The sequence below is a fragment of the Scatophagus argus genome, chromosome 6, assembly GCF_020382885.2.
Source record: "Scatophagus argus isolate fScaArg1 chromosome 6, fScaArg1.pri, whole genome shotgun sequence".
Lineage (NCBI taxonomy): Eukaryota > Metazoa > Chordata > Actinopteri > Scatophagidae > Scatophagus > Scatophagus argus.
The window spans coordinates 23,171,754-23,293,818 of NC_058498.1; the positions used below are offsets into that span (position 1 = coordinate 23,171,754).

The 122,065-nt window shown below is 39.9% G+C and overlaps 2 protein-coding genes across 6 annotated transcripts; one reads left to right on the top strand and one right to left on the bottom strand.

The window, feature by feature from the left end:
* Positions 1–19,083: 19,083 nt before the first annotated feature.
* On the top strand, positions 19,084–52,020 carry tbl1xr1a (tbl1x receptor 1a). 2 transcript variants are annotated; one of them, XM_046390546.1, is made up of 17 exons: positions 19,084–19,415; positions 30,220–30,310; positions 31,149–31,214; positions 43,593–43,694; positions 45,079–45,224; positions 45,338–45,563; positions 45,880–46,012; positions 46,871–47,012; positions 47,370–47,433; positions 47,787–47,884; positions 48,041–48,101; positions 48,213–48,334; positions 48,633–48,707; positions 49,192–49,319; positions 49,748–49,913; positions 50,564–50,665; positions 50,745–52,020. In XM_046390546.1, exons 4-17 carry the CDS (start codon positions 43,637–43,639, stop codon positions 50,769–50,771), a joined length of 1,548 nt encoding a protein of 515 aa, XP_046246502.1. In that variant the 5' UTR covers positions 19,084–19,415; positions 30,220–30,310; positions 31,149–31,214; positions 43,593–43,636; the 3' UTR covers positions 50,772–52,020. The 2 variants fall into 2 exon arrangements, with proteins under 2 accessions (XP_046246502.1, XP_046246501.1); XM_046390545.1 differs by lacking the exon at positions 30,220–30,310.
* A 1,929-nt stretch (positions 52,021–53,949) lies between these two features.
* Positions 53,950–120,533, bottom strand: si:ch211-51h4.2. Of its 4 annotated transcripts, XR_006843497.1 has the most exons (19): positions 120,339–120,533; positions 117,737–117,778; positions 115,514–115,587; positions 114,330–114,398; positions 113,787–113,889; positions 108,293–108,431; positions 102,610–102,675; positions 99,159–99,282; positions 87,806–87,905; positions 85,231–85,289; positions 83,551–83,615; positions 75,121–75,270; positions 66,854–66,896; positions 64,447–64,561; positions 61,552–61,654; positions 60,108–60,177; positions 59,881–59,984; positions 56,644–56,916; positions 53,950–54,312 (listed from the first exon to the last, which is right to left on the bottom strand). XR_006843497.1 is itself a non-coding variant. In XM_046390543.1 (18 exons), the coding sequence occupies exons 1-18, from the start codon at positions 120,523–120,525 to the stop codon at positions 56,706–56,708; spliced, it is 1,824 nt and encodes a 607-aa protein (XP_046246499.1). In that variant the 5' UTR covers positions 120,526–120,533; the 3' UTR covers positions 56,172–56,705. The 4 variants fall into 4 exon arrangements, 2 of the variants coding, with proteins under 2 accessions (XP_046246499.1, XP_046246500.1); XM_046390543.1 differs by lacking the exon at positions 53,950–54,312 and having other exon boundaries at positions 56,172–56,916; XM_046390544.1 differs by lacking the exon at positions 53,950–54,312 and having other exon boundaries at positions 56,172–56,916; positions 120,272–120,533.
* Between the last annotated feature and the right edge of the window lie 1,532 nt (positions 120,534–122,065).

The following is a 122,065-nucleotide window of genomic DNA, read 5'->3' on the forward strand; positions in this document are numbered from 1 at the left end:
GCTGGATATCATGTGTTTCAGGGAGGAACTTAATATTATTCAGAAGGACAATATTCAGTCAGCTAAAATGATGAAACAAATAAGGCTCAGCACACATGCTCTTTTCCAGGCATGCTTGGCATTCTGAATCTCACATTCTTCTCCAGCACTGTGGGTGTGTTCACACCAAGCATGTTGGAACAGATTATACTTATGTGAACCAAGTGGAGTGATGTCTCTGTTCACTTCTGAGACCACTGCAGGATAGTTCGTTGAAAGTGTTAAATAGACTTTGCATGGAATCATTCCAACATGCAAGTGTTAAGGGGAGACAGATGGTGACATTTGATAGACAGGGGTTTGTGGTGCTTGGAGGGCCTGGCATAACAAAAGGAACTAAGGACAGGCCACAGTCTGGACTGATGAGAAGCATCAGTTATTTTTTCATATCTTCTTATCTTTTCAGAATACAAGAAGTGGAAAATCACAGCAAGACTATAGACGATTCTGTAATTCCAAGTTACAATGACTGGAGTCAGATATGTTTTGAGGGAAACGACCTGGCAGGAAAATGTTCTCCAATAAAAACATACTTGTTAGTCCCTGTAATTTTTGTTTACAAGGGTGTTTGGTTTAAATGTAATTGGAAAGTGTGAGGCTAAATGAACTGAATTAACTTTTCCACCCAAGCAAAGAAAACAAACAGTAGGTGTGGCTTGTAGCCTCAGACTGTCCCTGTTAGCTAGAACTGGGACATGGCCTCATTGAGTTGGACCCAAATAACAGTTCTGATGATGGCCTTGGTTTTAAAGCAGTTTCAGACTACAATGTGTGCTGAATAAATGAGCTCCTGCTCTCGTCCCAGTGATGACCAATCAAAAACAGTGCTCATTTTGCCTGCTGGAAGTAGGCAAGCAAGTTAAAAAGCAATATTTCCATGTGCAGCCACCCACAAGAACCACAAATCATAATGCCTGAAAAGAAGCAGCTGACGTTTGTTTCCCCCAAATGAGCCACTTCTTTTTAAAGCGTGGGTTCTCTTGAAATTCCATCCAATCCAGATTCAGCGCGAGGTGCTCGCTAAGCAGAACCATCTGTGACAAAAGAATGTGAGGCTTGGATAACAGGGCGAATTTTTTTTTTTTTTCCTTTTTCCTTGAAAGGGTTTTATGGCGATTCGTGTTCTGCCAAACATTCTTGCCTGCATGAATTCCAGCAAAAGCATTTCCCCAGTCTGTAGGCATTTAAAGACACCTCTGTCTCTACATGTGTCCCACTGGTTTTCCTATTTCATCAGAATAATATGTATTAAATAGGTTAAGTACCTTTCTTAGAGGGGTATATCAGATGTTGCATTTTAAATCTGAATAATCAATTAAACCATCTCCCACCACCCCTTCTTTCTAAAATAAATGAAGTCTCAAGCTTTCCTGAAGCACCCTGTATAGACAAAATATAGCCCTCTGAGAACCAAAACAGAAACAGGTCTACTTTTGTGAAATGAGTTATGTTTATTATCCCGGTCTGGGCCCTTCTATGTGGAGTTTGCATGTTCTCCCTGTGCCTGCATGGGTTTTCTCCGGGTACTCCGGCTTCCTCCCATAATACCAAAAACATGCACATTAGGTTAATTGGCTACTCTAAATTGCCCCTAGGTGTGAGTGTGTGTGGTTGTTTGTCTTTGTGTGTTGGCCCTGCGATTGACTGGCGACCAGTCCAGGGTGAACCCCGCCTCTCGCCCGTAGTCAGCTGGGATAGGCTCCAGCCCCCCCGCGACCCTGACGGATAAGCGGTATAGAAAATGGATGGATGGAGTTATGTTTATTTAGCGAGGTGATATCGATGTGGGAGGGACCACCACCACTAGGAAGCTCAGGCTAGTCTGCTTGCCAGTTTACTTCCAAGAGATTATTAGTGTTATTATGTGGTGTATGCTGACTGGTTTTAATTGTGCTATTTTATTTACCATATTGCAACGAATACATTTAAATGCAAACTGACCATTTGGCGTTGAACTCTCTGTCCGGCCATTGCCTTGCAGAACGCAGTGATGTCTAGAGTGTCTCCCCAAAAGCATAAAGATTCGTGTAGCTGACCAACTTTTGGGTAAGAGCTTGGGTAATGTTTAGTCTGTGTTGCATTTATTTGCAGAGTGACTTTATTTCAGCAAGACCATCCATGGCTGTGCTGGGTAAAACCCAGTCAGAGTGGTAGAGAAACTAGGGCAGAGTTCAATTTGTAAATCCTACATGATATTTTTTGGCCAACACAAGGTATAAATACAACATTGACACGCTCTCAGCAAGTTCAATATTTACTTACAAAGCTCTGGTTTGGAATCCACCAATTCACATATTTAGCTCAATGGCTGCTATATGCATCACCATGATCATTAACCGGGTTGTAATCCACCAACCAGAGCGGTTAATTTGTGTTGTGAAGCCCAAACTATCAATTAAAAGATGTTAAAATGTTCCATAAGAGCTAAGTGGAACTGTAGAGTAGGTTGAGCTATCATTCTTAAATTAACTAAACTTTTTTGGCAATGATGTTTCTAAAAGAGGTTAAAATGTGTTTTACAATCTGTAGACAACAGTCCTTCGGGGGCAGTCGTGGATCAGCGGTTAGGGTGTCGGACCCGTAACCGGTGGATCGCTGGTTCGATTCCCCGTCCCGGTGTCCATGGCTGAGGTACCCTTGAGCAAGGTACCTAACCCCCACTGCTCCCCGGGCGCTGCACGCGGTCGCCCACTGCCCCGGGTTTGCTGTGTGTGTTCACGTCACTTGGGTGGGTTAAATGCAGAGAACAAATTTCGTTGGAGTGAGTTCCCTCCAATGACAAGATATGTCACTTTCCTTTCCTTCTCTGAGGTTTTATCAAATCAGCCTATGAGCCGTGCGATGTCACTGTCAGACATTCAAATGCCACCAAAATTTATTTGACTAAACAATTGTAACACAAAGTCCACTTTGGGCATTTTCCAGGGCTTTCAACCACATCTCACAGTCAGCAGATGGAGTTTTTTCAGCTGTCAAAGAGATGACTTGGATTCAACTAATGAGATTCAACACTAAAACTGAATTTGGTGAATACTCCTGCCTGACAGCTTGTTCGAAGCCCATATGGAGCCATGATGGGTGAAAATTAGAAAACAAACCTTTTTTCTGCTGACACATTGTGAAACCTCCTGGAAAACAACTTTTGTACCCAAAGGCCCGCTGTTTTCATGGTATTTCTATCAATTCAGTTCAATTCAGTTTATTTATACACTGCCAATTTCACAATAAAAGTTATCTCATGCCCCTTTCTATTAGAGCAGGTCTAGACCAAACTTACAATGAAATTTCTTTAATTTCTATTACAAGAAGCTAACATCTAGTCAGTGTTTAAATTCATAACAGGTCAGTGCATGCTTCCCCAGCACTGCCAACAGCGCTGGTTTCAGGATCATAGCTCTGGTATTACTTGGTGTGAAAATGAAACCAGTAGAAAATCAGCCCATCTTGTATGAAGAATCTGAGTTTTTCCATTGAAAAAGAGGGAGGGAAGGGCTGGTCAGACCACCAAGTACGTGAGAGGTTAATGGTGAGAGCTGAGACGGAGACGGAGTCATTAATCTTGCAAGGAAAGCCAGAAAGCTCTACCTGGCAACAGCAACAACAAACTGGCTTTCAGGTCTGTTGTGGAAGAGAGAGATATTGATGTTTGTCTGTCACACGTCTAAGGGCAAATTTACCACTAATGTAAAATATTAACCAGAGCAGCTTTTAAAAAATCAGTAGAAATGAGGAACATGATCTTGGATAAGAGGGTCATAATGTGACAAAAATACTTTATCGCTTAAGTACTTAGTAGGCTGATGATGTGTTGCAGTGGGTCACTATAATTCTCACCATTTTCACTCTGTTATGAATTCATGCTAATTGTCCGCTGAAACAAAACCTGACTCAAATAACTACATTTCTTTGGAAATACTCAGTTTAGATTCACTCTGAAATGTGGTTTGATTGCTCTCTTTTTCCTCTGTATTGCTCCATTCTTCCAGTTGGTCTTTCTGGGTCTATGTAGGTCACTGCTATAAGCAAGCCATCTGGGCTATCAGTGCCATGGCTGAGGTATCTGTTGGCTGTGTGTGTGAAATATTTTTAACTGTCTGTGACATTACATGGCTTTTGTGTCTCAAAGTCTCCCGCTGTTCATTCTTTAGGGGAATATTGTCTTTTAATATTGTCATAAATAAGTATTTTCTCATAATGGCTATTTTCAGATATTAGCACTTGCCTGACATGGAAGCCTCAGACAAAAACTGCAGGGGTTGTCTTGTGGACAGCATGGTGGAGTCACTGTTTGAATTTAAACAAACAAACAAAAAAACAGTGGGTTTTGAATTTCAGGTAAACAAATGTAGCCTGTGGCATAAATGATGATGGTCACTAGCAGATTTTTGCAGCAGACTGTTTGGACTGAATGTTTCCAGTTGACTTCCCATAAGAAGGAAAGGAGAAAAATGTAAAATGGTCTTCAGTATGCACAGGATAAAGAATTACCCAGGATAGGGGTTGCTGGTATGTAAATCTCCCTAAACTGAACAAAAAATAAACTGTTCAGAGCCACCACAGTCTGAGAGCATCTTGCTCCCATACCATTAATATTCAGGTCCTGAAAGGGGCTTTCTGTAAATGATAAACCTACATATTCATGTTATGAATTAATGATATGTTGATGATATCTTTGGCTTTTAAAGACTCACTATGTTATTACTATAGGTAACCAGTTAGCCAGTGATGCTAACTGGCTTTTTAGAAAGAAAAAAAAAAAACACCCAAACTCTTTTTCACTGGTTATTGCTCTAGTGCCCCATGCATGATTCAGCATGTAGAGAAATCCAAAGCCTGGCAGGCCAGCTGTGCCTCATAGCTAAGCTATGACTGAACAATTACTGTTACAAGGAGTGTATGGAGGATTAGCGTATGGCCTTACAAGATTAAAAGACAGCTTGAATGCAGACAATACATTAAAAATCTGAGTTTGTTTTATGTAGCAGTGGTAGGTAGAGTAGCCAAGGACTGTACTCTTGTAAAAGTAGTGTTATTTGTGTCTGTTATGTTATGTCTTTGCAAAAACAGTCACTCAAGTACTTGGAGTACAAAAGAATTTACTGAAAAAAAAGAGTAGTGAATAACTTAATAAATAAAAAAGAAAAACATCTGTAGACTTCTGTCTTTTCAAGTCTTTTATTTGATGTGGATATGACCACAGATTCCCTCCACAGCTAACATAGTGAACATACGCCAGTCATTAGTTGCAATGAAATAACAAATCATCATCTCCTGATTAGATAACACCAGGACCTAATATACTCACTATGTGCCTCTCAAGTATAATGACAAAATATTCCATTATTATTATACTCTATTAAGTACATCAATAAGAAATTACTTTTTAAAATAAAATTCCTCATTGTCTCATATATTATAAAAGAGTTTGGCAAATAGATGAGTAAATTGTGTGCATGTAGGCCTCCATACATAGACCATGTTTAAATGTGAAAAAGTCAATATAAAAAGTGTGCACAAGTTACAGTGTCCTGCAATAAAGATGTCCCAGTTCCCATCACAGACAGCGAACTTTTTCATTTCACAGCTTTGGGACAACAGCAAAGACTCTAAAATGTAAATTTCATGTGTAAAACTTGAGAGTGCACAGAGTGAAGAGGTGAATGTCATCACAGCGAAAATGTATGCCCTCACCATGTGTTTCTGCTTGGGTTATACTGATTAAATGGGCTGATATTGGCCCCTTGTTAAAGGTTAGATCTGTCCACTGCACTTCTGTCGGGACGTTGTGCAGCTGAGTTTATTGCATAATCTGTTTGCTGCATAGCTGATCCGCACTATATTTCTATAAATTAAAATGTATTGATTTAAAATGATTATAATTTGTCTTCAAATTAAATTCAAGTTTTCATTATCTTTGGATGAGAATATGGCAGTGGTTAGCACTGTCGCCTCATAGCAAGAGGGTTCCAGGTTCGAATCCCGGTCTGGGCTCTTCTATGTGGAGTTTGCATGTTCTCCCTGTGCCTGCGTGGGTTTTCTCCGGTTACTCCGGCTTCCTCCCACAATACCAAAAACATGCACATTAGGTTAACTGGCTACTCTAAATTGCCCCTAGGTGAGAGTGTGAGAGTGTGTGATTGTCTGTCTTTGTGTGTTGGCCCTGCGATTGACTGGCGACCAGTCCAGGGTGAACCCCGCCTCTTGCCCGTAGTCAGCTGGGACAGGCTCCAGCTCCCCCGCGACCCTGACGGATAAGCGGTATAGAAAATGGATGGATGGATGGATGGATGAGACTGCAAACACTGGAGAAAACCTGAATCATTTTCTTTTTTCTTTTTTTTATCCAGACATTGAAATAGCCCAATTTGAAAAAACCTAAAAATATTTCCAGTAGAATGTGTGAGCAGCGTAAACTCAAAAAATATTAATATTGGACGTACACTTTGTTGACCAGGTCCATGTTGTGGGTGTTGGAATGAAACATTTACAGTGACATGTACATTTCACTGGGCGCACTGTGGCAGTACGGAAAGCAAACAGCTACAAGTCAGCTTCACTAGGCCGTGAAATTACCTTAATTTTAACCACGGTGCAGGCTACAGCATGTGTGCGCACACACACAGACACACACACACACACACACACACACACACACACACACACACACAGGAACACAGACACATCATCATGCTCCCAATCATGACTGGACACACACACACACAAACAACTATCTTGCTTTTTCTATTCTGTACTCAATGTTTTTGTGTATGTGTGTGTGTGTGTGTGTGTGTTCACTCTTCTGTGAACTTCACTTGATACCAGTGTGGGTTTGCAGTCATTCTAGAGTTTGTGGGAACATGTCTGGAATTGTACGAGTGTTTGTAACTATTTAAAACCCTGGCATGCATTCCTCTTTACATTTCTTTTCATGGTATGCAATGTTTTATTCAACTACTCTTTCAGCAAATGCAGTATTCCATGCAGGTAGCCAGGCAACAACAGTGTCACTATAGGAAACTTTAGGAAACTTATGTAGGTATAAATATGGTGTGTGAAGCACCTGACTTAAGAACAGTAAATAAATTATTTCATTTTCTCCAAGGGTCATGAATTTTTGGTTGGACAAACACTCTCTGTACTGTAAGTAGCCTGGTTTAATGTCTGTGTGGACAGACACTACAAATTTTCATATCACTAAAATTCCAATAACTACACAGACAGTTAGCCAGTAATAAGGTTCAGGTTGTTGTGAGATTTGACAGGTTTAAAATGTCAGCATAGGTTAGTCTGTCTACCAGGAAGGTAGAGGCATTTCTATCTCACGCAGTTCGACATAAACACAAATAATGTCCAACAAACATTTATTTAGGCTTCTGTGTCAGTCATTTCACAAACCACCAAAATGTAACTCTAACTAAGTGTATGAATACTGTTGACATTTGGAGGGAGGGTACTTCCATCCATTGCAGCACATCCTCTATTGCCTAAATAGTTTTAACCTTTTCTTGTTCTTTTTTTGTAGGATAACGGTGCATAGTCTGCTGATCATTTGTGTTTTTCTCCTCACTTTCTGTTTTCAGAGAGTTTTAGGGTCATGACAGTTGGCTGAAGGCCAATGTCAGGCAGACGGCGAGTGTCCATGGCCCTAAAATTCTTTCAAACTTTTTGTGGTGTGTTCCGCACCATTGACACTAATTGGCTTGTCGGCCCTTGTCGGTCAGATTTTTCAGCTGATTCGGCATGTTGAATCGGTGGCGGAGCCCGTCAGTGAAAGAGAAATCACTCTGAAATCACTCGCTGTTGAGCTAAGCAAGTCAGTGTATGAGAAGAAAACAGAAGTGAGGAAAAGCAAATATTTTCGCAATCATATGGCCATTTGGAATGAAGCAAGGGAAGAGCAACGGAAACGTCTAAGTGGTCAGTGGGGAGTATTGAGAAAGGTGAATGCTGCTTTATCATAATGCTGCTTTATGTATGCACAGATTTAAGTATTGCAGTTTCACTATTTGAATGATGAATACAGACTACAGCCACCTTGTCTCACGCAGGTGCAGAATGTAGGTGCTACTTTGTCATTGGTTGTATTCCTCATGGTGCGTTCAAATTAAACTTTCGGCTCAGACAGGCGACGTGAGACAATGCAACCTTTCTCGTCACTATTTCTTTGATGCCTGTTTGGTGTGTTTGTGACTTTAGACTGTTTGCAGCTCTTTGCAAAATGATGTTTTCTACTGTAACCGGTTGTGGTCCGAAACACAAGAATGAAAAGCAAATTAATATTTTGATTTTTGTGAAGGTTACTAAAAAAATTTCCTGCCCCTAAGGTGTAACAAACACACCTTTGAGAGGAGTTTGTGGAACTCATAGTTTCTCAGCAACAGATTAGCAGCTCAGGGCAGCTGATCTGATAGAGAAAGCTTCTCACTGGGGCCCCTCGCTATAACAACATCTAAAGCACACACACACACACACACACACACACACACACACACACACACACACACACACACACAGCTTTCTGTGTGCAGTGGGATGAAAGCAACTCCAGGCTGGAATGCTGAACCCAAGTGCAGAGAATTGATTGGAATGTTGTGTTGGCTGTGTGTGTTCACATAGGCTGGGTCGTGTGTGCGTGTTTGTCTGTGTTTGTCTTGTGTAATGTGAGGGAGGCATGGGCATTATAGCTGAGACACTAATGTGTTTTTGTCTCTTTAAAGAAATAGTTCAGCAAATTGGGGAAATAGGTTTATTTTACTGGAATGAGAAAAGAAGATAGATTATAATCTCATGTGTGGAATCAGTGCAGAGATGGAGTAAGAATGTGATTGGGCTAGTTTAGGTGAAGACTGGAAGCAAGAGGAAACACCTAGCATACCTGTGTGGGAAATTCAAAAATACACCTAGCGACACAACTGAAACTGCTTAAGTTGCACAATGTATCTTGTTTGTTTGACTTTGGCATGAACGAGCTATTCCTTTATGCTAAGCTAGAATAAACACGGTCTAGACACGTTGCTCAGTGAAGTTTTGTCGCAAAAAAACAAAAGCTATCTTTACATTTAGCATTTCCTATCAAAACACATTGTGAGTCATCCCTGTGATAAACACGCTAATGCAGCCTCCGCTGCTGTGGAGAGGAAGCTGGTCCGAGGCATAAATTAAAGCTGTATCCAGAAGACATCCAGCATTGACTCAGATTTGATTTAGAAAAAATTTAAGAATCACCATAATGTTAAGCTTCTACCCAACATATTAACAGTGCACATAATAGACTTTTAGTAGGACTTTTATTTCTAGAAACAGGGGTGCCCAAATAGCTCTTTTGCACTGTCTCTGTCCTTGCACACCTGCATATGCAATGTGTAAACCTGCATGTTCGCTTTGTATATGCGTCGGATACAATTAAAATGTGGATCTGCTCATTACGATATTAATTTTCAGTGCAGCTTGTAGTCTGACACTTAGAGGGTGCCTGTACTGCTTCATACTGCCCTATAAAGTTGGAGTTAAACAGTGTCTAGCTTAGCTTTGTATAAAGACCAGAGGCAGAGGGAAGCAGTTTGTCTTGTTCTGCCTTTAAAACCATACATAGCTGCACCTCTAAAGCTAACAAATGTAAACACTGTATGTTGTTCATCCAGTCCATACATGAAGAGAAATGCTGTCAGTGAGCAGAGGTTTCACGGCTTTAGGATGCTAGACAGACTTTCAGACTTTCAGCCTTTGCTAAGCCTGTTAACCAAGTCCTGATTGCAGCACTGTACTTAAAGAGATTTGATTGACCCTCTCGTCTTACTCTTGAAAAAAACACAACAACCATGTTTCTTAAAATGTTGACGTCTTCAATGTGTGTTTGTCTCCTCAAGCTTTTGTCTGTGTATGCAGTTGTGTGTGTGATTTGTAGGTACATAGACCAGAATTTACCTCTGTGCATGTATGTGTGTGTGACAGACATCTTGGTCAGTGTCACTGATACAGCCAGACTTGAAAGGCCAACCACACTGCCCTTCCCCTCCCCCACTCCCTCTCGCTCTCTCTGTGCTCCTGTCCACCTATCTCTAGCTCTGCAGCTCTCTGACCTGCATTCGATGACTCGACCCCTCATCAGTGGCACAGAAGATGCTGCTCTCTCTCTCTCATATGGCTGCTAGAATAAAAGCAGCACTGTATCCTACAAAACCAATGATGATGTCAGCTTGTTATTGACTCTCCCAGGTCTGAATGACTGAGCAGAGGATAGGGGGAGGGGTGGAATCTATCTATTGCAGTGAGGTGACCAGCCAGGCACAAATGAGCTGTATTGTGTGTGTGTGTGTGTGTGTGTGTGTGTGTGTGTGTGTGTGTGTGTGTGTGTGTGTGGTGTGGGGGATGGGTGGGATCCTGCAGTCCTCGTTTCCGCAGACATAATCTGTCCCAGTTGCTGCACACCTCTTACAGTTTACAATAAGCTCCCTCTCCCTCTCTCTCTCTCTCTCTACCCCTCCCCCACTCCCCTCTCTCTCTCTCTCCCTCTCTCTTTCTCTTTCTCTTTCCCCTCCTGTGCAAAGATGGATGATTCCATTTGAGTAGTGAGGAAGAGAGATGGACATAATGGGCAGTAAGGCAAGAGGAGAAATCAGAGAGGGCCGACAATAATAAAGTGATCTCAGACACGACTTTTGGTAAAATGACCTTGTAAGAACACACAGGTTACTATTTCTGCCGTAAGCTGTAAGAAAGGGACTAGTTTAAAATGACCCTAACATCCATTCATTTCTGATAAACAAAAAAAACCGAATTACGCTCTCTTGAATGTTGGTTATGTTCTGTAATCTGTAGTTATTGTTTTACAATTCTAAACTGCATTACTTCATAATAACAATGTATCGCTGACGAAATTCAATGCTGATTTGACCACTGTGACTGGTTATTCAGCCCAAGCCTCTAACCTAGTGTGTTTATTGATATTCATATTGAAAGAAAATGAAAGGAAGATGATTGTTTGATATACTGCTTAGAAAGAAAAATACATCAAAAATCTGCAACTGTGAAACATATCTGTGGAGGTTCTCAGTCATCCAGGTCATATTCACTCAAAGAGTTAAAGCAAGGCGTCTGGACTTGTGAAGATTAGGCTTGAAGACGTTTCACTGCTAATCCAAGCAGCTTCAACTGTGAAACATCCATCTGAATAACATTCAGCAAAAGTATACACTTTACACTTCAGCATTATAACTTGCAGATACACTAGTATGATTTTTTTAAAGTCAAAACCAATATGCCAAAACCAACACACCTAACACATGTTCTTAATTGGTCCAAACTGTAATTCCCCAAAAGAACAAGCTTTGATTTATTTGTATGCAGTGACCAGGAGGCGTGAATTAACGAGCTTTAACAAGCTAGGCTAACTAGCGCCCATCTCTCCTATATGGAACATAAAGGACAATCTCAGTTTGCACTTTTGACTCCCCTTTATGGCAGTGGGAGTAATTACACAAACACCGTTGACATGCAGATGAAGCTACAGAGTTCACAACACTCCAATTTGTTGTAACCTGCTCCATCACTATGATTGCTTCCCCTTCAGCTCATCATCGTTGGTTGACATAAAACCCATCACCACCAGTGCCCTCAATGGAGAAGTTGCCACAGACTCCAGAAAACTCAGGTATAACATGACATACAGAGAGATTTATTTGGCACTTGATAGGCTGTGTGAACCTGTTTGGCAAGGGCTTCAGTGTTACAGACCTTTGTTAACATATAAAAGTCCTGATTCCAGGTTTAAATTGCAGTAATACTGAGGGGACAAAAGGTGTCATGTGACCGTTCACAGCATAGTATGAATTTCTCTAATAGTCAGTAGGACACCACTGAAGTTGACAGCACATCTTATGAGGTCTTTGTGAAAACACTGGAGGAAGGAGCACAGACATACACTTAAAGGTTCTGACAATTTCACTTGTATGTTCTTCATCAGCCACCCGATCCCTCTGTTTCGGATTTGAATTGTTGAGTTAACATTGTGGATCTGTCCATAGCAGCCCTGTTATGTTTGAAAAGTGCCACTGCAGAACATTTACAAAACTAAAAGTTGTATTTGAAAGTTTGCAAGCAACTGCTTTTACACAGACGAAGCCAGCAATGTTGCATGTCCCATGTATAAAGGGGCTTTAGTTAGACAGATTAAGATTCACACATTTGAACTGCTCTCACACACTATTTAACATTCACCCTAAGGTTCCTGGGTCATGTCTTCCTTGCCTCAGAAACCCTTTTGTGTGCCTTCCATACCAAAGGCTTTTCGCCTTTCATGTCTTTCAGCTCAAGCATTACCTTTATACAAACAGCACCTTTGACTGTCTATTTAGGTTATTTCTGTGTAAATATTGCCCATGACGCGTGAAAACATACTTTTTTTTAATGACAAAATCTGATGTATGGCACAGTTTTGCATGAAAACATCACTGAAAACAGTTTCTTGACACACAGAATTTCTTGGATTAACCGAAGAGCTTTCAGGATGAGATATGTGAGGTATATGGTGTGAGCTTCTCACACACGCCTCTCACTCCATTTTGTCAAAGTGTTCCCCACAGAACATGACTTGAGTGTGTTTGACAGTGTCCTGAGTGCTCAAGATTATCAGACAATTTCAGCATTTTTATGAAAGATTTATCATGTAATCCATCATTTCCTGGTCAAACAAAATAAGCAATTAAATGATGTCACCTCGAGTCTGGGAAATGATGGGTGACTACTTAGAAAATAATCAACAGATTTATTGATGATGAGATTAAGCGTTAACTGCCCTACTTTTATGACCACAGCGCAGAGTTTTGAGGTGAGAGGAACTATTTTAGTTGCCAATGGTTCTGCAAGTAAAAGACCCATTCATTTTTCCCATGGACAATGTGCAGTGACTTACAGTTGGAGCACTTCTGTGGCTGGATCAGCATGAAGCTCTCCTAGTTGAGTTATCAGTACAAAAGATGAACTGCAGTGTTAGAAAATATCTGGCTATCTGATAAAAAGTCAAATGTATATATATTTGTACATTTGCAAACTTACTACACCACGGAGACAATGATTTCATTACTCTCTGACTGACTTGATCTCCACTGCAGCAGTGGCCAAGGCTCATGAAATTATAGTATTTAGGGCCCTCTGCCATGCCAAATGAACTTCTTAGAAACAAAGTTGACATAATTAAAACTGGAGGCCATAATATAAATCAAATCCACGTTTCTGAGGAGTTTTGAGAATTTCATTAATAACTGATTTCATAGCAGGGAAAAATAATTGTCAAATCAGCAGCTCCTTTGCTACTGCATTAAGGGTCAACAAGACTAAGAACCTACAGCCACGCTAGTAATTGTTAAGCTGTACTTGTGCTGCATTCAATTTGTACTCGTAAATCATTTTCCGAGTTGTTTTCCAAGTTCTGAAGCCGGAAGTGACAAATCAAAGTCCACCCAAAGTCGGGATTCCAACTCGTCAACTCGTTCATCCTCAGAGGACACTGAGTATGCAAACCAAGATGGCTGCCCAGTAGTTTTGCATGTTTTTGTCGCTTTTGTCTTTTTTTGTGTCCAGTTTAATAAGCTGTATACACAATACTGTCTTACTGCTGTATATAGGCATATAGCTATTGTCTTGTTAGGCATAATGTGTAATGTATAATGTGTTGTCAACTGGTTTTGTTCGCAACCGCTCGATGTTGCTACAACAACAATGGCTGAAAAACGTTACTGAACTATCTTGTGTTGTGGAAAATAGAATGCAACCAACTTGATTTTTAACCCATGTGATGTCACTCACAGTTCGAATGCAGGGTTAGGTGAAGCAGTACTATGAGCTGAATGTGAACGTCAAAAGATTGATGTTCGACATATATTGTAATGTATGTAATTTTATTCCAATCCACCCCACATTTGTCAAAACATTTCAGTCTGGACCAAACTGGCACACTGACAGACACTTCCATCTCCAGAGCAGTAATTGCCACAGTTCCTTGGTTTATAACACACCCTTCAGAGAGCATATCTCTAAGCTTTTAGTATCCCTCTTCTCTGTTATTCAAAATTATTGTCATTTCAGTAGAAGACAACTTCTCATTTTAAGCAGCCAAAATCACCAGTACTGACACTGGGTAGATTTTATAACTCAGGTTTGTTTGCACACTCTGGGATTTATTATTGGTGTTTTCTCCTCCCCTCTAGAGCACTTCCCTGTCTTTTCATCTCCCTTTCACTCTGGAGAGTCTTTAACTGTCTGAGTTGGATAGTTGTAAATGTTAATGTGTAACAAGGTGAGCTGGGATCGATGGGGATATTAAACCGACCAGCCTCTCTTTGTCTTATCCGCCTGATGAGGCAGAACACACTGTCTCTTTCTCATTTGTACACCCAAAGTACATATATAAAAGACACACACTACCCCCACACACACACTCATGCACTCACACTCATCTGTTTTTCTGTCTCCATCTCTGCTGTGCTAAATAATTTAATCATTTAACAACAACAGCCAACCATGCTATTCCAGTCTCTACCACAGAGGGTAAATTATAGCTCCGGAGGAAGGGAACAGCCATTACTGTAAGGCCATATGAAGACATATTATGGAGCCATGCTTTGTTGAGACCTTGTCATTGTCAAAGCACTAAATATGCCAGTGGTGGAGTGAAGTATTACATTCACTTTGAAGTGACTATAGTATAATGCTGGTATTTGTTTTTAAAGGCCAAGGCTGTTATTGATGGATGTGAAATGAATGATATAAGGAAGGTTGTGATTTTTGCATGTGTTGCATGGATTCTCCAGTTAGTTAGTGAGAGAGGATGATGATCGTTTAGGATATGGCAGGGAAGAACACAGCTAACTGAGATATCCACACTGAAGAGACATACTCCAAAACAGACATGGGCAGCAGATGTGTGAGTTCACACATATGGCCCACATAGTCATAAACTGTGGGCTGCATGCAAACATCCACGTAGACATGGGCAAATGTCGTTCCTTCCAGCTATATACATGTGAAAAATGTAATTTTGAGCTTAAAGCTGCACTAATCACTGTTTTTATAGGATTAGAAGGGAGTATTATTAACCCACAGAGAATTATCACCTGACTTTGTAAGTACTCTTAGCACGTAAGGTTCTTTTAGCTCATTGTGCCGGTTTATGATCCCCAACTGTACTCACAGCTCTCATCAGCGTTGTTTCCAACTGCAACAGGCTATTGTAAAAAATGGTTCTAGAAAAGTCGCTCTACCCGGCCAGCACCCACCTGGTGACTACAGTGGAGCATGTAGTAGTTAAAAAGCTCCTGAAATCGACTGAACAGCATTCTGTGGTTGTTCTTTTGAATTGATGAGGAGCAACATTATGTACGGAATGTTGGGTTCTCTGTATTAAAAAATTAAGGGTTCGGTCTAGATCTGCTCTAATTGGAAAGTGTCATGAGATAACTTTTGTTGTGAATTGGTGCTATATAACTGCACTGAACTGAGCATTATCATTTATTTGGAGCTGTGTTTCCAGTTATGAGTTCAACATTCACTCTCTGTTAGCTCTGCTTTTTATCTCTACCAACTCCTGGCATTTCAGTCACTTAAAACCCTGCAGAAAACCCCTCCTCTTCCTGTATCTCTGTCTGTGAGTGTATATTCCTTGTATTAAAAAGTTCTACTATATTTTACAGTCTTTTAAGCTGGTTCTGCAAAGATATTCTTACTTGTGAATCCCACCTGTACATTTATGCACAATTGCAATTCAGTTTGACCAATTTTAGTAAGATATTCCTGTTCTCCTGCCCACCTTATTTTCCATGGCAGGTTTCGCTTTGTTTCCTTGTGTACACAATGAGCTTTGAAAATAAAGCTCCACATTCATTCAAGACACATTCATTAGAATCTTTTCCAAAGGAGAGTTTCAGTGTCTCAGGTTGTCTCAGGTCTCACGCAACTCTTAATTTTCCTTGAGATAATCAGGTTGTCTGTCGCTGTTTTTTTTTTTTTGTTTTCTTGTCGTTTAATGCCTCCTGACTAAATCAGATGACAGGAGTCCCATGTGTTGTATTGGTTGGGACAGGCGTCACATAGACATAGATGGCAGGGTGTTATTCCTTGGTGACTAGTTTTGTTGAATTCCTTTTATTCATTAATGCCAAACACATAATTTGTATTCAAATGATTTCAAGTTTTAGTTGTTTCCCTTGACTTCCCAAGACTTCACTATTTTGTCATCAAAAAATTGCAATGTATTGCACAGTGCAATACATGTGCATGTGATGCAATGTCAAAGGTGGAAGGAAACTTATTAAGAGTAATATGAATAGCAGAATGATGGCTCTGTTTTTATTCAAGGCCACATTACCACCCAGTGTAAGCATGTGATCTGCAACTGGACCTACACTATCTGGGCTGTGACATTTTATCCACAGGCCTTTGCATTTACACCAGGTACTAATATGCATTCTCTCTTCACGATTCCACCCACACTGATCAGATTTCAGTATGCAAATGAGCTGCCACACACAGCTGTCTCAGCTCAAAGGCAGCGGATTGGTGTCATTCATTCTTAAATACTTTCTTGCAAGGGAAGACTTGCTAGCTACTGCTAGATTACTGCTGCAATCACTGCCAGAATTGCGTAAGCTAGCAGGAAGACATAGAGTTATGTGACCTTTCAACTTGCTTGGCAGAGTGTTTTCTTAGGAATGTGGTCACATTGTAGACATTTATTATTATTGCATACATTCATGCATTTGTTTACACCTGATTGAGATCCCACCACAATGTGCTTTTACACTTCCATTAACATGAGCTTGTTTTGCATGTTAATGGAACAAAAGGTTTACACATGTCCCAGTGAGCCATAACATAAATATGATTTAATGGTACTTGTGTATGCTCAGTATATGCTACTATTTTCCCCCCAGGGAAAACCCCAATTTGGTGTGCTTGCATTTTTGTAACTGCACTGATGAAACAAATCTTATAGTATTATAGTATTAAGCTTTAAAGGTGCCTTTTTTCATCTTTGAACAGAACCAGGCTAGCAGAACTAGGCATAGCTTCCAAAATCAAACATAAATCACCTGCTCACTCTTGCTTTATATTTGGCAGAGTGGTATTGGACTTTTCATCCAACTCTTGATAAGAATGCAGATAAGCATATTTTTCAAAATGCTGACCTGTTCCTTTAAATACTTTGGAAGACTTCATGCCACACCCATACAAATAAGCTCTGCCAACACAAATTTGGTCTACCATTCCACTGAAAAAAAAAAAAAATAGGTGCACATACACAGGTTAATAAGATGTATATTCTCACAAAATGAAGTCAGGACTAACAAGTCATGCCAGCCAGTCTATATAGGATATACCTTAAATCATTTCCATTTAATTGAGCTCTCGATTTAATTAAGCTCCGTTTTATGTGTGTAATAAATCGAGCTTAACATCTAACAAGTTTGAGGAGCTACTGGCTGCAACATCTGCTTGCACCACAGTTAAAGTGGTAGTTTTGTGATTTTATTTACAGTAGCTGAAGAATGATTATTTCAGTGATGTGTGTGGTGTGTTTGCCGCAGAGTCAACAGAGAAGAAGACAGCACTGAAGCTGAGTGTTGCATATAGATGGTATGTTGTGGTTTTCCCAGAAAGTCATTACCCTGACAGTGGTCTGCTTTACCCTGAGGAGCTTCACTTTGCAATTTGCCACACTGGAGCTGTTTCTACACCACTGTTTTTCTCTTCATTCATTCAGCAGTGATGGGCCACAGAAGCATCACTGCTCTGATAGCTGCATTTACTCCCAAAACAAAACAAGTAGGCCTACGGACAAAATGGTTTTCAAATGAGAGCAATGTAAAATGACTGTCAATATCAAAACTGTAGGGGTCCTTTATGTACAGAAAACCTCCCCAGGCATGTAAAAGTACAGGCTGGGGAAATGCACTTATGCACCCCTCCTCCCCCCCCAACCCACCGCCCTGCATAAAAATCATCACTCATCCTTCATTCTCCTGCTACAGCCACGCTAAAGCTCACACCACACTACCTCAGGGCTGTGTGTGCGTATTAATGAGCATATGGTTTCTGTTCATGCACACATGAGTAGTTACGTATCTTCATTGTTTACATCTGCAGAATATGCATCTGTATGTCTTATGCATTTCTCTGCAACTCCAGTCATTCTCCAACCTCTACCCCCCCCCCCACCACCTCTAGCCTATGGCTGCTGCTTTCCTCTCCAGCATTGTTCAACATTTGTTCAGTTAGTATCACATAAGCATACAGTCAACGGCTAAAACCAAAAACATCCAGAACATTTTGTTGGAATGAGCAATAAATAAAAGGTAAGTACATTGTGACTGATACCTGAGACAGAACAACACTATTTTACATTTCAGTTCATATAAATTTGACTGAATGTATTCCCAATTCAAATACTCATTCATTCTTAAATAAGCGTTAAAAGCTGTTACCTGTGTGCATCAGTGACTTTATTTATTTATTTTTTTATCCAGGTTCATGTTGTCCTCATTTAACAACCTTGACCAGAATCTGAAAACCTGTAGGAGAAAAAAACAAGCAACCCAAACTGAAGTTCCTACAGTTTTTATGGTTTCTTGTGGCCATTTAAAAGTATTTCCGCTCATTGCTATTACATTTATTTAGACAATGAAGTAGCTGTAATATAAAACATAAACAAATACTTAAAATAATTTTGGTGCAGTTAAAAAGTTAAAAATAAATGGATAACAATATAATCCATGCCTTTGTATCAGTTGTATCAGTATTTTTCACAATTAACAGCAAAGCTAGCTTTCCTATATACACGCATTAGGCCTAATCATAATATTGAGCTTTGGAAAAAAATAAGTTGGTTTAAAATGTATTGTAACTGAATATTTGTAATATTTGTTTTTGAAGAATTACCGCTAACCCCAGAACGACTACACCATCCTTTTCCATACTGCGACACCATTTTGATGTTTATGTGACTGGAGTGTGCTTCCTGCAGCGAGGAGCTCAGGCCTACCTCATTTTCGCCTGGCAGGTCAGCTGCTCTGTGTTTCAGTCTGAAGCCGTTGGCTGCTACTGAACCGCTTGGCTCTTTTCTCTACTAGCGAGCAAACCTACAATCTAGACCCAACTGTCCATCCAGCTCATTTTTAAGGGAATTTATTATTATATATGCCCGTGTATCCAAAACACATCGGTCATTGGGGATTCCTAGCACCGTTTGGCCGGGTCTGAGGGCCGTTATAACGCTTTTTCGAGGTTTAATTAGAGATAGAAAACAACGGTGGTGGTGGAGGAGGAGATTCCATATTAGGAGCACAGAGGAGAAGGCACCCCCCTTGTGTGATTTGGAGCTTTTGGTGAGTGTTTATCATCATTTTACGTTATTATTGCTGTTATAAATTATACCCTTGTGTAGAATGATCACATATGATTATTAATACAAGGTTTGGGCGCGTTATTGCGCTGTTTTGAACCTTTATTTTTATATTTTCACTCGTGGGTGGGGGATGGGCAGCGTCAGCGCGTGAGTAGGCGCGCGCTCACTGTGCATGTGTTCATAGGGTAGTTGGTGGTGGTTGGTTTGTGTTTGTGAGCGCGCCTTTCCTTCCTGCAACTACTGTTGGCTTTGAATTACCGTAAAGACTTTAGTGATTTTTAATCTCAGCCATAAGGGTATCACTTATGACAGATTTTTTCAAAAAATATTTTTCATCAGAACCGGAAATTAACTTGTTTTGCGTTTGAAGTTAGCAATCCAACTTTTTACTATACACTTTTTAAAATTTTAATAATTTAGATACGTTTGCAATAATGTTTTTATGCTTTTAGTTCCTACTTACTTTGCGTTTGAGTTGGTACATAATCTGATAAATACTAGGGTACAGTAAAAACACTGCAGTTATAATTCAAAACTGTACTTTGGGCAATGTTAGTATTTTGTTCCATAGTTGTTCACCAGTTTGAAGTGTTGTGCGTTGCAGGCCCACAGTTGTTACACAGTTACTGTTGCTGTTCAGTTGTAATTGATTCATAAATGTGCATTTTATGTTATTGTAATATATAATATTTTGATACTTTAGTGTCACTCCTATTAAAAGTTTTCTGGAGTGCTTTGCTGCTGGTTGCTCCAAAGCCATGGGCGGTGTGGAGGAGGGGTGAGCACACACGCGGACACACATACACCCAGGAGGGCCCCTTGCCAACCATTTTCACGTATGAACTCTGGGCAGTGCTGGGAGAATCAGGTCTGGATGTTGTCTGGAGTAGCCTTTTACACATGTAGCACACAACATGAGATTATCCATGTCAGACATGTTCTCACCTACTGGAACTGTTTAGTGTAGGCAAGGCAAGGCGCCTGGGTAGACGTGCAGGAGAAGGTGAAAAACTCATTTGTGATAATGACTGTTGTTGTTTCTGTCAATACTACACATATTTGGACATATCCGCAATATCAGTGGAAGAGATTAAAGCAACAAAGACTTGATGCAGTGTCATCAACACACCCACTTGCTCACTGTGAATTCTCTGGTTTGTGGAATGATCTACACTATCCACATGTGTGCATCAGTTGGACATTACACAGACCATGTCCATGTGAGCTGGCAGGGTAACGTCTGCTTGGTGTTTGGCCCAACTGATTTGTAATGTCCAGAACATTTAGCAGGTAGCAGTGCTCCAGATGCTCCAGTTTCGGATAAAGAATAATTTGCAGGCTAATGTGTAGGTGTGCATTGAAATTTAATTCAAATAATTTGTTTTTGAACTCGCAAGTCCTTATAATTTCAATAGAATTTTATTACCCAGTTTCTCGCAAGTGTTTGCATGTATTGTTTTGTTCAAATATTGCAGCCAGTATTAATAGCAGATTATGTAAAGAATAATAGTGTAGTGTAGGACACCTTCTAATGTACGACAAGGTGTCCTGATGAACCTTGGAGTGTATTATCACACATAAACCACAGTCACATACCAAAGGCTGTGTATGTATGTAATTTTCATGGTTGTTTGTTGTAGACATCTAACAATAGTCATATTTGGTGATATATTGATGTTTTTCAACATAAACGCAAAGCACAAAATCGTAAAGCACACCATCTGTGGTCAGTGTGGTTTATCAGGCAGCATCGACTTTATGTGACCCGTATTATGTTGCATTTAGCTGGTTGAGCGCATTGAATAGATCTCATATATTTGCAGTTCTACCCATCGTAAGGGTCCCTGACTGCCGCCTAGTCATTTCCTCATTTACAGGTGCACAGCACATGTCAGCAGTCAGCTGGCTGTCGGTCTTTATGGTTTAAGTGGATCTTATGTTAGAAGAAATGAGGCCACACATCCTCTGGTCCTTGTTTACACTTGTACGTTCAGGTTGGTTTTGTGTGTCTAGCAAGGACGCCAGGCAGTCACAAACAGGTATTTTTCATGGTCACAAATCTACAGTCTGTGGCTGTTCCATGCTAATAAAGTGACCACATCTTGAGGAGGTGGATGCTCAGATTGTTTTAGGAGTTTAGTATATGAAGATAAACTCCAGTGCCAGTTCTTTCAGAATGATGAAAGAAAAGCTGCATGCATAAATATAGTCCAGAATGGAGGCTCATGGAACCAGCTGGGTGTGACTTTGGCTCTGTATGTGGGTGTCACTTTGTTGGACACAAGATCCGATTCATAGAGATTGGAAAGGATAAGTTTCCCAAGGCATTTCCTCTGTGTTTTTGTTATTGTGCTTTTCTGTTTATATTCATTGGTCTAATAGGGTTTCAGGGTTCCAGTCCAGATCTAGGCCCTTCTATGTGGAGTTTGCATGTTCTCGGTGTGCCTGCGTGGGTTTTCGCCGGTTACTCCGGCTTTCTCCGACAGTCCAAAAACATGCACATTAGGTTAATTGGCTTTTCTACCTTGCCCCTAGGTGTGAGTGTGTGCGTGTGTGGTTGTTTGTCTTTGTGTGTTGGCCCTGTGATTGACTGGCGACCAGTCGAGGGTGTACCCTGCCTCTCGCCCGTAGTCAGCTGGGATAGCCCCCCCCCCCCCAAACTGTGATGCATAAGCGGTATAGAAAATGGATGGATGGAAATACTGATTTCGTATTAGTGGTGACTACACCACGTTTGATACAATGTTGGAAACCATACAAAGAAATGAACAACTGGAAAAGAAAATATGCTCTTTGCTCTGTTAGTGAAGCAGTCAAAACATTGGATGCTGGCATGTGGATGCTTTTTGGCATGTATCACTGACCCATTGTGTTTTTGTTTTTTTTTTTAATTTACTTTATTAATCCCAAGCTGGGAAATGACTTCTCTGCATTTAACCCATCACTGATTGAAACACACACATGCAACATGCAGTGAAACACACAGGAGCAGTGGGCTGCCATTGTCAGGTGCCTGAGGAGCAAATTGCCCCAGCTATACTCTATACAGGCTTAATTGGACCTTGTGCTCGGGAGTGTGCAGGGTAAAGTCTAGTCAATGTTCAGGTCAGCTTATTTGGACTTTTATTGGACTTTTCACACAGCTCATCCTGGTTATGTCTGGTAAAGTTCAGGGCAGCAATGCATATGATGTGATTGTGACTGTGTGAATAGGGCAGAAGTGATAGCTCAAGCACTGAAAATGCATATTGCCAAATCTGTCATTTCTACTCTCACATGGAATTTACCATCATGATTATGATGCCACAGTTGGTTGGTGTGCCAGCATGCAGAAAGCTTGGTACAAATGCTGAAATGCTTAATTTTGAGCAGTGTCTTTCAGTGTTTTAAAGATAAACGATATGATAGAGGAAAGTTTTGGATGGCTGTAATTAATTTCTTTTATATTTTCAATTTTCCTGAGCTGATGCTCAACAGAGTAGTGGCAAAGATGTATGAAAATCAGATTGGTATTTGACAGTTGGTGGACGTCACCACAGTTTCTAAATCAACAATGTTGTTGATCATCTTATTCTTACTCCAGGCAAGGTTTCCTGATGGCCATTGTACTCGATAGTGGAATTTGAAAAGAGCTAGTGTAAGAAATCTCTTCATGTGTTAGGATTGGGTCAATGTAAAAATTTTCTTATGGAATTTATATAAAGCGAAACACTGGACTGAACCCGCATACCAGATTTTATGACTAGGTGTTGCACTTGGCTCAGCAGCTGATCCAGTTGAGACCATAAACACAATGCATCAGGATAACTGTGATACGTTGTATTTTCATTTGCCACAGCAACCATTCAGCTTAACTTTTCTTTGTTTGAAGTTTAACATCAAAATGATAAATAAATTAAAATAAATAAAAAAGACCAATCTGGTGCCACTTGAGAATTGATGGCAGCAGCTACATTTCACATGCTTTTGTGAACCTTGCAATACGTTCTCAGAAATGTTTCACAATAAAAGCCTTGTTAATAAAACAAAGGGTTTCTGTCCACTGCAGCATGACAGGGCTTTTAATTTGAAACAGATACAGGAAGTGTTGATTTGCATTAAGAGCGTATTTCTGTAACTTTAACAGGTCAACTAGAGTGGATCAAAACAAGGCTTTGTATTAAAGTGTTGTACAGTGTAGTGTAACGTTAAATGGCGTAACTTGAACTGACTCGTTATCGATGAAACTTCTGCAAAACTCTCGACTCTGGTACATAACAACAGAACAGGGGAAGCGCCATGCTGCAGTACTGAGTTAAGCAGCTGGACTGGGGCTCCTGACTGCTAACTGCTGGCTGCATTGTGCTAGCTTTCTCTACCTACACCTTACAAATGTTGCTTCTGTTGGGTTGCATGTACACTGGATTAGACATGCAAAACCTACACAACTGTACTGTATATGCTCACTCATTACTTTTGGAGCTTTGTTTGGTAATTCAGACTGAGAAGAAATGTTATACTGGATTTGCTTATTTGTCCTCAATGATAGGGCACAAGAATATGGTTATTTACAGCACAGGCGGCTGAGTCATGTTATCTTCACAGGACACATTGATTAGGTGGCCTTATTAAATCACACAGAGCGCGGTGGAGTAGTACACTTATGTAACCAGCGCTCGTCAGTGTTGTGAATTGAAAAGGGAAGGACAAAATGGACAAAGAAGTACAGTGAGTGAAAATGTCTCCCTTAGGTAAGAGCCTGGCATGAGCTGGAGAGAAACACACAACTGTGGAGCAGCCCTAGATCCTGTACATTTTCAGAGAGAATAAGAAACAATTGCTATGATTAATAATTTAAGTGAGCTGTAGCTTCTCGGTGAACTTGTACATAGTTGTATGCATACCTCTGGTGGAAGCATCTTATTTTTTAGTGATTTACTAAATTAAATTAACTGATAGGAAAAATACAACACTCTGTGTTGCAATGGTGGTGTTTGAGAGGGAGGTGTGGCAAAAATATTATGAACTCATGAGAGTAAACCAGTGAACCACAAAGTACAGCTCAAGTGACAACCTGCTGACACATTCTTGTTAATAATCATCCCGTGAGCTGACATTGTGTGCTCTGCGGTGACCTTTACATAAATTCAGTTTCACGTAAGGCCTAGTTTTTCAGTAAGACATCAGTGAGTTTGAACTGAAGGATTATGATTTTTATGATGGTGATTTTCAAACCACCAAAGCTGTGGTACTAAACAGACATCATATCTAATTACTGTTTAAAGCTGTGACCGAAAAGCTCTGAATTAACATCTCCCGCATTTGGAGCGGTGAAGCAGCTCCTCTGGCTGGTTTATGAAGCTGAAGCAGCTGCAGCGTTTGTACAGCTGTTAATAATGTCATACAGTGGCTGTCAGTCAGACAATAGTTTGTCATTATTAGCATAAATGGACTTGTATACTATTATCAACAGCACTATCTTCTTTAATGTGTACTAGTGTGGCACTGTGGTGTAGTGCTGAGCACTGCTACCCTGATGTTCGCTTACAGTGCAAAATGGGCTTATGCGATTCTGTTTCTATATTTGGCCATATATAGATGACAGTTTTTATGCCACACAGACCACTGTGCCTTCTAGGGATGCCTTGATCGCTCACACCGATTGCTGATTGTCTATGAACCATATCCAGGAGAACCCAGGGGGTAGTTTTGGATTGCTCTATATCTGTACTGGCGGACCCTCACACTGCACAGCCCTAATCGCAGTGTTGGTCAGAAAAAGATTTTCTGCTGGTGCAGAAATAAATTGTGCTTATTGTCTCTGGGTTTACATGGCCTATATACAATGGGGATGGTATGTGCTGTGATCTGCAGGAAAGTTAGGTGGAAGAGAAATTTTACGTGTCTCACGTGACTTAGTCATGATAGTGTTGATAGTGTGGGCAATTTGTTATAAAAGTGCAGAAATAATACATTCTGTGTTTAAAGTGGCCATGTGTAACAAAAGTATAGAAGATTACCTTTTATATTACATCCTTTTCAGTTTGCTTCTTCCAAGAAATTGCAGATCCTAGGTGTTGCAGGTTTAAAGGAGTAGATAAAGGTAGACACACACACACACACACACACACACACACACACACACACAGACAGACACTGCATACACACTCAGGCCTGCTCACGTATGTGAGTGTGGCAACTCCAAAGGTCAAGTTCAACATTGTGAAGAATGTGTCTGTGCTCGGTGGCCCTCCCCCTCATTACCCACAAGCCTTTCAAGTTTACAGGCTTGCAGTCCCTCTTCCCCTCACCGCTGAGAGACTGAAGGTGATTATTGTACTCTGCATCCTCTGTCCAAACCTCTGGGAAAGTCTCATAGCACTGTTCAGTTGACCAAATACATTAAAGGTCCTGGACTTCTGATTTGATTAGTATATATCACAATGAATACAGGTTAATAGTAATTGATCCAACTTGCTAAATGGCCATTCAAAAAGCATGTGACTTTTATTATGGGTTTTGGACAAATTCAACTGCTGCTGCAAAAAGCCCACTACAGAGTTGATACGTTTTTTGGGTTTTTTTTAATTTATTTTACTTATTTTTTTCAACCCCCTAGCTACAACTGAGGTAGAAATTTTTTTTTTCACATTTAGGTTGCAGCAGTAGTTCTGATTAAAAATGACACAGCTTCCTCATTAGATTCAGTGACACCACTGTGGTGGCACAGCAAAGGTTCTGCTGCTTAACGTATATCATAGTGCTGTCCAATGTAGTCTTTTTGTTAACCTTATCATTTTCGTTGATCGTTTATTTTGAAATATTTTATAAACAAAACTCGTCTGTTGTTTCAGACCAAGCACTGAAGTTGTCCTTACATCAGCTATGTCCAGTCATGTTCATGCAGGTGCACATCGTAGCCATTGTAACATGACACTTAGGGGATCCAGCCAAAAAATAATATCTGTTTAATTGGAATCATGATCCTCAAACTAAATTTCAGTCGTTTAGTTTTAATTGTCCTGTAGACTGTAGCCAGACTTGAAATAGCCTATGAATGTCTCCATTTTCACCATTAAAACACAACACTGCATTAAAGATTATTCTTTTTTGGCTCTTGCACCTCTGAAGTAATTCATCAAAACAGCATAGCCATATAATCGAGCACATCATTTTAACTGCTTTATCCACACAGTGCGGATCTGCTTGTCAGTGAGTTTATGTGACGTGTGGAAACAGAAATATGAAATTAAATATTAAATACTTGGATCTTTATGATTCGACTTAAAAGTAGATTGCGGATGGAAGATTTATCTCCATCTAAAACCGTCAGATTGCCCACCAATGTTTCTCACTGTTGCTCCGCTGGTACACACATGCAAATGCTGTTTGCTGTCACGGCTCTCTTCATGCGATCTATTTTTATTAATACTCATTTAGGTAATATTCAGTGTATGTTTAATAATGAGGCACAAGTTGTTCCAGCAGTCACAGCTCAGAATCCTTGCACACTGCCTCAAAGAGGGAGTGTTTCTGCCAAATCTAATAATCGTTTGCTATAAATGGTCAACTTCTTCATGGAAGTGTCTCTTATTGAACCATGAGCAGTACATTTGATTGTAAATGGTGATGGGAATGCTCAATTTGCTTACTGGCTGATGGTAACACCCTGATATAGCTGGTGTTCATGTGTTGCCAGGAAAAAAAAAAGGAAAGGGACAATGTGAATTCATTCCGCCAACCTGCTTACACACACAGATTAGTGATTCAGCGCAATTGCAGTGCAGCGTTCACTGATACCTGGAGACATGACATTTGACCAGCTTTTATCTGTGCATGCATGCTACCTTTGTAACTGCTGCACGTGTTTTTCCTCTTCTTATATTTGTTCCAGGCGATGCCTACTTTGATATCACAATCATTTCTCTAAAGCCTTTAACCAGACGATCTCTTTTCCTTTAGTTAGAATAACAAATAAGCCTGCTTAAGGAAAGACCAGTAGACCTAGGTGAACCTACACCGGCGCTCATATTACTGGGCTGCAAATTTTAATCCAGCATTCCCTGTGGTAAAAGATTGGAATGATACGACCCACGCAATGTCATCGCAATATAATTTGCCCCACAGTATGCAATATGAAATGCCCCACAGCCCATCTCACCTCTAACAAAGCACTCTGTGACATTGAGTCAGTACTTGGAAAGGTTTCTCCCCTCTGATGAAGCATCGCTTGTGTAATTCATGAGACAGAAAGCCGGGGTGTATTTAACTCCAGCTAAATATCATGGGATACTTGCAGTGCTCTCATGTGTCACACTGCTTTATTATCAGGGATTGCTGGGGGTCAACGCTGCTTCAGAAGGAGATGTATTTTTCTGTAATGCAGGGTTAAATCTGAAGGTTTTCTGCTTTGGTTGAGCTTGTCTCATATGGCTTTGAATGGCCAATATGTAAAGAAGACTGATCCCATCTTGGATTTGTGGTGTTAACATGTGCTTAGTGATAGAACCCACGTTTTTGATGTGGCATTGTTATCGAGTGAAAGCCTTGTGGTTTGTAAAATACCCATAAACACAAGGGAAGAGCGCTTTTATATCTTTGGGATAGTGTGATGTTACACTTATGGCTTGCTTCTGCTGGTGGCTGTTATGTCCGAAATAGATTACAGTGTCTGCTATTGGATAGAAGAGAGATTTAAGGGGCAGCCCCTTAACTTGTCTGTAATGTCAAGTCATTAAAGAAGGAATGAAAGAACATGAATTAAACAGAAAAACATGTTGTTAAACTCGGGGTATTGCTGTATTTTGCTCTTGTGTGGTTTGTTTTTGCTGGTGGTTCTGCTGTGTCAGGTTACCTTCCCACAGGCACATACTTAGTTATAACTTAGATTTTGAAGATGCACTTGGAAACAACATAAACACAAGCAGTGTGGTCGCTTTAAAATTTGGGACAGTTTAAATTACTATTACTACAATGTCGGTTTCTCTAAGGCCATTTTGACACTTGGACATTGACTGTATATGCACATTGTTTTAAAATGGGGTTTCTTTTGTTTGTTCTTGTTCTGTGAATATAGTTTTCTCATAAATAATAACTATAGCAACTTATGATCAACCCATATCGATTTCGGGTTTAAACAAACAACTTCTGGTTAGTCTGGTTCTCTTTTAAGCACAACCTGCTGCCAGTTAATGTCGCCCCTTCTGAGCACATATATGGATACAGATAATGGTGTACTTGCTCACACAGTTATGAAGAACCTTCTGTATTAGATGCATTGTTTTTTTTCTGGAGCTGATGTAAATATAGCTTACAAATCAGTCATCTTACTTCCTTCCCCTGTCTGTTGAAAACTGTACATGCGCAGTACTGACTGGGTATTACATGGAGGCCAGTGACAATGATGTGGTGGTTATTTTTTGACATGTTTTACCTCGGTGTCTTTTTCAAACACGATGCCAATAGAATGATGTTTGAGCACTGCCACCATGGTGTCATGTTTCTGTCACAGCCAACGGGAGCTGGAGCCAATAAATACCTGTGACTACTGCAGAGTCATTTGATAAGAGAACGAATGTCGATTGTACCCATGCCAAGTGAAGACAACTTTGTGATTTTAAATAAAATATCACAATTTATTAAATCGCAATCACAGTGCACGATCTAAGTTGCATTAATCTCTTAATTTGAAATCCGCTGTAGACTGTAGCCAGTTTTAAAATAACTTTGAAGCTCATCAGCTGCCTGCTGCTAACTATATCTATAGCTATGTAGTTGTAATAGAAGTAAGAGGATGTTGATATTGTAATATCTACGATTCACCTGAAAAATAGATTGCGGAACCTTTTGAGCTTTCTTTTTTTGTATAGCAAGCCATACCCACAGTAATGGATATACTAAGTAAAACTGGATGTTGTGCTCCAACATGGTGTCCTATTCATTCCAGTGAAAGTTGCCCAATGGATTCATGTGCCAATTATGTTGTTTCAGGTTTCCACAAGTGTGTCCATTTTGGGGCCCACAGAGCATATGCACTTGAGTTTGTCTGTGGTCCACACAGACTGCTGTGGTTGTTGCATGTGAGAGACTTCCTCTAGCCAAGTCGGCTGACTTCCTGTAGGTTCCCTGCCAATCCTGGTATACTATATACTATTTTTTTTAATGACAATAGCCAACAGTAGAAGAGCTGTCAGCAACAGAAAGATTTATCCTGCATATTAAAGCTAGATAGGCTACTGTCTACTGGACCTGTAAATGGAACTTGGTCAACATAATAAAAGAATCTAGGCGGACATCTCATGTGTACATTGTATGTTGATTTAGTATTTCAATCTAAATGCATGCCTGTGAATGTTGATGCTTACAGCTAGAAATGGTGCCGTATGTTTCAAGAGTTGTGCAGGCTAAGGATAGGTTTGTCTCTGGCATTTCTAGGGTCAGTATCTGGGATTATCAAGGCATGTTTTTTTTCCTTCTCCCAACTGATTGGTATTGGCTAAGGCTACAAAGCGTGAGGCTGAAGCTGTTGCTGATCCTTTTTGAACCTCTTTGTGCTGGGTATTTTGATCATCAGAGCCTCTCTTAGAGTTAGAGGAGTTGGGATTTAAAAACACAGGTGTTCATATTTAACGTTGTATTGTCATGAGAGCCTCGTACTGCTTACAGACCTTATCCCCGCCATGCCAGGCCATGTCCTCCAGCCAGCCATCTGCAACCTTCAACAGTTCAGTGTTTCTCTGGCCCCACCCAACTACTCCAGCTTTCTTTGTGGAAACATTATCTCTCCCTTTGCTCCACAGCCTCAGCCACAGTCACAGTCTCACCAACCCTGTCAGGAGGAACAGAGGAGACAATGGAAATGATGTTTAGAAGGACAGAGGCTCAGAAAGAATCAAGGTCAGAGAAAGTAGGGAAGGAAGCAGTGTGCCTTGAGGGGGGGGAATTAACGTTCAGTGGTTTCCAGTGCGCTTCACAGTATTACACAATCCAGCAACACTCAAATGTCACCTCAGTCTGCAGCCGTTATAATTACCACAGAATTGAATCACATTATAGCTAAAATGTAACATTATAGGCTTCAGGAATGCAGTGTTGATTGCAGGATTTTTGCAGTGCATTGCTTTACATTATACAGGTGTATGTTGACCGCCCGCTACAAATATTAGCAATGAATGTGTTCTAATGGAGTGTTATACTCTCCACCTGCCCCTTCGAGTGAAGAGGTGAACCATTGTTCAGACTTCTGAATGAATGCCTTTCAGTCCCCATCTACTGCTGGCTGACACTTTCAATTCATGGCATTAGTCAGGGATTATTTTACATTTTCATGACCAGGGTGGCTATAGATGGTGAAAATGCATCTTGTTTCCCTTGCCTTCCCTAGTGACAGGCACTAAAATCAGTTGTAAATGTGCCCAGTAGAATTTTGCTGTGAGCAAATGCGTACACACATTTTTACATTCAGTAAGTCCCACCAAAAAATCGTGCGTCGTGTAGCCCTAACAAACAAACCAAATGACTTCAGTCCTTCTAAAACATTTGAAAGCTTATTTTATAAGCATGTGTTTAATGATCTCTTTACAGCTCTGCAAAACCTTTGTCGTAGTCTAATTGTTTAATTGCATGCTGTGACCTTTGACTTTGGATGCAACAGTACTGCAGATTGCCAGAGTTTATCCAGATATCTCATGTAATGTAAGCTTCTGACTGAGCCTTCTACCTCTTGTTGTTGCAGGTTCTGAGCCCATGGTTTAAGGTCCTGACTGAACATACTGGTGGTGCATACAGACTTACTACTGTGGTGAGTGAGCTACAGCTGGGTTGGGCTGCAAAATGTTTCTCCCTGCCTGTTCACATCATAGTCCATGTAGACTTTTGTGAACCTAAACATGAAAAGTGAAGGATTTATAACTCTCAAAAGACCAAGCAACTGAAACAGGATTTTTAAGTTTGTTCAAAACAATAACGGCTTTTGAATAACCTGTCATCAGTTCCTAATTAATTATTTTGGCTTGATGTCAGTTATTGAAGTTTGGTGCTCTTTCTCAGGAAAATAAAATTTCCCTCTTACAAAACTTAAACCCTTGAAAATGTTCCCACTAAACATTTCTGATTATGTTTGGGTTTTCAGTTGCTTATGTTCTTTGTTTTTTGTGAGTGCCTTCTTAGTCTGAGTGATTGGACAGTTGTTAGCTAACCAGTAACAGGATTTCTGTAAGCTCATATCTTGTATAAGCCAGTAGTATCATGTAATGCCCATCTACACTTATTTTCGTTTAGCATCATGTTGAAGGATTTAAATAGAATGCGTAGAGGTGGGTCATTGGATCCTCTACAGCAGTTCAGTACGTGTGTTTTTGCTAAGACAAATACAAAAAAGGAACGTGTTGTTAAAGCAAGTTTTAAAACATGAGATTCTTTTGCTTTGGTCCATATCAGTAGATGAATTGGTAAACTTGTTTTCCTGTTTATTTGATTTTTATTATTCATCTTTTCCTGTCAAAGATGTGATTTTGGTATTTTTGTCTTTGTCAGATAGGATAGTATAGAAGCCAACGTGCAACACAGGTTCTTGGCCCGAACCCATGGTGTCACAGTTAGGTGGTATTCCCCTTAGCACCTCAGCTTAAACAGAAAGTTCCTATCAAAGAACTTTAGCAAGGGGGAAAACAAACCAAGACCAGAGTCAGATTCACCCAGACTAAACAATGCAGGTTGGAAAATGCCCTAACCTGCCTGGCAGTCTCTCTGACGCTAGTTGTTGGGGCCACTGGTGCCACATATGCCGGCCACATTTCTCATAAACGCTGTTGCTTCCTGCATCCTTTCCACGGGAAAGATTACATGATTTTGGTCTTGTAACCATCTGTGACTGCCAGTTAGTGGGAACACTTTAGTTTGGTTTCCATCGGTAGAACGGCGCTCTGTTCCTTTATTTTTTTATTTTTTTAAATTCTTTTTTTACTGCTTTGAAAGGATCCAGCAGGCTTCCAGCGGTGCAAGGCAAGAGCAGGACCCATAGATGTTATCGGTTTTCAGCGTGATGGTCATCTTTGTTTGTGCTTGCACTTTCTGTCTGACGTTCTGACGTTGTTCATTTGGTTCTCTGGTTGAACCAAGATGATTTGTGGTGACAGCTATGCTACATTTGCCACCCATTTTGGCAAGTAGCTGTGTTCATGTCAGGTCAGCCTCCTCACTGTAGAACCCTCAGCTCAGCTTGTTTATTTCATCCATGATACCATAACTCAGCACTGTAGTTCTTATGTCATCCAGCGTATGGGTGTTATTTACATAAATAACCGATTGTGTACAGTTCTCATTTCCATATTAGTTACTATTAAATACCAGGAACCAACTCGCTTGGCATATAACACAGGAAGTAATTTTCTGTTGTGATATTACCGTGTAACAGACAGATATGGGCAAAAGGAACAGTGATGTTATAGAGGCATGTTGGTGATTTTTCTCGCCAAGTGGTTGTTTTTGTGCTTTGGATTTCAAACACCTCAGCTTGCTTTAGTGTTTTTGAGCAATTACTGACTTTGAATAAGAGCTATTCAGGCCAGGAGTTAAAGACAAACAAAACACCCAATTTGTTTGTGCCTTGCAGAAACCTTTCACCCCCAACTTGATTTTCACACAGGCTCCTCTTATTGTTTTACATAGTTTCCTTCTACTGTTTGGCGAAAGTTGGCAGGGTGTCAAATCTCTCCTGAATTGACGACCATCTTTTCTGAATTTAGAATGTGTTCTGTATTTTTATTGATGCAGTTGTGTTGCTCCCACAAGGCTGAGAGGAGGAGAAAGACGTCTTTGTTTTAAAATGATTCAGTGCAGCAGTTTTCCTAGAAACTAGCTTGTATGCTACGCCTCTTCCAGTGTGTGCCCCCATTCTCAAAATACACCGCAAATATTTCAGCCACTTCTAGTGTGTCCGAAAGAGAGCCAAAAATTCCACACCTCTTGGAAACTGCTTGTCCCTGGTTAACCCTGATGCTCAAAACCCTTTTTTTGTGTGTGTGTCTGAAAGAGTGGAAGACCCAGAGAGGTGTGAAGAGACAGAAAGCGAGTTGAATAAATACGGAAGGCCTGGGTGATAGAGCGCGAGATTAGCCTCACCACTGCTCAATTTTCATTTGTCCACATTTCTGGCAGAAGTACAGAACTATACATCATAGTTTGCAGACAGCTGTGAGACATGGTATAAATACATTTCTTTAATAAGCTGTCTGAATGTATTGTCCTGTTAGCACCAAACTTTAGGCACTTTTCTTCCCCATGTAAGAGACAAACTGAAATACAGTCTTGAGAACAAAGCGCCAGAGGGGAGAAAATGGCACAGCACAGAGAAAACAGGGTCAGTTATTGTGACTGGTATGTTTCTGGATAGCTAGTGTATTAGCACTTTGCTTGTCTGCAAGAGCACCCTGCTCGGCACCTTCTTGCACCCCATATTTCATGAAAATATCTCACAGTGCCATTTTTTAAGCAAATATTACCAGTGTAACTATATTTTATACTTGTCCATGAACAGGCCTGTCAGAAGAACTACTTGTTGTTGGGCAATATATCTTCACAGAAATCATTGTGATATTATTGTTACTTAAAGACATTTTAAAAAGGTCTTATGCTGCTGATATGACAAGTACACCCTTTCAAAGAGTGAGTGAATTTAGTTATTTATATTCAGACCTTGTGATTGAAATGTGAAAAATGTACAGTTGTTTTGGTTGCAAAAGGTTTAAAATAAAACCAGACAACACGGTAGACAAAATATGAAAAAAGAAACAGGAAACCCCTGTGATAAAACACAAAATATGGAGGCCAAAGAAAATAATTATCATCATGTACATAAATCATAAGATAGAGTGACAACTGAGTTGTGGGCCTAAACATATTCTTAATCAGGGGAATTTCTAAAGGTACTGAAGCTTCAGTCGTTCTATTTGTGCACCGCTCGCACATATGTTAGATTTCTCGGCCACCTTGTTTTATAAGTGACCTGTCCACTGACTGTCTACTTTACAGCACCTGCTCAAAGGGTAATTTTATGAGCAGTTATAAAATTAAACCTTATTTCTTTCCTCTGTGTGAAAGTGTGTTGTGCTGTACACAGGTAAAGGAGTCAACCACATTTTAATCAAGTCCAAGACTTGGGCCTCACTCACAGATGCCCATGGTCGCATAACATACCCCCAGCTGTCAATAAATTGGCTCAGCCTGTTTGTCTGTCACTACACCCAATTCCTCTGTCTGTCACTGGAAATAGAAGCTTGTCTGGTTCTTAGGTAAGCGCATGGGGATTAACAGCTTACTAAAATAAAACCACTCTAAACAACTGAAAACAAGGCTTTAATCTTTAATCTCTGAGTGCAGAAGTTCTTTCCAGAATAAATTCACTGGCATCTGTTGGGTGTGAAGACATGTTGCTCTAATAGATCATCAAAAATGTCTAAAAACATATGAAATCTAACATATGTAAATGGTTATCAGAGGGTATAATGACAACTTTCTTGCTCGACTGATGTTTTGGCGATTTATGTCATCATATCATGATTTACAACACAACAATAATAATTTGTAGGTTTTTTTTTTTGCTCCTTAGTTAAATAACATGTTGATAACCTTGTAGATTTAAACCTTGCTATAATTTCTCATTCTGTAGTTTCTAAGCGTAGTTTCTTAGTTCTTTTGGGTCCTGACTGCAGAAAAGTATTTCTTCATTGTTATCAACTATCTGTGTATCATCATGATGCAAAGCAAGCAGTAACCATGACATGTTCCTGATGTGTGCACATTTGATCTTATAAAAAGATTCTTTAAGTGATTGGCATTCCCCTCCAAGCGTGGCAATTTGCAGTGAGATAACCACCGTTGATTCAATGGCACGCACTAACCTGCTGTATTCAGATGGACACGAGCTGCCTGGAGCAGGTTTAACCGCTCGTCAAGCGAGGCTAGCTGGCAAGGTCTACATGCTACCATCTGTCACCAACAGACAGCTAGCCTCGCTGACCTCACATAGACCATGTGAAGCAGGGCTATGCCTGCCAATGCAATCTGTTTGAAAGAGACTGGTAACCCTAGAGAGGGGAGGGGAGAGTGACATGCAGATTGAGTTCATTTCTTTTGCCATTGCATCTTACACAAGTGCACAGTGGAATTTTAAAATGTACCTGATTGAATGTACAAAAAAACTATATTCATGGCCAGGGCCTTGTATTGTCTGGTTGTCTGCCCATCCTTTCCATTCTCTGACTTGCAACACGGTTCTCGTGTGATACCTCAGGAAATGGAATTTCCTTAACTCAGTGCTCCACTGATGTAGCTAGCATTGTTCTCCTGCTGTATCAAAATCAGTGCAGCTGAATAGATATCAACTTCTGTATGTCATGCATTCTTCCTCCTTGTCAAGACCGTGCACGTATATTGCCCACAGTGAATCTCGGCCGTCTACGTTTCATTCAGAGATTCGGGTGCGTTACGCTGGTAGTGGTTAATGTAGCCTCGAAATGCTAGCTACAAGCGTCCAGGAGGAGCAGCTTAAAGGGGTCTGATAAGCTCTCTTTTCAAACCACCACCCTGTCTTCTTAACTGAGGAACAACATTGGTGTCACCAGTTGTATGTAGTACGTTTTGAACGTTTGCGTTTCTGTTGTCAGGATGATAACCATTGCCATGGATTGGTGCAGACTGACAGTTTTCCCTGGTTGTGGCAACAGTATAAATGAAAATCTATTTTTCATGTGTGAATTTCTCTCTGCTGCTGTCTGTAAACAGACCCAAACCTTTGTGTTGTAGACAGAGCCTTTAAATAGGACTGAACTACCTTGCAGAGGAGACTTGGTACAGCAGCACTCACAACTCGGGTCACCTTTCCGTATTGATGCAGTAAAGTGTTCAGAGAACACGAAACCTACATGGTGGATATTATTATCACGGCTGGGAGGGACAAAAGAACACACATGATGCACTGAAGCACATCAGTGTGGGGTGGTGGTTTGTGAGTTTCCTCAGCTAGAGTTTCAGGGCATGTACCTGCCACTTAAAGAGGCCCTCCCACACATGCAGCCTGTACATTAACTTAACGTGTTCAGACTGTTCCAGTGAAGGCAGTACCTTCGTTTGTTGACATGAGGAATGCTTACTGTTATTTTAAGATAAGATGGTGATTTGCAATACCACAAATACAGAATACAGAATAGTTCTCTGAGTAAAGTTAAAGAATTATGCCATTAAGTCTCAGTATGCTGTGATGTACAAATACCTAGAAATATGTTGTGATAATTTATTTATTCTCCATATACATTTTTAAACAATACATATAGAGATTTGTAGCTTTGGTTCACCCCCAACAGCGAGTTGGCAGTGTTGCACACTAACTTCAGAAGTAAGAAGTAAGCACACATCCCTGGTGTCAACACAGAGAACACAGGCCTATGAAATGATACGTCACCTTGCTTGCAGTATTGAAATATCTTGCGGTGTAATAAATTATAACCCCTGTATCATGGTACGAATTTGTTGTGTTCTATTATGTGGAGTCATAAATTGAGCTAGGCTGATAAATGGGCAAGTTTGAAGTATTGGCTGATATTAGCTTAGTGCATACTTGCTTATTTGGTCGGAAGTACCAAGAAAATTTCGATATCAGTACAGGCCTCAAAAATCTAGTGTTTGGTCCAGTACCAATTGACATCAGTATTTGATTTTTCCAGTTGGGAAAAATCAACCGGCACTCTTCATGTTATGGTGACACTATTTCTGCATCACAGATCTTCATCATCTTCATTTCTACACTGCAGTTCAATTTGAAGCCACAAGACAAATCAAAAGTCCGCGAGTCGTTATATTTTTATCATGTCGCTGATTGAGGTAAAGTCTTTGATTGGATCTTTCATTAGCCTGTGTTTGACTTAATGAATGTTGTATGCCAGCTGATAGCCCAAGGCAAATGTGATTTACTCAGTGATATTGATTTCATATTGTGAGGGACAGAACCTCTCACTCTCATCAATATGAATTCAGTCTTGCTTTGTCAGTAACATACCATTGTTAGGAAGCATAGGAAGCAGCTCATAAGGTGCATGCGTTAAATTGTCACGTCCTAATTTTGCTTTAGTGTTGATTGAATGTCTCAGTCTCTTACCTCCTACTCTTGTTGAGCTGTGGCTTGATTTGAGTTACTGTACAGGCCAGTTTGCCACTGGTAGCAGCCACAAGGGGAGGGAGGACAGGGAGGGGGGGAATGCAGAGACAAGAGATTCCCTTCTCCTCTCCCATCCCCCTTCTGTTCTCCCACACTGTCAACACAGAAGATGCAGGCTGCAGATGGTGGCTCCACAGCGCCACTGCAGTGGGATGGCGGTGGAGAGAACTACATCTTTCTGTCTACAAACGTGGTCGTCCCCTGCCAGTGCTGCTGTCAGATGGGATGTGAGTAAAGGGTCTTAGTGATCTGTGACTCAACAGTCTGCAGGTATTAATTTCAGCCAGACGCAACGGGGTGATTTGACATTACTCTTTATTAAATGTATTAAATAAACTGCTGTTGTGTTTGGGTCAAATAAATTCCTGCATACACTGCAGCCCAAATGTACTCTGTTTCCACTGCCATGGATACTGACATGACGTTGTTACAGAAATTTGTCAAGACTGATGTCTAGATTCAGCCTTTAAGATCACGATTACTTTGAGCAAATTCCTGTGCCCGAGGAAGATAGCAGTCATCCATGCTTTTTCTATACCGCTTATTTGTGCATGGCTGGATCTCAGCTGACAAGTGGCAGATTTGTTCCCAGTCAATCGCAGGTGACAAGTCCAGGGACGACACACAAAGACAGACAGCCGCACACACTCACACACAGTCAGTGTTGAGTAGTCTCCTAATGTCCTGTGGGAGGAAGCCGGAGTACCCGGAGAAAATCCACGCAGACACAGGGAGAACATCCAAACTCCGCACAGAAGGGCCCAGACTGGGATTCGAACCCATAACCCTCTTGCTGTGAGGCGAGAATTCGTTTATTTTTCTTTAAACAAGAATGTGTGCTTTCAGAATACAAGAGACAAGATGGTGGGTCATGCTGCTATGTGGCCTTTGTAAACACAATGATAAAGCAATGCACTTGACAGTCGCATGTGAGTGTAGGGTGGATCTGGTTGCTTATATAATTGTCCATTGTATTTTGTGGTTTATGCCTCAAATCAAAGTCAGGTTGCACCAGTGCATATTGATCCTCTATGTTGTCAGATAACTTCCATCCCTGATAGATGGATAGATGTATGGATGGATAGAGAGTGTCAGAGAGAATGAGTGCTTCCCAACTTTGTCTTTATTTCATTTTCTTCTTCTCTTGGTAAATTGTATGGAATTGAACTGAAAACAGTCTGGACAGTCCGAAGGAAGTTTCATCATTTGTGAGGATGTTGAACATTGACTTTTAGCCAGGTGTGGGATTAAGGCAGTGCAGCCAGTGTGTTAACAGTTGAATAAGAGTTCAAACTAAGTAAAAAAAAAAACTCCACAATGGGACACTTAGTTATTCAAAAGTAAATTGTTTAATATTGAATAAATAATAATATGTATCATGATACAGTGGTTACAATTCAGTGTCTTTATATACTATACACAGTATATGTGTATTTTAAGCAAGAACATAGACCATTTCAAAGGTCTGTGTTCTTTGTGTTTAAACTGTTATGTGCTTACTTCTTCCTGTCTCAGTTGTCAGAGATGGCTGAAGATAGATTATAGCACTGCCACCTAGCTGTCTGGGGTTGAAACAAAAACACAAAATGAACCACAGCAACCAGTCTTTATATGTAAACTGTTAAATTTCAATCAATATAGTGTTTTTTGAGTTTTGATACATTGTCACAAAGTATAATATGGTGATACTGAAGAGTCTCTCTATTTTCTAGCTCATTCTATTGTCAACACTCTGGTCATTTTTAAGACCGTAGTTTGTTGTGATTTGAACTGCATGATATTAAAGATATTTAAGATATTTAAGACTGTTACTGGAAAAAATCCAAACTGTTACTGGAAAAAATACACTTATTTAGCTATGGTCAGAGCGTTTATTTAGCTCTGGTCAGAGCTAAATAAGTGGTCACAGCTTATTTAGCTCTGATCAGAAAGGACCAGAGCTAAACAAGTGATCCCTCAATACATTTTCAATGACAGTAAAGTTTTACCGCTTTGCCTGACAGTCAACCTGTGTTTATGTCTGGTCACACATTTCCATAGAGGTGTGATGAGAGGTGTCTGCATGTGATCTGGGAGGTCATTCTCAGAGTCAGTCAAGTCTTTTATCATCAACTGGCAAAATTATTGGAAGCAGTGGCTGTCACATGTTTCTGCCATAAGCACACGTTCACCACCAAGTGCAGGGATGTGACGCGTTCTAAAGTCAGGTAGCCCGGTAGTTTGCATTGTGGAGTTGTTGAAGTGAAAGCAGTCTGACAGCTGCTGCTGATGTAATAATAGGCTTGATTTAGAGTGCAGTATGTCAGCAATGCCAGTGTTTCATGGGACAGCTGCAATGACTCATCTGAACATCACAAAATGTTTCCAGTTAGCTGTGTTTGTAGCCTTGTTTGTAATTAGGATTAAGTTGTGTTCTGAGCTGAAATCCTCATTAGAGGATTACTTACTGTCCGAGTGAGCCTCGGAGCAGTCTGCCAGCATGACTCTGTGGAAAACAGCAGGAACAGAAGCTGCACCCACAGTAGTACATTGTTGTTTAAAAATCGCTTAACTTTTTTCTACGATGACACCAAGGACAGACACATTAGGAAACGCTGCCACCACGTTTCACTTTGAACAACTTTCAGCTGTGTTTTAGTCTGGATGGAAAGAAACTGAGACTTTTGGAAACAAAGCAGCCACTCATGATTACTTCCTGCTTGGATCTCGTCAGGCACTACTACATGTCCTTCCCTGATTTGCCACGCCCCTAAAACAATGTTAGCAGCCTTGCCTACCAGTGCTTATCTCAACCTGGAAATTGAGCTATTGTCATTGCAGTTAAATTCTGCATTTTCTAACGCTACACGACCTGTCTGTTCACGAGGCAAGCTGCTATTTTGAGTGATTCCTGTGTTCAGCAGGGTTATGGGCGTACCATAGCTAGCTAGGTGATGTGTTACTTATTTCTGTCAGACCTGGATGCAAAAGTATTGTACAGTAACAATGCATTAAAGAGAGAGAGAGAGTGAAAGCAAATACAATTCAAATGCAGTTTAAAGAACAGCTCCACTAAAAGAGTGTTTGAGCTTGGACACTCACAGACAGTATGTTGTATTGTCTGTGCTTAGAAAGACACAAAAGGACACTGGAAATACAGCAGTGGACAAGAAAGACAAAAGCACAGTGTTATGGACAATGTTTTAATAAAAGTAGCCTTAACTGGGAGGATTCTGTGAATACCAGTCAGGTGTCCCTCCTTCATCACGTGTGTGTTTGTTTGCACTTTCAGGAAAAATGATCTGTTGCCTCGGTACGTGTAAGTAAAAAAGTAAATAAGCAAAGAGAAGTAAAAGTAAGAATTGTTTGCGTTCTCTGCCATCAACTAAACAAAAGCGACAAAGTGAATGCTGTTTAACTGACTCATGTCTAGTGTTTGTGAATGGTAATGGGGTATGTGTTTTCCGGCGGGTTAGCAGGGACCATGCTAACAGTGTCTGTCTGGACAGATCTTGGAGATCTTTTTTCTTTTTAAGACTTTGTTTTAAAATGAAAATGTACTGGATGTAGCCAATAGCCAGTCCAGAGAGTCCAGGCACGGATTTGTATCACTGAGCAAACATTCCAGAGAACAACATCACCTGCTCTCCTGCTGCCTTGGCCACACAGTTGTTGGCTGTCTCCTGGGTCATGGGCAGATCCCGGATCAGCTCAGTCATGGCAGCGTTATTCTCTTGTGACGTTGATGCAACTGCTGCTGTTGTGACATGACCTCACAGGATTAGTTAGGAAAAAAACATTGTCAGTGGTCACAGCAGTAGGTATAGGGATACCATGTGAATTGTGTAATTGCTGTGACAATGACCAGTTTCCCCTCAGGTAATCATTAAAGATTCATCTCACCTTCTCTTCTGAATACCTGCGCAAAGTATACAACATGATATGTTTGCTAACATTAACACAGCCTGATCCTGACTACTTCCCGGTCCCCGTTAACACAGGTCATGCTAGATGTTTTGGCGAGCCAGACGACGAAAATCTAACATCCTGGGAAACGAAATGTAACCCAGTGCTCACAGTACCCAGGAGAGCATTTCATCCACTTAAATGCCATTAAATGCACAGAAAGTCTCCTTCTCCTGGGAGAGGGGGCCGCAGACTCTAAGCTCCAGGCATTACGTGGCTGATTATTCTCAGGGGAAATGGGCTTTCAGCTGGTCCTTATTTGGAATCGGCTCTCTGGCTCTCAGTGAGATTTTAAAGTCGTGGTTCCCCTCCTTCTTAGTTCATGAAACTGCAGACAAAAGCAACGTGGAGCCATGATCCCCCTGACATGTGCTTGGTGCACCAACTGTAGAAGTCATACCGGGAGGTGTTATTTCTTCCTTCCATTTTGTGGTTGAGTAGTTTGTTACGATTTTAAATGACTTACAAGCGGGCAGGTGGAAAACAAGCAGCCTCTACACATGGGATTAAATTATTGTTAGCTTCATTCGTGCTATGAACGGGCCAGCGGTTACAGGTGGAGCTGACAGGCTTGTTAACAAACATGGTGTGTCAGAGGAATCGTCACAGAATATTCTAGATGGACCATCGTGACACGTGAGCTGACGGTCGTGCGACAGACGGGGACAGGCATCGAAAGGCCCAACTTTTCGGTAGCCTCGTCAGTAAGAACTTATGTTAAAAATAAAAAGCCGTATTTCAACAAAATGCACAGGGCTTGGCTAGTGGGAGCATGTTGCTTCAGGTACTGATGGATGGATGATGAAATATGAGTCACAAAGTCCAGTTCAAGTGATAAACCATGAGTGTGAAGGCTTGGAAAACCCTGCTCTGGAAAGTTATTACAGCAGCGCTCATTTTGTCTTTTGTTGTGACGGTCGTGAGGCAACAGTAGAAATACTTTGCAAGTAATCTATCAGGAATGTTTGTCTTGTTTGTAGCTGATTGGCCAAGGCGGTTCCTCGCCAGATGACATTCCAGCAAAAGTTGAAGCAAGTTCAGATGTTTTGTCAGAGCGCTCTGTGCTCATCAACTGCTGTCCAACCATGGATTGAACGACATTGTTTTTTTCAGGGCCAGTACTTATTAGTAATCGAGCGAACAGGTCATCAATGTTCACAACCAATATACATCAACAGTAAAAACTTCTTACTGTCAAAATTTGAAGAAACTACTTATGGAAGAAGAAGAAGAATAAGCTTTATTGGCAGCATATATATTTTTACATACACACACTGAATTTATCTTCTGCATTTAATCCATTCTTAGTTGAACACACACATGCAACAAAGTACAAGTTGTTGCAATTTTAGGGCACTTGTAATTTACTTGAGTATTTTAGTTTTCTGCTGCTTTATCATTTCACTCCACTACATTGATATTGTGCTTTTTACTTCACTACATTTATTTGATAATATTAGTTACCGTAATTTCCGGACTATAAGCCGTTAACTTTTTCAATGGTGCCGCTAATTTATGGATTTTGCCTCAAGACAAAAGTGACATGGAGTGCGACAACAAAAGAGAGACTGATAACGTGGACGCCTGCGGCTAATAGGCAACTGTGGCCAATATATGTACAAGTTTTTTTTCTTTTCAAATTTAGTGGGTGTGGCTTATATTCAGGTGCGCTCGATAGTCCGGAAATTACGGTACTTGTGATGTGTAACCAATCAGACCACCGACCACTGTGCCCCCCAAAACTGAAATCATCCCCTAACACAATACATTGTTTACATTTTATATTCAAACTAGGATGGAAATAAATAGATGAGATAGATCTGTTACATTTCTCTATACATGTTTAGAATTGCACATATTTTAGTAGGGCCACCTACCTGCACATGATGAGCCAGTATTTTGGTCGAGATTGAAAAGGTCTTCACTTGAGGCTCATGAAAATCGCAGACACACATGCATCGGGGGCACGGAGCGGAAGTGTGTTTCTCTTCACTGATGATTGTGTGTGTCTCTGTTTTCCAGGCTAGGTGTGTGCGTGCTGACCTCATGGTGAAACGGGAATAAAGATGAGCATTAGCAGTGATGAGGTCAACTTCCTGGTCTACAGATACCTACAGGAGTCAGGTACGCTCTCTACGCCGTGTTCACCATGTCATCTTTTTTTATTTATTTATTTTTTGTGGAAATCTGAAATTATCATTGCGATTTTTATTGCATGTGAAGAGTTGCAAGTCGGATCTAATGACAAGTAAAAAGACAAAGTAAAAGATGAGTGTGAGTGGGAACATAATTTCAGGCAGCTTTCAGGCAGCTGGTGCTTGAAAGCTGACTGCTAGTTTGTTAGGTCAACTTTGTCGCTGTGTATACACACAACACCATGTGTGTGGGTCAGCCTGGTGCATGAAAGACACAGTGTATTGAAGAGAAGTACGCCTGTAGCCAGTGGACACTTCTTTTTTTTACTGAACCACAGTCATCCAGTAATTAATCTAAGACGGTGGTAAACACACACTGTGTGGTTTTTTTTTGCAGAAGGAAGAAAAATTTTAGAGTTAGGATGTGTCTGACAAGACGCTCGAGTGGCGGTGACACACTCAGGCTTTGTGCCCTTTGTGTGAGGACGCAGAGCTGTGGTGCGACGCTGATGTTTGCCTGTCTGTGGTGAGCTGTGTGGTATTCACAGGCGTGTGCAGCTGGCACTGCTCCACTGTTCTGTGTGTCTCAGTGAAAGTTGTTACCTTCCTGCCTTATATCACATTTATTAAAAAAATATATATTTAGTGGCTCACGTGCATCCCAAAGTCCCGTCAGGGTCGCACTGTGGTTCCGTCTTTTACTGTGTGAGGGATCTGTATTTGTGTAAAATGATGTATTCCTGATCCTGTAGATGGCAGGACACTGTGCTGTGGGCCCGCCCTGTTAATTACGCTGTGAAATTTTCACAGATGGAAGCATCAGAGCTCAGCTGGTGCAGCTGTGGTGAAATTGGCCTTTTTTTAAGTGACATAAGTACAAAATATAGACCTTGTGCTGGCCAGAGGCGATGCAGGGACCCGTTCAGTACAGTAGAGTCGGAGTTAAAAGAAGTTCCCACAAAGTCATGTTCCATTTACTATTTAAAAACCATCACAAAAGCTTGGATGACACAACGACATTTGAACGGCACACACATACACACACACGTACGTGTCACAGCCTGTCACTGCACTGTAACCAGTGCAACAGAAACCATTTCAGAAACACTGTGACATTGAGCTGTCAATCCGGTAAGCTGTGTGTGCTGGGCGGCTGGTTTGAATGTGAATAGTAGCGGTAGTATTTAAGGAAAAAAGAAAGATCGTTTTATGACAGCAGAGATAACATAAACATTTTTAAAATAAATAATGTTAAAAATACGAGGGAAATATTATTTCTTGTGATGTACAGTATGCTCAAAATATCCTCTCCTCTCCTGCCCTCTTTGTCTCTCTCTCTCTCTCCCTCCCTCTCTCCCCCTCTCCCTCTGCAGGGTTCTCCCACTCAGCGTTTACGTTTGGTATAGAGAGTCACATCAGCCAGTCCAACATCAATGGTGCTCTGGTTCCCCCTGCTGCCCTCATCAGCATCATCCAGAAGGGCCTGCAGTACGTCGAGGCTGAAGTCAGCATCAATGAGGTGGGACACAAACAAGATAGTAGACCCCCCCCCCCCCCCCCCCCCCCCCCCCCCCCTCCTCTCCTCTCCTCTCCTCTCCTCTCCTCTCACTGGTTGTTTCTCCCTCTCTGTAGGACGGCACGTTATTTGACGGACGACCCATAGAATCTCTGTCCCTGATTGATGCGGTGATGCCTGACGTCGTTCAGACAAGGCAGCAGGCCTACCGGGACAAAATGGCCCAACAGCAGGCCGCTGCTTCAGCAACGGCATCGGCCACCGGAGGCAGCATCTCCAGCAACGCCAAGAACGGAGAGAATACTGCCAACGGGGAGGAGAACGGAGCCCACGCCTTAGCTAGTGAGTAATATGTTTACAAATAGAAGAGGACGTGCAGTGATGTTAGCTGACCTGCATTAGTTTACACCTTTCGAGCAGCGTTTTTGTTAAGGTTGAAAGCTTGTTTTTTGACATTGGGAATAACAGTCACATATTTCTTACTGCAATTAGTGAATACGTTTTATTCCTGAAATATTCCTCTACGTGCACATATGAGAGAATATTCTAGATCAGGTGAAAAAGATCTTACAAAATGGTTGATGTATTTTCTGCACATTTCTGACTTTTTAATTCAACATTGTTCCTCGCTGTGTCACCCATCAAACTCTGTGCTCAGACAACCATGCAGACCTGATGGAGGTGGACGGAGACGTGGAGATCCCTCAGAACAAGGCCATGGTTTTGAGGGGGCACGAGTCAGAGGTCTTCATCTGTGCCTGGAACCCAGTCAGTGACCTGCTGGCATCGGGGTTAGTCAGCTTCCCTTTCCTATTGTTGTCCTCCCAAACTCCCGTGACAGGAAACAAGGTAGAGAGAGATGCATTAAAGAGTCCCAGCAGAACTTTACTCAAGGACATTGAGCTCCATGGTTGGCATTTTCATTGTTCCTTGTTTTGTCTTAACTACTTCCCAGTACAGAAATCATATTCTGTTATTTGAGAAGCTGGAACCTGCCAGCGTTTGATATTTCTGCTTGATAACTGACTTAAACATTGATTTTGACTTGTACCTTTAGCCAGCTATAGTGACTGCAGTATGATGGGGCTGAACGATGGAATGGTCAGAGGCAGATTGTCACTCTGGCTGATTATTGGATCACATAGATTATTGATATGAGTTATCATAATACAAAAAAACAGTACAATATTATGTATACAAACTGTTGTGGAGTGGAAGTTGAAAGTAACAAAATGGAAATACTCAAGTAGTTGCCTCAAAAGTATATTGCTTAAGTAAATTGTACTTAGTTACATTCCATCAGTGGTTATTTATACGCTTTGACACTAAGATTTCTATTTTGACTTTACTGTATGTTGGTTCCAAATATCAGTTACAGGTCTTTTTGATTGCTAACCATCAGTATCGGCACAAAAAACAAAGCCATATTGGTTGATTCCTACATGAAACAGTCAAATGACGTAATGAAGAATACCTCACTGCTACAACAGTGTTGTCTCCAGCTACACAAGTCCCTTGCACTCGTGTCCTTACGTTGCACTGCCAAAAAAATACAAGTAGCTGATATCAAAGAGCGACCTGTTTCTATGAAAACATGGCTCGTGTAGTGTCTGTGTCAGAAAACGTGTCCGTCTGTGCGCCCGCCTTAGGTCAGGTGATTCGACGGCTCGTATCTGGAACCTCAGTGAGAACAGTACAAGCAGCTCCACACAGCTGGTCCTGAGACACTGCATACGAGAGGGAGGACAGGACGTCCCCAGCAACAAAGATGTCACCTCGCTAGACTGGAATGTAAGCATAATCACGCACACACACACGAGTCATCATGCACGAGTGTGTCTATTCAAACAAAACCACCACCTCCCAGAGTGCTCTGGGAGGAGGCTTTGTGGTATACACAACATAACTCTTGATGATGCCTGACAGAAGAACACTATCACAAAGTGGGATTTTCCCTCAGTTCAGCCAATGGATTGTTAACCTAAGCCAAGGGCAGAGGCAGATATTTCCTGGAAAGCGCGTCCACGCTGATGGATAACACAGACCTCCTAAAAGCATCCAGATCACAGGAAATGTTCATTTAGCCCAGACTCTTTCAAGGCAGATACTGCAGTGTGGGTCTTCTCTCTCTCTCTTTGCCTTGGACAGAGTGAGGGCACGCTGCTAGCAACGGGCTCCTATGATGGCTTTGCAAGAATATGGACGAAAGATGGTGAGATGACTTTTAATTCATTAAACCTTGTAATGTCAAAGATTTGAGGGGGGGTTCTGGATTAAAGTTTTATTACTCTACAGATATTTGTATATCAACCAGTGGAAACCCTAACAATGATTGTGCTGTGGGTACTTCCTGATGTTTGTTTTGCTTGTCCTGCACGGTGAACTTTATGCCACATGACTTAGTTAATGCTTGAACAATGCTGCCACCTAAAGGCAGGTTTGCATACTGCCACTGAATCTGGCATTCTGTTTCCTGTGTTGTGTTATTTAGACTCTTTAATGTCTTCTTGCTGTTCCAGATTTGATACTTAATTTTATTCTCTTTCTGTGTGTTTGGCGTGTCAGGAAACCTAGCCAGCACACTTGGCCAACACAAAGGTCCCATCTTCGCCCTGAAGTGGAATAAAAAAGGCAATTTTATCCTGAGTGCAGGAGTAGATAAGGTAAACCAGGATCTGTGCGATACATGAGCTTGTTTTGCTCAGTGGTCAGCATATTAACTAACTTCTGCCATGATGTCTCATGACACTTCAAAGTAAATTGATCAAACCGCTGAACTGTCATCACTGTCAGCTCTAACTGTCCATGTATTCTGGCAGACAACAATCATATGGGACGCCCATACAGGAGAAGCCAAACAACAGTTTCCCTTCCATTCAGGTACAAAGCACTGCTTCTTGTGACATAATTATTTTTTTTTTCCCTCCACATTTGCTGTTCACGTGGCTGAAATGTCTCACGGTACATGTTTGATCTCGCTGACTCCCACAGCTCCAGCACTAGATGTGGACTGGCAGAGCAACAATACGTTTGCCTCCTGTAGTACGGACATGTGCATCCATGTCTGTAAACTGGGACAGGACAGACCCATTAAAACATTCCAGGGACACACAGTAAGTGGTTCACTCTGTGTGTGTGTGTGTGTAGCTAAACATCTCTGTACTTCTCATATCCTCATTAACTTTTGACGAGTCCAAATCTGTTGCTTCAAACTGGTGTGGATGAGTGCATTTGTAAGCCATGAATTACACTGACATCCTTAAAATCATTAAGCATTGTTTGCATTTAGTAAAGCCTTCATTTCAGCTGGTGTCTTTGGAGGAAGGCCAGACAGCCAAAACACACACACATACTGAATATACATAACAAACACACAAAGTCTCCTCAGCCCCCTCTTTTCTCTCCCTTTAGAATGAAGTTAATGCAATCAAGTGGGATCCCACAGGGAACCTGCTCGCCTCCTGCTCAGACGACATGACGTTGAAGGTGAGCTGAATGCCAGAGTGAAACAGACTGATGTGTTCATGGTAACTGGAGACTATGAAAAGGAAAATTTCATCTTATTGGCCCCCTAAACGCGTAATTAGTAGTTTACTCTGAACTGAGGCCCTAAAAGATTTCAAACATAGAGTATATAGAGTTAGATGGTTCGCAGAGTTACAATTGCATGAAATGTTTTACACAATCTGTTTTTCCTACTCATCGTGTGCGTTAATGAGAAGCAGCTGTCCCAAATGTTTGCTCTGTAAAAAATCCAAACATTTTTCTTTTTGCTGCCATCATATTCACATCTGTGTTGCTTTAATCGTCTTATTTAAGAGGACATTTTCCAGGCCTCACATGGTGAAAAACTGATGTGGTTACATTGTATGTTTTCTGTGCAGGCTGCAGGCTTCGCGTTAACACACCTACATTAAATGAAAATGAAGCATAAAGCTGATTTCTGCTTCTGGGTTTTGTATTGTTTCAGATTTGGAGTATGAAGCAGGACTCGTGTGTGCACGACCTGCAGGCCCACAGTAAAGAAATATACACCATCAAATGGAGTCCAACCGGCCCTGGAACCAACAATCCCAGCGCTAACCTCATGCTAGCCAGGTGAGCATCTGTGTGTGTGTTATCAATAACACAGCATCAGTAATGGTGTGCTAGTTAGACACCCAAGAAGGGAATAATTACACTTTGTTACTAATGTAGAATAATACATGTCTTGTAGCAGTCTTGTCTTGTAGCAGCCTCACTCAGTTAAGCTACTTGGCAGCTAACTAATAAATTTGATTTATCAGGTTCTTCTAGTGTCGCATAAAAACACACTGGAGTGTGTGAGCCAGAATGTGCTCTGCAGTGGAACATAGAAAGTTTAGAATTATCAGTGTGTCAAATTACTTCCTTTGTTCCAGGAACCTAAACTTTGTTCAAAAGCTGTATTTTTTTGGCACAATGAAGTAAAGGTTTAGAAACCTCTTGTTTTAAATAACCGACGGGTGAATAACCCACGTGTGTGTCCCTGTCCCGTGCTTCCACAGTGCATCGTTTGACTCCACAGTTCGTCTCTGGGACGTGGAGAGAGGCATCTGTATCCATACACTGACTAAACACCAGGAGCCAGTCTACAGTGTGGCTTTCAGCCCAGACGGTCGGCATCTGGCCAGTGGCTCCTTTGACAAATGCGTGCACATCTGGAATACGCAGGTATTGAGAGCACAGCGTGTGTGTGAGGCTCCTTGTTAAACACTGAAAGGCACAGTGATGTAGATTGTTTAGATTTGTTTAGCACCTACTTAAGGCAGGATGAAGCAGGTGTTATCAGTTCAGTAATGTCATGTGACCTCACATTGTTCAGGCAAATGCAATGATAAATAAAGTTATACGATACAGCTGCAAGATGTGATATAAAGGTTTGCACTGCTTGGGTGTAACCTAAGGATGCACAACAACGTCATCCTTTTTGTTTGCAGCAGCAGCAGCAGCGATCAGCTGAGCTGTCAAACTGATTTTGCACCTCCTGCTCAACATCAGCAACAGATCAGATAAGATCTGAGATAAGAATTAGTGACTGGCTGCTAAACACAATGAAGCCTACACAGAGATTTAGCAGCCAATGATGCAGATGTAAGAGTGAACTCATAGGAAATGTTGAACGTTGGACATCCAGCAGGTGGACGGATACATGAATGCTGCCCCCAAGTGGCCAAAGAAATCAATTACTGTCGTTTTAAGCTTCCTGCACTCTGGGATGAACAGTTAACATAAATTAGAAGGATTTCCGTAAAACATTTTTGTGGAAACAGCCCACCTCTTATCTCTCTTTTCACTCTCTGCTTCCGTCTCCTGTGCTGCAGACGGGCGCTTTAGTCCACAGTTACAGAGGGACGGGGGGAATCTTTGAGGTTTGCTGGAATGCAGCAGGGGACAAAGTGGGAGCCAGTGCATCAGACGGATCTGTAAGTGCACAAAGGACTGTTTGAGTGTTTCGATGCTGTGACTGTGATACGGACTGATGTCTCTCCTCCTCTGTCCCAGGTGTGTGTACTAGACCTTCGGAAATAGTGCTGCTGTTTGTTGGAAGCCATGGACCGACCATGAATGTGTACATAGCCAAATGACTGTCCCTGCCTGCCCTGCGTACTGCTCACGCTTACGACTATGGCCCCGCCCACCCACAGACAGGAAGCAGGAAACAGGAACAGGACGCAAGCAAGCACCCGACACAGCAGGTCCAGACACAGGGATGAACAGATGGGACGGACAGACAAGACGGACGGATGGATAAATGGGCGGACGGAAGCGCCCCTCTCTATCTGTGCAGACTCTTCCAGAGATGCAGAAGGGACGCGGTGAAAAAAGAAAAAAAACGATAGACAAAAAAAAGTTACAGATCCATATATGTACCAAAATTTGGACGCTATTTTGCTTTTTTTTTTTTTTTTTGATCTTCAAACCATGCTCATCGTCATCAAAATGAAAAACAATGAAAAAAGTGTTAATCTTTGTTACTAGTTGGATCTCATTGTGCAGACATATCAACTTCTCCACCATAAAATAGGATGGCACTTAGTTTTTTTTTAAATTTCAGATCTCTTGTTTCAGTGTTTTTATATTTTTTATCTCTTGGGGAGGGGGAAGGGGGGCCGGTCAGGTCAGACTTTTATTAGTTGGAGAAGTGCATACAAACACAATGAAAAATGCACACCAAACAGTTCTCCTTGTCACGGTTTTTCAGAGCGTCGTGGCTTCTCTTTCATGTGTTTTAGTAGTGGTTTCTGCAGTTGTCAGTGGGTCATACGGTTAGCCTCAGAATGCAGTGATTCCTGTGTTGTCTTCCCTAGAGGACAAACTATTACATCCACCTGCCACAGCACGCACGTCTAAAAAAAACAACTCTGCGCACTATTTGATCTGGATGGTTTTACCAACAGCTCTCCTCTCTGGACTCTTGGGCCAAAGCAGTTATCTGTCTGGTTAAAAATGGGAAGAAGCTGACGTCCACTTGTCTGAATGTTCAGGTAATGCAACAGGCCCCATCTCAGTCTACATACTGTAATCAGCCAGTAGGATTCCAGCAGTTTGTTTTTGTTTTTGGACTTTTTTTTTTTTTTTTTTTACATATTTACAGCAGTAACTGTACTGTGCACTATGAACAGTGTCCTCCTCTACATTGCAATTTTTTTTTTTATAAACATTTCTAATTTGTTTTACCCTCTGAGGCCTCAAATCATCCAACACATAAAACAATCTCAGTGAGTTAAACCACAGAGTGTAGAGCCAATGAGACATCCAGAGTAAAAACAAAACAAAAAGACTTGAGCTCAAGGACAGTACAGCATTTTTTTATGTTTTATACAATCAGTCTGCCCATTTTTTTTGTGTTATATTGGCAGTATTTTTTTTTTAAACACTTTTCCCACTTGGCCAATCAAAACTATGTAATAGTGTGAACAATACTGATGTAAACGCAGCATCAAGAAGACTGTAATCACTCCCTCAATCCCTACTCTTTCACATTAAGATGTTCTGACTCTGGCTTTGTGTCATCGGTGACACGTGTAGTGTTCCACCACTGTACCTGTTAAATATCAGCAGGAAGAATTTTTATATTCCAAAGTGGGAATCTTTAGCACTATAGAGAGCATACATTTCACACTTCAGCAGTGAAGAAATAAAACGCTGGTTAAGGTTGTCAAAAGGTCCAATACTTCGACATCATGTTTTAAAAACAAGAAGATATCTGCCTTTGACATTATCAAATCTACCAAAATTGATTAAGAACAAAACAACAACAACAAAAAAAAGGATCGTCAGTTAAATGTGCTGGTATGTGTTCAGCACAAAGAAGTCATTTGGACCTTTTTTTTACCACGATATTGAAAGATTCTGCTAACATGTAGTGCAGTATGTAGGGAGTGACTGCAGCCTTGGCCTGGCTGTACTAATTTAGCTAAGCCTCCAGCTGCAAAATAACCAAACCAGCCTGATGGAATGAAGTTGCCTGTTTGTCAGTCTCCTAATTGCTGTTTTGAATAAGTGGGACAAATTTCATTGCCACTTCTAAACTGTTCTGTTTTTTACCATTCAACTTTTTCCACTATAGGAAACTTGTGTTTCTTGGCTCTGCTCTGTTGGAGGTTTAATAACTTAATTATTACCCAGCAGCTCTGCCTCCAAGACTTTTACAGCTGAAATCTGAATCTGCTGATATCTTTTTACTGTTTTTAACTGTTAATAACACAAAGGTCCACATCCGTCTGGCATGCAGAGGAGGGCTTCAGTGTGACTGCTATTGGTCTTAAAGCTGCTTTTTTTACATAGGAAGAAAAGCGAGACCTCACATTCTGTAAGTTTTCCCCTTCAGGCGTCCATCTCAAAAGCACTCAGAACTACAGTGACGTGTGCAGATGCAGCCAGTGGAGACATTTATCCCCCTGTTGAATTATACTTGCTGATCCCTGGCACAAGGTTGCTATTCAGAATCAAGGCCGAAAGCAGAACTGTTAAAGCAATATCTGTACTTGGTCTATTTTTTTTGTCATTTTGTAATACTGGGTACTTGACTGAATGTGGGGGGAATAATGCTGTTCATAACTCGTTGAAGGGTGAAAGGACATAAAAAGATGTGAAGTGGCTACAGGTCAAAGTCTTCCACCCACAACATGACAGTCTCAGTCAATTCAAAAACAGTAAAACAGAATTTGTCAAGCTGTACCTTCAAATTGAATTCATCTGCCCTGTCAGCACCAAAATGCTGCCCACGTTTTATTCTGAGGTTCCTTACCGATGAGGCATTTTATACTCTTTTAAAGACAAATTTAAAGTTACATTTTTGTAATTTCTTTGTAGATTTGAAAAAAAATGTGAATTGATGATTTTATTGGCAGTGTGAATTTACATGTTAAATTCAAAAGATTTTCTTTTGTTATTTTGACGCTATTGCAGATAGTAAAGGTTGACCCTGTAATGTAAGGCTTACTGAGAGTTGAGCTGTCATTCTGAAGGCACCTTGGCTGGGAAGAGTTTTCCCAGGAGCAAATTACCACTAAATTTGTCTATGTTTTAATAAAGAAGTGTTTTACTTTTTCTTTTGCTTGGATCTTTTTTGGGAAGCTTTGTCCCAGAAAACTCATCTTGGCTTACACATAGGACATATATATATATATATATATATATATATAAAAAGTCTTTAAATTGAATAAGACTGTAATTTTTCAATCAAGTGAACACTCAAGGGGCCGATTACTGCGTTCTTCATCGCTATAGTTTGGCGTACAGAAGTTTTGCAGAGAAAATTGCTCTGGAAGCAGATATTTCTCAAACATGGAGTCGTGTTTAAATTGTCAGTGTATGATGGGACATTCTGAGCACTGAAAAAGATTTTTGCACACAAATTTTTTTATGGTGTAACCTTCATCGCCTAAAGAATCATTATATTAGAAAAAAAAGACAAAAATGATTCTGTTACTGTTATTGTTGTCTCCTTCGCTGCGTGCTTCTTTCCCCGGGCACCATGTTAACTTCCCCTTCAGCCAACTGGGTAACTGCAGTAGGGGATTTCTGATTGGCTCCTCGACCTCCAGTCTGATCACCAGTAGGATCACTGCTCAATAAGAAAGTAGAGGAGTGTTCTTTATAAAATAAAATGTAAACATACAAATATCTTAGTGGTTCCCTCATGCACTGACAATTGAGACACAAATATATTCAAAGTTAAACCGCAGTGTCAGGAGCCAAAGAACTGTACTAAGAACTCTTAGTAATATTAGACCATAAACCCAGCGAAAAGGCTAACTAAATCACCCACAATCAAAATAACTTGGCCAAAAAACAAAATTAACCATTTTAAATTTTACCTATCAGTTCTAGTTTGTGAATTTATGTTTGAGAGGTTTAATTAGACTATAAACAGTACATCTGCGTCCAGTGGAGCTGTGCTTCTTTGAAATGTCAACTTTATGTTCTCCTGTATCACCTGTAATTACCTGGAGATTTCTACTAATGGACTTCTAGAGATTTCATGTGCTTACACTTAGGACTCCTGTGTGCTACTTGTTTTTTCCGTTCCTTATGTTTGAAGCACTTGAGCCAACCGTAATTGGAAGATCTCGGGTGTTCATGACATCGTTGGGTCTGTGCCACACAGTGTGTCTGGGGTAAAACATGGCCGAAGTCACTGAGTCAGCCTTTTATCTGTTCCGCCACAACAGAGCATCATGTCAGCACAGCAGCATCTCTCCCTTGAGGTCTCTGCTTTTTTTTTGTTTTGTTTTGTTCTGTTTTTTTTCTGCCGCTCGCATCACATTCGATCTGTTGTCATTTAAGTCAGATCAGTGAAACAAAAGTCCAGAATAAAATATATTTTGATAAGAGGTTTGAGTTTTTTTCTTTGTGTGTGTGCGTGCTGAACTACCTGTGGACTCACACCAGTGACTCATAAATCTGTATTTATTTCATGTTAAAGCACTAGAGCATGACCCTCCCTCATGTGGACACTTTGTGGTACACAGCAGATGAAACCAAAGAGGCATCATGTGTATATATATATACGTATATATACGTATATATATATATATACGTATATATATCTACAGAAGACAGGGTAACAGTTTCTATGAAGACTTTCCATAATGCACTGTATTATAATAAGTGCAAGTACATAATGCTTTATGACGCAACGATTTATAATAATAATAATAACTTCTAATGAATTCTAAGTTCAAGTGTCTTGTATATGGACTTGACCAGTTCTGACCTAGAGGTTGACTGATGGGGCTTATCATACTTGAATACTGAATGAATACTTATACACAGCCCAACAATCAACTGGACTCAACTGCTATAACTTGTCTATGCAGCCAGTTGACTTGTCTAACCCATTTTTCTTTGTAGGAAAATGATGGGGTATATAAACAGAAATATACACATTTCTGAAGTTGTTTTGGGAAAAATTACACCCTGTCTCCAACATCTGCAACATTATACATGTTACATTGGCTGTTGAGAGCAAATCTTTTCCTCATCTAAGAGTTTGTGACACCGTGGGTTCTCAGAGGCTACGTTTAAACTTCTGTCAGGGAAATTAGTCGTTAGGAGCATCCCTGGTGGTAAGTAAAATGAAATGCCTTTTCGTATATTTAAAAGAATTTAAGCTGCAGCATAAGCATTAATAAGCACACTATGAGTCCTTAATGCAGTTAATTGTTGAGGTAGTCCTGATGTGTTTAAAACTCCTCCTCTATGTTTAAGTCAAGAGCATCCAGAAGGCTCTTGAACTTAGGATTTATTATAAGTCACATCTCTGATGTTTTACGATGCATTAGAAAGCATGTGTGTTTACGAGTGCAGTCATAAAACATTATGAATGCACTATAATTCATTACGCTCGCATAACACACAACAGATGTGGTCTTCATTGAAAGGGTTACCTTCAGCAGTTGTTAAACTGACTATTTCATGATAACGGAGCATAAATAAACATTTTAATAGATATTTTCACTCAAATAGATATTTTTATAGAGATATTTGCATAGCGCATTGATAGTGATTCAACCTACTGTAAAGTTTTATTAAATAGCATTAAATCTGTCTGCTCTTACCTGTCTTCACGCCTGTCAATGAAAAGAACATAACTTCATCGACTACTTTACTTTGATGGCTGAAGCTACGATGAAATAAACTGTAGTTTCCTGTTAACATTCTACAGGTCAGTGTTTCTGGTTTTGGTCTTAGCATGGTTCATGTCTAAGGGAAAAATACAAGAATGTTTCCAGTTTAAGGGAATTTAAATGAAAAACTGAGTTTCAGTTGTACTGAACAGTTACAGAGTTCGCATGCACAGGGGAGGCCAGTATAGCTGTAGAGACAATGAAAAGACCCAAACATGGCCACTAAGTTCATCATTAAAATGTGTGTAAATACTGTATAAAAGCACTTGCTAAGCTTGCGTTTTTGGCAGCTCCTGGTCCGTCTCAGGTTTATCAGGATGCTTGAGCTTCAGAGCAGGATGGAAAGATTGGCCACTGGTAAACTCCCAGTCAGACTGTGGTTGTGTAGTTCCTGACTGTGGCTGTACAAAGGCAGGTAATGAGCCACGTCTGCCAGTGTCTGCAGGATGTCGTAGGTTACCGCAAACAGGAAGTAGGTGGGAAGCAGCCAACTGAGGCTGAAGACACAGTCGCCCACTGGCAGAGGGACTGCAAGGTGTCTGAAAGGACAAGACAGAACATGTCAGGTCTGAGTGTTGTTAAACATCAAAACTCACAGAACTTGAAACTTCAGTGTTTCCGAACACATTAAATATCTTGAACTGAATTTGTGCACATTCTGTATAAAAATGATGCATACTGATACAGTGGTATGAAAAAGTTTGGGCACCCCTGATCATTTTCAGGATTTTCCTTTATAAATCATTGGTTGTTCGGATCAGCAATTTCAGTTAAATATATCATATAGCAGACAAACACAGTGATATTTCAGAAGTGAAATGAAGTTTATAGGATTAACAGAAAGTGTGCAACAATTACTTAAACAACATTAGGCAGGTGCATAAATTTGGGCACCCCAACAGAAAAATGACATCAATATTTCGTAGATCCTTCTTTTGCAGAAATAACAGCCTCTAAACGCTTCCTATAGCTTCCAATGAGGGTCTGGAGTCTGGTTGAAGGTATTTTTGACCATTCTTCTTTACAAAAAATCTCCAGTTCAGTCAGGTTTGATGGTTTCCGAGCATGGACAGCCCGCTTTAAATCACACCACAGATTTTCAATAATGTTCAGGTCTGGGGACTGAGATGGCCATTCCAGAACGTTGTAGTTGTTCCTCTGCATGAATGCCTTTGTAGAGTTTGAGCAGTGTTTGGGGTCGTTGTCTTGTTGAAGTATCCAGCCCCGGCGCAACTTCAACTTTGTCACTGATTCTTGAACATTGTTGGCAAGAATCTGCTGATACTGACTGGAATCCATGCGACCTTCAACTTTTACAAGATTGCCAGTACCTGCACTGGCCACACAGCCCCACAGCATGATGGAACCACCACCAAATTTTACTGTGGGTAGCAAGTGTTTGTCTTGGAATGCTGTGTTCTTCTTCCGCCATGCATACCGCCCCTTGTTATGTCCAAATAACTCAATTTTACATTCATCAGTCCACAGCACCTTATTCCAAAAGGAAGCTGGCTTGTCCAAATGTGCTTTAGCATACCTCAAGCGACTCTGTTTGTGGCATGTGCGTAGAAAAGGCTTCCGCCGCATTACTCTCCCATACAGCATCTCCTTGTGCAAAGTGCGCTGAATAGTTGAACGATGCACAGTGACACCGTCTGCAGCAAGATCATGTTGTAGGTCTTTGGAGCTGGTCTGTGGGTTGAGTTTGACCGTTCTCACCATTCCTCGCCTCTGCTTATCAGAGATTTTTCTTGGCCTGCCACTCCGGGCCTTAACTAGGACTGTGCCTGTGGTCTTCCATTTCCTCACTATGTTCCTCACAGTGGAAACTGACAGCTTAAATCTCTGAGCCAGCTTTTTGTATCCTTCCCCTAAACCATGATGTTGGACAATCTTTGTTTTCAGGTCATTTGAGAGTTGTTTTGAGGCTCCCATGTTGCCACTCCTCAGAGAAGATGCAAAAGGGAGAACAACTTGCTACTGGCCACCTGAAATACCCTTTCTCATGATCGGATTCACCTGTGTATGTAGGTCAAGGGTCAATGAGCTTACCAAACAAACTTTGTGTTCCAATAATTAGTGCTAAAGGTACTCAAATCAATAAAACAACAAGGGTGCCCAAATTTATGCACCTGCCTAATGTTGTTTAAGTAATTGTTGCACACTTTCTGTTAATCCTATAAACTTCATTTCACTTCTGAAATATCACTGTGTTTGTCTGCTATATGATATATTTAACTGAAATTGCTGATCCGAACAACCAATGATTTATAAAGGAAAATCCTGAAAATGATCAGGGGTGCCCAAACTTTTTCATACCACTGTATTTCATATTGATGCAACGGAGGAAAACCGTACGGCAGCTTTTACGTAAAGCTTGTGTACATGCTCATAGTGAAGAGAGTCAAAGAGAAAACAGGAATTTCTTTTAAATAAAACCTCCATAGAAACACACATAAATATTCAGTTTTTAGACTAGTAACTTTGTTATATATACATATTTGCCTGTGGTCAACTCTAACATATCTGTGGGTTCAGCTGATGTGTGCTCCAACTAAAATTCTCTAAAGTGAACAACACAGTAACGCTTTGTTGAAAATAAGTCAAAGCAGTTAATAAAAATGTCATTTGTTCTTTTCAGAAAACTTCCTAGGAAATTATGAATAATTTACCAACAAGTAAGATTAAGTGTTAAAATTTTGCCAAAGTGAAAAGAAAGAGTGCTCCAATTGGTTGGCCACCGATCGTTACTGGGCCAATATTTATTAGAAATAATTTGATCAGTGGTTTGAGTCGATGCAGATGAAGAGATGATCAGATGAACATGGAAGTCACCACTAAAACGCCATAAGACTGCAGGGCCTGAACAGTGTTGCATCGACCCTGGAAAAATGTGTTCGGGGCAAACAGATTATCACTAAGCAAGCAAGAAAGCGAGCCGTGCACTGACCACAGTGCCATGGGTTTCATCATGCTGTTTACTACAGCTGCTATCACCGGTTGGCTAGTTAGCACAAGACCTACGAAAAATATGGAAATTCGGAAATGTTCTCATGGTCTATATCTAACCCTCGGTCCGATGGTTAAACCAAGACTTTGTTTCCTTAACATTTTAATTGCCTTTTTAATTTGACACTAATAACAACTATAGATGATAATAATAAAGTGAAGAAACAACATTTTGATACTGCATCCAGCAGTCAGAAATTGGCCCCATAAACCCTAATTGGAGTACCCTTGGAGAAATGTGAAGAGAAAAATAGACTGGTTTTCTAGAATAGCAGCAAAATAGATTTAAATAATTCTGTAATGCTAAAATAATAGTTAAACCTTTCACATTATGGCTGAAATAGAGGTGAAGCTTAACGTAGTGTCCCAAGGCTCAAAATATTTCCAGCAAACCACAGAAACATGGCAACTGAACACACTGAACATCTGCTTCACTTTCAACATCATTCATTAAATATTGTTCTGCCTCTAAAAGGTAAAGAACAGGTACTCACTGGAACCTGTCTTCTCTGGATTCTCTCAGCATGACGAAGATAAACAGTCCTACCTCGGTGTTGAGGGAGAACGACACAACTTTGTCCAGCATGACCACAAAACCCTACAGAGAGAGAGAGAGAGAACACACTGAGCGAGCACATCATCACCATGAGTCGGAATTGTCTTCAGTCTTCACCACTGGTGCATGTGTGTGTGTGTGCGTGTGTGTGTGTGTGTCATTCACCCTGGGATCACACACTGACACGATAAAGATGACACCAAATCCGAGCAATGACGCGAATCCTTTAGCCATGCTGGAAGAAAGAGGAGCATGAAATCAAGTCAAAATCGAGCAAAAGTGAATTATACGTGACACACCAAGCCAGAAAACACACTGCAAGTTTACACCAGGACGGCCACAACCCCAGCTGTGGACAGAGACAAGGACAGACTGTGACAGACAACAGACTGAGTGGCTTTTGGGGAAATACGGTGTCAGAGCAGTGAACGTCTTGTGCCTGAAGGAAACTTCCTCAACACCGTGAAACAGATTTTATGTTTGCTTTAAACTAAAATTATAACAAGACAGTAACATTTTTCAAACAAGTTATAACTTTGTCTGCATCGTGACATGATTTGCACAGTGACTACTGGTAGTTAGAAATGTTTTCAGAGGTACTGAAGTACTTCTTATGTCAAACCCTGGGATTTTGATCCACAGGCTTCTTTGGACCGTTTAACAAGCTTTTACTTGCCAGGTGTCTTAGGAAAGCATCAGCAACAACATGTACAAGTGTAGTTTCACAACATGGCAAACTGACTAGGAGAGAGAAAAAAACAAACAACCTTTGGGTTATAAGAAAAAACCTGGTGGAGACAACAGGCTTCCACATACACATCCTGTCTCTGAAGTAAGAACTGATGTTGGAAGTTGGAAGAAGCTGAAGCTGTTCGGTATAAAACACCAGAAGAAGACCTTGAGCACTTAAGCTACGGATTCTTTACAACAAAAGATGACCCATTACAAGCTGCATCAATTGTATGAAATGGTATACACTTCCTGAGCAAACAAAAATGATTTAACAAAAAGGTCTGCCTCTGTTGGAATCCTTTCTGTGCTGTTGTCAGGCACAATCTCAGCCCACGAACGGCAAAACAACAAACAAAAAAACAAAAATCTGCGGATGTAACTTCGCAGCGACCCCAAACGGTTATGTTGCAGTCATGTCACAGGAGCTGGCTGAGGTGATCTGCTGAACCATTTCCAAATGAACCACAAGACACATGAATTTCCTTTTATATGACAGCTGATGGTTTGTTCCTTCAGCCGCATATCACATAATTTATCTGCAAGTGTAGCAGAACAACTGTGTTGGAGTGTTACTGTCTGTGACTGTGGCAGCGGTACGAACATAAGCCTGTATGAAAACTGATGCTTATCATAAGACAGATTAAACAGTTAGCTGCTGTTGTGAACTTTCCACTGTCTTTACTTTTATGGATCTGCAGCTGATGTTGGTGTATCTGGCACACCAAACTTACAATCATGCCATGAGATACGTGAGAGGGTGCGCATGCCCTCATATTTCCTGTCACTTTCAGACACTATAAATTATTTCAGGTGACACTTTCTAAGGCTCTTTCTTGTCGAGGTGAGGTATAACGCAGCCGTGAGTGTGAGTGCTCACCTTCTCCCTGAGCAGGTGTGCTGTTTGTTTGCCACATTTTGCTCCCAGGCTTTAGAAAGCCACTCCAGTCGGCCGCTCCACGCAGAGCTCACCAGGCCATCAACTGGGAGAAACGCAACCAGTCAGTCAACACACAACACTTCATACATGCTTAAAGGATTACTTCAGTGCTTCCGCACAGTGTTGCCAACTCAAAAGTAGTTAATTGCTGTCCTAAAAGTCGCTAAATGATGTCACTGCCTAATTTGCATAATAGTATGGTTATTGTACTTGACGCTGTAGGAGAGAAGAATAACGATGTGGGAGAGACAACCCAAAACACAGTAAATATGTAACTTTCTCGTCCAACCCAAGTCTTTTTGTGTTTTGTTTTCTTTAGTTTCTAATCTTATGCTCCACTTAGGAGCCTACAACAAGTCATAGTAAAACATGAATATTTTCTTGCCATAACTATAAAATTTTTTTGTATAGATGATTTTTACTTGACAACATTAACAATCTAAATGGACCAAAAAGAGACAACAGAAAAAACTGTCAATGACAATGTGAAAAAATGATGGTAACTAGTCTGGCCCCAATTCAGGTTTATTGTTTGATTTTTTGGGGTTTTTTTTCCACACACACACAAGCTGTGCTGGTTCACAGAGAGAGCAGGTCATCTTCATTTTGGTCAAGGCTTTCCATGGCAGGTTCAGCACCTGAAGAAGCTGACTTAAATGAGTAAGCAGCTGGTGTGGCAAAAAGCTGCAAAACATTTTCAGGCAGCTTGTGCTCATAGCAAGCCTCACCAGACAACTTCAGACCGTGTTGGACATACAGGATGGAGTTAAGGGTCTGCAAGGACATTTGACTTCTAAGTTTGCTTTTTTCCCACACTCATCTGGCTGAATAATCTCTCGACTTCAGCATTCAAGTGTAGCAAGGACAACACAGACACAGCAGCCATGGCAAGTTCCTGAAACGGGTTGATATCAGCTGAACTTCTAAATCTCACTCCAGAAGCCCACTGTGCTTTTTGTTTCATTCCACTTACTAAGATGGATGACACGCCATTGCCAGACAATCTTGTCTGTCTCCGGAGGAGAGTAGCCAAGGATCTTGGCTATTTGTTCTATTTCTCCCAGGCTCTTGTTGTTGAGAGCGATACTTGCTTTCACGTCAGTCTCCAAAGAAAAAGTTGCTAGATTTGTCGCTAGTCGCTTTTGACAAAAGTGTTTCTCTGAGTTTCTTTTCCTTTTCTTTGTCTCCAGATTTTTCAATGGAGACTTCTCCCACTTCTTGTGAGCCAGGACCTCCTCCACTTCTTTATTTTCAAACAGACTTCCTCTAGGTTTTTCTTCTCTGCCTTGGACTTTGGTCATCTTCCAGCTTTCGTCTCTTTCAGATAGTTTCTTCGTTTGTCCCTCCAGCTGTTTAAGTCTGGTTCCCCAAACCTGTTGTTTCTTGCTGAAATTCTCCTGCAGAGCATTGTATTTAGCTTGCCAAGCTTTGTCACACAAGAAATTCAGCTTCGCTCTGTGACAGCTTCTTTGAGGCCTTGATGAGCCTGTTGTTCTGTCTCCTAAGATCCAGGATTTCAGTGTCCCTCTTACGAAGCTGCCGATCCAACTGGTTGACTTTGTTCTGCAAGCCATTCTGCAGCAGAACAGTCTTCCGTCCACACAAGCCTGCAGGGTATCAGCAAGTAGATCCTCGCCTTTGGGGCCATCTCTGGGTCCGTTTCTGGGGCCATCTCTGTGGGAATTCCTGGGGCTGTTTCTGGGGCCGTTTCTGTGATCGTATCTGGGGCTGTTTTTTGGGTTGTTTCTGTAGTCCAGTCTGTTGTAGACCGTAGTTGTAAGCAGACTGTGTTTATTTTTTGTACACTATACTGTACTGTACAAATTAAATTCAATTAAAATGAAATTTGATGTGTTTTTGTCGGTTAAGATAAAACTCCCCTCCCACCAGAGACCCAGCAGTATAGTTAACCTCTACTTTTTCCTTGATAAGCACTGACAGGAAGTAGATATTCTGTTTATGGAACAGATCAACAAGTCACAGTATAGACATTATGATGAGAAAAATACAGATATGAGCAGATTATAATGTCTTAGAAAAAGCACTTGAAGTATTCAGACGTAGTTTGATTTATAAAGACATTTTCACTGAAGAACAGTCACTAATGTCTCACATCACTTTTCATTGTGTTTTTAATACATGCACATGACGAATTCCAGTTGGTTTGCAAATCTGTTGTTCCAAAAAGAAACACAAGGTGGTGTAAACATTCAGTTCATGTTACTCACAAACACTCAATGTGTGTGTCTGAGGTTTACCAAATGTCTAGAATGCATTTCTTTGCTCATAAAACATTCATGAAACATCATTTTAAGTATTTCAAACCCTGCTTTGCTTACATCCACATTCACTTGATTGCAGTCTTCTTCTCCTCTGTGTCTTCTAACCTTACGCATGAGAAGAACATACCAGGGATCCACTCATAGAGCAGTTTTATTGCTACCAAAGGTCAAAACCTCCACATTGAAACAAACAATCAGCATACCAGCATCGCTCACTAGTTAACATGTTATATCTTGATGTTTAATATGAAACTAAAGTGTAAAAACAAGTTACTCTTTCTGTGGTTGGGTGCAGTGATCTCCTTTGTTGTAACCATGAGTTTGCCCAACAGAGACGCCTGTCCAAGAAAAAAGGCTGGCTGTTTCCTTTCGCCTCCAGTCTTTATGCTAACCTACGCTAACAGTCTTCTGGTTGTAGCATCATATTGATTCTATAGACCTGTATTACAATCATTAATACTTAATAAAACTGTTTTGTCTTACATCTATTGTCTCTGTGGAAGCAATATCAAATGTACATTAATGGTAACAGAGTAAATAACTGAGAACTTACTTGTGTGTTTCATGGCAGACCCCATCACCAGGAAGGACACAGTGACACTGATGGCTATAAAGACCTGGATCAGCTCAGCCACCCAGGAGTACGCCCTGTAATGTTCATTGATAATCTACATGGATTGGTGGGGAGGGTGGTGGATATACGTGGATGTTGAAAATGAGGACACAACAAGGAAGAAGGGAGGCATGTTTTTGTACTTAATCAAGCTAATTTAAATTAGTAATCAAACTCAGAAAGGGAATCTTTAACAATTTACAACTACTGTGTGTGTGTCAAAATGCATTCAAAAAAAGAGGTATTATGACACTATATGTCATTAGCTGGGGGTCCTGCTCTGATCAACAATGCACATGTAGTTTATTGCGTCACACTCTTCACCGACTAGCTCCTTTTTTGAAGTCGTGCTCATCAGTCAAACCACCACGTTGTTTGGAATGAAAACCTGCATAATATTTAATTTTAAGACCAATACAGGTTGACTGTGTCCTCATCACTAACTTTACAAGGGCCAGAGGGTGAATCTATATTATATATATATATATTTTTTTTTTTTTTGAGTTGAGGCTGATCTTTATGTAGAAATTTTGCCTGGGCCAGTTTTATCCTGCTGAAGAATATTCCTTTAGAAGAGGGTCAGCCAGGCTAGCTCTGTTGTACCATTTCTGACCACCAATTAAATGGTCAACCAGGCCCAGCCAGCCACTACAGCTAATTGCTGCATGTTTCTATTAGGGCCCCGGGATGTTGTTAGCAGGGTACAAGCATGGTTTCCCCTGTAACTGAATTGAATCTGTCTGATCCAAACACAGGCTGACTTAACACACATACAAAATATACTGTACAATTACTGTGATTGCAAGAATACTGACTCCAACAGGCTCACTCATATCAGCAATTTAATTTTTGTTTTGAAACAGTCCTGAAGTACGATCTATGAAAGGTTCAAGAAGAAAACAAATGCTCCATACAGCCATAGCAAAACTAAAAGCCCTTTTGTCGATCATTATACTGCAGATAGACTTAATATGTTCACAACATACTGACAGCAGGAGATTGTGTGATTTGAATGTCCTCCACTAAGCATACCAGATGAAGAGAGAGAGAGAGTGAGAGAGAGAAAAATCCAAACTCGGAGTCTCGAGTCGACTTTGATTGCACCTAACAAGACACTTCATCACAGCTGAGCGGAGTGCGTATCACAAACAAATTCCTGATTCTAAAAGAGCTGGGACACTGCATAAAGCATAAATAAAAACAGAATCCAATCATTTGCTCATGTAGTTATATCCTTATACAATCTGTGTTTCACAAAGTGGTGAACCACCCTCGCTTGAGAACAAGGCATTTAGAGGACTTCACAATAAGCACATATTGTATTCAGTAATGGTGACAAGTTAAAACTTTATATACTGCATATTGTTTTTGTATTGTTTTTGATTGAGCACATATCAAAAAAGTATTATCAAATTATCACATTGTGTTTTATTAATGTTTTAAAAGCATCCAAATATTTTTGCAATCAAGGTTGTAAAAAGGTGAGATAAGGGACTTAATTTAACCGTTGAAGTCTTTAATGATATAAAAGCATTTTGATGGCATTTTCTACGTGAATGAGTCATACAGGAGTCCAAAGACTGAACCACGTGCCTGACATCAACATCACTCCAATGAGGCACATGGAATATTAAACTGAGACCAACACACAGCTCATGAAGCTTAGGATTACCAGTCTCTTTCTGAACATTTATGAGTCAAACACCACTGTCTCTTTATGAATATTCAATTCCATCCAAGTGATAGGGTATTCAGAAAGCAATGGGACTACTATCTGGTCTATAATAACAGTTTCTCTGCACATGCAAGAGGCTTCACTATCACTGTCAGGAGATATTCATGTGATGTCCAGGTGTGAATGACAAAGTTTATGAAGGTTAAAATGTTTACCAATAGGTAGGTGTTTGTTGTTTATTTCAACTTTGAGCACTTCAGAAACTTATTCAAGTTTGTCATGTTTTTTCCACAGATGTTCTCCATATGCCTGCTCACCAAAATGTTGCTCTGCATAAGAGTACTTAACATTATGGATATGATACGGATTGGGAAAATAATGGTTTTTTTTACTCGTAAGGAACAGATTTGCTCTCATTTTAATGTAAGCAGCTGTCTGCAATCAGTCTCACTCAATGCAGACTTGCATTTTTAACTGTGTCTCACTCAGTCTCACGGGTGTAACCACAGCCTGGATTGTCATTAATGTTTCAAGTCTATTTTTTCTACAATGTCTGCATAAACGTGAGATGGGCGCCCAACATAAAGGCACTTCATAAATGAATATTTATCTACATAGTGCCTACACAGAGCTCCCTCCCCTGCATTCAATGACCCTACTGTAGAGTCTTACCTTAGTCAACGGAATAGTTGCAATCTCTCCTGCCTTCTCAGACCTAAAGAAAAAACAAATACAGAAGATAAGCATATAAGTTTACCTGATGGTAATAGGGGGGCTTTTAGAAAGACACCTTGGTTTTGTGAAATAAAAAGAATCTTTGCGATAAAACAAGTGACCATTTCCAATCAAGCTGATTAGAAAACATAATGCTCTGAACTTGTGCACCACATGCTGCCATTTGATATTGGACTCCCTCACAAACAGACCCCAGGCACTTCAGATTGGCAGTCACACTACAGATCGACTGTAGTGTTTAACACCAGAGCCCCCCAGGGCTGTGTGCTCAGATCCCTCCTGTTCACACTGTACAGCAATGAGTGATATCCCCGACACGGAGAGCACTTTGTTACAAATAACAATTCATATGAGGAGGAAACCTGCAAATTTGCAACAACCTGCTGCTGAAGATCAACAAAGACGAGAAGCTGTTAGTTGCCTTCAGAAAAAAAAGGAAGCAAAGTCACACACATCCCTATCTATGTCAGTGGAGATGATGTGGAGCAGGTGAACAATTTTAGGTTCCTGGGGATTAACAGCACAGAGAACTCTGTTACAACAACACACATCTCCATCCTGATAAACCACTGTACTTCTTGAAGAAACTTCAGAGGGCTAAATTCCTGTGCCAAGTTCTTGATAACTTTTCCAGAAGAGCAACTGAAAGCATCCCAACCGAAAACATCCCAAACTGGAATGGTTTGCTCACAGCCCACGGCTCTGCAATGGGTGCGAATGGTAACTTAAATTTCATTGTACAATCTTTTCTTGTTCAATGACAATTAAATTATTCTTAAATAATCTTGAACAAGCTAACAAGGAAAGTTTCTTTTAAAAACAGAATCACGTAGTACCTTGGAATAATGGAGAAATCTGCAGTAATAACATGAAAAATTGCTTTTTATAATGTGAAATGTGACTTACTTACTTATTTTCAGTGTTTATTAGTGTATATTGACACAATGAAAATGTCATCCATATACCTGAGGAGTATATTCTGATCATATAGGGAGTGCCAGTTTAGGGAGCCAGCAAACATGGGGACAGCTCATGAACATGTAGGATTTGTGGTTGGACTTAACATTACATCCTTGAACACAGAATTCACCTCTTTGCAGACAGATCATGTTTGTCTTCCCAGAGGCTTGACAAAGAGTTGTTCTGTTTGTTTCCCAAACCCTCCTTTTCTCCTCAACCATACAGCATTTTTCCCCCGGTGACTTTTTCAGCACTTCCACATTAAACTCCAGATTTGTCCACTGAAACACAGCTCCAACACTCATGACAGAGCGTAATTGCTGCAACACTCACAGGGATTGCCTAGTTGCCATGCAACCATCACTTCTGGATGTAAATATACGTGGATAGCCCTATTAGAGTGTACAACCAAAGATAATATGCAAATTACACTTTGACATGGATGTGGTTCAGATTATTTTGTATAGATTATGTTCAAGTGTACCTTCAAGTAGTAGCCACAGAAAATAGCACAGACTAAACTTTTGCTAGCCATTAATTTGTACTGACACTTCCTGTGGGCTCAACAATAACACCACAAAGCTTAAGTTTGGTTTCATAGCAAATTCTTCTGTCTGTTCGTTTACACTTACAACAGTAAGTATCATTTATAAAGGTCTTTCCTCTACATTAGTTAATCTTCATTAAGAGACACTGAAATAAGAGTTTAGTTGTCTCTGGCTGTCTCCCAACCTGCAGAGGTATCGCCCAGGGAGATACAAGAACACTACAGTGCGGGAAGATATTGTCCCAAATATTAAATGAGATGAAATATTTACTGAGATCTCCACTATCTGCTAGCACACTGAAGTTTTGCAGAAATAGTTCACCATCGTAGGTTACAAAACAAAGCCCAACTGAGAATGATGGGAAAAAATACAGTTGCTGCTGAAAACTAAGAATTCACCATGAGGGGATGTGAATGTCTGCAACAAACCCTTCCTAATGACTTGTTTCCTAATGACTAGTTTAAACTTAAGAGTAGTTACTGCTCACTGTTAATGTTATTCATCATGTTACATGTAAGAAATCAAAACTATTGTCCATAAATATCCATAGTACCATAATTTCAACAAGACAACAATGCAGCAGAGCATGGCTGCATAGTCCAGCAACACCTATCCCTTGAGTGAAAGTTCCTATCTATAATGTAAGTGAACCAATAGCATTTCTGGTGTCAACTAGTGAGGATAGGACCGTTTAAACAATTAGTCGACCAGCACACAGGCCTTTCAATCAGAGTGAATATGGGACTCCTCCTCAACCATCATTACCTTTATTCACTCAGGCCTTTCTGCTCTTGTTTTTCTGTTTTAAGGACCTTCAGTTTATTTGACCCCACCTCCATCTCACTCTGTTTGGCCTCTTTTTTCGTCAGTTCTCTCTTTGCAAGCTCTTGCAGGTCACAAAAATGACATGCCAGACTGGGTTTGGTTTCAAAATAAGGAAATATATACTATGCAACACATGTAATTGTTCAATATGCTTCAAACACATGGAAAAGCAATTTTAGAGCTAAAAGTGGTATCATGAACCAATACAGCTGAGGGACTTGTGAGAGCCTAATAAAAATGAAGAAGCAGAGTATCCAGACACACCTATTTATGGGGCTATTCTTCAGGGGTTGGGCTCGGCCCCTTACTTGAAATCTTAATGTTTCAGCAAACCAAGACATTTTGGACAATGCTATGCTTCCAACTTTGTGTCAACAGTTTGGTGAAGGCCCTTTTCTGTTCCAGCATGACTGTCCCCCAGTGCACAAAGCAAAGTCCATAAAAACATGGCTGGAAGAGCCCTGACTTCAACCTCACATCCCCCACATGGGATAAAACGGAACGTAGATTGCAAGCCAGGCCTTTTGGTCCAACATCAGTGTGTGACCTCACAAATCCTCTACGGCATGAATGTGCAAAAATTCCCACAGAAACACTCCAAAATCTTGTGGAAAGCCTTTCCAGATGAGTGGAAGCTGTTATAACTCAAAAGCAGTCGATGTATTTAGAATGCACTGTCATTAAAGTGTGGAGGTCAGGTGTCCCTGTACTTTTGTCTATATAGTGTACATTGACTTTTCGCCCATGGTAATGGTTAATCTCCAGATCCACTTGCCATGAACTGACATGGAAGTTGTTAGATATTCACAGGCAGAAACACAGAGAGAGAAACTAGGTGGGCAAGCCATGAAGCAGTTTGCAGAGGAGGTGGACCATTAAGTTGAATATAAATGTTGAAATAAGCAAAAAACATGACTACATTACATACATTACATAAATGAATGTAATTCTTTCAATTTCAATAAAATTCTAGTGTTGTAAAGTAATGTTGAAGGGCCAAGAACATATATATTTAACTGGGCTTCAAATGGCAAGTTAATGTTAAAAACTATTTTCTTTTACATTTCTAGGTAGCAGTCGATCAAAAGATAACGAATCAACATCTGTACACATACTCAAAATGTGAAAAAAATTACATCTACTATTGTTTACTGAACTCTGTAAAACACAACACTTCCCTCTGAGTGAGTGTGTATATAGGTGTGTAAAGCAATGGTGGAAAGTGAATGTTATTGTATTTCATATAGCATAAAATGAGAAATGGCTTCATGATCCTATATAGATGGGAGTTGAATCAGAAACATTCCAGCAACATCTTTCACTCCCTCCTCTGTTGCCATAGTGTTTTTTTTTAAACTCTGAGTTGTGACATGCTGAGTCACAGCAGGAGGATCAGAGAGACTAATTAAAAGGAAAGGCAACGGCAAAGACACAGCCCTGTGTGCCTGATTTTTGGTGTTTCAAATCGCCAAAGCTAATAAGCTTAATACAGTCAGGGAAGAGCTTTTGTCGCTGGCTTTGATGAAATGCTGTGAGAGGAGAAAAGCTTCAGAAATGATAGCTAGTGTTCTGCTTTCAGATACAAATTGGAAATGAATTGAAAATTGGACCGGAAAAACTGGAGGAAAAAGTCCATAAGAGCAGTGAGTGTTAGTATTCCAACTTTGTGATAGCACGTGTATGTCAAAACGTGCACAGTCACTGCCTTTTGCAGTCCACCTTGAGTGTGAGGAAACTGAGAACTGACAGATGGGACAAAGAAGGCAGTCATCAGCAGGTTATATAAAAAACTTGATAACTAAAGAGTTTTCAGAGGACACATTGTGTGGGTTTATGTGGTAACAGAGCAGCTGCGATGATGAAGAGACTGGATATATCACACTGGTGGAGCAGTTAGCAACTGAAACTTCACTAAAACCCGCCTCCTTTAGTTAAGCTTAGTAATATTTCGAAATATTGAGTCCTTTATTTCAGGCAGAAGTTGACAAAAGCCTGAAACTGCTGCTGACAGACTTTATTAGCTGCAGCTTGCTTGTTAACTATTAACAAATTGAGTTTGTTAAAAACCCTGTCTCCGGATGACTATTGATGATTTGAAAGAAAACAAGAAAAGAATGAAAAAAAAAAGGTCCTAAATACACATATGCAACTAGGGCTTTGTAATAATGCAAACAATGATCTGAGTCTAAAGCCTACAGCAAAGTAGTATCTTCATCAGTTGATCATCAATGCAGAGGACAGTTAAACTAACACTGGTTAAAAGTTAGCAAATAGTCAATTAAGATGATCAAAGCAGGAGCAGTTGATCTCAGCAGTTTATCGAAATATGCACAGAAAACAGGCTAGGAAGTCTACCACCTGTTGCTGTACTTTGATGGCAGGCGGCTGTCCTGAGGCATCACACCTCAGACTGCGCTTGCTGCCAGGTCGCCACAAATGACACGTGTATCAGTGTGAATGCCCTGAATTAAACCATGCAATTGTCCTCACCCATCCTAATGAACAAGGACAAGGTCACAGATCTCACATGAGCGTGTGATGCTTCATGATAATTTTTGGCTGTAAACAGTGGAAACCAATACATCCATGTTCATTATGAATGCTGACATTTATAGTTTCACTCAAAGAAATACCATCTTGTTTTGATGACCTAGGTGGATTATTATTTGTTTTAGGTTGATTGCAGGGGGAGAGAGATATTGACTGTTAGAAAGTTCAGTTAGACTGAATTTTAATGAGAGAGATAGTGACGCACTGCACTGTCACTTCATCAGCTTGTCTCAGAAACAAACGGAAAAAGGTCTACTTGAACTGTGACTGCATCTGCATTCTTCACAGCTGGAAACTGAAGTGATTCTGGTGAAGCCGTTTTAAATGTGTTTATAAATTGATACCTGCTGTGCCCAAACAATACCTAGGGTTAGCGGTAGCCTACAATATCAGATAGATTTTTCAGGCTAGCTTTTTGGCCATCATCTGCTACTGAACAACTTCTGTACCATGGTGTGTGTGTGTCTGGGCGGGTATAAAATGGCCTGTTTATTGGTCCAGATTTGACACATGATAACACCCTAATAAACACTGTCTTTTCTATTACTTTAAATGTTAATTTTAATAATTAGAAATACAAGCTCATAAAATATAAGTTGTCCTAGTCACTTAGGATGGGTCCACCCATAACGCCATGCCTGGAGCTAATGTGTTATTAAAGGAATGAATATAAATATTTACAAACCGCAACTCTACTGTCACATAAGTCAGCCTAAGTGTAAGTCTAATGGACTGTCAACTGTTACTTCCACGTCACTTAGAAAACAAGGACATTTATTTTTTCAGAGTGAAATTAAACCATTTAGGTTACTATTTGTTTTGTTTCTCCAGTATTGTATCACTGAGCACCTGTGGTTCCCTATGAACTGTTACATTTCTGAATAATAAATTTCATTGATTTTAGGTGTATTTTCTATAATGCCTAAAATCCTCACAATCAAAAATTTAATTATTAACTAACTAAAACAAATTCTTAATTTTTGAATTATACTAAAATGATAATTATACATTCACAAGCCACTTGTGAAAGTGTACAATAAAACAGCTTATTTTCACTGAATTTTATCCAGTACAGTGACTATCTTGGGTTTTCAGCTTTGAAATGTTCTGTTCATACATGTAGTACCAGATCTACACATACTTTGATAAACAAGGATTCTGAACAGTCTTGACAACAGCCCAACATAGCTTATCAAAGATCATTTAGATAATTTTTATATCTTTTATATCTGGAGTAACACTCACCAAGGATCCCAAGTGTTTAGAAAACTGCAAAGTGTCTAAGAGCTAACTGTTGTTTCTGATCCCAGAACACACGAGGCACTTTTAACTTTGCTATTACCTAACACGGCTTTAAATGCACACAGCTTCTCTAGAAACGCAGCGGATGAGGGAAACAAGGTTAGTGGATTGGGATTTGAAGCTGTGTAACAGCAATGTCCTCCTAACAGATGCTTTTAACAAACAATTTATAAAAATCCACCAGGGGGCAATGTTGGTCTATTGAAGCCACATCTCTGCCAAGCAGGGAGAGGAGAGCACCTGTCACTGAGGTTGTCTTAGCCATGTGGGTCACAGGAACTCTGCTTTTTAAAGAGATGAACAATGAGTGGTGATCGGTAGGGGGGAAAGAATAACACAGAAATAAAAATTCATGCCAAGAAATCAGAATGAAAAATGGTTGTTCTGCAAATCAGTGGAATGAAGGAGGATTTAATGGAAAGGGGAGGTCTGAGCCAGGAAGCTATTACAATTCAAAGATGCTTTGAAATAATTACATATTCAGTACAAGAGCTGTTAATTGTGCACATTCACACAATTCTCTGAGGATGTATCATCACAATCACTTTTGGGCGTCAGCGGAATAGCATACTGTACAATTTTGATGACAAAAAGCTAACTTAGTCTCAGAAAGGACGATCTAGTGCTGTTTTATGAGCACAGAATGGAGGTGGATGGTGTAATGGTGGAAAAAGGGCTCAGTGCTTGCCAAATTATTTCAGGAATTAAGTGGTGTCAATATCAATGTTATTTGGCGGTATGTCAGTCCACCTCAGATAACAGAGGACAGTTTGGAATAGTTGCTTTAATAAGCTGCCGTTCTGTGTTTTTAGGTGTGGACGTTAAACACATCACTATCCATAACTACAGAATGGATAGTCACATACATACACTAAAATTGGGTCTGCTTCTGGATCCTTCATAACAATCTTAAACTCCAAAACAAATGAGTAGGTAGCCTTCGAGTCAAGATCTTTTACTTGACTACAGGTTTCAAGGTCAAGAATTATCTGTTAAATGGCGGTGGACTGTGTATGGATTTTTCAGTGGCCAATGGTGATATCAAAACAAGGAAAACCAAGTATAATCCCAATAACTTCTGTACATTGCTATGTAATACACATAGTTAAGTTAGCCACTGACATGGTGAAGTCATATACTGGGTGATGACCATGCATTATGGTTGACAACTCCACAACAAGCAAGTGAGTGGACCTTGAGTTAAGTTTGTCTGTAAAATGGTTTTTACAAGGTCAAAAATAAACTGTCAATTATAATTTCAATCCGGCAGTTAAATAGTTTTAATGTTTCAGCGCTAATGGCAGAGGTCGCTCAATGAGTTCTGAGGATGTTCTGAAGATTTTCTATAAAGGAAAAAGCTTTATAGCACAACCCAAGGTCAAGGAACGGCTTGTTCTCATCAACCACGGAGCGAGCTCTGGAGCATTTACTCCTTTATTTGGTTCATAATTACATAAATGATAATTACAAAGCCCTTTGAACATCTGCACTAAATAACTGCACTGAAACATTTTCAGTAAAATCTTGACCTTCAGTCAAAAATTGTAGAGGGACTCTTTTGAGTAAGTAAAAATGTAATTCAAACTGACTTAGGCAAACAAGGAGATATGGAAAGCAGTTATGATAACTGGTCCGATGCTCTAATGGAAGAAGTTGAAATTAGGGAAATTTTGCAATTTCCCATCATAATTAATGAACTATTCTATTAATCTATCTCACAGACAGGTCAATCATGCTTAGCTAGAGTTAAACGCACTGGAATCACATGTTTTGGGCTCATCTAAGACAAGCTGCTGCTTAGAAGCGGCAAATTTTGGTTCATATTGCGTCTGTAACATAAACATTAATGAACCAACTATAAAAAATGTCCACTCCATGGCAGACTACAAAAAGCCTGACCTTACCGACAGAGAATGTGTTTAAGCAATAGCAACTGTTAGGCCACAGTAGTATGTATGTGACCGAGCGACTTTTGGTTAGAATGAAAGGCACAGGAGAGCATTCAGGGTAAAGACTTACTCTTCTAGTGAGATGTTGGAGTACAGCAGAGGGGAGATGGAGGAATGAGGAGCAGACGGACTGCTGGAGTCAGGCTGAGCTGTCATCTCAGCTGCCATCTGCCTCTCTGGTAACGACGTCTGGGGGACAATTTCCAGCACTGCCCAGCACCTGAAACACACATGCAAGCACCCAAATAAAGTTATTATGATCACATGAGCAAAAGCATGCTATCCACTGGAGCACACTTAGTGTACGTTATGTGACTGTCAATACTACAGCAACTAATCATTTTTACAACAAATGCACATTTCACTAACTTATAGGTCAAATAAAATTAATACACTGATCACATTTGCAATGATTAAAATGCTTTACCTGACTATTACAAAGCATTTTAACTTTTAACATTTTAAACACTTACTGTCTAATCTTGTCCAGTCAAAAAGAACTATTGGTGTCTATCAGTGTTATACATTCTAGAAAATATTTGCCTTTCAACGCCAATACGATCTTGAAAGAAAAGAAAACATTCTGGTGTTTGTGGCCTACCTGTATGGCAAAAATGGCAGACAAGGTGCAGCCAAAATTTCTCAATACAGATATGCTAGCTTGACAGCTCTATGCACTAACAACAACCATGCGCAATGTTTATGTTCACCATATAGATATTGTTTTCATTAATCATATCATCAACTCGCCATCAAACTCTGTAGAAGCATGATAACAACCCAACAATTTAAAACAGGTGTGTTGGAACATGGAAACAAAAATGGAGGGAGGTTGTTTTGGAAAAACCTCCTCAAAAACTAGCAGTCCCTTAATGAGACTAATCCTTGTAAATTATTTATATAAACACACAAAATGTAGCTTCTGCCACTAAGGGGGTCTCCCTAATAAAACAAAAGACCTAAGTAGAGGGGGATCATGGGAGTTGTTGTCTGCATTGTTAAACAACCACCATCGCTGGTGAATATCTGACATGACTAGGGCAGAAATGTTCACAGATGGGGAAATATTTTAAAGTTTTATTCACGTTATATTTAGTTTCGCTCACCTACTCCCGTCCTCAGTCACTGACTGTCTCATGATGTGGTGATAGGTGAACAAATGAAAAGCGCCGTTACCTTGAATAAAATTATGCATTTTACAACTCAACTCAGCAGAACATACAAGGTCCAGTCAATTTTAGACATTTTAATGTGGAAATGTGCCATGTTATATCATTAACTCTAAGTACTTAATTAGAATTAACACTAAGTAATGTATGTACGTTATTTATGTATTATCTATTAATTTGTTTCTCACAGTAAGAGGAGCTAAAATGTATAAGCAAAAGTTTAGTCTGGGGTGATTTCAGTTTTACCAGGGTACCATTTTTCATTCTGAGACTACACAACTATGGAGATATGACAGTCTTACTTCCAAGGCTGGTTTCACTTCTTCCCTTTTTGAGAGACCTCCAAGCCTCCAAGCTTGATATGGAAACAGAGACTTACTGCCCTTAAAGTCTTACAATGACACATTCATGAATTAATTACAAATTTATCACCAAAACCGAGCCACACTAAGCTGAAATGAAGCATGGCCTTAGCTCTGGCAGAGCACTGAATCACAAAGCATGCTCAATCTGGAAGATGTAGACACTGACAAATGACTTTAGAAACTAAAAATGACTTCATTCTTAACATTAACACAGTTGCAGCTGCTTATCCTGTTTTCACCCACCTGCTGGGCAACAATGTTAGTTGTGTTGATAATTTACTCCCCCCAACACTTCACTTGGCTGCATTTGACAATGGCATCCATTTCCTTGTGTTGTCTGTGTGGTATGTCAGTGTTGTGTCTACTGTACAGTCCTAGAGACTTAATGTGGTCCCTGCTAATTTCTTTGCTGTTGAATTCCTTAAGGTATACTATGCAATATTTTCCTCAACATAATAATAATAATAATGGAAAATCCACAAAAATAACCTTAACAATCATCACTTATGACCAAATAGAAGCATGTGACAGTGTCTGTGTCTGCAGAGACCCTGTCGTCTGCCTGTATTTTCTTATTTTCTTAGTATTTTGTTGCGTTCAGAACATTTCTGGATGTTTCCTCAACGATAGATAGAAAGATACACACACAATCACACACAGAGTACAATGTGCAGTGAAATTCCTTCTGTCCCTGCTATCAAAAAATAAAATGAGTAAAATTAAACATCCGTCCATCCATTTTTTATATCGCCTATCCCAGCCGACTACAGGCGAGAGGCGGGGTTCACCCTGGACTGGTCGCCAGTCAATTGCAGGGCCAACACACAAAGACAGACAACCACACACTCTCACACTCACACCTAGGGGCAACGTAGAGTAGCCAATTAAGCTAATGTGCATGTTTTTGGTATTGTGGGAGGAAGCCGGAGTACCCGGAGAAAACCCACGCAGGCACAGGGAGAACATGCAAACTCCACATAGAATGGCCCAGACCGGGATTTGAACCTGGAACCCTCTTGCTATGAGGTGACAGTGCTAACCACTGCACCACCGTGCCGCCCTAAAATTAAAGAGATTAAAAAAATAGAAATGTTAAACCTAAAAATGTACAGTATTTACATCTAGAAATGAGTAAGACCAGTTTATTGTTGAGTCTGACTGAACACTTAACTAACATTAAGTGAAGTTGTTTCCTTAGATGCTGGGTACTATTTTATCTGTTATAGCTTGTTTTTACTGTCCTTATGACATATGCTTCAGATTCAGGGCCGTTTTAATCGTGCAAGAACAATGACCAGTGCAAAGTGGTAGATATTGAGTGAACAGTGTCGGCATTTGCAAGTAGTGTGCCTGCTATATGGGTTCACGTGCATGAGGATAAAGAGCAAAAGGGCTAGGTTAAGTGGAATATATAGTAGACTGCAGGGTGCGCTGATCAATAAATACACTCCCAGCCAGTCACATCACTGCTCTCACAGCTCTGAAACAGCTGAGCCAATCACTGTGATTTATGATGACAGCAGCTCACCAAATGGAAAGATGATTCATCTTGGAGCTCATATTGTTGTCTGGAAGGTGTAGAGAGGCACGATGTGAACACAGAAGCACAAATCTGCAGCCAGAGGCAGATGGTGTGGTTTTGTACAATGGTGAGAGAAATAAATAATAAACAATGTCGGTGATGCTGTTTATATGACTGCATCCATTCCATGATATTTTACTTTAATTCTACTGTATCTGTCATAATAAAGAGTCGCATTGTACTGCATTACATTTCAAGAATAAAACACGTAACTAAAATGAAAGGTGGATTAATAAATTCTGTTAATCTGATGTTTCTTTCATAAGCAAGCATAACAAAGTAATAACCGACCCATCCGATGTGTGTGTTGAAGTGTGTCCTGTTACCTTGTAGCGGACTGGTGTCATTTGCACGATATAATCGAGGTGAAGAGATAAAAACCAAGCAATACAAAAAAAAACAACAATCAATTTGACACAACATTGAAGAATCCTTTACAAAAATATCTATTTTTCATGTAAATAATCCCCTGAGAAATCATTACATTTGCATCAATACTGAAGTGAGAAAAATGGGCTTATTTTCAAGCAAACTTCACCATTTGATGCACACAGTGCCTTTGTGAATGACCTGCATGAAATGAAACTAGTGCTAGTATCTTCTGCTTTTTTTGCTGAAATATATATATAAAATCTGATGTCTGCTACAACTTCAGTCATTATGACTTCTGTCCATCTGCAGAGTGCCTGCTGCACATAAAAAGGAAACTTAACTGAGCTTAGCGGGTTTGCTATGTTAGATGTGTGCTAACAAGCCACTTTATGGGAAAATCAATGTGGCAAGCAAGGTAACATTTATGCTGTCAAGTTACTCTAATTTTCCCCTTATACAGTGTAACCTTTAAATTAGGTGTCAATCTGAAAACAGCTTTTTCCCCCAACATTTGATTTGAGCAGTTGGGACTTTCAATTGGTTGGTAATTTCAATTCAAAATATTGAACAGTATAATAACTGTTAGCACTACTATTGAACTAAATGTTGGATATAATATAAAATCTGAATTTGAATATAAAAACTTGATGTACTTAAATGAATACTGTTATGTCAACACGCCAGAGGACTCTTAATGTTACGTCTCTATCCTTCACACAGGTGAGAAATTTTGCTGCCTCTAAACTTCTCTGGTGTCCAGAATGATCTAGCAAGTGTAAAGTGTATCTGCTGAGGGTGCAAACTGAATTGGAAATTCCCCTTTACTAAGTGTCACATGTGCCACTGATCAGAAGAAGTAATTGTAACCCGACTCAGCAAACACTGCAGAGACAGTTTCATATGGGAAGATCTTGTGGTACGATAAAAAAAAAAAGACTAAACGAATTAGTCTTGTGCTGCATCGTGTACACAATGACAGATTTATTTAAGTTTTGGCTATCTCATTTAAGATGCTCACGCTGATTACTCAAAGGATGGCACATCACAGGCTTTAACAATATAAATGAGACTACAGTATACTGACAACTGCTAGGTCAAATGTGTTATTATTATCAGCTGATGGGAGACAATCTCGGCTGACCTGCAGTCCCAGTCAGGCCTCCAACAGGGACTGGAGTGTCAAAGTGTTTAAGGCTGGTGGAAATCAGCCTGATAATCCTTTAGGGTACAGCTAGTCTTTCAAGATTTTCTAAAAAGAAAAGCAGGAGACTGGGGAAACAGGATGAATCACAACCTCTTTGTTTGAAACCATAGGCCGTAAAGTTAGGCTGCAGGGAGAGACAGAGAGAGTGAGAGCAAGTCATGGACAAGTACATTTTCTCCTCTCTCTGCAGCACCGGCTGTTGGTCTCTTTGAATCGGCAGTGCAGAGTTCAGCTCTGAGAGATTTATCCATTCATTTGTTGTGGCTACGCTCGAATGCACCCAACAACACACCATTTCTATTTTATTCTACTAGTCTTTCACTCTGCTGGGTGGCTCAACAGAATTATGTTCCAGACGATAATTATCAATCAAAATTATGGTCTAAAAAATGGAGGCAGAGGAAATTGCTTACCAGGATGTCAAGCAGGAACAGGACCCAAAAAAGAAGTAGTGTGATGAGAGAGAGAGAGGTGAGAGACAACAAAGCAAGAGAGGGGATTTGCATTTGTGCAGTGTAAGCCATGATGATTTCAGTCAACTTACAGTGACAAACTATGCCCGGCTTAAAGCCTTTTGAGGGACAAATAGCGTCAGTTCAAATGCAGTACATAAACTTTTTAGCTCAGTTATTCCATTATGGTTTTGAGCTATTAGATAATATGAAATGTTTATAAACTCTGGCAGTCTACAAAAAGGGAGCCAGGGGAAAGATGTGTGATATAAAGAAAGCAGTAAGTTCTTCCGCTGAATGACTGAATGCTTTCTTTTTTATTAGGGGTAAAAAGAGTCTACTTCAGAAAACATTGTATTCCTCTAGGTTTGGGGCTACAGTTTACCCACATCTTGTTACACCTATGTGGAGTTATCACAAGTGAAACATGGGTTATTAGGATTTTCTGTAAAGACAAGTGGATTGATTAAAACAGAGGTGTGTCGCTCCATCAAATGTGAGACAGGACATTAGGCCATACAATGGTCCAAAATGGTTAATGACACTTAATTCATGTTACTCTCATTTGAATTTCATATAGTCTAAACAACTCTGCTGGGCTGAACCTCGCGTCCTTACAAATCTACAAACTGAAAATATTTGAGGTCAGGGGATGGTTAATGTTTGTGAACACACACACCTCATGGCTAAAGTGTTTATTGCTGTCACAAATGTCTATGTCTAAAACCCAACCTTGGTGAGATGAACAAGACTAAGACTGTCACAATGCCAGGATGTTAAACTTTGATACTACTATTTAAAAAAAATACTCAATACCTACTTCAATATCACCGGAAAAAGAAAAAGAAGGCAATGCAAATGTGTATACATATATACATATACACACACACATTTGGGGTATAAAGAAAACTGTCAACTGCGGCCCCTGTCCTGGCATCGATTTTAGGGGAGATGAGGTCTCAAATACTGTACTTCATTTGAAGCATAATGACTCTTTAATGTACGCTTTGTCATCCAACCGGAGTCAAAAAATATGAGCCCCATAAAAGGGGGTGTGCACTAAATACTGCATCCACAGAATTTTAGTGGCTTGTGAAGTGGCAGGGTAGCAGAATTAGTGGGCTCTGCAATAACAGAAATGCAATCATCATACATATTCCCTGTTGTATTACACACAGGCTGTGACCCCTACAATATAAACTCAAGGAAGAGCCTATGAATTACATGGACGGGTATGTACATAAGAAGAGTGAACCTTAAGCTAGTATTGGGTCTGTCGTCGGGTCTGCTTTGTTGCCTTCAGGGACAGAGCATCCCCCACCAGTCTCCTCATTGGGAAGGAGAGGAGTACTGTGTAGCAGATGAAATTTGTCCTTCTGGGAAGCTAAAAGAACCTTTCTCACTCCAACAACAGCCTGTCAGAAATGGTTGTCCAGCCAGTAAGGTTGTGGCTTTGCTCACTTCTCCTTCAGCTGCTTGACTATCTTGGAAGTTTCAGACAAAGACACACAGGGGAAAGAGTTCCCTTTAACACCTTTTTGGTACAACACTGGAGGGTAACAATCAATGCCCAGTCAAACTTGTGGAAATCCAACCAGAGCTGAAGTTGTGACTCACTCCATGACTGTGAGGTTACTCAACCTGAGAGCTGCACATCAACCATCCATCCATTTTCTATATCGCTTATCCATCAGGGCTGGAGCCTATCCCAGCTGACTACAGGCCAGAGGTGGGGTACATCCTGGACTGGTCACCAGTCAGTCGCAGGGCTGACACACAAAGACGGACAACCACATACATGCACACACACACACACACACATACACCTAGGGGAAATGTAGAGTAGCCAGTTAACCTAATGCACATGTTTCTGAGGGGAGGAAGCTGGAGTACCCGTAGAAAACCCACACAGACACAGCTAAACATTGCATCACCATCCCAGCTGCACATCATATAAAATCAATTTCTTCTTCAAATATTCAGAAATTGATTGATGATGTAACGACTACAACCCCAATGCCAAAAAAGTTGGGATGCTCTGTAAAATGTAAATAGAAACAGAATGTAATCATTTGCATACAACACATAATAATAAACAATAATAATAATAAACATATATATTAAAAATTATTGAAGTTCATGAGGTAAAACATTAAAATCTTTGCAGTGTTCTCCATTGAGTTTTTTTCAAGAAAGATGCACAACGATGACTTTCTGTTTCATTTTTGTTTCACAGTGTCCTAATTGTTTTGAAATAGAGGTTGTAATTTGTCAGGTTGTCCCAATGGCTTATCAGCAGGTGAAATCCAACTCTGAACTGAAAATCAGAACCTGCGCTGTCCACAGCAGGACTCACCTTAACCCCTTAATCTACCATCACTATTAAAAGAATTATGTGCAGACTAAATGAAACTGGACACAATTGCCATTTCATCCACCTTTCAGGTGAATCAGATGAAAAGTTGCATTTTCTGAACTAAAAGTAAAAGGTAGTTTGGATTTCTGCAGTGCATATGTTGACCAAAGGGCTCTGTATATGTGCTGAGAGAAAGTAAAGCCTGTTTACAGAGCCCTGAAATCACTCTGAAATGTTATTGTCAATCAATAAATGAAGCTCCCCTGTGGAAAAACGTGACATTATAGAGCACTGCTTTGCCACGGAACACTGCTTTCAAAATCTGGTGTGTAGGTTGGACACAAAATAAAAAACAAAAACGCAGCCAGAAGCTCATAAATCTCAGAGAAGTATCCCAGAGGAGAGAGATTTATTGTGTGGAGCTGCTGCAAGTTGTTTTGCCACAAGCTGATCAGTAAAGTACACCAAAGGTCAGATACAGCCAATTGTTGGGTATAGCTCAGTGGAAATTTCATGCAGTAGTGCAACAGTCAATTTTCTTGAGTTAAAAATGTGCTTCTCTGGTTATTTTATATTTTAACATTTGGGCTATTTTGCAATATTCAGTGTGTGTTATCAGTATGGTGCTGGAATGTGATGATATGGTCAAGCAATGGACCAAAGGGGGACAGAAAACGGCTTGATATAAGAGAGTACTAATTTAAGGGTGCGCTGTCCATGACCTCTAAGTTTGCACATGGGTTTTAAAGGAATACTCCATCAATTCTGTGTTGCACTTCCATTACTTTGGCGACCTTGTCAGAGACAAAGAATTACAGGCCTGGTTGGGGTCAACTTCTAAAACAACCAAACTGAACAAAAATTGAGCTCTATGTATATCAAAAGCTGATATCAAAATTTTTTGAATTTCTAAATTAGCTTACATTACATCACATTAAACGGAACAAAATCTTTAGAACAAAATCTAAAGAGCAGGACAGTCGGAGAACAATGTGCTTACCAGAGGATGTTGAGCACAGTGCAGGTTGTCAGACCTCCAAGCACTGCTCTCCGAAACCACAGGATCTGAAGGTAAAGAAAATACAATACACATTACCAAATACTGCACTATAAAGCTTTATAGCATACCGTGTCAAATGATAAAACAGAATGATATTATCACTGTAACATAATACCAGTGAAACTCAGCAAGCATTAATATTATCAGACAGCCTTAGCAGTACATAAAATGCAAATTTCAATTTGCTGCCTCCTCTGTGCACACCCACTCTTTAAGGCATGTCAGTGACACACTTGCTTTCAGCCACTACACACTTGGTGGGTCTGACCTTGTCTTTGTATGTTTTATGCAAAATGTCTGTGTTCAAAGCAAAAGATCCATCCTCAAAGACACTTCGGAGATAATGACCTCAAAACATACAAATCATGTCAGAGCTGATGATACATTTTGTCGTGTTTTCGGTGGTTATTTATATGAATCGAGACATTGAGAAATTGCAGTAGCAGAAATGCAGGCTTGCAGTCAGTGACAATGAAGTAGGAGGATGCTTACAGGCTACTCATCTGCCTCGAAGCAGTGTATTTCCATTCACTGGTTCTTACGCATATTTTGAAATTGCACATAAAAGAAGCTGAGTGGAAATTCTGGGCTGGAAATCAAAAAGAAAATACACCTTTTTTTTTTTTAACCTGCTACAGGGAAAACATTGTTGGTTACCAGAAGAAAGTAAAAGAAAATCCAACTTAAGTACAACAGGAACAGACTTTGCAAATAAATCACGACCTACGTAAAGCATGTGACATCACTCAAGCTTCCAGGCTTCCAGTCTAATGAAGAGACAAGAACATAGACAGATCTGTGTGAAGTGATAAGAAGACTGTAACCTTTCTCAAATCATTACATGAAACAAACCTAAATGCCATATTTGCATAATGTTTTCCATGTTTCTTTTCTTTTTTTCTTTTTTTTTACCACTTGTGGTTTAATTGGTGACTTTCTTTAATCATGTCATCTTACTGTTCCCTGTCCTTCTGCAACAGTTTAATAACACCCAGCTGAAGAATTAATGCCACCAACTCTGCAGCATCTTGATGCACCCAACACCTAATTTTCACATTACAGCAGCAGATGTAGCCTGCCCAAGAAAAACCAGAGTCTGTGCCCGCCAGAAGAGCTGAAGAGCTGAAGAGCTGTGCCCTAACCAGAAGCACTTCTGACCTCACCAATAAAGACAGAGCCAGAGAGAAGGCAGGGTTAGGGAATGGTGAGTCACAGTCAACAAGAACCAGCAGTGCTGACCAAATCAGGTAATATAAAGTGCATGGTACTAAGTTCAACACCAAGCACCGCATTCAGGGTATCACATCATTGTCCAAGCTGATTATTCATATAATACCAAAGCAGGCAACGTCTCCTCAAAATTTCCTATAAGCTGTATTACTCACAAAGTTGAGCTGTCCACTACAACCAGAGTACTGTCCTCGAGGAGTATAGCCACACATCCATAGTGGCCAGCCTCACTGGTGTCACAGGATGGCTGAGAGAGATGACCACAGCTGAAAGGCTGTGGTCAGGGCTTTTGTACGAACAGAAAAATAACAACCCAGCAATTTCTGAATTCAGAACGTTGAGTCTAGAGATCAGCAGACAGTGCAGGATATAACAGAGGACTAGATTTACCTGTGTTTTGTTGTGTGAGATCTGGGAGAAGAGCAGAGGCATCACGTTTACAATCCCTCCTGTGGACACAAAAACAGAACAGCAGGTCAGTCTCACAAACTGTGTGATATTCGCCATTTTTTTAATTTACTGCATGCACCAAGAAAATGTGTTTGTACCTTCGTATGGTACATCTATTTGTGGGCTTCTTTGACCGTTTCATAACTATTGATCAAACTGTGCAAGCACACCAGTATGTCATCACTGTCCCCCACGCTACAGTCATTCATACAGCGACAAAATAATAAAAAATAAATAAAACACATTTATTAAATTACCGTGTTACAATCAGATATTGCACATATCAGATAGAGATTATCTACAAATACCATAATCAATTACATCAGATGTGAGCTAACATAAGAGAGATCACATAATGCAGTTGCAGAAAAGCTAGGTTGATATCATTATCAAAGTATAACAGACTAAGTGAGGTATAAAGTCTGAGTATACAAAATACATAAACTTTTCATTGTGAGAACCCATAAAAATACATTTTGGACTAGTCAAGTCAAGTCAACTTTATTTGTATAGCCCATTTTTACAAGCAGTTTGTCTCAAAGGGCTTAACATAACATCAGCAACATCCTCTGCCCTTCGACCCTCACATCGACTAAGGAAAAACTCCCAGAAAAACCTTTAACAGGAAAAAATCCTCAGGGTGAGCAACAGAGGAGGGATCCCTCACTCAGGACGGGCAGACGTGCAATGGATGTTGTACAGGCAGTGACTAGAGTCACTGTGCAAATGTAGTTAGTCTAGTTAGTTAGTTAGTTGGTCTATTCTAACAGATATCATTCATCAATGTCCACATCTTTTAAATTTATGCTGTCCGCCTTGGTTCATGGTTCACCATTTCTGATATTGCTGTGCTTCAAGTTTTGGAGATATCCAAAAGAATCATACTAGCTCTAATATTAACTGTTTTAAGTTGGTCTTCATAGGGTCCCCACAACTAGCGAACTGCAAAGCAGCAGTCATAGCTGGCAGTTTGAGTGTTCAAATGGTCCTCTAAAGTAATAAAAGCTGGTGAGAAGTTAAGTTAGAGCTGTCACAGAAACACTATTGTAAGAGAGTGACAACCTGTTAGGCTGCCACAGCTGATGTGCAGCTGATATGTGCAGTGACTACAGGAAGTCACAGTACTTGCTGATGACAAATCCATTCATTTCTGATGTCTGTGGACTTATTTGTCATGGTGACAGCATGTCAAGCAAGATAGTACAGACGTTCCTCTCCCCATGATAGATCTACTTCCTCCTAAAGGGATTGCTTGGCATTGCCAAACCAGATGCGATATGCAATCTTTCAGGTGTGTTAAGGGTGTACACCTGGGTATCCAACCAGTGTGACATATCTTTAAAAGAAGGCCCACATCCTGATCATATTCCCAATCCACACACTTTTTTTTTTTTATCCCATATTTTTAAGTCACTATCAAAAGATCATGAAGGCTGGAAGATGAATGTTTAAATGTAGATCAACTGGTCAAATGAAAGCTGTGCCTTCTGGCTTCCCTTTTCACCAATTCCGTATAATGCCTGCATTACTGCTGACACCACACCAGTCTTCTTGTCAATCTCTTACTCCATCTTATATTTTACTCCATATTGTGAACAAGACCTCAAAGTGACCGAACTCCTTCACTTAGGGCAACAGCTCACTCACAACCCAGAGGGAGCAATCCATCGTATGCAGGCAGAGAACCATAGCCTCAGACTCGGAGATGCTGCTTCTCATGCCAACTGCTTCACATTCGACTGCAAACTGTTCACTGTGCCATAACCAGGTCAAATGTGCGCCTGAATCCATATCTTCTCCTGGGTCTGAGGTTAAGTCAGAGCCTCGTTTCCAGAAGCCTCACATGAGCTTTCCCAGACACACTGAGCAGTGTAATACTTGGAGTACATTCACTGGACCCCAATTTTTACCCTGCTATGCCATTCCACAGGCTCTGCCTCAGACTTCCATGTGGTAGTGAAAAGGTGTGTCAGCCAAAACAGCATAACAATGTCTAGAGCCTTGAGCATCTCAAGGTAAATCTTAATCACGCAATGTGTTGGATGGGTTCAGGAGGTCCTTAAATCACTTTCTACTGCTCACCAACATCTCCAGTCAGAGTCTGCAGTTCCTCATCTGTGATGAACACGGCTTGAGCCAGTTACTGTTTTTCAGTCATCTAAAGGTTTGTCAGAATTTGCTTGATGCCAACTTAAAGTCCTTCTCTCGAGTCAGCTTGCTTCATCTGTTTCGAGTGAGTGAACGAACTACTTTTGTTTTTTCTAATATAGGAGCATGATTTTGCTACTCTGTCGTGAGTGTGCTACAAGTTTGTTTTCCAAATCTGGTTGGCAACTCTAACTCCAGGTAGCTCGTCTGTCATGAGCCTTGAGTTTTATTCTTTCCAGATAAAAGAGGATTGGAGAAGAGTAGGCATGGACCAGAAAAAATGAGAGAAAGTGAGAAGGACAGAAAGGTGAAAAGATGCACACACAAAGAAGGTAAGTGAGCAATACTATACAAAGCTGATTCTCACCCAGAGCCACTGTGCCCATTAGGAAAGGTTTTCCCATCTGACTGAAGTCACTGCTGCTCTGAAGACCGACCTCTGACCCCACTGCAAAAGTCACAGCCACCTGAGACACACACACACACACAGGTTTTTGTTATCAATATAGGCAATAGAACACACTGAATTTAACAATCAAAGCTGTGGATTCCTGTTGGAGAAAAAAATGCACAAAGATATACATAAAAGGATGGGTTTATGAACTATTATTATTTTATTACTATTTTTTAAGGTCTTTAGACAGTACACACAATATTGTCCTTTCTTACACAGATTCTGTTTTTGTATAGGACCTCTCGGAAAATTTAAAACCTTTGTCGTTCTCCACTTGTACTTCACCATTAACAGCTATGACCTAATGCTTCAGCCCATTAGGTCATAGCTGACAATCTCAATACTAGCATGTTTTTGCTGAAAATACCTCATTACTCCAGGAAAGTCATCAGTCACCATCACATTCACCCATTCACTCACACATTCACACAGTGATGGCAGAGGCTGCTGTTCATTAGCACCATGATCTTACCATTTGCATGCATTCACACAGCATTGGGAGCAATTTGGGGTTCAGTGTTTTGCCCAGGGACACTTTGACATGCAGACTTGAAGAAAATCGAACCACCAACCCTCTGATAAATGGACACCCTGCTCCACTTCCTCAACCACAGCCGCCCCTTTAAGTACATTAAAGGGGCCACAGCTGCCCTTTTAAATACTTTAAGAAATAGTGCACTCACAAGTTAAAACTTTTTAAAACTTTTTTTTCTCAATGACAAGAACATTCTGAATTAAACACATTGTGAGAAATAAGACAGGATGATTGGGTGTCGTGTTTCCATCACAGCCAATCAGAGGTAAAGCCAGTACACACCTGTGCCTAGTAAAGAGTCATTTGACTTGGGGTCAAATACGTGCAGAAGGGTTGTATTTATGTGGCTACAAGAAGAATGCCCAGAAAACTGGGTGAAGAGTAACCCTTGTGTTTGAGTGCAACGAAAACACATTGCAGTCTGTTTCATAATAAACAAAGGGAAATCTGAAGAAAAAGGAAAGGAATAATAAAAGTGTTGTATGCCAAAACATCAGAGAGGACTCTTTAAAGTTCTGTGAGAAATTGTCTCATCACCTCATGATGAGCAAGTTCACTAGGTCTTAGACAACGGAAGGGCCACATTTTACTTAACTACTCAGCACACTCACTCACACACACACACACACACACGCACCATAAACCTGACTGCATTATCCTCTTCCAAATGATTTGACCGCCCTGCACCAGGCTGCAATATCCCCCTGCTGTCATGGGAGCAAGCAGCATTAAAGGTTCAATGACAACTTTATTAGAGGTGAGGGTCTGGAGTCTTAGCCAATTATAAAGCCCGAATAAATGTCACGCTAATTATTTCCAGAAAGCCGTGAAATTGTAGTCGATTCTCCGTGAATAATCTGCCTTCCAACACAATTCCACAGTTCGGTGCATGAGATTCATTTAAAAAGTGTGTGTTTGCGTGCGCAAAGTTGTGTTCATTCACATATCTATGTGTGGTTGAAATAGTGGTTGTAATGGCCAAAGCTTCATTCAGGCCTATTTTCACAATGGCTGAGTAGAGTTATCAAGGTGTATCGAGAAGAGAAGAAAATTCATTTTCATAAGAAGTGAGAGGTCCCATACGGGAGAAGCAGGTGTGACTTTATTCTTTACACAGCATGCATACATTTGGTGTGACCTGGTGGACAAGTTTGTCCTGTCTGTACTGTCCTGAAAAGGCTGTACAAAAAGTAAGCTGCCATAAAATGTGTTGCACAACCAAAATTCTTTGTACCAGGAGGTATATATGCTGAGTATTTGCATATGTATTGAGAATATTAACTTTAAATGTCATATTGGCCTAGGAATAGCATTGGAGGTCCCATTTTTAACCTTGAGTAGTGTCTGCAACAATTCATTTTAGGCAGCGTACACTCCCCACAAACCTTTACCAGTAAGAGCTGAGTGGGCAAACCGATGGAAAAAATGGAAACGGAAAAATCTACTACTGCTCATTTCTGTGAGCTCAGTATAATAGCAAAAGGCAACTCTGATGGGCACATAAACCATTTACGTCAACTCTTCTCTTCTCTTCTAATGTCTGGAATATGGCGGCAGGATAAAAAGAAAACTTGCACCCTTGGCTGGGACAAGTTCCAACGTCATCAATACATCTGAGAACAAGTCAGGGGGTTCAGTCTGACATACATAGGCATACATGCTGGAATAATTAAGACAGATGATCACACTATCCAAAATGACCTTTTCTGTGACATGAAAATGGTGCAGTGATGTGAATGGGGTTCATCAAAGAAAACAAACTGCTGATGTGTCTGTCTGAAACTCATCAGGTCTTTTTGTAGGTTGGCATTTATGTGACCAGAGTCCATCCTAATCAACAAATTTACCTTGGGGTCTCCTAACATGTCCCCTTCTTCTAACTCTTCATAGGTTTCCATCAAACTCTCATTTAAACCCCGCTCAAAAGATCAGTCTACAGAACTACAGTCTACAAAAACAGACTACACAAGTTGTTCAAGTTTGACATTAACGAGATCCAATGGCTTTGCAGTGGAGAAACATCTCCCTAAGGCCAGTGTTTAGGAACTGGAATTAATTATGTACTGCTTTATTTAGTATTACACTCCTGTGAAGAGAGGAAATAAAGAATAAATGCAATACTACTATTTTTTTGAGAAGTTTTGGAAATCTTGGTAAATGCTCTGAAGGGTATTTTAATACATTTTCTGACTTTTACTGTAAAAAACAAAAACAGATAAAACGAGGCATTTATTCTAGGTCTCTGCTATATTTTAATGACATATAAATATTAAAAGGGTCACCTATGTAAAATTAATCTTTTATCCGATGTGGAGTAATTGAAAAAGCAATTGTGTTACTTTACTTAACAGCTACAATAATTTCTTGCATTAATCACCAATTTGTTACTCAGCTCAGCTTCACAACACCACACCCTGGTCACATCTTCTGTATCTGATACATAGAAAAGAGCGAGACATTGTGATTTAACAACAGCAGCCAGCTTTCAAACAGGTGCTGGTCCCAGATCATCGACAATTAGCTTCAGTGTAAGCAGGAAGCACTTCAGAACTCCCATCCTCACCATTAAACCACTGGGTTCTTACACTCTCCAACTTTGTACAAAGTCCAGGGTGTTTCTTGCTAAAAAGACAACAGTCACACAACTGGGGTTACTGAGGGTGTTCTACTCTTCCTTTGTCAGAAGCTTGCCTCCTGCTCTTCCTGGAGCTGGGATGATCTGAGAGACAGCTGCAACCTGTAAGGGATGTTGTGTCATGTAACAGACAGAAGGCATCAGTGGGCTGCTTTTCAGTATACAACATTCCTAGCTTGTCTGCTTCTCAACGAATGAGTAAAGAAGTGCCGAGCAGAGCTGTCCGTGAACACATCGTAGAAAAAAAAGAAATGGAAACATACAGGAAAGTTTGCGAGTAAAACTAAGTAAAGGCTTGAAGCATTCACCTGCCCTCCAAATTATGACATCATACCATTCATGAATATCAATTCAAAATAGTCATTCAAATACGACAATCAAATTTCACAAAAACTTACAGAGTTTTAAAAAAGGTTACTTTGCAATTTCTGGATTACAGTTTTGTTATCACAGAATTTTGTATCTGGATGTTTTTGTGAGCAAAAGAACCCAGCAAAAGAACAAGTCTGTTATTCCCCTCGCCTTGCATTCTGAGGGTCTCAGACCTTTAGTCTTCACATCAAATACACGTGGACCAGACTCTAGCTAAATGAGATCCTAGTATTACCATACTTATTCTCCACAAGAAACAGTAGTTGGAAAGAAGATATCATCATCACCCATAACGCTATATAAGGTCCTGTTAGGTTTTGTCTTTTTTTCCAGGGTGCCATTCCTCCCATTTCAGAATATATCATACAACAAAATTTTACAATATCGTTTACTAATCACTTTGTTCCCAAAATGTGACTCATTTCAGTAACAGATTGTTATTTCCTTCATAGTATTAGGGATAATAAACCCAAGCAGAAAAACAGGGCAGAGGTTTAGAGGCACTGCTGAAATAGTTTAAAAAAATAACACAATATTTTCTTCAAGCAATAACTTGCTCCTATGTGATGTACAAGAGCTAGGTGTGAATGGACATGGCATCAGCCTGTTGGAGAAGCAGTTATTTCGGCAAACCCAATCCCACTACCAAACTCTAACAGCAAAAAAAAAACCAAAAACAAACAAGTAAAACAGCCTCATTCCAGCAGTGTAGGGCTCTGTTTGTCAGACGGTACTTTTTGCTTTTCATGTAATGAATCATAAAGTGGATGCTCTTCCAGGAAAAATGGTAAGAATGGGATTAAAATAATCTTAAAAAAACATTTTATGTCTGTTCCATTGGCTTTGCTCTTGCCTTTCAGAAGTCGCTGACTGAAGGTCATACTTTACCCACCCTTTTATTTGCCCTGTCATTACTTATTAAATTCCCTCGTCTCTCTATACTCCCTCTGTGTTGGCAGCTCAGGGCCTGGAAACTGCTGTTTTCTTTCGAAGCATACCAAAATAGAAACATTAATATTTCAGCCATAAAGAGAAAAATCACATTTGCTGGGCCATAAATGGTTGGTGCTTCACGTTAGCGTGTTTTATTCTGGTGCAGTCGGCCTTGCCTGCCCGGCTCTCTCTCATATTGATGCAGAGTACAGGGAATGGCTCTCAGTGCCCTGACTCCAGAGGTGAACCTCTAAATCTTAACGCCTCCGCCTATTTGGGACTTAGCTTCCTCTCATATTGTGTGTGTATGCGTGTGCATGCAGATACTGTATGTCTGAGGGACTTTCTGAGTAAATGTCTCCACCTACAAGGCATAGATGAAACAACAACCTTCCAAAACAACAGCAGGTACTTTTTGAGGTGTGGAAATTATTTAAAAACCACCTCCAGAACTGAACCAATGCTTCTGTGACAAACCCACAACCCACACCAGTTAGACAACTGAGTGAGTGTGTGTTTGTGCATGAAATAATTTATAGTGTGGGTGCTATCAATGCAATATGAAATCAATCTGTCCAATTTCTCCATTGTTTTTCAAGGACAGAAGATCCTTTAGGGAGTCATAAAGGTTCCACTGGCTGCCTCCTGCTCCAGAGGGATGAAGTCATTGATCTTTTGTTGGTGTATGGATAGTTGTTCTCCTATAGCCAACACCTATTCATTCATCTGCACTAAGGCATTTTGGGACGAGGGACTGGTCTCAAAACAGTTCGCACATAAACGAAATGACAAGCTCAGTGGAAAGTACACTCCCAGATATTTGAATCATGGTAATTCAGTCCAATATGTAATTAAAAATGTTCTAACCAAGATGTCTTAAAGAGAAAATAAGCAAACTTTTTTTTTTATAAGCAAGGATGAACTACATTATGTGACACTGCATTATCACCAGCATGATGAATCCTTTAGCCTTTGTTTCAGAGCCAATAGAGAGATTTAAAAGGGAATCTAAGTATGTTTTCCCATAAAAGAAGTTGGAACTAAGAATACTAAAGGAAATGTCATCCTGAAGCACCCAGATGATCAGGCACCACTTGCATCTGGTGCTATGTGTTCACTGTTCAATGCTGTGCTCCAGTATTATCTTGTTACAAATGCTTATGTTTAAATGCGCTCCCTGGTGTGTTGATGGTACACTTATGAACAATTACTGGTTGCTGTGGGGCCTAAATGAACTGTTGCTAACTCTGTCTCTGGCTCTCACTCTCTCTCTTCCACACACTTAAAGATACAGGCTACCCACTTCAGCCAGGCTGTGAATTACAGCACACATTTGTGGAACCTTTTGTAAAACAGGGAAACAAGGAAGGTAGAATCTGATAATGAATAGAACAGATAATGAAATCATTCAGTAAGTAGCTGGTCATATGCTCAAGGAAATATCTAGTGAACAGTTATTTACTACTTTGTTTTATGAATGTTTTAATGAATTCTGTATTCAGTTTTTTTTTCTCCCTCTTTTATTTATTTATTTATTTATTTGAGAATTTCAAATTAGTCATTTTGTAAGTATTTCATAGAGTCCGCCTTAAGTTTGTTTTTCATTGGTTGCAGTTTCATTAGTTGTTTTATAATACTTTCTGTATAATTGTGTGTGGACTCGATGTCCCTTGATGTTACTGATACCCCTGTAGATTCAGAATTTATTTACATTTCTTTATTCAATGACAAAATCCCGTATTGCCCATGTAGAACCATTCTGTATTTTTATATCTTGCATTTTGTTTGGTACATATACTACATATCTCTGGGGAAGAAAGCATCACATTTGCACTTCCACAAGTACAGCCATTTACCCTAGAGTTGTTATACCCTCCTGGTTACTTCAACTAACTACAGTTATAACATTAAGAGACCACTAGGAGACCGCTTCGTCGTGCGGCCCCTGCCGTATTTATCTTTGAGAGAATCGTCAGTTTGAAAAGGCATCAACGCATGTAACACATCCGACCTCTAGAGGGCAGCATCGGATTACAGATCTCAGTATGTACACAAATGTTCTTGTATGCCTTAATACATAACAAGAGTGACCTGGGCAGGACTGGCAAGTTTGAAGGGAACAGGGTGGGGTCTGAGTCACTGAGGCCGAGGGCAGCCCTGCAACGGCCATCGTGAATTTCCCTTGGGGGTGAATAAAGTATCTATCCATTAATCCATCTATCTATCTATCTATGTATAAGGAGGGGTGAAGACCTCTGCCAAATGGAAACTGTAAACAGAGGATCTGAGGATTTTTATTATGTTTTTATTTTCTTTATTTTGCGAGAAAAACGTATGCTCACCAAAAGTTCAAATGTGGTCAGGTTACATTTTATACTCTAATTCATACACACAAAAGTATTGGGACACCTGATCATTACACCAACAGGAACTTAAATGACATCACATTCTAAATTAGTAAGGGTTCTAGCCAAAAGTCCTATCCCAATACTTTTGTCTATACTCTACGCTGGCTGCAAATAACAATAACCCCATACTATCAGAGAGGTCAGAGGTTGTCATAGAGTATGTTCAATGGTGCAAAGTGCAAAAAAAGCAAAATTAGAGGGCATACAACAAAATGAAAGCTCTGTCCTAGGGGAGATTTTATGTGATGAAAGAACTGTGACAGCAACAAAATGGCAAAGCCCAATAGATAAACAATGAAAAGCTGTGTAAGTGATTCTTCCAGTGAGTGAGACAATTCTTTTTATAAGTTAGGATGTAATGTTTCAGGAAGATGGAGAGAGTCACAGCAGCATGAACGGAGACACCAGGCAATAGCACACGGTACATAACACATTTAGGTGTTTTATAGTTCTTATCACTGACTGGTTGCATTTTTGAAAATTTATCATGTGTTTGATCATAAAGAGACTCTAGGGATCTCCCATTTCACACAAGAAAAAGAGCTGAAGTCAAAGGCACTAGTCCAGTGTGCAGGATTTTGTTGAATCTAGTGGTGAGGTTGCAGACTGCAACTGAACACCCCTCTGCTCAATATGCCCTTCCAAGTTCGTACTACAGCGCTTTGAAAAAAAAAAAAAAAAAAAAAAAAAAAAGGCCAGTGTCTGGTTGTCCATTCTGGGCCACTGTAAAAAGATGGCAAAGCAATATGCACTGAAGAAAGGTTTTCGGTTTGCATTCCAGTCCCGTGTACAAGCCTGATGGTTTAACTGAAAACCAACTTAAGCAGCATTTGTCAGGTTTAGGTGGAGAGAGTTGGCAGCATGTGGTGTGAGCAGGACCCATTTAGCTCAGCACCACAAGGTGCTGCTTCCTTGTGTTTTGTGGGGATGTAGGCTATTAAAATTGAGTTATGCATACTGTGCTGCTATACTACTCTGAAAAAGAGAAAATAACTGTCATCATTAACGAGTTGGTGCAGGTTCAGCTGTCTAAAGTTGTGCTACATGCTACAATACTTGAGATGAAGCCTTGTTTTCATCCACATTGTTTGCCTTTTTAAAGTTACTTTATTACGCTGTTGACTCAAATCAACATTTCCTGTTTCTATTTCAAATTAAAAGCTCTTTTTGCTTAATTGGGCAGAAATCTTTCATTTTTTAACAAGACTTTAATTATGCAACATTTGCAAGAATCTGTTGCCACTGACTTGCAAGGTTTCCATACACATGTGAAATGCAGATACTGCCAAAGAAGACTTTAAAAGAGACTTTTAAAAATTAACAGTTACAAATCACAAATTACAAAGTTTTTCAATTTTAGGTCAAGAAATTCAGTCAACACATGTCTCACTTGTTTCCCGTTGTTTTTGTTGTTGTCAGTTCTCACATTAGTAGTAGTAGATTAGTAAAAAACATAGCAGATGATGACTGATAATTTGTTGGGATGGTCCAAATGCCTTTGTGGTTTCCCAGCATCTTTCCTCATCACGTAGATAATACAGCATCATGCCTTTATAAGGACATCCACAGGGGCCCTCATTTTTGCTGCCAATTTGGACATTTGAAAGATAACCATTCCTCAAGAACAACAACTATACTGTTAAAATTACCTCACAAGGCATCAGCCAAGTTTGCATTTTGTTTATGTAGGCAGTCATAGCATTACAAAATGCAGAAGTTAACTGCAAAACAGCTCCTAGCACAACAAGGTCAGCAATGCTTCTTACTCATTATCCATATTAAATTTATCACTAATAGTTAAGCTCTCTGTCTTTATAAACCCATGGTCATAGCTGATGTCATTTGTTTACTTCCAGAAAATGGTCACAATGATATATTAATGACACATGACACGAATGCTACTTAGAAGACAAACATGGGCGTCTGCCTCATCATTTCCAAAAGTCTCCATTTCTGCCCATCTAGACTATTTTGCAATCCTGGAGTTTTCACACTAAAACACTGTCAGCAGCATTACCAAAAGTCTCAGTTTTGGGGGTTTGAAAATGCTAGAATAGAGTGGATGTAATAAACATTTCTAAAATGGAAATGTAGTCTAAGAGATGAATTTCAATTTAGTATAGTTCTCTGAACATACAATATTTACATTCATTGAAAATAAGATGACAAAAGTGTAAGAAAGAAGGTTTCAAAGTCTTGGCCAACATCCAACACAGTAGGGCAGGACAATTCTCTTGAGGCAGTGTAACCTTGCAGGATGTTAAATGCATTGTGGTCCAAGACTAAAGATTTTCTCCTGCTGAGCTGTTGACACTCCCTGACGTTTGCAAGCTCTGACCTGTAAAAACCCTAAACCACCACACACACATACACACACGCAGTGGGAGCTCAATAAGCGGCACAGCTTCTGCATGAGGTGACCATTGTACAGTGCCACTTCCATCCATTTTTCCGGCATGACCATTTTTCTGGCATGACCTCGCACACAAATATGACAGTCATGACAGTCATACATCAGAAATGGCCGAGGGATATACAACTTCAGCGAGTGAATGAAGACAAAGCTTAAAAGACTATAAAGGGTAAAGTGTGAAGCGTGAAGGTGGGAGAAGACTCTTGAAACATTTCTGTTTATTTTGTTGCCTGAGAGAGACTGAGAGTAAAACACTCTGAAATAAAAATCATGTACGAGATTTTATTTGCTAATAATTATATTTTTTATATTCCCTTTAAATTCTTTAAGAAAAGTAATATTTTAGACTGTGTGATCTGTAGTAATATAAACACCTAATCTAGACCTAGATACCAATAACAATAATTCAATCCAATTTAATCATTTAGAGACTGATTTTAAGTAGTACAGGTTCTGTTCATTTGTAATAATAATGAAATTGATGTTTTTTAAAAGAAGAGAGTCAAAACTAAAAAAAAAATTCACACTGAAAATGGTACAAATGTATAGAGGTGTGATAGTGATTGATTACCGGCCACAATACATCAATAGCACATAAAACAGCAGAAGTTGTAGAACCTGCCATGAGGGGTCACATCTAACTGCACTGTGCTCTACAAAATGCTTCCTTATAGAATGTTTAATAACGTTTAATATACTTTAGTATATATAGTACCAGTAATGTACTTTGTTCTGCTCAGAAATCTGTTATCTCTCTTCTTTTCTTAGCAACAAACAGCGCACAAAATATTCTGCTACCAGCTTCTCATTTTGAGTGGCACAAACTGTCACGTTCAACAGCTAAACTGACAAACGTAAACAGGAGTTAATCAGCTATTGCTAATTAATCTTAACTCCATGAGTGACTTCACGACTGTCTGTACCTGAATGAAGGCTGTTTGCGGTAAACACTGTAGAAGGATCACTGTACAACTGCCAGTAATTCTATAGTTTCCAAAAATCTAACAGAGTGATACATCAGAATCAGAATTCCTTTATTAATCCCTGGAGGGAAATTCTTGAAAGCAGTTTCAGGAGTCTATTCTTTAAATGATCCTCAGTACATTAAAGATCAGCACAACATGTATATGAATACAAACAACAAATTCTATTTTAGCACACTTTTAAAGTCCCATGGAAATAAGATTTAGACATCTCTTTCTGTCAAATGTTTGTAGCCAGTATATCAGAGGGGAGTTAGAGCCACTCATAGCACCTAGACACATCCAATTTATTTTTATGCAACTCTCCAAACATAGCACTGAAATGTATACAACAGAGATATATAATAATACATCATCTACATAATCATTTTAATAACTGTCATAAAAGCCTGTTGGTACAATGCTAACTGAAGAGCTCTTACAGCAGGAAACCCTGATGTATTCCTCTTAAAATATGAAAGGCTGGTGATAAATCTCTATCTAACTCTCATGTATTTAGTTAGAGTATGAGGTTTGTGAATATTTGATTAAATGGGCATGGACACAACTGCAGTCAATTCTACAAATACAATGCAACAACATAAACCCTGTGGGAAAAACCAGATGAACCCATCAGCAATAACTGATGTACAGTGGCGATACAACTGCATTGAACCAGTTGTCCAATCAGCAGCAGAACTACCGAACAACATGATAGCATTGCTGGCCTCACCAACACCAGGAAACCTCCAACTACACCAGAAATACACTCTGACCCTGGTATGCTTTTAGACTAAACACTGTTGTCTTATGTTATCAAGCCTGAAATGCTCAGGTCATTCCAACTCATCAGAATCAGAGTGACTAGTCAACACGGGACAGAACTTCTAGTGTTATCGCAAACCTTCTCCTCCAAATTTGAAAATAATTTGTTTCATTGTTTGGGATGACATAATTAGCAAGAAAAAACAATAATACTGTAATAAAATAAGACAGAGTAATGGTTACCGTGACAATGAGCAGGATTCCCTTCAGCAGAGTGAGGAGTGACGTGACTGGCTGGATAATTTTATGGGCCAATAAGATAGCAAGCGTTAGAATCCAGGTGAAGGCTGGGATCACATAGATGTGGCTGTGGAGAAAACACACAACCAGTCACACACTTGAATTATTTTATTTACATTCCCATTCAACAAAAACAACATCTGAATGCCATCAGAGGGATGTACCACTCTTGAAAATGCTAAGATATTGGGCTGTGATAACAGAACCATCAAAAGCTTTGCTGCAAGTAGTCAACAGGGTTGCAAGAAAAGTGTTGAAAAAAAAAGACGCAAATGGGGTAATGGGCTGCTATTATTAAAGATGAGCTAGGTGGACCTTCTCAGGTTGAAGATGGACTCAAAATCAACTCTCAAACCTACTGCCAGTTTTGTTTCTTCAAGCAGTGGTACAGGAAAAAGTCTGCATCTTTCAAGAAGGCCATGATTTTTATGCAGGACAATGCTCCATCACATGCATCAAAGTACTACACTGCACGGCTAGCCAGTAAAGGCCTTAAAGATGAAAGAATAATGACCTTAACCCTATTGAGAACTTGTGGGCCCTTTTTAAATTTGGCGATTTACAGTGAAGGAAAACAGTACAACTCTCTGAACAGTGTCTGGGAGGCTGTGGTTGCTGCTGCACAAAAAGTTCATAAACAGATCAAGAAACTGACAGACTCCATGAATGGAAGGCTTATGACTGTTGGTCACTTTTTTTTTTTTTTTGAAATGTCAAAAATGTTTATTTGTAAACAGAGAGTTAAAGATTTTTTCACTTTAACAGATAAAAATAAATAATTTTCCTTTTTCATTTAGTTGTATAATAATTCTGCACACTAATAGGTGCCCAATAACTGTGCACATACTGCACATTCTCACTTTTTTAATTTTATTATTTTTTTATAAGCGTTCTATTTTACAATATTTTAATTTTTTACTTACCAATTTTTTAGTAGCAGGGACATAAAGAATTTCACTGCACATTGTACCATGTATGATTGTGTGTGTGACAAATAAACCTATCTTGTGTCTCTTGTATCTTGTAAGACAGCCAAAACATCACTTCTACTAGTTTAAATATTCAAGTTTGAGATTTATTAACATTTTGGATTGACAGAGAGCACTGTAATTGTTCAATAATAAAATTAATCCTTAAAGATACAACTTGCCTAATAGTTGTGCACACAGTGTACTGCACCACTGTCTTGCTGTAAAGCTCCAGAAACATTTTTTGGATTAAGAGACTTCATGCAACTTTACATCAGAAATACATTATTAGCTTTTCCATTAAAACACTGATAATTAAAGTCACAAAATATTAATGTTATATACAAAACATAATATGTTTCATGTGCTCAACTCAAATATGTTATTTACAGCCATTAAATTATTACTTTCTAGGAAAGGAATAGCTCCTACACTGGGTTTTAAACTGCAAAACAAAAGGAATAATTGTTACAAATGGATACAAACAAAAAAACAGAGATTCGACTGATACTTAATTGGTTTAAGATGCGTTTTAAACCCATAATATTTTAAGCTAGACGGAAAATGACCACTTTCTAAATGTAAAACTTTTGTGAGTGAATATTAAGAGACAATAATAGGGTCTCTGGGTTGAAATTGAATCTTGGTAATGCTTTAAATCTCGCAGGACTCTGTGGGGTTTATTTCCAAGACACCCTCTATCCTGCAGCAGTGGGACTGAGAGGAGAGTTTTTGTGCAGAGACCTGCAGTAACCTATTGATTGCTGTCCCAGGGGAGGAAGAATAAGGTGGTTTACCCAAAGGAGGCTGCCTAAGGTTTTTTCACTCCACTAACCCTGCCTTCCCACTCCCACAACGCATCGCAGCATCTCCCCTGGCGCTGAGAAGGCCGATAATGATGCATCCAGGCGTGCAAACGAAGCAGTCCAACCGAGCCGAAGAGTCTGAATAACATTATTTGGGTTAAATATTTACTGGTGCATGACAAAATAAATTAGTCCTGTTAACTGATAAATGTAATTACAGGTTTGGAAGAGGGAAAGCGAAGGTGTGAAGTGTGTGAGTGTGTGCAACAATCACATGCAGAGACGTCTAACTGCACTGCATTGATTCTTGACTTGAGAGTTGTGCAGAAGTTAGTCAACAGCACTTGTATCATTAGCATTCCACGGTAGAGAAGTGGTCATTTCAAGAGAGAAATATAAATGAAAAAGGAGACTATATGTAACACAGAGTACCTAAATCTGCGTAGAACAAAATGTACATAGAACATATTTCAATGCTCTTTGATCGGACAGGACAAAAAGGTCTGACTCTGATTTTCTATCACATGTTGGAAGCTTGCACTAAAGTGAAAACCTTCTGAGAAAACTCTGAAAATCACACTACTTCCCTGAATACTGAACACATCACTCATACATTGTATTTACTTACTATCACTTCTTACGGCCAATTAGGCCAGTAGGAAATAGCAGGCACAGTATTAAGTGGTGTGACAGATAATGAGGGCTACAGCTGATCATTCATTTAGTATTCATTAGCAGATATTTTATTTTCAGACTAGGGTTGGTCATCTAATACAGAAATTAAATAAAGAAATAAGTCCTCACAACCTGATAATGGAATATTTCTGCCTTAGAAAACATCTCTACTGTGCACATATGTTTGTTTGCTTTAATTATGACTACTGTGAGTGCTCTCAGAGCCGCCCACGCCAGTGGTTATCTTTCAGGGTTGTCTAATTTAAAAGAAGAATTTAAAATTTAAGAATTTAAAAAGAAAAAAAAAACATGTTTGCAGAAAAAGATTCATTGTGAGCTCATGTAGGCTTAATACTGTTTTGGACCAGGTTCCAGGTTGATAATATACCAGGATAGTCCCACTTCTGCAGTGACTCTTCTTAATGTTAGACTTCTCATTTTTGCAATGATCAATTGATGACTGTTTGACAGCTGATGAATATTGTTGATGCATGTAACTAATTAGCAATAATGCTGTGGTTCTTTGCTAAAAGACTAAAATGAAACCCTTTCCTGGTCTGAATAATACATCTGTTTTCAGCCAAATATCACTTGTGACGTGTAAGAAGGTAAAAAGAGTGGTCAGTCTTCTCAGGTGAAGTTATTCACGTTCGCATTCCAGTTGCACGTCAATATACCGTTTTATATCAATGAGCATATTTAATACTGGATTTTATAAGGTGCTACTGAACTTCGGCTCATGTCACCTTACTGAAGGTTACTCAAGACAAGACAATTCAATTCAATTCAATTCAGTTTATTTATATAGCGCCAATTCACAACAAAAGTTATCTCATGACACTTTCCAATTAGAGCAGGTCTAGACCAAACTCTTTAGAATATATCTGGTTGTAAATGGAAGAGGTCTTATCGTGTAGATTTCTTTTGCATATATGGAAAACTTACCTGACATCAAGAAGAGCAGCATAGGCCTCACTGCCAGCCAAAACATAACTAATTCCAATAGAAACACTGGAGAAAGACAGAAGAGGAGAAGAGAAAGAAAAAAAGGAGAGGAAGCAAGGTTATTAAGTGTTAGGCAGTGATAAGCCATCATCCACTGTCACAGTTAGCCTTCCACTTTAGTATTAAACATTAGAATGTTGCCCCATCATAGCGCCACAGCTTCTAAAATCCTTTCTTGTTTGCAGCAGAGTGCCTTGATCTTCACACAGCTTCTCCGTTTTAAATTTGCTCAAAACAATCTGCCTTTGGGGGCGACTTAAAGAAAGTGTTTTGGTTGTACATTTCCTCTGTACTTTGAGCAACACATTCACATCAAGCCAGAAATCCGTTTGCAAAATAATATACCTTCATAAATGAGCTGGATGTTGCTGAACAGGAGCCTTTTTACTGTAGGCTTCAATCCAAAGTGAATAGCAAGACAGGTTTTTGTAGCTCAACATCTGTTCTGTTTCTTATAACTTTAAGCTTCTGTAATCTCCCAACACTTGGTTTTTGAGAGTGAAAATCCATTAGCAGTTTCTCCAGACAGCCAAGTGCTATTTTACACCCACTCTTTCAAATCCCCTCTCTATCAAATCTTAGAAGGAACTGCCAACAAAGTTTCGTCTGCAGCAGTCGAAGCCATATTTTTAAACCTGAACAACTTACCAAAGCTGCAAAGCAAAGAACAGAGAGCGCGATGTCAAAGAAGCTATAAGAGATACTTGCCACAGGTATTTCAGTGGAACTCAAATCATCCCCTCTGCCACCATGAGCACACAAAAAACATTTAGCCACCTACAACATAATGTACCAGCTTGTTTGTATTTATGCAGCTTAACCTTTAGCAGTGTGCAAACCCTAAAGCTAACATGTGTGAAGCTTGATACTAAGAAAGAAGATGGTAGTGAGACAGTTAACATACGCTGATAAATATATAAAAGATGTGACAAATCTCTAGCTAAATCAGTGGCAGCAGAAGGGTTTTGGTGTATGTTGTGTATGCAGGTGATTCATTTATTGAGTCACCCCACCCGTCTGCGTGTGTGGGTGTGTAGAGTTGCCTCAGTAAGGCAGCAACATACATAAAGTGTAACAGTTTTAATAATAATTTATTATATTTGTGTGCTTTTCTAAACCCAAAGTTCCAACACAGAGTGCTCTAAAACAGTCAAGACAGTCTCAGCTAAACATTTTGGCATAACAGATTGTGACATTGTAGAACCAGGTATGAAGGTGTTTTTTAAAGCATGCTTACAAAGGTGTGTTTCCAGAAGCTTCTCAGAGCGACAGAGACTGAGTGTTTGAATATGGTCACAGAAACAACGGGATGCAGATCCACAGAGAGCTTTGTAGGTTAACGTGAGGATTTTGTATTCAATGTGGGAGTGTGTCACAGCTCCAGCCACGACTTGTTTTATTAGTTACATCTCTGTTCCCTTGTTTGATGTTTCCTTGCTCCTTTCTTGAACCAGAAGTCATTTTGGTTCACCATCTTGCAACCTGTTCCAAAGTTCCTCGCTCGTGGATGAGCAGGAACCTCTGCAGAACAATGAGCGAGGATATGCAAGAGCTGCTTTCACACTGCTTTTTACCAGCCAACACATCCCCTTACTGAATTAATTAGACCTTGCAGCTGTTCGGACTGATCTGATACAGTATATCATATCATCATAAAGGTTTCATCTTGGAGTGAAGACAGAGAACAGTTAAAACTGAAGTGCGTCGCTCTCAGGTTTCATATATTGTTTTCAAAAGAACTATAAATAACTTCCTTCATTTATTATTGAGATTTTTCTTTATAATATCTTTATCTTAAATTAAGGTCAGAGACAATAGGAGAGTCAGCTACAAACACTTTTTAAATCATTTATCATCATTTTCATTCATTCACATATAAGACTAATACCGGAAGATAAATCATTTCATTTTTCACTACAACATTTAGCCTCATAATTAATTTCGAATATTTAAAGCCACCATAATCATATTCTGGGTTATTAATTAAAATAATGAATTCATAATCAGAACATCAACAACAGAAATGGAAAGAACAAATAAATAAGATAAGCATTCTGCCAGCACAAATGGTTCTTATGCCTCGGAGCAGGACACAGCACAAGGTAAGAATGCAGCTTCTTGTTCACGTACAAGTGTTTGTTAAACAGGTAACAGGCTACAGAGAGAAAACAATGTTGCTCAGCAGGGATAACTGCATGTCTATTAGTATTTCCACAGTGCACACGTGCACGCACAAAAAAAAAGGTACCTACTGCTGTTAAAGCCAACTGTGCAAGCTGTGATCAGCATGCTGCCAACATCAAAACACGTCGCTTTACGTGAGAAAACAGGTCTCATCTCTCTTAAAACATATGCGTCCATGCAGCCTCAGTGGGATGGACTAAGACACAAGACAATTTAATTATTTAACTTTTGTTGTGGTATTTTTATTGCTATTAAAGTGCATGTTGACTGTAAATGATGTGCTTTCACAGAATTGTGTGTGTTTATACAGTGTAAATTTGCATGTCTCTGTGGCTGCATTTACTATTAGTGCGTCAATATGTGCTCTACAACAGCTCCACTGTGTAGGGCAGTACATAAAGACTAAGGGGCGCCAAGGGTAAAAGACACAGGTCATGTTTTGTGTGTATGTGTGTGTGTGTGTGAATCTCTGTGTGTGCAGTCGAGCCTCCCCATTGATCGACCACTAAGCCTCCTTGAGCACAATGAGGGAACTATCGATCGGCCAGGTGTTACAGAGCTGCTCACACACTGATAACAAGACCTTCCACCAGTGATGCTAAAAGCCCTGTCCCTCGCCTCTGTACGTGTAAGGACACACACATCGACACACAATCTTGTCCTTTATGTTACACTACTGTACCACTGTAAACAAACAAACACATCTTTGCTGCATATAACACAGTGTACAATTGAATGTCCCCAGTAGCAACAGTTAGAAGCCATATCTTCTGCTGAATCAGTTTTTCTGAAGTAAATTTAAGTATAAGCCTACACAGGGACTTCTTCAGACCATTACTTTTACCGAGTGACATACACAGACTATTAGTTTGGAGCCACTGGGAAATTGATAAGAAATAGAAACAGAGAGCAGTTCTCCATTAGGGAAATCAATCATTAATTTGCTTTTCTAGCAGAGAATTCGGTGATGGAGTTTCTTTTAACCATTGCATGTTTGTTCTTAAACATAATGTACACTATATTTGTGTGAGCAGTGCATTGTGTATTCTTACATACTGAGAAAAGTTTTACACAAACCAGCCCCAGTTGTCTCTCAATTCAGAAGTGTAATGTGAAACTTTACATTACACTTCTGAATTAACTAGCTGCCAATTTTAAATTACAGAGAAAAAACTGACTGAAAACAAGTCTGACACTTTAAAGAGTTGGTGTCCTGCAGATACTGCAGCAATGACCATATTTTATCAGTGTTTGGCTCAAGATTGTAACACTCAATACCTCAAGACTGTCCAGTAGAAGCCAGTGATATTAGGTCTGAGCCTCAAGGACAGTGTTAACACAAGTCTTGCTGTCCTGGCTCAGCTGTGCAGGTCCAGGACAATTAAACTAAAATGACTTGGCAGGCTTCTCTCAAATATTGTTGTATTAAACTTGCATCTGGTAACAACGGACAAGCAGAACATAAAGTGAAACCACATGTGATGAATTCATAGTAGACCTGGGCTATAATTCAACAATGTCTACCATTTAACATCAGGGAAGCAGTAGGATTTCTTTAAGAAGAGCTACGACCGATTCCCTTGGGGCATCCTACAGGGGGTTCTGCGGGAATATGGGGTGGTTGGTCAGTTGTTACAGGACATCCAGTCTCTGTATTGCCAGAGTGAGAGCTACGTTCGCATTGCCGGCAACAAGTCAAACTCGTTTCCAGTTAGGACTGGACTCTGTCAGGGTTGCCCTATGTCACGAATTCTGTTCATAATCTTTACAGACAGAATTTCTAGGTGCAGCCAAGTGGCGGAGTGTGACAGGTTCGGTGGCCTTAGGATTCCATCTCTGCTTTTTGATGTGGTCCTATTGCCGTCATCGAGCAGTGACCTCAAGTTCACACTGGGACGGTTTGCAACCAATTGTGAAGCAGCAAGGATGAAGATCAGCACCTCTAAATCCGAGGCCATGGTTCTCAGCCGGAAAAGGGTGGATTACCCACTCCTGGTCAGAGGAGAGTTGCTGCTCCAAGTGGAGGAGTACCTCGGGGACTTGTTCACAAGTGAGAGTAAAACGGAGCAGGAGATTGACAGGCAGATCGGAGCAGCGTCTGCTGTGATGCGGACACTGTACTGGTCTGTCGTGGTGAAAAGAGACTTGAGCCGAAAGGCGAAGCTATCAATTTCAATCTATGTTCCAACCCTCACCTATGGTCACGAGCAGTGTGACCGAAAGAACAAGATCGCGGATACAAGCAGCCCAAAAGACTTTCTCCTGCAGGGTGGCCAGGCTCAGCCTTAGAGACAGGGTGAGGAGTTTGGACATCCGGGAGGGGCTCAGGGTATAGCTGCTGCTCCTTCAAGAGAAGCCAATGGAGGCGGTTTGGACACCTGGTTAGGATGCCTCCCAGACATCTCCCTGGGGAGTTGTTTCAGGCATGTCCATTCAGGAGGAGACCACAGGGCAGACCCAGGATATGATGGAGGGATTATATCTCTGGTCTGGCCTGGGTACATCTTGATACCCCCCCCTCCCCTTGCTCCTCTCCCACTTCAAGCCTCTCATGTCTATTGTCTCTGTCATTCTCAGAGTCAGAGTCCTGATCAAAGATGCCATAAATCACCTATAGGTACCGTATTCTTGTGTCATCAAACTTGCCTCCATGGTTCTTGGAGGCTGTGTTCAGTTCCAGTCTGGCCGTGATCACGGGGAGGCCTGCATTGATTCAGTTGCTCATACTAGTACCACTCCCCTCTAGAATTCCTTATCGTGTCAAGCCTTCCCATGTAAGTTGACTTTGACTTCATTAGAATGACTTACTGTATCTATGAGAAAGAGTCAGTTTTTACAGTTGCAAGTCATAAAAAAATGGAAAAAATGCTTGGTGGTGATTTTTTTTGTTACACTTAATATACTTCATATATATATACTTCATAATATACTTCTATACTTCAGTGGTTTCTATAAAAGGTATCATATTCACAATCATCCAAACATATATTTTGGAGGACATCTGATCCTCTGTTGTGCTTACAGTTAAACCAGTGACGAAAACAATTTTTTGATATAATTCTAATTTTTCTTTGTGTGAATTTCACAACTTTAACCCCTAAAAATCACAATTTAAATATTTGCCAGTGAAGCAAATATTTACTGAATGTAACAGGTGAAACGATTTAAATATTGTTGGGAGAAAATTGTGATGAGTTCTATTTATAAAGGCAAAAATTTACATCTGAATTATGTGCTACTTCTTTGTGAAAAGATTCACAGCATGATAACAGAGATTGAACTTAACTTATACAGCACAAATGGACTTAAGGGGGAAAAAAAAACACACACTCCCACATACTCACTCCCACACTCTGTGTTATTTATTCTATCACTGGTAAATGTTCCATTGGTAAGATCGAGCAAAATGATGGCTTTCATCAGCACCATGGTAACTTACAACTGGAAGAGGAGGATGCAGTTGAAGGCATGGCTCATGGGGCGGGAGAGGAAGAGGCGGCCAAGCAGATGAAGGTTGGGTTGCAGGCTCTCAGCTTGGTTGCGCAAGTCTACTGCATCTGGTTGTAGTAAACCTGTATCTGAAGGACACAATGAACAAAGACTGTCAAGTGAGTGAACAAGAAACTGCAAATTCACTACAGCTAATGACATTCAGACCGCATATGACCTTTAGCAACTTAAGGCCCACTTCTGATTCTCTGAAGAACACCTTCCCAAATAAATGAGAAAAACATGACAATGGGCTGTTGATGTATTGAGGGTCATATTTCCTCACCATACTGCAAAAAAAGTTCCAATGAGGAACTTTTACTGGCGCAGATTGTCTTTCATGGCATTACCTGAATGTTTGTCACTACCTGAAATTTTTTAACCATGACCAAAATACTTGAAGGCTGTCCATCATTTTCTGAGATTATAACACTGAGGACAATCTCCCTCACTATCCAAGCACTAACAGCACACAGAAGAGCCTAGAGACCAGAGGCCTTGGACTGGTGTGAGACCACTACAGGTTACAGAGGGATACAGGGGTGAATGCATGCTTCAGGATTTCATTCCAGTGAACCGAGTACTTGGAGCATCAACTTCAAAACTCTTTCCTTCAATGAATTTGATTACATTCAACTGAGCACACAGTTTTAATCTGTGCAGACCAAGAGGAAGGTCTGAGTTCAGACCAGGCTACAGCAGATCAACGGAGTTCAAATCAGTTCATTTAACTCCTATTTAAACATAATTGTCTAATTCTGTAAAACTGCATCTTTTGTTTGCCCGCTTAGGCACAATGCATGCCGTATGTTAGTGCCCTCCGCTGCTGCTTTGTGTGGTGTTAACATTTAATTATAAATGTATCATCTTTAAGACTGTTCTGTATTCTCCATTTACAGCTTACCTGTCATTTTAATTTTAATAAAAGATATGTAAATAAAAACATTAGTGAAAGATGAAACAAGGATGACAAATGTTTTGTTTTAAAATTTTCAGGAAAAGCAGCCCACGAGACAGAGATTACTGGAAAAGTGGGAAAAGAACTGAATTTAAACAACCGTTGGAGCAGGTTCTGTTTTTCAAGTCTGTTGCTGTTTTATTAGTTTGAGGCCCCATGCATGTTGCATGGACGGGCTGGGAGCTCCCAGAACACCACCATACAGCCAATCATAATTGTACTCCCTGTTTATTGTGTAATAACTTTTACGTAAGTGATCCTGGCAGAGTGTACATTATTAAACACGACAGTCAAAAACAAGCATATTAAATTAATGGCAAACAAGCATGTTAAATTGATGGCAATGCAGAAGTCTGTTATATAAGAGACGCACACCACATCACCATCTGTGTCAGAGCTTGAGTTTTAACATATAAAAGGTGGTGGTCCTCTACATGCAGCATTTTGTCTGACTTGATCAGACAATGGGCTTGTTTATACTAGTGGACACAAAGTCAAATCTATGATGCACTTTATGTGAAAGTGGTGGTAGTAGAAGAATTCAAATCTTTTATCTATTTTACTGCAATAATATTTGATCACAGATTGTGCCCTAATTTTTCTCCTTGGGGGGCCATAACTGAAACTTGAGTGAGCCACAGGCCAAAAGCTAGCGAAGCACTGTATTGTAAAAATGCGAAATGCTTCTAGATTTCTAAGTTTCCTCAATCAGCTGACTTCCTGCATGATGCGCAACTCTGATTACATCATGAAATATGATTAACAATTAGGGACCCTACATATTTAAAAAGCATTTTTTCCTCTCGAAAATAAAAGAGCATAAACATTTTTACAATGTTTCTAGACCCAATTTCATCCCTGGGATTAATAAAATCATCTATCTATCAATCTATCTTTCAGTCTCAGAATCACAGAGCTCAACCGGTTCTGTGCAGGTCAGCTTCATCACACGAATGATATATATGAGGCTGGACTGTGTGTGACCTTTTGGATGTTTAGAGTGAAGCTGCTGCAGTGAAGCTGCTGTGCCACTTGCCGAAATGAACAGCATCTCTCTTATCGCTTCAGCTGCAGGTAAAGAAATTAGTATTTCCCAATCAATGATCTATTATTTCACCCACATGTAGGTTCAAGAGCTAATTAAAGTTAGTTAAGTTTACATCTCACTTGAGCATGTCACTTTTGTAACTGAAAGCTAACTTGCAAATTGTAAATTTATTGGCCAACATGCCTGATCGTTGATGTAGGAACAAAGGAACAATGATGGTAGTTCGTCCACTGGCTCCAAAATCATAGACTGCACCACTGCCCTTGCAATAGTAAAACGTATAGATATGAAATTCCTTAATAGACAGTATGCAGAAACAGCAACAATGATAGGACAGGCAAAACAAAAAAAAAAAAAACTAAACAAAAAAAAACTTCCCCAAAACTCACCAGTTCTCTGCACTGGCAAGTACAGAAACATGTCACACGCTAACATGAGCTCATGCACTTACGGCCTGTCCCTGAAAATGAGATATGGCAACTTACACAAACAACTAATTAGTATTACCCAATATAATGTTTCCGTCAGTGGAATAACCCAAGCAGCTTAGCAGTGTAGGTCCATGAAGCCATTGGCCCATATAATTATAAATCAGTTTTTGAATCATGGTTAAAACCATTTGTGAAAGTTTTAGCATAAATTGCTTTTGCTGTAACCAATTATTCTGTCACAGGAAAAGGATTAAAGTGAGGTTTAGGTAATCTCAGCCATAGCCCGAAGAGTTGAGTTTGGGTAAAATGAGTCGTAGTCCTCTTTCTTTCCAGCGCCTCTTTATTCTTTTATGTCTAAATAAACTATCAACTGCATAATATATTTTAAAGTATGTATCTGTCACATATTAATCAAGCACTTGTACAGTTTCTGTTACGCTATTAGGCATGGCTCTGTGATGTCTGCAACATAGTTTTGTTTTCAGTCCTCTGATTTTTCCTATCCCACTGGCAGAATCCCAGAAGTGGAGGACTTGCTCAGATTTTGTGGATTTTGTCATTTTTACCTGATTTTTGTGGTTCTACCATGGATAAGAAGGCAATGTAGTTGAAGAATTTTTTTTGGTTTGTTTTTTCAATAGTAAGTATGTACAGGGTGTCTTATTTTGAAAATATTCTGGATGGTCAATGCTGTTCTTGTGTCGGACATCATTCTTGTGTAGAAAGATGCAGCTTCACAAACAAGATACATATTTTAGCAGAGGGGAAAGCTACTTCTAGCATGCTTGTGAAAAGTGCTGTGGCACTTATGGTGGAATCAAAAGCATTGTGTGGGACTGCCTTAATCAGCTCTGATGGTGGCAGCGTAGTCTGAATGCAACACATTCAAGCGTGGTTGAATCAAGCAGTTATTCTGCCTTTCCTTACCATTTCCACTTACCAGTTCCAGTTTGAACAACTGTGGTGCATTCTCCAAACATTCATTCACTCATAGATGAATGTGTTCAGTGACTGTCAAAATCCTCAAGTGACATATCAACAGTTTTATCATACCGCATTTTTTAGAAATTGAGGTAAAGCTTTGACCATCACTGATTATTCTTTCTATGCATGAACCTGTGAAAACAGGCAGTTATCCAGGTGTGCACGTATGGTTACCCATTCATTACTGTAATGAGACGGCTTGACACTTTATTAGCAAACAACAGGATCAGCCTGAAATAAGCCTCATCTCTAATCCACCATTCATCATGGTTGAAAGGCTTCCTGCACATTGTCTGATATCCCTGAGGGTCTGAAAGTGTAAATATATTTGGATAGGGTCTGGCCACATGATGCTTGTAATAGAGATGATAAAATTAGACAGGGGTGCAGGGGAGATTAAACTTTGACAATTGAATATCAAACATTGGTTATTTTTATTCAGCATCAGGTCTTCTCACATTTAGGGAAAAACATCTTTGTCATTCAGTATATAAAAGATCGCTTTGTCTTGTTGGTTGCTCATTCAAACCAAGTGCTGATACATGCACACACAGAGTATAATAAATGTGTGCCTTTGGTGACTATATAATGCAACTGCAGACAAAGAGCCACCGGACAGAAGTTGATCCCATCCCCGCATTTATGATTTTGACACATAATGGAGGCTAATGCCCTATAGGTAAGATGACAGTGCTAGAGGTTCATGTTTCCCTCTAAGGGTTATGACATCACTGAGAATGTGAAATACGGTCACAACTTGCCTTTCTGTTCCTGAGTTGAGGTGTTGTGTTCATATGGACAGATAACATTCTGATGTCACAGTGAAGTTGGCTGTTGCCCTTCTGGATATAAATTCTATATATACTGTGAAACACTGTGTCATAATTGCTACATGAACTCTTAATGGCTTGAATGTGTTTTGTGAGGTCACAGCGACCTTGAGTCCAATTGGAAGTTTGTGCTAAATTTGAAGACATAAGCTCAAGGTATTAATGAGATATAAGAGAATGGACATACGGACGGATGGACAGATCACAAAAACCATAATTCCTCTAGCCACGACTATTGCTGCTGCTGAGGTATAAAAACAGTATAGAAGAGATTGGAATTGAGAGCTTCACACTGGTGAGGATGACATGACTATTTTGTTATACTGAGCACAGAATCAATGCTGTGGAAATGTATTGCCCTGAAGTTATCAAGGCAAGAAGTAAACATGGAAAAAGTATTGATATTGCATTGCAGCATCTACGTCATATTAAAATGGATAAAAAAAACAAAAACAAAAGAGAGGCCACTTACAGACAGGGAAATAACTCTGGCAACTTGCCATCACATTTGTTATTCTCTTACGGCTACGGTTGTTCCAAAGTGATGCTTAGAAACTCAGATTAGACTTTCACTGATAAGACTTCAGGAGATGTGTGTGTCACTAGCAGAGACCTACAGTAACTGATTATCCGAAACATCTAGCTAACACATCAATGCAATTCAAATCATTACTGTACAGATGCAGCAGGTTATATCGCAAAATGCTGCAATTCAATACAATGTATTGCAAATGCAAGTTACTGCTGCAACCTGACTTACATAGAAACTCAAAAGAATTAAATCATATCACATGCTTACAGAACAATGTAGAAACAAATGTGAACAATATGGAAGTTCAGATTGTATGCAAGTGCAGGTGTGTGATTCTCCATACTGCTGGCCATTTGGATCAGCACAAAATAAACGTAAATGCTGAGTGACAGGAAGTAGGCCTGATAAGTGGAAAGGTAGACCGATATGATTCAGAGGATTTAACCCAAGAAACATAACATGTGGACCAACGTGTTGCGCACTGCAGTGTTCTTTATCATGTATTTATTTATCAGACAAACCCCAGGGAGCTGTGTGTAAAAACAATTAACTGTTATGTGCAATTAACATTGAGATATTTTAATTTAAAACTTGGAGGGGGACCTGAATTAGTAGGAATATTTAATTTAGAATTAAATGCTCCACAAAACCAGTTTCTTACCAGCTTCTGCATTTTCTCCCTCATCATCCTCATCTTCTTCCTCTGTGGGGGCTGGATCCTCCACGCCCACCTGATCCATCACGATACACTCTGCAACACCTGTCTAAGATCAGCACAGAAAGATCGATCCAAGTTATACTTTAAAGCATTTGTATTATCTATCAACATTAAGTCTACCATGAGATATCATACCATTTCCATCCAATTTGTGAAACTAATTTGAATCAAATTTTTGAAGAATTGCAAAAAAAAGAGAAAGAAAAAATAAAACATGAATTAAGCAAATTTCCATCAATGTATTTTCTAACAAATGAACAAGGTTATGCAAAGTGTAGTTTTGTCAGAAGATGGCTGTGTAAACTGCATTATCCATGGCTTTAACAAACAGATTAGAAGAAGCAGAAGACATGAACCGGAAACAAAACCAGCTGTTTACCAACTGCCAATATACCTCAAAGAAGGTTTTCACTACTTTTGTTAGTGAAGTTGGGTGCCAGTGGAGCCTGTAAAATAAAATACAGGTACGGGGTCTGATCAGCTTACCTTTAGTGATTCCAGCTGCACCACCTGACATTTCTGAAGAAGTTCCACAAACAAGTAGATAAGTAAGGCCTGCGGAAACAAAATATGATTTTCAGTCTATGCAGTATATACAGGAAATTCTATTTGCTTTGTATGTTTATGCTACTTAATGTTTGAAAAAAAAAAAAAAAGGTTTATACAAAAAAGTCAGAGATACTTAAATCCCAACTGATCTGCTCCAAATTTAATAAAATTTCACTTGTCCATTCTATTCAGCTTCTAATCAGTTCTCTAATAATTGCTGTCTTATTCCTCTGTGTCACATAATTAGCTTAATTTCTCATAGGCAATGCAATGCCAGTGAATCGGCTCTAACCAATTTATTACACTGGTTATGCTCACTACTGTATATAGAGAAAGAAGGCTCTTTGAAAACAGGGACAAGAGTTAGATCTTTGACCAAAATATGTCAGTACTTCATTCACACTGTTTGCTCACAGTGTGAATGAAAGGCTTTTGAAAAAGGCCAGGTCTTGATCTTGACAAGGGTACCTTCGCTTCCTCCAGACACTAAACACAGAAGCCCCTGTCTAGAAAATGCTGCTTCACCCCCACTGCTTTCACAGTTAACAATTCACCCAGAAATGAAAATTCAGTCAATACTAGTCACCTGCATGTTGATGGGTGACACTGCTTTGTCCACAAATTATTTCTGGATTCCTTTTCTGTCTGAAGTAGCTTTACCAGCCTGAAATCATACACTGCCAGTCAGATTGCCAGTTACTACTGTAACCTGGGATTCTATGAGTATAGGCATAGCCCTCTACAGAACTTCAGCTCTCTCTGTTGTGTGACACAATCATAAAGGCAGCAGGTAATCACCAGGGTACAAATTCTCACTGGTCTCATTTAATGGCTCATTGCTTGTTAAGATTTTGGTAAAGATTGTAAAATCACATTTTTCCAAATCAAATTTGGATCTTGGGCAGCTGTATGAATCCCTTTTATGCTTTTCAGTTCAATTAAAACTGTTTTTTACATTTTAAAACAAGTTACTATGAGAATGCTGCAATGCTGAAAAAAATCAATTTTCATTTTAGAGTGAACTCTTCTTTTGAGATTCATTTGCACTTATTTTACAACATCTTAAATTTCCACACGCATGCCAATCTTTTGAAAATCCACAGAGGTCATGTGTTACTTACTTGGACAAAGAAGCCAACAAGAAAGGAGACGAGGAAAGGCACCAGTCCAGCTTGAGCAATTGTCACCGGAAGACCTAGTAATTAAAAGCAGGGTTTCCCATACACTGATTTATTTGTGGCGGGTTATTACAATATTAACAATGCCCAAAACTAGGGCTGTAATCAACCGAAGAAATTCTTGGTCGACTGAAGCCCTCAAATTTCAACAAAAAAATCTACTAATGAGGGGGATTAATTAAACACTCGAGTCTGTCGGCTCTGACAGCGTTTTGCATCACGTGCAGTATCATAGCCCTTGATTTCCAAAAATATACTATGTCAACCAGTGATATCAGCACAATAACAGTTGAGGAATATTTAGACAATTGTTTTTTGTTTTGTTTGTTGTTTTTATAATAATTGACAAACACATGAACATAGGGGCTCAGCTTCGTGGCTGAGACACAAATAGACTATTAACTTAAAACTTTTACTCTTAAACGCAAACAGCACTTTAAGAAAAAAATATTATTTAATAAACTAACCAGTTCAAGACGAGTGCTGAAACGAAATAAACTGCATTACTGAAAAATAAAGTATAGGCTCAACACATATAGCCTACAAACAGTGGGCAGAGCGCAACTGTGCATTAGGCAAAAAAAACAACAGCAGCAGCAAAAATCCAATAAATAGCATGGTCTGGGTATATCTGAGGGAACATTGAAATATACCAATTCTAATATGTTCATATACTCAAAACAGATGGAGCAACCTAACGCAGACAAGTTAGCTTACCGTTTTTAGGTGATATGTCAGTTGTGGTGATATTTCAGCTCGCTTGTAGTCAAGCTGTGATATGCAAACTGTTGCTTGCAAACTTTACGTTCGACTTTTTTCCCATTATCTATTTTTATAAAATGCTGCCACACTGTCAATGTCTTTGACATGGTGGAGGAGGACTGACGTGCTTGGAACTGTTGACTGACAATCACACAAGCTGTACAGAGAAGCAGTGTATTTACATCTCTCCTGTAAATACACTGATTGTAGTGTGACTTCTTCTCTTTAATGAAGGATTTCTTGTGCTATTGTTTTAGGCTTGTTTGTGGCATCTGGTTGATGTCATTCAATACCACATTGGTTTCAACTGTCTGGATGGGCTACAACATTATCCTCCGACTCTACTAATCTACTATATGTATACAGTAGATTTGAAGACACGTGCAAGACAATGTCTGACTTTTTGTCAGCATATCTACCCGACTGTCTATCACTGTCTCTGCTCGTATTTCTGTCTCACAGCCACATCTTTCTGCTCTGGCTCCAGCTCATCATAAAATTTTATGAATAGTGCTGATTTAAATATGACATTTAAGTGATTGAACAAGTATTAACTTGGAAGGGCTCCACCTTTGTGGAACTACATGAACACCTTGCTGAAAACGAAGTAGTTAAATGAAATGTACCATGTAATTTCCACCTCTACAAAAATCTCTCTGGTGTTAACTACACTTCATAAACCACGGTTAAATTTGCACTGCCAATGAAAGCCAAGAGATGGACAGAAACTTAATTATATTTCAAATCAAATGATAATATGAAAACAAAAAGTCCATCAGACAGAATAAATATAGTTCAAAAGTTTTTATCATTATAAATTAGTTGGGTGAAAGATGCCAATACACACATGTATAATCACAATTTACTTTACAGTAAATGCTCAGTTCCTAGATGTCGCACTTAACTCAGCTGCTGCTCCCATGAAGCTCCCATGGCTTCAGACTCCAAATTAAGCTTAACTTTTCTTTTTTCTTGAAGTTTAATTTGTAATTTGTCATCAAAGATGCACTGTACTTTTATGTTTTCATGGAATTGTCATGATCATTTATGTGTGCCTCATCCTGTACCCTTAACTCTGTTAATCATCAACTGCTCCCCATATCTAAATGTTTGTCAAGCAAGTTATTCAAATCCATCTAGCTTTTACAAATATTTATATTTGTTCCAAACCCAACACATTCAACCCATCCAATTTATCTTCTAATGTGTGGTCCCCAAATTGAACAGCTCGTCAGCTGTTCTTCAAACCAAACACCAAACAAGTGTACAATCTTTAAATCTACATAGTCATCATTGTTTTCTGTCCATTAAGCATTTCTGGTTAGAGCTGATACAAAGTCCTTAACTATAAGTGTGATGTCCAGGTTTTTGGGTTGTTAACTCTAAGAAAATGGAAGTACTCACCTAAGATTCCAGTTCCCAGTATTGTTGCAATGGTCAAGAAATCTAGAAAAACAAAGAAAGCTTGGTCACACCAACAGGTACTCTCCAGAAAAGCTGATGCTCATATGACTGTAGAAGTGGCAGCCTGAAAAAGTGTTGAGGACGCATCTTTTAAGGTGTCCAATTACAAATTCTTTGCTTTGCAAGTCAAAAGTTTTAAGACGTTTGTTTGTTTGTGCACTGTCAGCTGCATATTTATCTTCTGCTTATAACAACAATATCGACTGACACCTTCAATTTCTAGGTCAGGGACAATTCAGAAAAGCAGATAAAAGATTGCTATGGATATTCTCACACAGTCAAGTTGTCCTACCTCCCTGCTACAGCACTGAGAGTCAAAGCCAACATTACAGCAAATGACCCTGACCACCTTCTCTGCCTTGCCCACCTTAAAGCTACTCCCATCCATCTGCAGATATCAGCACACACCATAAAATCAAAGCACAAAATAAAAGAGGTGCCACACAGTGTCAGTGGCCCCATTATAACCACTAGCTCAACAGGAATGATGTTATGCAAACATCTCTAATTTTGTACAGTTGTTATCACTGTATGATGTTGACTTCTGAGTTATTTTCATATGCATGCTGTTTGCAGATGGTGTTTTCATGCTTTCCATTGTTCCATAACAAAAACGTGCCATTTCTCCCTCAGGGAAAATAAACATTAACTAACTTGAAAGACAGAAGTGAATGACATTGAGAGAAGAAAGGTTTAATTGGCACTATTAATTAATATTTATCCCAATGGCACAGTCATGTCCTGCCTGAGTCAGTAGACCCTAATGGTAAACTACAACAAAAACTTTTGTAAAGGTTTACTTTGATGCAAACACTTTCATGTTTACACACCATATTTACAGAAAGTCCATTCCCCTATTCTGTAACACAGCTGTGAGGCCCTTTATTATTATGGCAAAAAAACATCAACAACCAGCCCCCTCTGTCACCACAATATGATAGTTGTATTGACGAGGCAGGCCACTTTTCTGGTGCATTCAAATCCATCACTTGCACTCTACGGACCTCCCATCATCACTAGAAATAAGCTGTCATTTCGAATCAGCCTGATCGTTGCTCATGATTCTCTTATCAGTCCTCCTCTGCGCTCTCCCTCCACCTCTCTAAAGATGGCTGAGGGACATATGGCGTCAGTAATTAGACATGTCATCATAATCTTTTTCAGATTGTCTGTATTCATACAGCTGCAGAGGCATGTAATATGACGACTCAATAACTTGTATCACAGAGACTGAATTGTAAGCGAGACAGGAACACGGACAAAGTGACCTTAATAGAAGTTTAATGGCATTTTGATTTTAACAGCTCAGTCATCTGTCTCTTGTCTTCAGGAGAGCTACAGTCTAGAACTTCTTAATCACAAGCCAAGGTCTGACTGCATAACAGCATGAAACAGCACGCCAATGAAAATCATCAACTCTCTCAAATGTGGACGGGCCAATTTCCCTTGACACGTGTCTCGCCACAAGTTACTCATTTTCACCTGTCAGCGAGGAGCTTCACCAAAAAAAAGCATAAGGGCACACCAAGCCGGGTGTGACATGAAGCAAAGTTCGCACATTTATTTTCTATGAAGCGTGAGCGAGTCGCACTGGGATAGCAGAAGAAGGTTGACTACCAAAAAACTGACAAATATTATAACTTCTGTGCAGCAGTGAGTCAACACCAGGCATTTGGTCCCCCTGGCCTGATGTTTTAGACGTTTCTCTGCTCCAACACACCTGATTTAAATGAATAGCTCGTTATTAGGTTTCTGCAGAGCTTGATGAGGAGCTGATCATTTGAATGGGGTCTGGTGGAAGATGAATTCCTGCTACTGGACACCTCATCAGGCATACCTCATATGTCACCGTAATCACCATTTCATCACAGTTACATCTTCTCGACAGAAATGATTTTGTTTGGTGGGCTAATGTAACTTGAGGCAGTAAAATTAAAAAAAAAAAGCAGCTGCAACTTATTCAACTTATTCATTTTCCTGTTTCTTCTTTAACCTTTTTGTATTGTGTGACAAATAATAACAATTCATACAACAAACAAATAGCCCGCAGGACAACAAGCTACGAGGCCAACGAGCAAACATTAGCTTATTAAAAGAGCAATGCAATGTTGCTGTTAAGTTTGCTAGCAGTACTGACAAAGCAAAATCCAAACGGGACTTCAATAAAATGTCAACTTTTTGAAATAGTTAGAAATAGGAATCACGGACATGGTCATGAGAAAAGTAGGCTTAACTCTACACTAAACCCACGCCGAATTTAAACGCTGAATCCAACGGATTCACCGAAGGTAGGTTCTCTTTATTGCAGTACCAGCAAAATTTATTTATTTATTTCCCTCTATTTCTCCATGTTTGTTCTCGCGAGCGTCGTATGCCAGTCAAAGGAAACCCCTCATCCCCACACAGTAAATGGAGGTTCACTGTTTAAAATGTATCTTGTTGTGACAAACCAAATGTATATAGTGGCTACATTACCTGAGCGGGATTGTGTGACCTGTACCGGTGTTTGACTACAAACGTCGTGATGTGTGTCGGTACTCACAGCACTGCAGATAAATAAACCGCAACTTCCAGTGTCTGTCCTGGTTTTTCCGGGTAATTTTGATGGACAGAGTGCTGAGACTGTTGTCGGGGATGGGACAGGGGCTTGTTTGGTTTCTTATCTCCTCTGCATCGGTCGCCATCATTTTCACTACCCTATATCCCCCCACCCCTCCCCCCTTCCCCATCCTCTCTGTCACTCCTGCTTTCCTCCTCTCCCGCCCCTTTCTCTCGCGACGCGTGAGCGCGCACGGTCATCCGGACGCTGCACGCGCCCGTTGATGAATGTGGAAAGGGATAGTAGGTTCTACTTCAGAACATTAAATTTGAACTAGCGCAAAATAGGTGATGAGCATAGCACATTATAAAATATTACACATGAGCTCAGTCCATTGAGTCACATGTAGCATCAACAGCTACAAATAATACAGGCGACTTGTCAATGCAAAAGCCATAGGTTCACTCCACTAACCAGACACTATAGCAATAACGTTGATGGTTCACAGACGAGAGAGACTACACAAACTCAGCCTTTTTTAGGCTATTTTAAATTTTACAGGAACTCACGAGATGAGACTATAAATAAACATGAAGTGTAATGGTCCCACAGTGCTCCATTAAAAACTTTCAGAACTGACTAGGAACTACAGTACTGGGTCTCATAAGAGATACAGGAAATAAATCTGTATACGTAGACCTATTTATTTATTTATTTTTGCCAATTTTTTTCTTATGCCCTTATTTTTTATTTATTAACATTTTTGTTTCTTGTATTTTCATATTGTAAGTGACTAAGTACATACACTCTCACCCTGTACAAAGTGCAGCTTTGAGTTACAGGTACTTTGCTTGGGTGTTTCATGTTACTGTATTTTAAACCTCTACTAAAATCCACTTTATTTATTTAATAACCTTACTAATTACTTTGAACATTCTGAATAATAATATAAAATATAAGGAACAAATGAAGGATGATAGTTAAAAATAGGCCCTGACTTCACCAGCTGCAACATAAGGTGATGTATGCATTGATGCATCAATAATTATCATGAGCACTTTAATTCTGAATACATTACATTACCTAACAGAGATTTTCTGGACTGTGGAAGGACTATTGTTATTTTTGCATCCGAGCACCTCCGACACTGTCGCTCTCCCATTTGTTCTCCTTCTCGCTGTATTGACTTTAGTTAGCTTTCATATGTTTACGGCAATACAAAACACTCCCACAGCACACCTTCCACTTACTCATGCACCACAGACCCAGTGCTGTTGCTTAGAGCTAAACCTTCACGTTTACATTTTGTTTCAATGTTCCTGTTGTGGCCAAACAAAAATTCATCTTTATATGCACAAACCATGCTATCTTTTCCTTTCTCTCTATTCCTGAGCCAACTAGTGACACAGGAAAATGCAGATTAGTTAGATTAATTAGTTAGATTATATCAATCAAATTATCCAATTATTGCAGCAGTTGAGTGGTTAGGTAGGTAGTTATTCACAGACATGAGACATAAGAGTTATTCTATTCTCTGACAGGTGTGGCTTGTTGTGGTTAGATGTGTGCTTTGTTGCACCTGTAACAACACCCAACACTGATGTCATGGTGTGCAGACACACACTTCTACATTACTGCAGCAAGGTGAGAAGTTAAACCACTGGGGTTCAGCATAAACAGTCTGGTCTCATTCCCAGGGTGTCAGATGGGAGTTATCTCTGATCAGGACA

Coding starts and splice junctions, on each gene's coding strand:
- tbl1xr1a (XM_046390546.1), top strand. CDS start 43,637: ATGAGCATTAGCAGTGATGAGGTCAACTTCCTGGTCTACAGATACCTA. Junction 47,434..47,786: donor AAGAATATGGACGAAAGATG/GTGAGATGACTT, acceptor TTGGCGTGTCAG/GAAACCTAGCCAGCACACTT. Junction 48,335..48,632: donor AAACATTCCAGGGACACACA/GTAAGTGGTTCA, acceptor CTCTCCCTTTAG/AATGAAGTTAATGCAATCAA.
- si:ch211-51h4.2 (XM_046390543.1), bottom strand. CDS start 120,525: ATGGGGAAGGGGGGAGGGGTGGGGGGATATAGGGTAGTGAAAATGATG. Junction 85,290..87,805: donor AATGGGCACAGTGGCTCTGG/GTGAGAATCAGC, acceptor TTGTGTCCACAG/GAGGGATTGTAAACGTGATG. Junction 56,917..59,880: donor TCCAGAGAAGACAGGTTCCA/GTGAGTACCTGT, acceptor TTGTCCTTTCAG/ACACCTTGCAGTCCCTCTGC.